General features: G+C 36.8%; 1 protein-coding gene, 1 long non-coding RNA gene and 2 other non-coding genes across 4 annotated transcripts; 2 read left to right on the forward strand and 2 right to left on the reverse strand.

The window, feature by feature from the left end:
- The first annotated feature begins 32,786 nt into the window (after positions 1-32,786).
- On the forward strand, positions 32,787-41,196 carry LOC128279478 (uncharacterized). Its single transcript, XR_008269664.1, has 2 exons — positions 32,787-33,066; positions 40,976-41,196. It is a non-coding gene; the product is annotated as an uncharacterized LOC128279478 (long non-coding RNA).
- An 8,741-nt stretch (positions 41,197-49,937) lies between these two features.
- On the reverse strand, positions 49,938-50,044 carry LOC128279759 (small nucleolar RNA R71). Its single transcript, XR_008269955.1, has one exon. It is a non-coding gene; the product is annotated as a small nucleolar RNA R71 (small nucleolar RNA).
- Positions 50,045-68,318: 18,274 nt separating this feature from the next.
- Positions 68,319-69,408, reverse strand: LOC128296654 (uncharacterized). The gene is made up of 3 exons (XM_053032094.1): positions 69,337-69,408; positions 68,761-68,942; positions 68,319-68,664 (listed from the first exon to the last, which is right to left on the reverse strand). Exons 1-3 carry the CDS (start codon positions 69,406-69,408, stop codon positions 68,319-68,321), a joined length of 600 nt encoding a protein of 199 aa, XP_052888054.1.
- Positions 69,409-119,570: 50,162 nt separating this feature from the next.
- Positions 119,571-119,677, forward strand: LOC128280278 (small nucleolar RNA R71). Its single transcript, XR_008270458.1, has one exon. It is a non-coding gene; the product is annotated as a small nucleolar RNA R71 (small nucleolar RNA).
- The last annotated feature ends 24,502 nt before the right edge of the window (positions 119,678-144,179 follow it).

The following is a 144,179-nucleotide window of genomic DNA, read 5'->3' on the forward strand; positions in this document are numbered from 1 at the left end:
CACATGCATAACAAACAAAGCTAACTATATCATTACATCAAAACATAGGACATGAAACGATTAATTAAACTTATAAACCATAATGGATAAGGACCACATCTCATGATTATATACGATAGCTCAATGCAGACTGATACGTATGGTCAAAATCATAATAAAAGTACATATCACAAACCAACTTCCTATACATGCCACTCACTTGATATTTCTAATATTTGAATTAATTCTCCCAAAAATGATAGTTTGATAGTGTGATTTTGCCTTCGACGATCTCCAACCCCGAGCTGACTTGCCAATATTAAAGAAATGGAGAGGATGGGTAAGCTTTACGCTTAGTAAGTTCATATGAAAATAATAAGCAATTACTACCACTCTTTTCAAGATGAAACACTATAATTGTACCATCACACATGTTCAGGTTAAGCTGTGCTATCGAGTTATAGTTACTAAATCATTCATATCTGAAGCTAAAAAACTCCAAATTTAGTTTCGTTAATTTTTCTTGAAACTAGATTCATATATATTTCTCCCATAAAATTTCCAGATTTTTTGGTTTAGCCAATTAGTACAGTTTATTCATTAAAGTTTCCTCTGTTTTGCTGTCCAACAGTTCTGACCTCTCTCCACTAAAAATTATTTATCTCATATTTCGGGACTCGGATGATGTTCCCATCCATTCCTCCTAAAAGTAGACTCATTGAAGATTCTATTCATGTAAATTATAACTCATAATTATTTTTTTACAATTTTTTTTCCAAGTCAGAACAGGGGATTTAGAATTCATTCTAACACTGTCTCACAAAAATTATAATATCACATAATATATAACTCTTTTGCTCCCCCTGTTTCTTTTATATGAAAATAGACTTATTAATGTTTAATTCCATAATTTGTTTGAAATTTAATTCAACTTAAAAAATTTTGGTGAATTTTCAAAGTCACGCAACTGCTGCTGTCCAACACTGTTTTACTACTAAAATTCACTCTTACATAATTTCACTTAATCCATTTTGTCTTATTGAAGTTCACCCAAATATCGAGCACATTGCTCAAAATTTTCATAAACATATACCTGCACTTATTCATCATATAATCATATTCACATGTATTTTTACTTAATCGATTTTCCTGTTGAACTCTTCGGAATAATAACTGATACTCAGTTGCCTGCACATATTTTCACACTTGTAGACAAGGTTATCTGGTACGCATAGTAGCCTGCACATAGTACTACACATGCGACCAATTATCCATTACACGTAGTAGCCTGCACTTAGTACTACACACGTGATCGAAGTTATCAGGTACACATAGTAGCCTACACTTAGTGCTACACATGCGACCTTACAATAGATCATTCGTATCGTTTTTATTTTGAAGGCTCAACCGGGAAATTCCTCACTTTCCAACATGTTACAAATTTATTCATAGTCTTTTTTTCAATTTTCAATTTACAACAAATAGTCAATCTATAGGTAGCCACATTACATATGATAGCAAAATATAATAAAATAAAAAGAATCGATAAATTATTTATGTACAAACTTGTCAAAATCTCACCAGTACAACCGCAAAGCAATTCATACAACCTGTAATAGTAATTTAACACTCAATTCATGTAACAAAAATTTTCCATTCAATTTCACATGACACAACAAGCATTACATTTTTTTTCCATATCATACATACATCCATCAACTTCTCTTACACATATTAAATCATACAATTTATGTCATATCAATAGAGAATTACAATTCATGCATGGTATTGCATTATTATTAACACACGAACTTACCTCGATCCAGAAATGGCAATTTACCATTTTAGTCCATAACCTTGTATTTTCCCACTTTAAGCCTGAATCTCGATTTCCTTCATCTATAATATCACATTTAGCCTAATAATTAGTCACATTATTCAAACGGGTCCAAAAATCATATTTTTAAAAATTTTCATTTTGACCCATAAACTTTTGCATATTTGCACTTTTGCCCCAATGTTCGAAAATTAAACTTCATCTTATTTTCTTATGTTTTATGCCATGCTAATCATTTTTCCCTTCTATGGCAACATCAAATTTGTGACAGCCCAAAATTGACCCTAGTCGGAATATGGTTTCGGGACCACAAAACCGAGGCATAAAAATAATTTAAAATTTATTTTGATGCCTATAATATGTGTGTATTCATGTGTGACATTTTTGATGTTTCGATTTAGAGTTATAAAGGTAAATTTCACTAGAAAGGACCTAGTAGTAAACTTTGAAAGTATGATGGGAAGATGTGTGATGACTAGTTGATCATGCATGCAAAATAAAGGATTTGCATGTCAAATTTCCCCAAAAGAAGCTTAGTGGCGGCCATGACATGGTTTATGGGCAAAGAAAACATGTTGAAACATGTTTTGTTAATGCATGATGTGTTAAATGATAAAAAACTAATGATGTTGGATGAGAAACAAAAAATCAAAAAAATTGCTCATCCTTTTCCCCCTTGTGCCGTGAGTGAAAGAAAAGAAAAGAAAAATTTGTTCATCCTTGTTCTTTCCTTTTTGGCCGAAATTACTAAGGAAGAAGGTAGGATTTTTGCACCATCTTTTGGTTTAGAAGAGATCTAGAAGGAGATTTGGCTAAACTTGCATCAAGATTAAGGTATGTATGAGGTTGTATCATGAGATTCATGCATGTTTTAGTTGCTAACTTGATGTTCATGTTAGCCATGGTTCAAATCCTTGTTGTGCCATGGAAATGGTATTTGGCCAAGGTTGTTATTGTGTTAAAGCCATTGCATGCTAAATGTGAAGCTTGCTAATGATGCATGCAATGATGGATTGTCTACTCTTGAAATTTCCTTGTAGCAATCTTGAGTAAGACATTGAGTTTTTTTTTTTTGTTTAACCATGATTGAAGTTGAAAGGGCATGATTGTGATGTATTCGCCATGATGCATTCATGAGCATGGTTCATGCTTCTTGCATGTTAGTTAAAATTTGTGTTTTGGATGGCTATGGACACCTTGAAATTGCCTTGCACCTATATGTGTATATATGATTGCACATGATATTTTGATTATGAAGAAAGTGATAAATATGTTGTTTAAAGAAGAAATTTGTTGAAGAATGTTGTGAAATTTGCATGTACATTCGCCTAGTACACATATGATGTGAAAATCTTGCAATTTATTGTTGATTTTGTGCAAGTATGACTAAGTATAATCGGCCACATGAGGGGAATTATTGTGCATGCATTCGGTTAGAGGCAAGCTTAATGATGGCTATTCTTGACTTAGGTAATCGGCTACCTTGTTGTGAGCTAAGGCCGAATGTGTGCGTAATTAAAGAAAATTGACTAAAGTGCTTAGTTATGTGATGTTGAGTCAATGATATGTGTATTCGCCAAGGCTAGCAAGCGAGACTTTAATAAATTGAATTTGTTTGAATTAGCTCAAGAGCTTAGAGGGCCACAATTGGATAAGGGAAGGAAAAAGTGATCGAATAGCCGTCGAAGCCGTTCGACAACATCCGAGGTAAGTCCTCAAGAAATGACCCTACTCAATTATGTGAAATGAAATATGGATGTGTAATGATTATTGATTTATGTGTGTATGAGTATTTGAATGATATCCGGGCTAAGTCCCAAGGCGATTATGCTAGTGATATGTTTGTGTTTGAGCCTTAGTAACGAAAATGAAACATGGATGTGTAATGATTATTGATGTATGTGTCGCATGAGCAATTGAATGATATCCGGCTAAGTCCCAAGACATTTATGCTAGTAATTATATCCGGTTAAGACCAAGGCAATTGTGCTAGTGACTACATCCGGCTAAGACCAAGGCATTCGTGCAAGTTGTTAAATCCGGGCTAAGACCAAGGCATTCGTGCAAGTCGTTAAATCCGGGCTAAGACCAAGGCATTCGTGCGCGTGGTTATATCCGGTTGTATTCAAGAAGCTTGGGCTGAAGGTGAGCGTTGGTTGCTGTAATAAATTTAATTAGTACGCTCGAAAAGCCCAAAGGATAAGGTATGTTTATATGTGCATTGGAAAAGTCGACACGTTTGAGTAACATTCGTTAAATCGACTAACTAATTTTCAGCCATTGAGTTGGTTGATATCTTGTGAAAGTATATAATGTTGAAGTGTGAAGTAAGCATGATTATGTGTATGTGTATTAATGGAATGATTCATTTGGCTATGTGAATGTAATGCTTTAGTTAAAGCTGATTTTATTGCTTGAGACTTACTAAGCATAAAAATGCTTACCCGTTGCTTTGGCTCTCTTTTATAGATTTTGCTCGTTAGCGATCGGATTCGGGATCATTAAAGTTGAAGTCATCCACACTATCAAAGCCTCCATTTTGGTATAATTTTGGTTGAACTTTGAAATGGCATGTATAGGACTACCCTTGTTGGTTCAAATATGTTGTGATGTATATGTGTACGGCCATGCGAAAATGGCTCGTAAAAGTGAAGTACTGAACTTAGACCATTTGTGGTTTGTATATATATATGGTGTCATGATGTGATTATGGATTGAAATGGGAGTGTTGGTCACATGATCAGCCATTGGAATGGTTAAAATGATCATATGTGAACCTATGTATGGCAAGACTAGTTGGTTCATGGAGACTACAAAATAGGTAAGACCTACCTTAAAAACAGATGCTGCCAGCTGCAGTGACGTGAATGTGAAAAATCACCAAAATTTTTAGGGATGGTATTAAATAGTGAAAGAAGTATGAAATCAAACCTTGATGAATCTACTTTCATATGAAAGTAACAAAACGGTCATAGGAACAGTATACTAAGAGATATTAAAGTTCTCGTGAGACAGGGCCAGAACGGTTTCTGGGTCCCCTGTCGCGATTTTGAAAATTTACCATAAATTATCCAGAAAGAATTAGAAGTCATACCTTGTATTTTCAGATTCCATTTTGAGTCTAGTTTCATTAGGAACAAACGGAACCAGTATTAAAGCCCTGTACAGAGAGATATTCAAGTTGTAACGCGCGAAGGTCAGAGCAGTCGACTCCTGTAACATGGTTGACTTTAACTAATAAACTGTACCAATTGGCCCAACCAAAAATTCTAGAAATAAATCCAGGGATGGATACATGAGTCTAAATTCAGGGAAAATTTACGGAATCAGTTTCCGAGTTATGAAACTCGAGATATGCTTTTTAAGGCGACAGTGACGCAGATTTCCAGCTTGTCTGAAATGTCAAATTGGTTTGCAATATGTGGATTTGCTCGTTAACCCCTCGCGTCCGACTAACATGACGGTCTCGGGTTCGGGTGTTACAATTTTATTGGTATCAGATCTACGGTTTAGTCGATTCTAGGACTACCGTGATATGTTTGGGGTCTAGCTATACATGCCATATAGTGATAAATTGATAGTGTGGTGATTTCGACAATCAAATTGTGTTTGTTTATAGCAATGGATCCCGATCCCAACCGAGCAATAGCTGATGATGTGGAGAGTGTGGCGCTGCTGCTCGCGCAAGGGACAAATACCGCAGACTCTCAACCTATGGCCAGCAATCCGAATGATGAGGCTAGGCAAGCCTTTTATAGCGTGATGAATGATTGGTTCAACCAATACATTCGAACTAACATGGCTGTTCCACAACCTCCATTTCGACTAATGCAACCCAGACCTACAATACCTCCCAGAATCGACCAAATAAGGTCAAGTAAGCCCCAATCGATAGGATTCAAAACATGGGGCCACTAAATTTAAAGCTACGGATGATGACGATGCCGAGCAAGCTGAATTTTGGTTGGACAACACTATCCGCACTCGATGAGCTATCTTGTACACCGATGAGTGCTTAAAGTGTACCATCTCCTTGCTACGTGATTCCGCCTACTATTGGTGGAGTACTCGACTTGTGGTGCCTAGAGAGCAAGTGACTTGGGAGTTCTTTCAAACCGAGTTCAAAAAAGTATATCATCGAGATTCATCGACCGTAAGTTTAAAGGAATTTCTTGATCTTAAGCAAGGCTCTATGTCGCCATCGACTACGAACGAAAATTTGTGAGGCTTAGCCAGATGCGCGAGAATGCATTTCGTCCAAGCTATTATGTGTAAACGCCGAGGATGGGCTGAATGATGATATAAGGATGTTCGTTGGCATTCTCGAAATACGAGAGTTCGTAGTTTGTAAAGTCAAGAGCTTAGGAAGGAGAAACAAAAAGTTGATGTGGGAACCGGAGAAATCCGAAAAGGTCCTCGGAAAAGTCTCTTCAACAGCATCAAGAGATTTCGAGATGATGTGAGCCGGTCTAGAGGCGCCGGGCTTTTCTAGACGAGATCATGGTCGACCTCCTGTGACCACACGAGTCACTTCGATCGCCATGGTGGAAATGATCGCGAGAGAGAGCGGAGTGTCTCGCATTGTGGCAAATGGCATTCGGGAGTCAGAGGTTCCGTGATTGCTCTGCTATAAGTGTGGATCGGTGACCACTTTATCAAGGATGCCCGAGGTTGCTTGAACAAAATGTAAGTCAAAGTGGAAACCCGGTGCTACCATTGGTCGAGGTAGGCCATCCGAAATGCGGGCAATGCTAGTGGCGGTTAGAGAGGGTCGAGATGCTACAACAAGACCCGAGGCTCGTACTCTGCTAGGACTTATGCCATACGCCAAGACGCGAGGATGTTGCCTCACCGGATGTTATTACCAGTACTTTCACTCTTTTCGATACTAATGTGATTGCTTTGATTGACCCCGGTTCTACTCATTCTTATATATGTGAAACCTTAGCATCCAAAGAAGACTTTGCCTATTGAGTCTCATCGAGTTTGTAATTCGGTGTCAAACCCTTGGGTCATTACGTGCTTGTCAACAAAGTGTACAAGAAAAGTCCCCTAGTATTCGAGGTTCTTGTTTTCCGGCGGACTTGATGCTTTTGCCGTTGATGAATTCGACGTTATTCTTGGTTTAGATTGGTTGACCATGCATGATGCGGTTGTAAATTGCAAAAGCAAGACTATCGATTTGAGGTGCGCGAATAACGAGATAATTCGGGTTGAGTCTACGGACTTAAAGGGTTGCCACTGTAATATCGCAATGTTGGCCCGTAAATATGTAAGAAAAGGGTGCGGCGTACCTTGCGTATGTGCTCGATGACAAGGAGTCGTAAAAGAAACCCGAATCGCTGCCGTGGTTTGTGAATACCCGGATGTTTTCCCGAAGAATTGCCGGGTTTACCACTGCTCGGAAATAGAGTTTGGCATCGAATTGGTACCTGGTACCACTCCAATTTCGATAGCCCCGTATCGTATGGCACCAACGGAATTAAAGGAGTTGAAAGCTCAGTTGCAAGAATTGGCGGATAGAGGATTTGCTAGCCCGAGTTTCTCGCCTTGGGGTGCTCCAATGTTGTTTGTGAAAAAGAAGGATGGAACCATGAGGTTGTAGATCGACTATCGTCGACTTAATAAAGCGACGATAAAGAACAAATATCCGCTATCACAGATCGACGATTTGTTCGATCAACTCAAGGGAGCCTCGGTGTTCTCGAAAATAGATTTGAGATCGGGCTATTATCAATTGCGAATTCGAGATTCTGGACGTGCCCAAGACCGCCTTGAGCGAGATATGGTCACTACGAGTTCCTAGTGATGCCGCTTGGGCTTACTAATGCCCTCGCGGTATTTATGGATTTGATGAATCGGATCTTCGACTATATTTGGATCGGTTCGTAGTCGTGTTCATTGATGACATCTTGGTCTATTCGAAATGAGACCGAACATTTGAACACCGAGGTTAGTGCCGCAAATTTTACGGATAAGCGGTTATATGCTAAGTTCACAAGTGTGAGTTTTGGTTAGGGAGGTTAGCTTCTTGGGGCATGTGATATCTCAGACGGTATTCGAGTCGACCAACAAAATTTCAGCCATACTTAATCGAAGCCTCAGAAATATTACCGAGGTTCGAGCTTTTTGGGGCTGGCGGTTATTACCGACGATTTGTAAAGGTTTCTCAACGATAGCCACGCCAATGACGGCTACTCCAAAAGGACGTAAGGTTCGAATGGTGTGAGAAATGTCAAAAAGTTTCGATCAACTAAAAACTTATTTGACTGAAGCCCCAATTCTAGTGCAACCCGAATCGGGCAAAGAGTTTGTCATTTATAGTGACGCATCCCTACTTGGGTTAGGTTGTGTATTGATGCAAGAAGGTCGAGTTGTGGCCTATGCGTCGAGACAATTAAAGCCACATGAGAAAAATTATCCGACCCATGATCTCGAATTGGCTGCCATCGTATTCGCCTTAAAGATATGGCGACATTACTTATTTGGTGAGAAATGCCATGTGTATTCGGATCACAAAAGTCTCAAATATTTGATGACCCAAGGAGACTTAAATCTGCGACAAAGACGTTGGCTCGAGCTGTTAAAGGATTATGAGCTGGTCATTGACTATCACCCGGGAAAGGTGAATGTGGTTGCGAATGCCTTAAGTCAGAATCATTATTCGCTTTACGAGCGATGAATGTGCACTTGTCCGCCGATCCGACAATGTGTTAGTAGCTGAATTGAAAGCCAAACCATTATTAATACATCAAATTTGTGAAGCTCGTAAAGTCGACGATGAGTTGGTTGCAAAACGAAATTTGAGTGTGTTCAACAAGGAATCGGAGTTTCAGATCGATGATGACGATTGTTTGAGGTTTGAAGTCGTCGTGTGTTCCAAAGAATTCAAACTTATTTCGATAATTCGAACGAAGCCCATTGTAGCCGAATGGCAATCCACCCGGGGAGTACGAAGATGTACAACGATTTGAAACGTCGGTTTTGGTGGCATGGTATGAAACGAGACATCTCCGACTTTGTTTCGAGATGTTTAATATGTCAACAAGTGAAAGCGGAACATCAAGTGCCTTCAGGATTACTTCAGCCGATCACGATACCCGAGTGGAAATGGGATCGAGTCACAATGGACTTTGTATCCGGACTGCCATTGTCAGCAAGTAAGAAGGATGCGATTTGGGTCGTGGTAGATAGATCGACTAAGTCGGCTCACTTTGTCCCCGACGCACGGATTTTTCAATGGACAAATTAGCCAATTGTACGCTTCTCGATTTTGAGATTACACGGGTGCCTATTTCTATCGTGTCGGATAGAGATCCGAGATTTACCTCGCAATTTTGGAAGAAGTTGCAAGAAGCTTTGGGTACCAAGTTGCATTTTAGCACCGCCTTTCACCCCCAAACCGATGGTCAATCCGAGCGGATAATTCAGATACTTGAGGATATGTTGAGATGTTGCATCCTCGAGTTCGATGGTTCATGGGAACGGTATTTGCCTTTGATTGAATTCGCTTATAACAATAGTTTTCAATCAAGTATTAGGATGGCACCTTACGAGGCTTTGTACGGTCGTAAATGCCGTACACCATTGTTTTGGACTGAGCTCGGTGAAAGCAAAATTTTCGGGTGGATTTGATTAGAGATGTTGAATGAAAGTGAAAGTAATCTGTGAAAGTCTCAAGATAGCCTCCGATCGTCGTAAGTCGACGCGGATCCGAAGCGTAAGGACATCGAGTATCGTGGGAGATAAAGTGTTTCTCAAGGTTTCGCTTTGGAAAAGATACTCAGATTCTACCGTAAGGGCAAGTTGAGCCCGAGGTTCATTGGGCCATATGAGATATCCGAGCGAGTCGGTCCGGTGGCATATCGCTTGATTTTGCCCCGAACTCGAAAAGATTCACAATGTCTTTCATGTTTCGATGCTTCGACGCTATAGATCCGATCCATCGCACGTGATTAGTCCATCGGTTGAAATTCAAGCCAATATGAGTTATGAGGAAGAACCGATTCAGATCCGCACGTGAAGTGAAAGAGTTGCGAAACAAGCGGGTTCCACTAGTGAAAGTGTTATGGCTCAAACACGGGATAGAAGAAGCTACTTGGGAAACCGAGAACTCTATGAAAGAGCGATACCCAACCCTACTTACCGGTAAGATTTTCGGGGACGAAAATTTCTTAAGTGGGGGAGAGTTGTGACAGCCCAAAATTGACCCTAGTCGGAATGTGGTTTCGGGACCACAAAACCGAGGCATAAAAATAATTTAAAATTTATTTTGATGCCTATAATATGTGTGTATTCATGTGTGACATTTTTGATGTTTCGATTTAGAGTTATAAAGGTAAATTTCACTAGAAAGGACCTAGTAGTAAACTTTGAAAGTATGATGGGAAGATGTGTGATGACTAGTTGATCATGCATGCAAAAAATAAAGGATTTGCATGTCAAATTTCCCCAAAAGAAGCTTAGTGGCCGGCCATGACATGGTTTATGGGCAAAGAAAACATGTTGAAACATGTTTTGTTAATGCATGATGTGTTAAATGATAAAAAAACTAATGATGTTGGATGAGAAACAAAAAATCAAAAAAATTGCTCATCCTTTTCCCCCTTGTGTCGTGAGTGAAAGAAAAGAAAAGAAAAATTTGTTCATCCTTGTTCTTTCCTTTTGGCCGAAATTACTAAGGAAGAAGGTAGGATTTTGCACCATCTTTTGGTTTAGAAGAGATCTAGAAGGAGATTTGGCTAAACTTGCATCAAGATTAAGGTATGTATGAGGTTGTATCATGAGATTCATGCATGTTTTAGTTGCTAACTTGATGTTCATGTTAGCCATGGTTCAAATCCTTGTTGTGCCATGGAAATGGTATTTGGCCAAGGTTGTTATTGTGTTAAAGCCATTGCATGCTAAATGTGAAGCTTGCTAATGATGCATGCAATGATGGATTGTCTACTCTTGAAATTTCCTTGTAGCAATCTTGAGTAAGACATTGAGTTTTTTTTTTTTTTTGTTTAACCATGATTGAAGTTGAAAGGGGCATGATTGTGATGTATTCGGCCATGATGCATTCATGAGCATGGTTCATGCTTCTTGCATGTTAGTTAAAATTTGTGTTTTGGATGGCTATGGACACCTTGAAATTCGGCCTTGCACCTATATGTGTATATATGATTGCACATGATATTTTGATTATGAAGAAAGTGATAAATATGTTGTTTAAAGAAGAAATTTGTTGAAGAATGTTGTGAAATTTGCATGTACATTCGCCTAGTACACATATGATGTGAAAATCTTGCAATTTATTGTTGATTTTGTGCAAGTATGACTAAGTATAATCGGCCACATGAGGGGAATTATTGTGCATGCATTCGGTTAGAGGCAAGCTTAATGATGGCTATTCTTGACTTAGGTAATCGGCTACCTTGTTGTGAGCTAAGGCCGAATGTGTGCGTAATTAAAGAAAATTGACTAAAGTGCTTAGTTATGTGATGTTGAGTCAATGATATGTGTATTCGCCAAGGCTAGCAAGCGAGACTTTAATAAATTGAATTTGTTTGAATTAGCTCAAGAGCTTAGAGGGCCACAATTGGATAAGGGAAGGAAAAAGTGATCGAATAGCCGTCGAAGTTGTTCGACAACATCCGAGGTAAGTCCTCAAGAAATGACCCTACTCAATTATGTGAAATGAAATATGGATGTGTAATGATTATTGATTTATGTGTGTATGAGTATTTGAATGATATCCGGCTAAGTCCAAGGCGATTATGCTAGTGATATGTTTGTGTTTGAGCCTTAGTAACGAAAATGAAACATGGATGTGTAATGATTATTGATGTATGTGTCTGCATGAGCAATTGAATGATATCCGGGCTAAGTCCCGAAGACATTTATGCTAGTAATTATATCCGGTTAAGACCAAGGCAATTGTGCTAGTGACTACATCCGGCTAAGACCAAGGCATTCGTGCAAGTTGTTAAATCCGGGCTAAGACCCGAAGGCATTCGTGCAAGTCGTTAAATCCGGGCTAAGACCCGAAGGCATTCGTGCACGTGGTTATATCCGGTTGTATTCCGAAGAAGCTTGGGCTGAAGGTGAGCGTTGGTTGCTGTAATAAATTTAATTAGTAAGCTCGAAAAGCCCAAAGGATAAGGTATGTTTATATGTGCATTGGAAAAGTCGATACGTTTGAGTAACATTCGTTAAATCGACTAACGAATTTTCAGCCATTGAGTTGGTTGATATCTTGTGAAAGTATATAATGTTGAAGTGTGAAGTAAGCATGATTATGTGTATGTGTATTAATGGAATGATTCATTTGGCTATGTGAATGTAATGCTTTAGTTAAAGCTGATTTTATTGCTTGAGACTTACTAAGCATAAAAATGCTTACCCCGTTGCTTTGGCTCTCTGTTTTATAGATTTTGCTCGTTAGCGATCGGATTCGGGATCATTAAAGTTGAAGTCATCGACACTATCAAAGCCTCCATTTTGGTATAATTTTGGTTGAACTTTGAAATGGCATGTATAGGACTACCCCTTGTTGGTTCAAATATGTTATGATGTATATGTGTACGGCCATGCGAAAATGGCTCGTAAAAGTGAAGTACGAACTTAGACCATTTGTGGTTTGTATTTATATATATGGTGTCATGATGTGATTATGGGTTGGAAATGGGAGTGTTGGTCACATGATCAGCCATTGGAATGGTTAAAAATGATCATATGTGAACCTATGTATGGCAAGACTAGTTGGTTCATGGAGACTACAAAATAGGTAAGACCTACCTTAAAAACAGATGCTGCCAGCTGCAGTGACGTGAATGTGAAAAATCACCAAAATTTGTAGGGATGGTATTAAATAGTGAAAGAAGTATGAAATCAAACCTTGATGAATCTACTTTCATATGAAAGTAACGAAACGGTCATAGGAACAGTATACTAAGAGATATTAAAGTTCTCGTGAGACAGGGCCAGAACGGTTTCTGGGTCCCCTGTCACGACTTTGAAAATTTACCATAAATTATCCAGAAAGAATTAGAAGTCATACCTTGTATTTTCAGATTCCATTTTGAGTCTAGTTTCATTAGGAACAAACGGAACCAGTATTAAAGCCCTGTACAGAGAGATATTCAAGTTGTAACGCGCGAAGGTCAGAGCAGTCGACCCCTGTAACATGGTTGACTTTAACTAATAAACTGTACCAATTGGCCCAACCAAAAATTCTAGAAATAAATCCAGGGATGGATACATGAGTCTAAATTCAGGTAAAATTTACGGAATCAGTTTCTGAGTTGTGAAACTCGAGATATGCTTTTTAAGGCGACAGTGACGCAGATTTCCAGCTTGTCTGGAAATGTCAAATTGGTCGGTGCAATATGTGGATTTGGCTCGTTAACCCCTCGCGTCCGACACCGGCGACGGTCTCGGGTTCGGGGTGTTACAAAATTCTCACTCTAACATGTACTTATGACTATTAGGTATTTTTACCGATTAAGCCCTTTTTTCTCGTTTTCACTTAAAACCGAGTAGCACAAGTTGTCTAACATAATTTAAAACATCATATTCTATCATAAAACACCAAAATACACAAATTTCACCTATGGGTATTTTTCCAATTATGAACCTTAGGTTGAATTATTGCTAGCATAAGCTAAATCGAGCTACCGGGATTTCAAAAACATAAAAATCATTAAAAACGGGGCTTGAAATCACTTACTATGAAGCTTAAAAGTTGAAGAAACCCTAGCTATGGAGAGAGAAAAATTCAGCAGCAACATATGGAGAAGATGACCATTTTTGTGTTATTTTTCCCATTTTATTTCATTTAATATCAAAATGACCAAAATACCCTTCCTTACTAAACTTTCAAAAATTCCATCCATGTCCAAATTTGTCCATAAACTTAGAAATTGGTCAAATTGCTATTTAAGACTTCCTAATTAATATTTCACAGCAATTTCATACTAGAAACTTCTAGAATGCAAGTTTTGCAACTTATTCAATTTAGTCCCTAACTTCAAATTAAGCATTTTATGCATAGAATTTCTTCACGAAATTTTCACACAATCATGCAATCATATCATAGACCTCAAAATAATTATAAAATAATTATTTCTATCTCAGATTTGTGGTCACGAAACCACTATTCCGATTAGGCCTTAATTCGGGATATTACAATCTTAATCAATCGAGTTTTCCAAAAAGTATTTTCCCCAAATTTCTTTTCTGTGATTTCTTAGTTTAGTGATAAACCGTAATTTATACATATTTTTACCCCATGTTTAATGCATTTTATGGATGATTTCCCATTAGAATTGGTGAATTCGATGCTCTTAATGCTTTAATTTCATGTTTTATACTTAGAAGAGCATAGGAGAGCGAAAGGAATGAGAAACGGGCCAAAAACGGAGAAAATGGGCCAAATTACGAAATCAACATGGCCTGGACCTCATCACACGGGCAGACCACACGGCCGTGTCAATTTGGCAGGCTCGAGCACGGCCTTAAGTAATTGCACACGAGCGTGTTACACGGGCATGTCCCTGCCGAGCCCAAGTTGAGTCAAATTCGGAAAAGGCTAATTTTGAAGGTTCTTAGGCATTTCAAAGCCTATAAATACACCCTAGAGGAGGAAGAAAGGGGACACAAAGAATAGGGGGTAAGGAATTACTCCAAGAAAGTCTATTGATTCATCTCAGAAGCCGGATTCATCATCAAGACTGAAGATCTCTCCTCAATTTCCCCTTCAGGAGTTTTGGGTTTTCTTTATGTTTTGTATTCTTTATTATTCTGAGATGTTTTCTTATTTAGTTATAAACTAAATCCCCTAAATACCTAAGGGGAATGAAACCTAAGATGAATCTTGTTATTATTTTCTGAATTGTATGATAAATATTTAACTTGTTCTTAAGACTGCTTAGATGAACAATTTGGTAAATTCCTTAAACTCTTAAAAAAATTACATATTAACTTATTGTTTATTGAAGCTCTATCGCAGATTCCAAACGCAATGAAATTTTTAAAGGATCTTTTAGCAAATAAGCGGAAGTTGGACGAGGCACCGCATGTGGAGCTGAACGTAGTTTGCTCAGCTATTCTCCAAAATAAACTACTTAACAAACTAAAAGATCTAGGGAGTTTTACAATTCCTTTCTTAATTGGTAGTTTAGATGTTAATAATGCATTAGCTGATTTAAGGGCTAGTATTAATGTCATGTGCTACAAAATGTTTAAGCAATTAGGTCTCGGGAAACCCAAACAGACTAGGATGAGCATTCAATTAGCAGATAAAACTATAAGATTCCCTAGGGGTATTATTGAAGATGTACTAGTTAAAATCGATAAATTTATATTTCCCGTTGACTTTACTGTTCTAGATATAGAGAAGGATAGCAACACTCCTTTAATTCTGGGAAGACCCTTTTTAGCAACTGCTAAAACAATTATTGATGTTGGCATAGGTGAACTCATACTCCGTGTGGGAGACGAAATAATCACTCTTCAAGCTCGCAATTCTGGCAACACATCGGAAGTTGAAGGTGATCGTTTAACCCATTCTTCTAAAACTGACAATATGGTACAACCTAGTTTGCAGGAAATGAGTCTGAAGGTAGCACATGAGTCACTCTCAAGCAATAGTAGAGGACCCATTCATGAAGATCGAAGGCTACAAATCAAGGAGCTAGATGAATGGCGGACGTATAAACCGGGAACACCTGACAAACTGAATCTACGACAGAACAAGCTCAATCCCTTTCCAAATCAACTTAAGGTTGGAGATAGAGTCTTATTAGATTCCACAGATCCCCACATTGTCACTACCACATCGAATGAAGAAATCTCTCTTACGGTACTCAGCATTTTCCCATTCAGTACGGTCAAGATGAGTCATCCCAAGTTTGGCACTTTTAAGGTAAACAACACCCGTTTAAAACCTTATTTTGATGATATTAACAACAGGAATGAGAAGTATAAACTCCTCGAACCACTATAAACTCCTCGAACCACCATGACCATTCAATGGAGAGGTAAGTCGAGCTTAGACTATAAATAAGCGCTTCTCGGGAGGCAACTCGAGCGGTAACAATATTGATTTCTTTAAATTTTAGTATTTAACACCTAACTTACTAATAGAGATCTTGAATACAGGCTTTTCCACAAAGACACAGCCAAGCGCACGTGCGTGCTTAGGGCTGTGTGAAAACAGGGTAAAAGATTTCCCCAACACGGACTACGATAAAACACCACAGCCGTGCGACATGGCCGTGGTTGAACCTGCCAAAACAACACGGGCGTGGGACACGCCCGTATGGGAGACCTGTGGTTGAAACTGAGAAACTAGCGTGGGCGTTTGACACGCCCTTGTCTAGTACCCATGGTCGAACCTGTTAAATTAACACGGGCGTGGACCTTGCATACACGGGAGTGGGAGAAGCGAACGAAGCTAGACACGGTCGTTCGACACGACCGTGTGCACCCACACGCCCAAGTTACACGGGTGTGGGACGAATTTCAAACATGCCTAAATAGGAAAAACGCAAAACACACGGGCAAAAATTAGGGAACACGGGCGTGTTACCTGGCCATGTGCCCCCAAATCTATAAATACCCTGCACTATTCATTGTCTTCCCCACTCAAAAACCCTAACCCTAGCCGCTGCAATTCCACACGGCCTTCTTGCCACGCCCGTGCACTGCCTCCAACTCCATTTTTGACGCCCATTCTCATCTTTCTAGCGTTTGTTCACTCTTTTCTCGTTTATTCGTACTAATTTCTAGGGCTATTTATCATAATAATATGAAAATTTTCATGTTACTTTCTTATTTTTTTCATACAAATGTTATATCTAGTGTAACACCCCGAACCCGAGACCATCGCCGGTGTCGGACACGAGGGGTTAACAAGCCAAGTTCACATGTTTTGCCCACCAATTTGACATTTCCAGTCAGGCTGGAAAACTGCGTCACCGTTGCCTTAAAAATCATATCTCGAGTTTCAAAACTCGGAAACTGGTTTCGTAAATTTTCCCTGAATTTAGATTCATATATCCATCCATGGATTTATTTCTAGAATTTTTGGTCGGGCCAATTGGTACAGTTTATTAGTTAAAGTCACCCATGTTACAGGGATCGACTGCTCTGACCTTCGCGCGTTATAACTTGAATATCTCTCTGTACAGGGCTTTAATACTGGTGCCGTTTGTTTCTAATGAAACTAAACTCAAAATGGAATCTGTACATATAAGGAACGACTCCTAATTCTTTCTGGATAATTTATAGTAAATTTTTAAAGTTGCGACAGGGAACCCAGAAACCGTTCTGGCCCTGTCTCACAATAGCTTTAATATCTCTTAACATGTAAATCCTATGACCATTTCGTTTCTTCCATATGAAAATAGACTCATCAAGGTTCATTTACATAGCTTATTCACTATTTAATACCATTCCTAAAAATTTTGGTGATTTTTCACATTCACGTCACTGCAGCTGGCAGCATCTGTTTTTAAGGTAGGTCTTACCTATTTTGTAGTCTCCATGAACCAACTAGTCTTGCCATACATAGGTTCATATATGATCATTTTAACCATACCAATGGCTGATCATGTGACCAACACTCCCATTTCCAATCCATAATCACATCATGACACCATATATATACGTACAAACCAAAAATAGTCCAAGTTCATGCTTCCTTTTACGAGCCATTTTCGCATGGCCGTATACATATACATCACCACATTTTTAAACCAACAAGGGGTAGTCCTATACATGCCATTTCAAAGTTCAAACAAAATTTATACCAAAATAGAGGCGTTGATAGTGTGGATGACTTCGACTTTATTGATCCCGAATCCGATTGCTATCGAGCGAAATCTTATTCTTTGGGCTTCTCGAGTGTACTAATTGAATTTATTACAGCAACCAACACTCACCTCCAGCCCAAGATTCTTCGGAATATAACCGGATATAAGCATGTGCACAAATGCCTTCGGGTCTTAGCCCGGATATAGCCGCTAGCACAATTGCCTTCGGGTCTTAACCCGGATATAATTTCCAGCATAATTGTCTTCGGGGCTTAGCCCGGATATCATTCAATTTCTCATGCACACATACATCAATAATCATTGGACATACATATTTCATTTTCGTTACTAAGGCTCAAACACAATTATAATCATTAGCATAATCGCCGGGACTTAGCCGGGTAGAATTGAATACTCATACACACATAAATCAATAATCAATACATCCATATTTCATTCCACATAATTCAATTAAGGTCACTTCTTGAGGACTTACCTCGGATGTTGTCGAACGGCTTTTACGGCTATTCGATCACTTTTTCCTTCCCTTGTCCAATTGTGGCCCTCTTTGCTCTTGAGCTAATTCAAACAAATTCAATCTATTAAAACCTCATTGTGCTAGCTTATGGCGAATATGACAAGGAGTTTAAATGGTCATATGGCCACTCTTTAGCTTGAATACACAATGGTCATGCACATTTTATACTACATCAAGCAATTCAATACAATTTATTCGAGCATCAAGGAAAAGCTAAGGCCTTCAATAGGCTACCCAAGGCCGAATATTCATGTACATGTTGAGGCCAATTATGCACTTAATACCTCACAAAAACAGCATGCATTTTACTAGTTAATGCTTTGCATATTGTTGCTCAAAACTTATAATATAGCATCAAGCACTCATATGTGTGCTAGGCGAATGTGCTTGCAATTTCACATTCATTCTTCAACATCTTCTTCTTTAAACAAACATATTCATTACTTAGTTCATAACCAAACATCATGTGCAAACATATATATACATATATGAGCATGGTCAATTTCAAGGTGTCCATAGCCATCCAAAACACAAATTTTAACTAACATGCAAGAAGCATGAACCATGCTTATGAATGCATCATGGCGAATATGACAATCATGCTCCTTTTCAACTTCAATCATGATTAAACAAAAGAAAACTCAAAATCTTACTCAAGAGTAGACAATCCATCATTGCATGCATCATCATCAAGCTTTACACTTAGCATGCAATGGCTTTATCACCATAACAACTTTGGCCAAATACCATTTCCATGGCATAACAAAGATTTGAGCCATGGCTAACATGCACATCAAGTTAGCAACCAAAACATGCATGAAACTCCTAACACAACCTCATACATACCTTAATCTTGATGCAAACTTAGCCAAATCTCCTTCTAGATCTCTTCCAACCCAAGCATGAAGCAAAAATCCTCCCCCTTTTTCCTTAGTATTTTCGGCCAAGAAGTGAAAATAGATGAACAAATTTTTTTTTCTTTTCTTTCTTTAGGATATTCGGCCAAGGGCTATGGAGAAAGATGAACACTTTTTTTTGTTTCTCATCCTACTAACATTAATTTTTTTCCATACTCTTATTTTATTATTTCTAACATCCACCACTAGCAAAACATGTTTAAGACATGTTTTCTTTTGCCCATATTCATCACCATGGCCGGCCACTTCCCTCTCTTTGGGTAAATTGACATGCAAAACCATACTTTTGCATGCATGTACTATTAGACCTTTGAAGATTGGCCTATCACCTTTCAACAATGTTTCATATAAGTCCATCTAAATAAATTCACATGGAAATGATCAGATTAATGCATGCAACTTTCACACATGCATTTGCTAACATCATAAACATAGAATATAACTTCTAATTACTTATAAGACTCGGTTTAACGGTCCCGACACCACTTCCCGACTAGGGTTAAATTAGGGACGTCACATCTAGAATAGTTATTATCTTTTTCATGTTAAATTTTTTACTCATTATATGATTTCTCTACTTTATTTGATTAGTTAGAAGTAAATATTCATGATTAGAACAATATTCAAACTCACGCCTTTAGTGTTTTTCATTCGTCACACATATTGCATTCCATGAAATTTGTTGCTATTTTTATGCCATACAATTGATTGCTTTGATTAACTTGTTAGTCTTAGTAGTTGCTGACATTATGATTGTTATTTACAAATTATCTTCATTTTACTTTGATCATTCCTCAAAATGAATTAATGGTTCTTGATCACAGGTACCATGTTGTCTTCACGAGGAAAGAAAATCGCCGTACCTGCCTCGAAGAAGAGGAAGGGAGTGTCATCTTCTGTGGGTCTAACCATAGAAATTCGTCACCCTCTCCTGCAATTCCCCCGAGGGCCCCAAGAAGAGCTTTTCCAAATACTTCAGGCCCGACCTTTAATTGCGGGCCGTTGCATCGACTGGGCTGCCTTAGAACAAGTTCAGATGGCTGATGCAATTCGGGCCCTCCTAACCACCAACCTTTGGAAACTGTTCTTTGGGATTATCGAACCAACATATGGAACTATGCTCAATATTCCATCTTCAGACCGTAATGACGAATTACGATGATCCTGATACGGTCTAATTTCATCTAGAAAGATTAATCCACCAGCTAAGCGTCCCAGAGTTCGGTGCTGTACTGGGTTTATATACGGAGGAGTTTAAGGAGGAGAATAAACTACATGCTCTCACTCGCCACATACATTTCTTGTGACAACCCAAAATTGACCCTAGTCGGAATGTGGTTTCGGGACCACAAAACCGAGGCATAAAAATAATTTAATGCTCATTTTGATGCTTATGATATGTGTTAATTCGTGTGTGACATTTTTGATGTTTGATTTAGAGTTATAAATGTGAATTTCACTAGAAAGGACCTAGTAGAAAACTTTGAAAGTATGATGGGGAAATGTGTGATGACTAATTAAAGCATGCATGCAAAACAATGGCCTTGCATGTCAAATATCCCTCTTTTTATAGGAGGTGGCCGGCCATGACAAGGGAGTATGGGCTAAACATTTCATGAAACATGTTTTGTTGGTGCATTAGGGAGAAACAATAAACAAATAAGTATGGGTAATAAAGAAAGAAAAAAAAATGTGTGTGAGTGAACCCCCCCTTTGCCGTGCATTGAGGAAGAGAAAAGAAAAAAAATTGTTCATCCATTTTTCATTCTCTCTTGACCGAAAATACTAGAGGGGAAGGGAGGAATTTTGCTTCATGCTTGGTTTGGAAGAGGATTAGGAAGAGGTTTGGCTATACTTGCATCAAGATTAAGGTATGTTTGAGGTTGTGCCATGAGATTCATGCATGTTTCTAGTGGATAGCTTGATGCTCTTGTTAGCCCATGGTTCAAACTTTTGTTATATCATGGGGATGGTATTTGGCCAAGGTGGATTTTGTGTTAATGCCATTGCATGTTAAATATGAAGCTTGCTAATGATATATGTGATGGTGGATTGATGGCTCTTGGACTTTCTTTTTAGTATTTTTGAGTAAGACATTGAGTTCTTTGTTTAATCATGACCAAAATAATGGTAGTTGCTTACATCTTAATATCTATGAGTTCCTTTCTTGGTTCTACCATAGACCCACGAATTATATGTTTATTTGGTGTTGTTGGAGATTATGATAGAAGCTAATGAGTGAGAGTTTGATAGATACTATGAGGTTAAACTTCATGAGGTTGTAAGCTTGTAATTTGGATGATGAAATTTATGCTTTGTGAAGGTAAATGGTGTGGAAGGAGCATTCGCCATGGTAGTAAGATGAAATGCAAAATGTTAGTATTTGCTTTCTAGTGTATAAATGCGTATTAGCTTGAGTTTTGAATTTGAAATGAAACGAGATATAATCAATACGAGTAACCATACTTGTAGGAAGTATTGAGCATAATTGGCCTCAACATATACATGCATACTCGGCCACATGAGAAGATTAGTGTTGCATGCTTTCGGTTAGAGGCAAGCATATTGATGCCTTTATCTTGGTTAGGAAAATCGACTAAAAGGGATGTGAGTTAATATGTTGAGTTGATGCATGATTTCACATGTATGTGACTTTAATGTCTAATGTATAAATATGGGCTAAGTGCCTTGTATTCCTCTTTTCGATGCTCAAATGATTAAGTCAATTTGTTTGTTTAATTAAGCTCAAAAGCCTAGAGAATCAAGTTGGATAAGGGAAGGAAGAAGTGATCGAATAGCCACCAAATCGTTCGACCACATCCGAGGTAAGTTTTAAGCGATTAATCGTTGAGTAAATTCAATCATAATAGGACATAATGAGTTGATTTGATAAGATATGATGTGGCCATGATATGTCTTAAGCCCAAATGGTAAGTTCATAAGTGTTTGGACTTGGAAAGTTAAGAGCAAATTGTAATAAATTGCTTGGACAGCAGCAGTAATGTGATTTTAGAAAATCACTATAAATTGTTGGTGTGGAATTATAGGCTGAATAAAACATGTAATCAAAGCTTAGTTGGTCTAGGTTCTTATAAAAGAGACCGTGGAAGCAAAGGAATTTCCTATAAAGAGATATTTAAAGTTGTGCGGGACAGTGTCGGAATGACTCAGAAATCCCCTGTTCTGTTTTTGAAAAATCATTATAATTTGTACAAAAATGGTTATGAGATAAGATTTATATGCTTAGACTCCTTAATGAGTCTAGTTTCAAATGAAATCAAATAAAACACATTATGAATTCTTTACAATGAAAAATTTGATTCGTAGTGAAGAGTGGTCAGATTGGTCAAACAGTGAAATAGGGGAAACTTTAAGAAAAATCTGGTATTGATTGGCTGAACCTAAAATCCTTAAAAAAAATATGTAGATGGACATATGAGTCTAGTTTCAGGGAAAAATTACGAATCTGATTTTCGAGTTGTGGAACTCAAGTTATGATTTTTAAGGTGACAGTGACGCAGTTAGCCATCGTCTGGAAAAATTTTTAATTGATTGCGAGAGTAAATGAATTAGTCGGTTAGCACCTCGTGTTCGACTCAAGAACGGTCTCAGTGCACGGGTGTTACATTTCTCTCCCTCGAAGTGCTGGAACACTTTGGCTCCTGGCGCAGCCTCCTACAATCCTAGCCCCTCCAAGGCATCAGTTCTCCCATCATCCCTGAGGTACCTACACGCCATTTTGGCTTACACGATTATAGGGAGGTGAAAGAGCACTGGCGTCATCAACACTCACGATGCCTACTTCTTATGGTATATGTTGCACGGGCACGTCATCGACCTTGCCTATTTCATCTCCCTCGCGATTCAGCACCAGACGGAGTGGCATAGGAAGGGGGTCATCTCCATTGGCCCCTATGTGACGCGATTGGCTCGAAACTTTGGGCATCTCGACACCGCGGCCCAGGAATCATCCTTGACCGTTATTGGCCAGATGTCTCCACAAGGCATCTCGAGCATGCTTAGCATGAGGATGATCGAGAGGCGCCGAGGAACCTACCCTCCTAAATATTGTCTCGCCCAATCTACCAAGGAGGAGGCCTACGAGGACATTCCTGATAATGCCCCTCCGCAGCACGAGGACCCACCATCCCAGCCACCACCACCCTCTCGTCCAGTTCATGCGGCGGCTTCATATGTTGACATCTCTGAGTGCCTAACTCGATTCGAGCAGTAGTGTTTTCAACGATTTGACAACATTGATGCTACTCTACAGCAGATTTGTCAGCACCTCCACATCTCATCGCCAGACCCACCTCGCGAACCATACAACGATGAAGATGTTTAAAAATATTTATTTTTTTATGTTTTTAATTTTTATTAAAACTACTTTTTATTTTTGATTGGATTTTAGAATTTTATTTTTAATTATCAATTTCAGTTATTTCTTTATGAATAATTATTCTCCCTAATATCCCCTAAAAAGTTCCTGATCTTATCACAGTTATATAGAGTTCTTAAAGCTAATCATCGCATAGGAACTAAAAACTCCACCGAGAAAGGTTCTCCAGGACTGCCATGTCCTGATCGACCACGACCATAGCTACCACTAGATATAATATTCTTTTGGCGCAGGACTTATAGACTAATGAACCTCTACGACTGCCGGAGTATCCTCCTCCACTCTCGAACCGATCACTCTCCAAAACTCCAGTTCGAGGAATTCATCATACAGGAAGTTTCACTTCTCTCCCTATCTTATTTTTATTCTAATATCTATCTTTGTACATTGAGGGCAATGTACATCTTAAGTGTGGGGGGATATTTATTCCATTATCAGAAAAATCCCTGAATGACTGTCTTGTTCTCTTGGAAAGCTCTCATATCGTATTTAAGAAAAATTTTGATTGATTTATGACGATGATTGATATATCTTGAATTAAAATGTAGGCATTAATGCATTGATTGTTTAAACCTCAAGACATTAGAGAATCAAGCATGATAAGTTGATTTTTAAGAATTTAAAATCTTAGGTTGTTTTCCTAAAGTTTAGGTATTACTTTGAGTTGGAATTCACAAGTTTTAAACATCAAAAAGCCATAATTTTTGTTATATTTTTGAGCCTTTTGAGTATCTATTAATTCTTTCATGCTCACTTTTATTATTGCTTTGAGTGCGTTAGTATTGAACTATTTTTCTAGAACTTGCTTGATTATGCATGTCGAGACTACACCATTTGATTTGATATGTCAAAATGATTAAGGCACTTAGGATTAACCCACTCATGCCATGAAAAGTCTACCTCCACGATTAACCCCTAGTAAACCCCCTTGAGCCTAACAAGCCATTTCTTGTAGTACCCTTAATATTAATCCTTAACCCATTATTATTGAAATCCCCTAAATTAATCCCTATTTTTGTCAAGATTTGAGTTGAATAAATTGCTTAGCTATGTCTTGTTCTTAATAGTTTGTCTATGTTATTTAACTTGTTCTTAAAAAAAAAACTATGTATATACATTAGTAATTCCATATTCTGAGAAAAAGCTCTGTTGTACGCAAGTGATGATTAACTCCTTTTCTAGTTAGGCAATTTTTCAATTCAATCTCAATTCTAACCCCTTCTTTCAGCTTGTGACCAAACCCCCTAACCAAGCCTCATTACAACCCTCTAAAGACCTTTTGATTGATGTTTCATCTCAATTTAATCAATGGTGGAGATTTGATTTTCATGCAAGCCTATGGTAATGACTTTCCCTTATTGACTATTGAGTGCTTCACTTATTGTCCTTAAAACACCTTGAGTGATTTGAGTGAATCTTTAGTGAGGATGGGAAACTCTGTGATATTCTGAATCAAAGGTAATTAATTAAATGAGGAGAAACACCTATGTTTTCTGGAGAAAATACTCAACTTGGAATGTTTGAAACTTTTATGTTCTTTTAGTTAAATTCTCAATGTATGATTACCTACGTATTATTTTGAGACATTATCGATAGAAATTATAAATTGGGAAGAATTTATTTTTATTATGAGTTGAGAATTTTGCTTGAGGACAAGCAAATGCTTAAGTGTGGGGGTATTTGATAAACCGTAATTTATACATATTTTTACCCCATGTTTAACGCATGATTTCCCATTAGAATTGGTGAATTCGATGCTCCTAATGCTTTAATTTCATGTTTTATACTTGGGAGAGCATAGGAGAGCGAAAGGAACGAGAAACAAGCCAAAAACGGAGAAAATGGGCCAAAGTACGAAATCAACATGGCCTGGACCTCATCACACGGGCATACCACACGACCGTGTCAATTTGGCAGGCTCGAGCACGACCTGAAGTAATCGCCCACGTGCGTGTTACACGGGCGTGTCCCTGCCGAGCCCAAGTTGAGTCTAATTCAGAAAAGGTTAATTTTAAGGGTTCTTAGGCATTCCAAAGCCTATAAATACACCCTAGAGGAGGAATAAAGGGGACACACAGAATAGAGGGTAAGGAATTACTCCAAGAAATCCAATTGATTCATCTTAGAAGCTGGATTCATCATCAAGACTGAAGATCTCTCCTCAATTTCCTCTTCAGGAGTTTTGGGTTTTCTTTATGTTTTGTATTCTTTATTATTCTGAGATGTTTTCTTATTTAGTTATGAACTAAATCTCCTAAATTCCTAAGGGGAATGAAACCTAAGACGAATCTTGTTATTATTTTCTGAATTGTATGATAAATATTTAACTTGTTCTTAATTATGTGTTCTTAATTCTTGTTTTGATATCCCAAGATACTGATTCAAGATAACCTCTTATTCAGAGGGAGAATAGACCCTGTCTAAGAGTACATTTGTCATAATTAAGCGGAGTTGATTGTGTGTCTAGACATAGGGTGACAAGATCTTGCCAGATTAGGGTGAAACCTAATAAGGGGATCCATAGATCGAGTTAATGCAACCCTAGGGTGTTAATTAGAGAAAGGTCTTAATTATTCAATGTAGGGATTAGACGTTATTAGTCTTGAATAGGGATAATAACATAACTTAGGGATCTCTACGGAACAAGTTAAATGAATAAATCGTCCGATTCGAAACCAGAATAACAAGTACAGTCTAGGTGGATTTTTCCTTAGGTATTGTCTTAATTCAATCAATTTTCCCAAAAGCAATTCCCTAATTCTATTCTCTGTGAATTCTTAGTTTAGATAACTAGTTAGTTAAAACAAAATCTCTTTATTCTTAGGCTAGATAATAAAAAGACAATCATTACTAGTACTTTTAGTTCCTTTGGGTTTGACAATCCGGTCTTGCTAAAACTATACTACTGTTCGATAGGTACACTTGCCTACATTGCGATAATAGTTAGTTTCGAGAACGATTAATTATAAATATTTAAAAGCTATCACGAAATCAAGCGATCATTTAGTTTATTAGTTAGATAAACAAAACCCTTTTATTTTTTAGGCTGGATAATAAAAAAAAGTTGATACTAGTACTTTTAGTTCCTTTGGGTTCGATAATCCGGTCTTGCTAAAGCTATACTACTGTTCGATAAGTACACTTGCCTTCATCGTGATAATAGTTAGTTTCAAGAACGATTCATTATAAATATTTAAAACCTGTCATGAATATCATGTATCAAAGTCCAGGCCGTGTTGATTTACCATGTTGGCCCATTTTCTCCATTTTCGGCCCATTTCTCGTTCTTTTTACTCTCTTGTGCTCACCTAGGTATAAAACATGTAACTAAAGGATTAGGAGCATCGAATTCACCAAATCTAAGGAAAAACCATCCATAAATGTGCTAAGCATAGGATAAAAATATGTATAAATTATGGTTTATCACATTTGTTAATCCAAAAAGCATAACAAGGAATTCATAGTGTCCATACCTTGTTCTGAAAGCAGTTTTTGGCATATCCGCCTCTTTAACTCTCAATTGATAGTAGCCAGATCTTAAATCAATCTTTGAGAACACTGTTGCTCCTTTCAACTGATCAAACAAGTCATCAATTCTCGACAAAGGATACTTGTTCTTTATAGTCACCTTGTTGAGCTGACGGTAGTCAATACAAAGCCTCATGGATCCGTTTTTCTTTTTTACAAATAACACGGAGCACCCCAGGGAGAAAAACTCAGTCTCGCAAAACCTTTGTCTGTTAACTCTTGCAGCTGAGCCTTTAATTCTTTCAATTTAGTCGAAGCCATCCTGTACGAAGCAATAGATATCAGCAAGGTCCCTGGTACTAACTCAATACCAAATTCAACTTCTCTAACCGGTGGTAATCTAGGAAACTCTTCTGAAAACACATCTTGATATTCACAAACTATCGGCACTGATTCAATTTTCAATTTAAACACTTTTGTATTCAACATATAAGCAAGATACGCTTCACACCCTTTTCTTACATATCTTTGGGCAGACATCGAAGAAATCACAATAGGTAACTCACTAGACTCTTCTGAATCAATCCGAAGAGTTTTACCATTTTCACATTTTAGTTCAATAATCTTTCTTTTACAGTTCACTACGGCATCATGCAGTGTTAACCAATCCATACCCAAAATAACATCGAATTCATCAAATGGCAACAACATTAAATCATCCAAAAAATAGTGACCTCGAATCATCAAAGGACAATTCTTGCAAACTCTATCAACTAACACATGTTTGCTTAAAGGGTTTGACACTCTAACCACAAATTCAGTAAACTCAATAGGCAAGCTCTTACTAGTTACCAATTTTACACAAATATAATAATGAGTCGATCTAGGATCAATCAATGCAATTACATTAGTATTATAGAGAGAAAAAGTACCAGTGATAACATTAGGAGATGTCATTTCTTCGCGAGCACAGATGGTATAGGCTTTAGCAGAGCTTCGGATCTCATAGCTGTATCTTTCGTCACACCTTTACTACTAGCTCCATTTTTTATATTTCTCGGTGGCCTACCCCTATTAGTAGTATTACTCGGCCTTGCGCTCTGAAACTTTTCTTTCTCAGCCATTTCAGGGCAATCTCGAATAAAATGCTCTTGAGAGCCACACTTAAAACAAGCCCGATCATTCATTCTACACTCATCGGGATGACGTCTGCCACAATGCTGACATTCAGGTCTGTTAGGCCTCACATTACCCACACTTGCCATTGAAGTGGCTTGTGATTTAGAACCCAAGTATTGCTTCCCACGATCTCTGTGTGAGTATCCCGCTGAAACATTCGAATAAGAATACATTTCTTTAGACTTCTTTGAATGAGATGGAAATGACTTACTCATAGGTATTTTCCTCAAATCTTTAGTTTTAAGATTAGCTTTCCTCTTTTCTTTATTCAATTCCTCAGCCTTACAGGCTCGCTTGACCAATACCACAAATTTTTTTGGTTCTAAGATCCAAACTAACACATGAGTATCCTCATTCAATCCATCCTCAAACCTCTTGGACATAACAGCCTCGGTGGAAACACACTCTCGAGCATATTTGCTAAGTATGAAGATTTTTGTTCATCCCTCTCTAAAATAAAAATTCTCGCTCATACTCAGCCACTGTCATACGACCATGTTTCAGCTCAAGAAATTCCTTATATTTCTAATCGATGAATCACTAATTAATTTATTTCTTTTGGAACTCCTCTTGAAAGAATTCCCATGTAATCCTCTCTCTCGGTACCACCAATACCAGGATATTCCACTAGTGATATGAAAAATCTCTCAGAAGTGAGATGACACACTTTAAACACTCATCCGGTGTGCAGGATAACTCATCAAATGCCCTGATGGAATTTTCGAGCCAAAACTCGGCTCTCTCGGGATCATCATCCATATTAGCTCTAAAATCTTCAGCCCCATACTTTCGGATCTTATAAACCAGAGGCTTGTTCATTCTTACAAATTCCATACCTTGTGGACCTATGGGAACCGGTCAAGGAATAGGTGGGGGTGGAGGAGGTTGGGCATTCAGATTTGTTCGAACAAATTCTGTATACCAATCATTCATCATGTGGAGAAAGGCTTCCCTACCTCCTTCTCCTTGACTAATCGTTAAGGGTCTACTATCAAACGAAACTGCCCCTTAAGCGGGAGCCGGTGCATTACTTTCAACGTCATCAGCCTCATCTCGATTGGGATCCGTTTACTATACGAAAACATAATTTAAATTTGTCAGGAGTCATCACACTATCACAGTTCGTTTATGGCATGTATAGCTAGACTCTTACACAAGCTATGTTAGTCCGAGAATCGACTAAACTGTATTTCTGATACCAATAAATGTAACACCCATTACCCGTATTCGACGTCGGAAAAGGGTACGAGGCATTACCAGACTTAAACATAAGCAAACATACAAAACTGAGACGTAAATTTCCATCCAAATTTAAAACTTTTCATTTACATTTACATCGTCCCTAAAACGAGCCTACGAGGCCCAAAACATGCATTAAAAGCGGTTCGGGACTAAACCAAGAACTTTGGAAAATTTCACAACATTTAGAAAATTTTTCATGTTTTAAGAGCCACACGCCCGTGTGGCTTGGGACACGCCCCTGTAGGCAGGCCGTGTCGTCAGGCACGCTCGTGTCCCTAACTCGTGTAACTCTCTATTTGTCACCCATGAACAAATTGAAGTCACACGGCCAAGGCACATGCCTGTGTGCTTAGGCCATGTGGTCGATTTAATTTTCATAATTTTTTATAAAATAGGTGCAGGCTTCACACGCCCAAGGCACATGCCCGTGCCTGAGGCCGTGTCATCCACACGGCTGAGACACACACCCGTGTCTCTACCCGTGTGCCCAATTCTGAGCATTCTATTTTGCACAATTAAGGTGCAGGGGAAACACGGCCAGCACACACGCCCATGGGGCAAGCCGTGTGTCAGACATGGCCTAAACACACGCTGTGTGTCTACCCGTGTGGACAAAAACAAGGCTATTTACCAAGCCATTTTGTCAGCTTTCCATGCACACACCTACACAAAAAAACATAACACCAATCCAAGCAATTATGTTCAACCAATTTAGCCACAATCAAGACATCTGCACATCATTCACATGCTACCATTTACCACATACAAACATCACTTACTTATCAACTTCAATCATGCAAACTTCCATATCCATGAAAACATCTTCACATGCATGTTTATATATATATATATATACTTAAACCAATATTAGTAAACACCATATGGCCATGTGCAAAATAAATTATCAACCAATATATGCCAACACATTAGGCCAATTCAATATAACACATAACAAAATGACTAAGTCCCTATACATGCCATAACTCAAATTATTGAAATCATTGGTACCCAAAATATTAAGTTGATAGTGTGACTGGATCTCCGACAATCTCTGATCTTCGAGCTGGCTTGGTGACACTCGATACAAAAATAGTAGGAAATGGACCTAATCGTCAAATACTTTGTTTTTCCCCAATTTAGGTCTGAACCTCGTTTTTCTTGATAATCGAGCTTGAAAAGTGGCAAAACCCTAGATATGTCTTCCTTGAAATTTTTGGCCAAGCATGAAGAAGATGGACTAAATTTTGGCTTGATTTTTAGTTTTTAATTTATTTAATTACCAAATAACCAAAATGCCCTTTTCTCAATACACTAAAATTCTCTTACCTCATGTCTATTTTTGTCCAACTTAAAGTAAAATGGTCTAATTACCATCTAAGGACCTTCAATTTAAAATTTCATAACAATTAGACACCTCTAGCATGTAGAACTCAACTTTTGCACTTTTTACAATTTAGTCCTTTTGACCAAATTGAGTGCCAAACATCAAAAATTTTCGAACAAAATTTTCACGGAATCATTCCATAAAATTATAGACCATGAAAATGTAATAAAAACAAGTTTTACTACGTCAGATTCGTGGTCCCGAAACCACTGTTTCGACTAGGCCCAAAATCGGGCTGCTGCATATGTATAATTGGTGATTGAATATTAACTTGATAAGTCATTAGACTGATAATGGTAACATTATATGGATTGACACAATTATCATTAAATGATTCATGCGATATATATTGGATTGAAAATGAGGATTGAGTAACATATTTTTGAAATGAATATGTGTTTGAATCTTAAATGGTATTGTTGCATACATGTTAACATAAGGCATGGTATTGAATGCTTCATTTGATGATTAAATGAGTTTGTATCTGAGATTGGTATGTAATACCCCTTGCTCGACCAGATCGTTGGGACTGAGTTATAAGATGTCTCTTGAAATAATTTGGTTGATGTACAAGTAGACACAATCGTTGACATGTAATAAGTAGTAAGTAAGAGTTATCGTCTCCACAAGGACTATTTATGCAAATCAAGAATTGCAAAATTAATACTTAGCAAATTGGTTGGTGATGAAGTAAATTAAAGTGTGATTAATTTAAAATTATACTAACACTAACCTAAGTATGCTTAAAATTAAAAAAAAAAACATAGAAAAAAAATATGTATTCAAGTTTTTAAGAGTTAATCATAATAGCATGCATGTTTTAGAATAAATTTCCTTCCTAACTTAGAATTATATATAAAATGTTAAAAGATGTTAGGGAGGCTCCGTGGCAAGTTGATCTGTTACTAACCTTATTTAATTAGGTTATAATGTTAAACTTATTTAATTACTAAGTCTATCTAGCATATTTTTATATTTAATAAAGTTATAATTGCATAAGCAAACATCAAACAAAGGTTATGTAAGGTAATAATATTTTGGTATTATTACTAATTTAATCCCTAAATGATTAAACATACACCATATAATTATTGTTTCAATTAATTAAAATCTTTGTTGGATTAATTAATTAATTCAGTTTTTCCTTCATTCATAATGCATGAGAAACATATTTATGATTTTACTCGCATAAGTAAACAGATCAAATACACAAAACATCTTTAACAAAATTAAATAATTTAAGCTACAGAATTTAAATCATTCTAACACCAACAAAATTAAGCAATCATGATTATATTAAAAGTATAAAACTTAGTTGCAATCATGTTTCTTGAATTTAACAAAAATAAAAGATTGAAGAGTAAAAGAATGCTAAGTCGTTCTAGTGGTTCTCCGAGGCACAACTCGTTTTGTTCCTCTTTTTTTCTTCTTTTCTTGTCATGACTACCAAGCTTAAAAAGCTTTTAGTATAGTCAAATGTGGCTGCTCTCAAAGCCTTGCAAACACTCTTTGAAGAATAGAAAAATGAAAGTGAAAGAAGAGAGAAAAGGGAGAAAAGATCTTGAATGAGGGATGAATGAAATGGAGATCAAATGCCTCTCTATTTCTAATAGTGAGGAGCTCTTTGCAAACACACTTTGAAGAATGGAAAAAAAGGGAAGTGAAAGAAGAGAGAAAAGGGAGAAAAGATGGTGAGTGAGGGATGAATGAAATAGAGATCAAATGTCTCTTTATTTGTAATAGTGAGGAGCCTCTTGCAAACACTTATTGAAGAATGGAAAAAGGGAAGTGAAATAAGAGAGAAAATGGAGAAGAGATGGTGAGTGAGGGATGAATGAAATGGAGATTAAATGCCTCTCTATTTCTAATAGTAAGGAGCCCCTTGATTTTTCTATTTTTAGCGTGATAATCCCCCTTTTTTCTCTCATGCATGGCCATCCCCTTATGTTAAGGAAGGAAGGTCGATGACTTTGTTAAATTTAGTTAGCTCATGCTTGATTCATAGAAAGGAGTTGAACAGTCATGTGAGAAAATTTTTGTGGCTGATTTTTTATATTTTACCAAGTCTTGGGTGCTTCAATTAATTATTTTTATGATCAGTTGGACTTCCCATAGCCAAATTGAGCTTTTTCCTCCCTTAGTAGACGGTTTAGGCTTCAAATTTAGCAGTAGGCTTGTCCATTTCAGCGATCCAATTGTGAGCTTGGTAAAAGTTAGTTTGAGAATCCAAAAGATGAATTAGGATGCCTCATGCTGATTAGCCATCAACCCATGTCTGCATGGCCTCTGCTACAAGAATGCTACAACATCGAGCATCGAATAGGTAAGCTTCAAGACTAACTTTTCTTCTATTACACGAAACTGCGTCAAGTTGGAACAAATACGTCAAATTATCATGTAAATAAGTAAGATTACAAATTTATCTTTAATTTTTCCTACTTTATAAATATGTAATAAAACTAAAAAAATTTGCTATCAAAACACTTATAATTCGCATGAATTACTAGTAAGAAGGTGTTGTAAATGTCTATATAATTTAGAGTTATCACCCCCTAAATTTAATTCATTGCTCATTCAGAGTGATGATATATGTTAACTTACATTAAAACTCAAGGAGTCACTTTTGCAAAAATCCCTTCAAACGAAATCAATCCTTCCCATAGTCATGTGTTTACCAAAATTATGCTAAAAAATAAAAAAAAATGTAAACATGCAACTTGAGTACATATATAACTCAATTATTTTCAAATATTAACATGCTAACAAAAATATGTACTAAATGTCTTCCCTTAACAAATGTGTACTTAGTACTTTCCAATCAAAATTTATTTCCATCGATTAAACTAAGTAGCCATCCTAAAGTTTAATTATGTCTTCATATGTTGAACTCAGTAATTCCTCTCCACTAATTTAGTCGGCACAAAAATCTAAATCAATAGGTCTTTAATACGGTGGTAACGTGGCTTTGGTCAAGGTAGGAAAAAGATAGACAATTTTTAGGCTAAAACCTTAACCTCAGCTTACCTCAGACTTTCCAAATGCAATTATCCCCAAGAAAACCAACTTTTTTGAGTTTGAGTACACATGCTTTATGTACATCTTTATTTTTTTTCAATAACTAAATTTTTTAAGCAATCAATGATGCTTTCTTGAGCATATGACTCAGCATTTTGAGCATTCCAATACTTCTCTCTAGCTCCCTCAAACTTAATCATAAAAAATATTCTAGATGAACTGAGTCTAAGATTTAAGACAAATAGAGATAAATTAAGGAAGGGATGACTTATTAATGTAAGGTTCAAAAGAAAATCAGGCCATATAGCTCAAAGTAGGGTTTCAAGGGATAATTATTACTAGTGTTGGCTTGAAAGGCTTAAACGGTTCAAACAAAAATTTGCTTAAATCATTTCCAGATTACCATGCCTCCTAAGATTTCACCTCAAGGAAATACTAAGTTGATTTTAAAGGCTTAAACTTTCACGGGTGCTTAGTTTTTCTAAGGAGTTAAAAAATTTCATGGCATGACTTATACATAATTACTAAGTTCAACATTTTTTTATCATAATTAAGCTAGCATAAAAATAATTGAAATAATAGAATTTTACCATATTAATGCTAATAAATTAAGAAAACATTAAAATTTTTAGCAATACTTTACTATAACATAACTTGATGAAAAAAAAATTAATTTTCGTCAAAAATAAAAAAAAAAAATTTTTGGTCCCCCACTAAAGAGAAACAATGTCCTCATTGTTTAAAAGCAAATATCAAAAGGGTAAAAATAAAGAAGTGAATGAGAACTATTACGAGGTAGGTTCCCAAGAAAGAGAGGTGAGTCTTATTTAACTGCTTAAATACCAAGCATTTCCTTGATAGAGCTAATTCTAGACATGCACATCACATTGCCACACTTCTTATTTTATGTGGAGCAAAATTAATGGTAAACTTCAACTTTTCTTATTCATAATTATAATTTAAAATTTATTGAACTAGAAATCTAAAATAGTAGTAGAGAAAAAATGAATTAAATCACAATTGAAAATATAAAATAACGATTGAGAAAAGTTAAGAGAACTCCCTCAATTTTATTTGGAATCGAAATATAAAACCTCAAACCTAGCCTAGACATTACGGTCGAATTATGAAAGTTACATTGACACATTAAGTATTGTACATATATTTTTGTGAAATCTTAAGGTTAAAAACCGTGAGTAAATAAAATAAATTTACTTAAACATAAATACCATTAATTTGTGTGAACCCATTTTGAAGGAAGCTCGACTTATAAACTGTTTAAAATCAAATCCTTTTACCTTAACCTCTCGTTATCATAACGCAAAACTTGATTTTCAAAATTGTTTGCAGCGAAAAAAAATATTTCAAAGTTCTTAAGTTTGAAATTCTTAGTTTTCATTGATTTTGTCGTCTTTGATAGAAATAATAATTAAAATATTGTTTTTTTCCCTTTTTTTAAAATAAAACCAATACCAAAATTTAATGTCCTAAAAACAAATTAAAATTCTAAAAAGTCCATAACAAACAAAAACAAACTTAAAGTTTTAAATGTTTAAACTGAGCTCCGAAATCGCTGCCAAATCCTAAGTCTAAGGATCACTTGAAAAGTGTCAAAACAAATGAATGATCTAGAAGCCCAGTGTGTGACTTAGCCCACACACAAAATTTTACTTATATCATACATAAATGCAAATATTAGAATAGAATTTCATATTTTTTGAGAAACATATATCATATCAGAACAGATCCTACCCCCATACGCTACATACCATCTCTGACCAACCAATCATACTAATTAGGACTCATGAGTCCATCCATCCAATCACATTGGAATGTGGTGGTATGCCACTCATAAATATGCAGCTGAACTACCAGGCAAATATTGTAGTTTAATCGCCAAAATTTGCAATAAAAACTACTAGAATACACTTTGTCCATCATATCAAACCCACACCAATGCACATGCATAATCATATTAACATACTTACATATCACATGAATTGTATGGCATGCATACCTAAGCATATTTTTACGGATAATAACATATCATATTCCTTATACAAAATTAATCCTAATTAACATGCTTTCTAAGCGTACTAATGTGTAACATACCGAATTTTATGCTTTTATAAGCCTACAAAATAGTCACGAATTCAATTTTTGAGTTCCTTAATCAGCCCCTAATCGAGCCTCCAAATTGGCCAAAAAAGGCCCACATGCTCGTGTGGCCCACACGACCCAACAAGCCAACTTGTGTGGTCCACATGCCTACCTGTTCAGACCATGTAATCACACAGGACTGTATGCTCCACAAGGCCTAGCACACGGCTAACCACACGGTCGTGTGGTGCACACGGTCTGTCACACGGTCGTGTGACGCAAAACAATTTCAAAAATAGCCTATGTTTTTGGGTTTTTGTTTTTGAATTCCGATTGAGTTTTAGGGTTAGTTTCACACACTTGATAGTATTTCTGATAAACCAACAATAGCGCACTCTGAATCCTACATACGAAACCAAATCAAATCAATTAAAAAACATGAATTAACCCAAATTCTACCACTTTTCTAAATGAAAACAGTCCCTAAAGGAATACACGAGTACTTACTTCACAGGAACAACGTCGAAACGACGACTACTCCGCTGGAGGATTTTGATTCTCATACCATTCGCCTAATCAAAATCATGAGAAAACTTAATATAATGTGCAACAAGAACTAATACTAAAACTTAACCTTGCACAATGAATGAATTAAAGCTAAAGTAGTAGAAAAATAATTGATAAAACTTACACTATTATTGGATTATGATTGAAAATAATGAGTCTAAAAGTAACCCGACGATGATTTAATGGCAGTAAGCAAGAATCAACCACAAAAGAAAAAGAAAGAAAACTCAAAAGAAGAGAAAGAAAAGAAGAAGAAGAAAATAGAGAAAAACAAAGGAAAGGAAAAAAAAAAGTGAAAGAAGTAGGGGTTTGGACGATTGAATTTGGGAGAAAAATTAGGGAGCTAATAAATCAAGAAAATAAAAAATAAAATAATTAAATCTTAATCAAATCCTAACACATTAGATTTTATAGAATCCAAATTAACCACAACCTTTAGCACATGGTAAGAAACAAAAATAATTCCCCTTTTCGCAAACACTGAGATTTGAACATAGGACCAAAAGGTAAGCTGACACCTTACCACTGAACCAACAGACTCATTCTAACATAACTTGTACGAAAAAAATATTTAATTCAAATAATCTAGGATAAGGATTGAGTCAAAATTAACAAAATTTGAAGGAAATGACTCGAACCCAAAACCTCACGCACACAATCACAACACCCAACCCCTGAAACAAATTAAATTATTTGACATAATGTAACATTCCAAACTTAAGAAAATTTGGGGCGTTATACGTCATTGACTGAGACAGTGTCAAAGGGTCATCTATCATACCAACCATGCTCATCTAGGAAGTAATCATACTCCTGCCTAGCAAATCTATCCAACATCTGTTAAGGGAAGAAAACAAAAAATGATCTTTCTTGGTGGCCTCATTTAACTTCTTGTAATTCATGTAAATCCTCCAAACTATGACTCAAATATCTGAAATAATCCATCAGATGCCCTTCTTGTGCCTTTTCAAAACCACAAGTGACTTTTCTTCTTGATTCTTGGTGAAATTAATTGAAATAATGACAGGTAAAGTCGAAGATAAAACCAAATAATCATATTTCAAATGAGAAGGCAAGATCTTCAATTCCAATTAAACTAGCTCTTCAATCAATGCTTTCAATTGTGTGTACTCTCGAGATATAACTTTAATGATTCAAGTGGGATTTTCTGAGTGAATCATTTCAAATTAGCTTCTAACAAAGCCAAAAATTCCTTGTCTTCATCACCACTCGATGAATCAATTGGTAGAATACGTTCTAATAGATCGTCTAGAGACTAAAGTTCCAATTCTGTAGAAGCCATTGATTCTATATTGGAAACAATAGAGCATTCTTCGAATACATTTGGGGATTTAATAGAGTTGAAGACATTACAAGTCACCTTGTCATCCAAAATTTCCTTAAGTTGAGTATCATGTTACTACTTCTGGAATTGTTGAGGATATGACAGTGGTGGAAGCTTAGCTTTAACCAGACAACTTTTTTATGGTGATGCCTCTACATTTGTCACAGGAGCTGAACTATCAAGATAAACTTGTTGTGACAATACCTCAGTAGAAGTAGCAAAATCCGACTTCTGTAAAGTGGGAATTTCATCATTCGATTGATCTTCCTCTTTGTTCTGAGTAGCAACAAAGTCGTGTTTAGCCTAAAAAATTTTGGGTTCCAGCGTCTTTCCACTTCTAAATTAGACAAATTTGCAATGTTCTTTACCTACACTTCTTCAATTTTCAGTTTCGCTCGACAAAGCTCCTTGGGGTCGACTTCTAAGCTCGTTGGCTAGTTGTCCCACTTGGTTTTCCAAAATCCTCAAGGTTGTATCATTCTTTTCCATATATGCCTTCAACAGGTTCTCCAAGCTATTGGAAGATTCGACTTGTGGAGGTTTCTGAACTTGTTGAGTAAATCCTAGTGGATTATTTGGTCAGGATGGCATATAAGAGTTGTTAGGACCTGAGCCTTGATTATTCCATGAAAAGTTTTAATGGTTACGCCATGAAGAATTATAAAGGTTTGGATGCTTAAGTTGGCCATTCCTATTCTGATTTTGATTCCCCATGTAGTATATAGACTCTGGATTTGAGGGGCAATTTTTGAACACATGGTTAACCCCACAGAACACACTTAAAATGTTCTCAAATTGAATTGGTTGTTGTCCTGTCATATTGTCATTGAAATCTTTAGCAATAAAGTTCTCAAGCACAAAGGACACTGAAGATACCTGAGCTACTAAAGATATAAGTGCATCCGCTTCTTATACTCCTGCCACTCTTTTTCCCATGGCTGCTAGTAGCCAACCACTGATAGTTGTTGTTAGAAATCCTTTCAATAATTTCATAAGATTCATTAGATGATTTAGAAAGAAGGGCTCCATTTTCTCAAACATCCAACATCATTCTAGTATGAACACTAATACTAATATAAAAAGTCTCTATTTGAATGCAATAAGGAATACCATGGTAAGGACACCTTTCCAATAACTCTTTGAATCGCTCACATACCTCGTGTAAGTATTTTCATCGAATTACTAGAATGTGGTGTTCTTATTCCAAATTTTGGCATTCTTACTAGGAGACAAATACTTCATCAAGAATCTTTTGGCCCATTCCTGCCATTTTTTTATGGAACTGGATGGTAGAGAGTTCAACCACGCTCGTGCTCTATCTTTCAAGGAGTATGAGAATATTTCAGTCTCAAGGCATCTTTTATAACTCTGATCAATTTGAACAAGTCAATTACTTCCATGAACAGCAAAGATAAAGATATAGAGCTTCAGTAGGCATCCCGTTAAATTGACCCACAGTTTGCAACATTTAGAACATTACTGACATTAGTTCAAATTACAGTGCCTCAATTTCAGGTCTCACAATACCTGGATTTAGCTTATTGAAGAGAGAAATTTCATATTATCGAATGATGCAATTTCTATTATCGACAACAATGATCGAATTGTGAACATTATAAGAAAATGCTCCTCCTTGAACATGTTGTAGAGGATCAATTATCACCTGAACAATAACGGAAACTATTAAAGTAAAAACAAAAGAAAATTAAACTAATTGCAAGATAATTAATTTCACAAATAATTGAATAAAATAATAATCCTCGACCAATGACACCAAAAACTTGTCTCGAAATAATTCGATTGGTGTACAAGTATACACAATCGTTGCAAGTAATAAAATGTTAAGTTATCATCTCCACAGGGACTATTTATGCAAATCGAGAATTGCAAAATTAATACTTAGCAAATTGGGTGGTGATGAAATAAATTAAAGTGTGATGAATTTCTAATTATACAAAATCTAACTTAAGTATGCTTAAAAAAAAAAAGTATTCAAGTTTTTAAGAGTTAATCACAATAGCATGCATGTGTTAGAATAATTTTCCTTCCTAAGTTAGAATTATTGAAACAATGTTAAAAGATGTTACGAAGACTCTGTGGCATGTTGATAATTTACTAGCCTTATTTAATTAGGTTATAATGTTAAACTTATTTAATTACTAAGTTTATCTAGCATATTTCTATGTTTAATAAACTCATAATTGCATAAACAAACATCAAACAAGGGTTATGTAAGGTAATAATATTTTTGGTATTATTACTAATTTAATCCCTAAATGATTAAACATAAATCATACAAGTATTGTGTCAATTAATTAAAATCTTGGTCGATTAATTAATTAATTAAGTTGTTTCCCTTCATTCATAATGCATGAGAAACATATTTATGATTTTACTTGCATAAGCAAACAAACCAAATGCACGAAACATCTTTAACAAAATTAAATAATCTAAGGTACAGAATTTAAATCATTCTAACACCAACAAAATTAAGCAATCATGATTATATTAAAAGTAGAAAACTCAGTTACAATCATGTTTCTTGAATTGAACAAAAATAAAAGATTGAAGAGTAAAAGAAATGCTAAGCCGTTCTGGTGGTTCTCCTAGGTACAACTCACTTTGCTCCCCCTTCATTCTTCTTTTCTTGTCATGACTACCAAGCTTAAAAATCTTTTAATATGGCTGAATGTGGCTACTCTCAAAGCCTTGCAAACACTCTTTGAAGAATGGAAAAAGAGAAGTGAAAGAAGAGAGAAAAGGGAGAAGAGATGGTGAGTAAGGGATGACTAAAATGGAGATCAAATGCCTCTCTATTTATACTGGTGAGGAGCCCCTTGAGTTTGCTATTTTTAGCATGATAATCCCCCTTTTTTCTCTCATGCATGGTCGCCCCTTGTGTTAAAGAAGGTCGATGACTTTGCTAAATTTAGCTAGCTTATGCTTGATTCATGGGAAGGAGTTGAACGGTCACATGAGAAAATTTTTGTGGCTAATTTGTGATATTTTACCAAGTCTTGGGTGGTTGAATTAATTATTTTTATGGACAGTTGGACTTCCTATAGCCTTCTCCCTTAATAGACGGTTGATAAACGCCAAATTATACATATTTTTACCCCAAATACCTAGCATATTTATGGATGTTTATTACTAGATTAATGGATTTTGGTGCTGTTAATCCGGTTATTTCATGTTTTGTACTCAGGAGAGCACCAAGAGTCAAAAGGAGCCAAAAATGAGCCAAAAAGGGACAAAACGTACCAAATCAAGAAGATGACATGGCCTAAGCCTTACCACACGGGCTGTTCACACGCTCGTGTCTTTCGAGGGTGTCGACCAAGGTTTTCACGATTCACACGGCCTGGCCATTGACCTACACGGTATGCAATTTAATGGATCGAACACGGCTTGGCAATCACGTCACACGGTCATGGCACACGGGCGTGTCCCTTTTTCAAAGAGTTGTATTTTACACAGAAAAGGATACTTAGGGAGGAAGAAAGTCAATCCAAAGCCTATATAAACACCCTAAGTATCAATTAGAAAGGGGCCGCTCCCCTCCATAACTTTTCTGGAGAACAAAACCACATGTCGAGAATTACTTGAAGGAAGCCAGACGATCCATCCCAAAAGCCGGAGCTACTCCAAGACTGAAGATCTCTCTCAGAATTCCTTCAGTGGTTTTAGAGTTTTCTTTATGTTTTGTTATTTTCATACTTTTGAGATGTACTCTTATTTTATTATGAACTAAACCTTTTAGATACCTAAGGGGGTTGAAACCTATGATGGATCTTGTTATTATTATTTGAACTGTATGATAAATACTTGATTTGTTCTTAATTATGTGTCTTAATGCTTGAGTTAATATTCTAGGTATTAATTCATGATTTGATGTGCTTATGCAGAGGAGCAAAAGTCCCTGTCTAAAAGTAGATTTGGCATAATTAAGTAGAGTTGATCGAACGCCTAGAAATAGGGTTACGAGATTTTACCGGATTTGGGTGAAACCTAATATGTGAGTCCATAGATTGATTTACTGCTTCCCTAGGGGTTTTAATTAAGAAAGAAATTTTGATTAATTCAAATGAGGGTTAGGTGTTATTAGTCTCGAAAGAGATAATAATATAGGTTAGGGAGTCTTACGGATCAAGTCAAGTGAATAAATCGTCTAGTTTAGAATCAGATAACAAATGAAATCTAGGTGGATTCCTCCTTGGGTGTCGTCTTTATCAATTACTTTTCTTCAAGTTTTTTTTTCCAAATTTGATCTTTTCTTTAGTTTAGTTAGTTAATTGGTTTAGTTAATTAGTTTAATAAACAACCCCTCTTTATTTTTAGGTTAAATAATAAAAAGATAGTTATTACTAGTACTTTTGGTTCCCTTGGGTACGATATCCCGGTTTTGCCATTACTATACTATTGTTCGATAAGTGCACTTGCCTTTTCGTCGTGATAATAGTTAGTCTAGGTTTGATCTTCATTATAAAAAATTATTACTTGTTACGAATCACGCGATCAACGGTTTGGTCTTCAAATTTGGCAGCAAGCTTATCCACTTTAGTGATCCAATTGCGAGTTAGGTCAAAATTAATTTGAGCATCCAATAGATGAATTTAGGATGCCCCATACCAATCAGCCATCAACCCATATCTGTATGGCCTCTGCTGCAGGAATGCTACAACATCGAGCATTGAATAAATGAGCTTCAAGACTAACTTTTCTTCTATTGCGCAAACTACGTCAAATTAGTAAAAATATGTCAAATTAGCATGTAAATAAGTAAGATTACAAATTTATCTTTAATTTTGTCTTACTTTACAAAATTTTAATAAAACTAAAAAAATTTTGCTATCAAAACACTCAAAATTCGCAAGAATTACTAGTCAGAATGTGATGTAAATGTCTATATAGTTTAGAGTTATCAGGATTCTACATTCGTTGTCAAAGAAAATACAATAAGCTTCAAAACAATTCAATTAGTCCAACAAGTTCATTAGCATAAACCACATTTTCAATATTATATACAAACATATTAGGGTTTTATACGAGATTACAAAAGCTCTTTTGTTAACCCGAGGTCAGATAAGGACTTAATTGAAAAGATTTCAAACTTGCAGATTGACATCGTGACATCATGACCTCACGTCGTGACTTTATTATTCAGTGAGTTATGCCATCAATTCTAGACTTTCGACGTCAGAACATCACTCATTGTCATCTATGTCACGACGTTGGGGACTATTTTGACAAAAACCACATTGGTACACTTTACATGTTTCCAATTAAACACCTATATAATCTCATAACATCTTTCCACAATCCAACAGCATCATACCATACCAAACTATACCAATTCAAGCATATGAAAATTTGAATCCAAGCATTTAATATGACATACATCACATGATAATCATTTAAGCTCATCCAAGCCATGTATCAATCTAGCCATGCCAAGCTAACCCACTTCAAGTTCAAATACATTTTACTAATGCAATTTGAGAATCAAGAACTTATATGGCCTTAACATGAACAAAAAAAGAGTATAAACTAAACTATAAATCATGTTTAACATTCAAACATAATATAATCTCAATACCATGATGACATTTACCACTAAGGATGGTCATTTACATAATCAAGACCTATCAACTTACCACGTTTCCAAGTCCAAACATATTTACAGCATGTGAGCTTTAAAATCCAAGATTCAATAAGCATAGATATGATCAAAATAGGCTTATAATAGACCATAAATGAAACTTACCAAAAAAAAAAAAAGCCTTTTCCATAAACATAACATAGGCAATCACAATTAAGGATGATCATTACAAAATACAATGACCTTATATACATGCCACAACCCTAGGAACCAAAATAAACATATTTCCACCGATTTGATGATAGTGTGACATCCGCAAGATTCAGCTTTGAGATTTCCAAATATGAAGATCTACAAGTAGGAGAAACAACTAGAATATGCATACAAGTGCTTAGTAAGTTCAAATGGAAAATATTATGCTTGTAACACCCTTTACCCAACTTGATCGCAGGGTCTGAGCTATAGGATGCTACATTCATTGTTGGAACAACTATAAATAATTGTTCACCATTCATTCATCCAAACATGTAAATAAGCATTAAGCAAATTCATAACATGTTATACAATTATTTCTGGATCTTACATGAGCTTACGAAAGCTCTTTTGTTAACTTGAGTACAAACTAGGACCAAAATATAAATTTTTATAAAATCTCAAATCGACGTTGTGACTTCATAATTTCCTCATCACGGCTTTGTTAAATCAGTGAGTCATATTAAGACGACGTGTAATTCCAAGTCGTGATGCCACTCATCGTCATACGAGGTTGCGACGCAAAGACTCCTCATCGCGGTGTTGCCCCTGTTTTTGTCAAAATGCACATTTGGTACCTAATTCCAGTATTTCCAAACACAAACTACCATTAATCCTTTCATATTTCAATTCAACCTATACCAAAATGTGGCAAACAGACCAAAATAAGCCTAAAACATGAATAAAATAGTAGATCTACTCAAAATATTACTATGATCGTTAAATGTATCAAGATATATCTAGTAATTCCAACCTAAATGAAATTAGCTCATGGGTTGGGATTTAAAATCCAAAATTAGAAAAACATTCAACATCATCATTAATAGTTTAGAAATCATAAAAATTAATTAACAGAATGAAGGTGGAATTAGAGGAAGCTTTCACCACTCCAGCTTTCACCTCGACATTACTGAATCGTATAGGACCCAAGGCTGAATGCTCATCCCTTTCCTTACATCTCTGCTCTCCTCTTAAACTGCTACCTTTTCATTTTCTCTGGAATTTCTCATGAATTTTCTCTGGAGAGAAGATTGCTATCCTAATCCCCCTCCAATATATTTTTCTCTTTCTTCTTTTATAGGGTAGGTCCCCTCTCTCAGCACACACTTTTCTACCTCTCTTTTAGGTGGATTTATCTGGTACACATCTAGTTGGCTAAGAGTGACGAGGACTAAGTGCTGCGTCACCATTTTCCTGGAATTGTCATGGCATTTCTATTGGCAATCCATCTAAGTTTTTGCCATGGCAATATTTCACTTCATTCATCCTTTTACTCCTTTTCTTTATCCTTCCTAAACTTGCTGCATACAACAACCAATTCCCTTCTTCCTAACAGTAAAAGTAACATGGAATGACATTTAAAACACAATCCAAGCGTTATTATGCAATGCTCTAAAAATAACCTGAAAATGAAAAATATCTTCTTAAGTACAAGCATTTAATCAAGCTTAGAGGTTCGAAATATAACTCTTTTCAAGAGTTATCAGTGGTTTCAGCTAATATCACTTCCTTCCAAGCTAAAAGGATCTTGATTGATATAGACAACTCTGTGGATATTGATAAACCATAAATTATACATATTTTTACCCCATGTTTAATGCATTTTATGGATGATTTCTCATTAGAATTGGTGAATTCGATGCTCCTAATGCTTTAATTTCATGTTTTATACTTAGAAGAGCAAAAGGAACGAGAAACGGGCCAAAAATAGAGAAAATGGGCCAAAGTACGAAATCAACACTGTCTGGACCTCTTCACACGGGCAGACCACACGGCCTGAAGTAATCGAACACAGGCGTTTGCCACGGACGTGTCCCTGCCGAGCCCAAGTTGAGTCCAATTTGGAAAAGGCTAATTTTGAGGGCTTCTAGGCATTCCAAAGCCTATAAATACACCCTATAGGAGGAAGAAAAGGGAGACGGTGAAGGGGGGTAAGGAATTACCCCAAGGAAGCCGATTGATCCATCTCAGAAGCCGAATTCATCATCAAGACTGAAGATCTCTCCTCAATTTCCCTTCAGGAGTTTTGGGTTTTCTTTATGTTTTGTATTCTTTATTCTGCGAAGATGTTTTCTTATATAGTTATGAACTAAATCCCCTAAATACCTAAGGGGAATGAAACCTAAGACGAATCTTGTTATTATTTTTTGAATTGTATGATAAATATTTGACTTGTTCTTAATTATGTGTTCTTAATTCTTGTTTTGATATCCCAAGATACTGATTCAAGACATGCTCTTGTTCAGAGGAGGAATAGACCCTGTCTAAGAGTACTTTTGTCATAATTAAGCGGAGTTGATTGCGCGCGTAGAAATAGGGTGACAAGACTTTGCCAGATTAGGGTGAAACCTAATAAGGGGATCCATAGATCGAGTTAATGCAACCCTAATGTGACAGTCCTAATTTGACCCTAGTAGAAAAGTAGTTTCGAGACCACAAAACTGAGTCACAACAAAAAATAATTAAATGTTATATTTTATGCTTATTATATGTGAAAGTGCATGTGTGAAAATTTCATGCTTTGATTTTGTCATTTGTATGCAAAATTTTTAAATAGGACTTATGTGAGAAATTTTGAAAATGTGATAGGTTAATTTGTAGTGGTCGAATATTTTATGGTTTAAAATAGGTGGATTTGCATGTCAAATTTCCACATTGATTTGTAGTGGCTGGCCATAATGATGATGATAAACAATATATGCATTTTAAATTAGCTTTAAAATATTTAATGGCTTTATATTATAAAATAAAGATAAATAAAATAACAAAATGAGGAAAAGGACAAAACTTGTTCATCTTTGTTCTTCATAGCCGAAATTAAGAGAAAAAGAGAGGAAAAAGCTCAAGCACATTCGGTCATTTACTTAGCATGATTCAAAGGTATGTTCCATGTATTTTCTTGATATTCTTGTGAAATTAGCATGGTCAAAGCATTGCTTAGTTAACCCATGTTTTAATTTTGAAAATTATTGTGTTGTGAGCATTTGGTCAAGAATTGAATTGAAGGAAATGGTTGTTTCATGTTCTTTTTATGAGTAATGGTAGATAGGTGAAGTTGAGCTAGACAAATGAGCATATATGTGCATTATGTGCTTATATGTGTATTCGGCCAAGGAAGTTTGATATGAAGCTTTGATAGGTTTGAGTGATGAATGGCCGAATGAGCTATAGGTTATGTATGAATGAATTTTATGCATATGTGTGTGTGGCATTAGTAGTTAATGGCATTCGGCATTGTTTAATTAAAATTAGAAATGGATGCTTGAAAGTTAAATAGGTCGCTCTAATGACCAAATATGCTAAAAGCTAATATATGGACTAGTTGACAAATATGTGTTATGGAAATATGAACAAATATCTATTTGATTTAGTATTCGGCTATGGTTAATTGCATAATAAATTGGTGTGGATGTTTTGAATGAGATATGCACAATTATAAGTTGAGTTGAGAAATGATTTCTCAAATGTCTAAATGATATTCGGCTATGGCATGTAAGCATGACTAGTTGGTGTTGAATATTTTTAATTAGAAGAAGGTTATAAGTTGAGTTTAATGTTAAAAGAAATATTTGAAAAGTTGCATAGTACCGAATGTGTTTGAATGTGACTTACAAAGTACATAAATTTGAAAATGAAATGGTGATAGACTTAAGTGGACAAATGATACGAATGAATTGGTTTTTGAAATGTATATGGTTGTCGTATGTATGTGTTTGATTGAGAAGTAAATTTGTTTGATTTAGCTCAAGAGCTTAGAGGACCAAAGTTGGATAGGGGAAAGGAGAAAGTAATCGAATAGCCGTTGTAATCGTTCGAAAACATCCGAGGTAAGTTTTAAGTAATCAAAAATAAATAACAATTGATTATAATCTGATATATTATGTGAATTAGGTATTCCTTGTAAGGTATGGATTTAGCCTAATGTTAAACATGAAATGATGGTGTATTGTATCATGCTTATATGGCATAATGGCGAGTATAACATGTTGATAAATATGCAATGTGCTTTTATAATCGAATGATAAGTTTGAAATGAATGTGAGCGAAATGTTATGCATAAGCTATCAAATACTAAGTGTGAAAATGAGATGAAAGAAAAGTGTTTGAGATGTATAATTATATATGTTCACATGATGCTAGTACCTAATTGATATGATTATGTTATATGAAACTTGTTGATTTGATTATCGTACGGTACTATTCGGGCCTTCGAGCCTAGTAGGCTATAATGCCGGTGAGTTAATATCGGGCTTCGAGCCTAGCAGGCGTAATGCTGGTGAATGAGTTCAGACTTAAAGTCTAGCAGGCTTCGTGCCGGCGACGAATTCGTGTTTTAAACCTAGCAGGCTAATTACTTGATTTGATATAAATCTAAAATTTTGAGACTTCGTGATAAAATGACAATTGAAATCGTATAATACCTTAAGTTGGCCAGGTATGTATCTTGTACTTATATGAGCTTGATTGGGGGATTGAATCCCAAGTATGTGAAATGATGTATATGTGAATAAGTATTAAGACTATATATATATGATCCTGATACATTCGGCCAAAATGTGAAGTTATGTGAAAATATTTGATTTACTTATGTTATATGAATTCAGATTCAAGTGAAGTTAATATGCTAAATATACATTAAATGTTTGTATATATATTAGGCCAAATGGCAATATACCTAAGAAATGTCACTTGAGAGTTTGATTGATCGATTTATAATTGAATTTAATTGTTTGCATTGCTTAAAACTTACTAAGCTTATGAAAGCTTACTCCGTTTGTTATGCTCCTCTATTTTTAGATTGTTGACTCTAGCCACTTGCTCGAGGATCGTCAGCAACTCATCACACTATCTATCGTTTTGGTACTATTATGTTTTTGTTTTGTATGGCATGTATAGACTAGACTTATGTGGATGATATTTTAAAGATGTTGTTGTATATAAGCCATGTGAATATGGTAACTTTTGAATGTCAGTATAAGTCTAAATTTCGATTTTTAATTTTGTTTGGCTATGCTTATAATTGCTAATGAACTTATGTAAATGTGAATGTACAAATGTAGTGTTTTGGTTTGGTAACTCTTCATAACCCACTCCGACGACGGATACGGGTTATAGGGGTGTTACACCTAGAGTGGTAATTAGAGAAAAGTCTCAGTTATTCAATCTAGGGATTAGACGTTATTAGTCTTGAATAGGGATAATAACATAATTTTGGATCTCTACGGAACGAGTTGAATGAATAAATTGTCCGATTCGGAGCCAGAATAACAAGTAAAGTCTAGGTGGATTTTTCCTTAGGTATTGTCTCAAGTCAATCGATTTTCCCAAAAGCTATTCCCCAATTCTTTTCTCTTCGCGTTCCTAGTTTAGATAATTAGTTAATTAAAACAAATAAAACCCCTTTTATTCTTAGGCTAGATAATAAAAAGACAGTCATTACTAGTACTTTTAGTTCCTTTGGGTTCGACAATCCGGTCTTGCTAAAACTATACTACTGTTCGATAGGTACACTTGCCTACATCGCGATAATAGTTAGTTCAAGAATGAGTAATTATAAATATTTGAAACCTATCACGAAACCTCGCAATCAAGTTTTTGGCGCCGTCGCCGGGGAACTAAAATATTAGGAACGCTAAATTTTTATTACTTTAGTCATTTATTTTTATTGCAATTTTATTTAATTTTATTATTTTTATTACTAATTAATTTACTTTTTCTTTCTCTTGGCAGGTTTTTATAGTTTATGACTAGAAGAAACCCGTCGGGACCATTACTTTTTGACGAAAAAATCGATCGCACAGTTCGTAAAAACCAAAGAGAAATAAGGCGCAGCTTAAGATACACAGAAAACAAGCAAGAAGACGATACTCAACCCCCAACCGAAGAGATGGCTGAAAACCAAGGCAATCAGCTACCTCCTGCAATTGCGGCTAATCAAAATCCTGCTCCACGTACTATGTATGACTATGCTAAACCTTCTTTAACAGGAATTGAGTCAAGTATAGTTAGACCTGCTATTGTTGCGAATAATTTTGAACTAAAACCTAACACAATTCAGATGATACAACAGTTTGTTCAGTTTAATGGTTTGCAGGATGAAGATCCCAACACTCACTTGGCGAATTTTCTGGAGTTTTGTGACACTTTCAAAATTAATGGCATTTCTGATGATGCCATTCGCCTTCGGTTGTTCCCTTTTTCATTGAGAAACAAAGCTAAATAGTGGTTGAACTCATTACCACGAGGGTCTATCACTACTTGGGAACAAATGACTGAAAAAGTTTTACTAAAATACTTTCCGCCGACTAAAACGGCTAAATTACGTAATGATATCTCTTCTTTTGTGCAAATGGATTTAAAAACACTTTACGATGCATGGGAGAGATACAAGGACTTACTGAGAAGGTGCCCTCACTATGGGTTACCGCTTTGGCTTCAAGTACAAACATTCCACAATGTTTCGAATCCCTCGACTTGGCAAATGGTTGACGCAGCTGCTGGCGGAACCATCAACAACAAAACACCTGAAGAGGCTTATGAATTCATTGAAGAAATGTCATTGAATAACTATCAGTGGCAAGTCATGAGGACTAAGCCAATAAAAATAGCCGGCGTTTATAACGTACATCTAGTAATGAGGTGTGACTCAAGTGGAGGAGGTGTGCATACAAAATATCAATCCTTTAATCCCATAGCGAAAGAGGAACAAGTCAACTATATGGGTAACAATAACTTTAGATCTCAAAATAACCCATACAGTAATACTTATAATGCAAGTTGGAGGAACCACCCAAATTTCTCCTGGGGTGGTCAAGGGAATCAAAAGCCACAAAATCCTCAGGGTTTTCAACCGTCACCTTATCAACAAGAGAAGAAACCGAACCTTGAGGAGATGCTCTCAAAATTCATATCAATGTCAGAAACCCGTTTCCAAAATACCGAGATAGCACTTAAAAATCAACAAGCATCGATCCAAGGACTCGAAACTCAGATAGGCCAGCTATCCAAACTAATCTCTGAATGACCACAAGGTAGCTTATCAAGTAATACTGAACCTAACCCAAGGGAACACCTCAATGCAATTAGTACTCAAGATAAGGAAGGATCCATTGCGCCTGAGCCAGAATTGATGCAAGAAACTGTGGTGAGCAAAGGTAAAAGTAAGGTAAGTCATAACAAAATGGTGAATAAAGAATATAGACCTCGTGTCCCATACCCTAACGCGACAAGGAAAGACCGCTCAGATGAACAATTCGGTAAATTCCTCAAACTTTTGAAAAAATTACATATTAATTTACTGTTTATTGAAGCTTTCTCGTAGATGCCAAATGCAATGAAATTTTTAAAAGAGCTTTTAGTAAATAAGCGGAAGTTGGATGAAGCATCGCATGTAGAGCTAAACACAGTCTGCTCAGCTATTCTACAGAATAAGCTACCTCACAAATTGAAAGATCCAAGGAGTTTTACAATTCCTTGCTTAATTGGTTGTTTAGATATAAGTCATGCATTAGCTGATTTAGGGGCTAGTATTAACGTCATGCCTTACAAAATGTTTAAGCAACTAGGTCTTGGGAAACCTAAACAAACTAGGATGAGCATTCAATTGGCAGATAAAGCTATAAGATTCCCTAGGGGTATTATTGAAGATGTACTCGTGAAAGTAGCTAAGTTCATATTCCCCGTTGATTTCGTTGTTCTAGACATAGAGGAGGATAATAACACCCCTTTGATTTTAGGGAGGCCCTTTTTAGCAATTGCTAAAACAATTATTGATGTTGGCACAGGTGAGCTAACACTTCGTGTGGGAGACGAAACGATCACCCTTCAAGCTCATAATTCTAGCATCATATCGAACATTGAAGGTAATGGTCCACACCAATCTACTAAAACTGACAATATGACTTTGCAGAAATTGAGCTTCAAAGAAGTTCACGAGCCATGTTCTAGAAATGATAGAGGATACATTCATGAAGAACGAAGGCTACGGATAGAGGAGCTAGACGAATGGCGAGCACATAAACCGAGAACACACGATAAACTGAAACTACACCAAAATGAGCCCGATACCTCTCCAAATCAACTTAAGGTTGGCGATAAAGTCTTACTAGATACCGCAGATCCTCACATTTTCACTACCACATCGAATGAGGAAATCCCTCTTATGGTACTCAGTATTTTTCTATTCAGTATGGTGGAGGTAAGTCATCCCAGGTTCGGTACTTTTAAGGTAAACAACACCCGTTTAAAACCTTATTTTGATGAGACTGATAGCAGGAATAAGGAGTATAAACCCCTCAAGCCACCATGACCATACAACGAAGAGGTAAGTCGAGCTTAGACTATAAATAAGCGCTTCTCGGGAGGCAACCCAAGCATTCACAATATTAATTTCTTTGAATTTTGGTATTTAACTCCTAACTTACTAATAGAAATCTTGAATACAAGTGTTTCCACAGAGACACGGCCAAAAACACGGGTGTGCTTAAGGCCGTGTGAAAACAGGGCAATAGATTTCCCCAACACGGGCATAGGAATAGAAAAACATGGGCGTGCCAGGGGCAAGGCTTGATTCTATTTCTTCGACACGGGCATGGGACACGCTCGTGTTGTTAAGCCATGGACAATAATACACGGGCCCGGTACCCTAACATACGGGCGTGGTACCCTAACACACGGGCATGGGAGAAGCCAAAAAAGCTAGGCACGACCGTGCGACATAGCCGTGTGCCACACACGCCCAAGACACACGGGCGTGAGATAGTAGTCGGGCACGACCTAAATTGTAAAATTCAAAAAAGACGGGCATGGCCCTAGGCCGTGTGGCCCTCCTTTATATAAGCAAACCACTGTTCATCTTCTTTCCCCTTTCAAAACCCTAACCCTAGCCGCTGCAACTCCACACGGCCCTCTGCCACGCTCGTGTGCCGCCTCCAACTTCGTTTTTAAAGCTCAATCTTTCTCACTTAGCGCCTTCAATGTCATCTTCAAAAGGAAAGAAAACCATTGTACCAGCCTCCAAGAAGAGGAAGGGAGCGTCATCTTCCGCGGGTCTAACCGCGGAAATTTTTCACCCTCTCCTACAGTTTCCACAAGGGCCCCAAGAAGAGTTTTTCCAAATATTTCGGGCTCGACCTTTAACAGTAGGCCGCTGCATTGACTGGGCTGCCGTAGAACAAGTCTAGATGGCTGATGCAATTCAGGCTCTTTAACCACCGACCGTAGGAGCTGTTCTTCGAGATTATCGAGATGACATACCTCGAGCTCACGATGAAACTCTGCTCAACGTTCCATCTCCATATCGTAATGACAAGGTACGATGATCCCGGCACGGTCCAGTTTTGCCTAGGCGGATTAATCCGCCAGCTAAGCATCCCAAATTTTGGTGCTGCACTAGGCCTATATACAGAGGAATTCAGGGAGGAGAATGAACTACATGCTCTCAGTCGCCACATACATTTCTCGTCCTTGAAGTGCTGGCACACTTTGGCCCCTAGCACGGCCTCATACAATCCTAGCCGCTCCAAGGCATCAGTTCTACCACCATCCCTGAGGTACTTACATGCTATTTTAGCTCACACAATTACAGGGAGGCGAGAGAGCACTGGCGTTGTCAACACCTACGACGGCTACTTCTTATGGTGCATGTCACAAGGACACGTCATGAACCTTGCCTATTTCATCGCCCTTATGATTCAGCACTAGATGGAGCGGCATCGGAAGGGGGTCATCTCCATTGGCCCCTACGTGACTAGGCTGGCGCGACACTTTGGGCTCCTCAACACCGCAGCGCAAGTATCATCCCTCACCCTCATCGGCCAGATGTCTCTGTAAGGCATCTCGAGCATGCTTAGCATGAGGATGATCGAGAGGCGCTGAGGAACCTACCCTCCCCAGTATCGTCTTGCCCAATCTACCGAGGAGGAGGCTTATGAGGACATTCCTGATGATGTCCCCTCACAGCACGAGGGCCCACCGACTCAGCCACCACCACCCTCTTGTCCATTTCATGCGGCGGCTTCATATGCTGACATCTCTGAGCGCTTCACCTAATTTGAGCAGCAGTATTTTCAATGATTTGACAACATTGATGCTACTCTACAGCAAATTTGTCAGCACCTCCACATCTCATCGCCAGTCCCACCTCGCGAACCATCCAGCGATTAAGATGTTTAGAAATATTTATTTCTTATTTTATGTTTTAAATTTTTATTGAAACTACTTTTTCTTTTTATTAGACTTTAGAAATTTTATTATTAAATTCAGTTATTTCTTTTTGAGTAATTATTCTTCCTAATATCCCCTAAAAAGTTCTGATTTTATCACAGTTATATAGAGCTCTTAAGCTCATCGTCACATAGGAACTAAAACTCCACAGGGAAAGGTTCTCCACGACTGCCATGTCCTAATCGACCACGACTATAGCTACCACTAGATATAATAAGTTAGTCTATGAATATTTAACTTGTTCTTAAAAAAAAACTATGTATATATATTAGTAATTCCATATTCTGAGAAGAAGCTCTGTTGTACGCAAGTGAAGATTAACTCTTTTTCTAGTTAGGCAATTTTTTATTTCAATCTCGAGTCTAACCCTTTCTTTCAGCTTGTGGCTAGACCCCCCTAACCAAGCCATACTACAACCCTCTAAAGACCTTTTGATTGATGTATTATCTTAAATTATAGTGGTGGAGATTTGATTTTCATGCAAGCCTATGGTAATGACATTTTTAATTATTAACTATTGAGTGCTTCATTTATTGTCCTTAAACACCTCGAGTGATTTGAGTGAATCTTTAGTGAGGATGTGAAACTCTGTGATATTCTGAATCAAAGGAAATTAGTTAGATGCTAAGAGACACCTATGTTTGCATGATTAAATACTCAACTTGGAATGTTTGAAACTTTTATGTTCTTTTAGTTGAATTCTCAATGTATAATTACCTATGAATTATTTTGAGATATTATCGATAAGAATTATAAGTTGAGGAGAATTTGTTTTGATTATGAGTTGAGGATTTTGCTTGAGGACAAGAAAATGCTTAAGTGTGGGGGTATTTGATAAACCGTAAATTATACATATTTTTACCCCATGTTTAATGCATTTTATGGATGATTTCTCATTAGAATTGGTGAACTCGATGCTCCTAATGCTTTAATTTTATGTTTTATACTTAGGAGAGCATAGGAGAGCGAAAGGAAAGACAAACGAGCCAAAAACAGAGAAAATGGGCTAAAGTACGAAATCAACACGGCCTGGACCTCCTCACATGGGTAGACCACATGGTCGTGTCAATTTGGCAGGCTCGAGCACGGCCTGAAGTAATCGAACACGGGTGTGTGCCACGGGCGTGTCCCTACCGAGCCCAAGTTGAGTCCAATTCGGAAAAGGCTAATTTTGTGGGCTTCTAGGCATTCCAAAGCCTATAAATACACCTTAGAGGAGGAAGAAAAGGGAGACGGAGAAGAGGGTAAGGAATTACCCCAAGAAAGCCGATTGATCCATCTTAGAAGCCAGATTTATCATCAAGACTACAGATCTCTCCTCAATTTCCCTTCAGGAGTTTTGAGTTTTCTTTTTGTTTTGTATTCTTTATTCTTTGGAGATGTTTTCTTATTTAGTTATGAACTAAATCCCCTAAATACCTAAGGGGAATGAAACCTAAGACGAATCTTGTTATTATTTTCTGAATCGTATGATAAATATTTGACTTGTTCTTAATTATGTGTTCTTAATTCTTGTTTTGATATCCCAGGATACTGATTCAAGACATGCTCTTATTCAGAGGAGGAATAGACCCTGTCTAAGAGTACTTTTGTCATAATTAAGCGGAGTTGATTGGAGCCTAGAAATAGGGTGACAAGATTTTGCCGGATTAGGGTGAAACCTAATAAGGGGATCCATAGATCGAGCTAATACAACCTTAGAGTGGTAATTAGAGAAAAGTCTCAGTTATTCAATCTAGGGATTAGACGTTATCAGTTTTGAATAGGGATAATAACATAACTTAGGGATCTCTACAGAACAAGTTGAATGAATAAATCGTCCGATTCGGAGCCAGAATAACAAGTAAAGTCTAGGTGGATTTTTCCTTAGGTATTGTCTCAAGTCAATCGATTTTCCCAAATGAAATTCCCCAATTCTTTTCTCTGTGCGTTCTTAGTTTAGATAATTAGTTAATTAAAACAAATAAACCCCTTTTATTCTTAGGCTAGATAATAAAAATACAGTCATTACTAGTAATTTTAGTTGCTTTGGGTTTGACAATTCGGTCTTGCTAAAACTATACTACTATTCGATAGGTACACTTGCCTACATCGCGATAATAGTTAGTTCAAGAATGAGTAATTATAAATATTTGAAACCTATCACAGAACCTCACAATCAGATATTTTGATGGCCAAGGCATTTTACCAGATAGGGCTTAAGTATGCGCAGTTTAAACTTGTAAGCCTAGTATACGATTTTAACAACTAGCCCATTACAGTTAAGGGATCCATTATTCTTTTAGTGGTACTAGGAGATGGTGTGCAGACCACAACAAGTATGGTAGATTTTTTGGTGTTTGACCACTTGACGGCTTATAGCGCCATTTTTGGGAAACCAAGCATAAGGATGAAAAAGATGGAAGAGGGTACATTTTGCATAATGGCGAAGTTTCCAACTCCCATAGGTGAGAGATACATGAAGACTAACTCAAAGGCAGCCCGTGAGTTTATATTGTCCCCCTATAGCTTATTGGGAAAGATCAGAAAGCTTTGCCTCTCCCTCCAGCTTGTTGCATGTCTCATTCCCACCTTGCTGCTGAAGTTAACATAATTGGGAAAGTAGGAATCGACTTAGAAGGCCTCGAAGCCAAGCCAAAAAATGAAATCCTCAAAGTACAGCTAGCAGAGGCATCAAAGCCCATCCATTTGTACCGAAATGATCCTAAAAAGGTAACTCAAATTGTCTTAGTCTTTCTCCCGAAGAAAAGGAAAGCTTGGAATCTTTGTTGATAGAATGTACGAACATTTTTGCTTAGAAAATGAAAAACATGCCAAGAATTAATCCATAAATAATTCTTACACACTTCTTAAGTGTAGAACCTAATGTTTAGCCATTAAAGCAGAATAAGAGAAAAAAATTCGATGAGAATGTCACAATTATTAGAGAGGAGGTGAAGAAGCTTCTAGCTATAGGTTTCATCCGGAAGGTCACCTATCGAGATTGGGTTTCTAATGTAGTCATGGTGTCCAAGTCCCAAAATAGGTGGCAGATGTGTGTGGCTTTACCAACCTAAATATGACATGCCCAAAAGACAACCTCTCACTCCCATCTATAGATCAGTTTGTAGACTCCTCTACAAGCCATCAATATATGAGCTTAATGGATGCTTTTTTAGGCCATAATTAGATATTTATGGTAGAGGAGGACTAAGAGAAGATGACTTTCATCACTAAAGATGGGTAGTTCTATTGTAAGATGATGTCTTTCAGTCTCAAGAATGCGGGAGGTACATACCAATGGTTAGTGAATAAGCTATTTTAGAACAAGATAGGGAGATGTATAGAGATGTGCATTGACGATATGTTGGTCAAGATCACTACCATGGAGCAATATATAAATAGCACTTGAGAGTTGTTCATAGTGTTACACAGATACATCATGAAGTTCAATCTGAGCAAGTGCACTTTCGGGGCTAATGTTGAAAAATCTTAGGTTTCATGATATCCAGTAGAATGATTACGGCCAACTTGGAGAAGATAAAGGCCATCCTGTAAATGAACCCTCCTCAAATGCCCAAAGAGATTCAACAGCTAACCAGATAATTAGTGGCATTGAATAGATTCATTATGAAGATGGTTGATAAATGCCTTTCATTTTTCAAAGATTTGAAAGGTCCTTTTCAATGGATAGAAAAGTGTTATATTTTTTTTGACCAATTGAAGTAGTACTTGAGCACCTCTTCGCTCCAACATCTCTCTTACCTGGAGACTTGTATCTTCACCTCACCGCCTTTGATTAAGCAATTGCGACAATATAAGTCGGGGAAGTTAAAAGTCAGCAACATTTGGTCTGTTACATCATCAAAATCCTGTAAGATGGAGATATAAATTAGTCCTGGGTGGAAAAAATCATTTTTGCCTTGATTATAGCCACAAAGAGGCTCCGCCATTGTTCCAATGTCACCCTATCATGGTATTGTCAAACCAACCACTCAAAGATATCCTAGGGACTTTTGACATCTCGAAAAGGATGATCAAGTGGAATGCCAAATTGAGTGAATTAGGATTGGAGTATTTTCCACGAAAAATAGTCAAAGCTCAGGCCCTAACAAAACTTTTAGTTGAATGTTCATTTTTTAAGCTTTTGAAGAAAACAATCCCACCAACATTCCAACAATGACACCCAAAGAAGGTATATTTACAACTTCCCTCCCATTGCAAGAAAAGCCTTAGGTGGTTCATGTTAATGGTTCCATAGAAAAATAAGGGTCCAGAGCTAAAGTCTTACTAATCAGCCTCGAGAAAGAAGAGTGACAATACAGTTTATCTTTTCTCCTTTCCTACCTTTAACAAAATAGCTAAATATCAAGCTCTTATAGCAGGGTTGGTGTTGGCCTAGAAACTGAAAATCCAAAGTCTTCAAGTTCGATCAAATTCCCAACTAGTAACAAAACAAATTTAGGGAGAATATGTGGTCAATGAGCCAATAGTGGTCAAATACTTCTCTCTAGCTATAAACTTGCTAAAAGGTTCCTTGAAGTTCAAGCGAACAAAACCCTCAGGATGGAAAATGTTAGAGTTGATGCCTTATCTAAGCTAGCAGCCACCATCTACATCAAAGAAATAGGAAAAAATCTTGTTGGAACATAAACATTATTTGAGTTATAAGACAATAAGGCAAGTTCTTGTTATTGATTTAGAAGATACTTGGATCATCCCTATCCAAGATTTCTTATCAAGAGACAAGGTACTTGAAGCTTAGAAGGAGTATCAAAAGATGACATAGGTAGCCTTTCGCTGTACATTGATTAATGGAGTTATGCACAAGAAAGGTTTCCAATAGCCATTACTCAAATTGGGACCATCCGAAACAAAATATGTCCTAATAGTAGTGTACAAAGGAACCTGTGGACATCATCTAGACAGAAGGGCCCTCGCGCAGCGAATCCTATTGCAAAGTATTATTTGCCCATTATGTAGAGGGACGCAATGCAGTATGTGGCCAAATGCCAACCCTGTCAAAAATTCTCACTAATACGCAGACTACCAGCAAACCTCCTCATAGCATCACCAACCATTGTCTTTTCAACATTTAGGCAATAGATATAGTTGGCCTATTCCCATCCACTGTAGCATAGAAGAAATACATTATGATGGCCATCGAATACTTCACCAAGTGGATGGAAGCAAAAACGTTAGCCACCATCACTAAGCAATAAATGGAGAATTTTGTATGGAAAGCCATTATTTGTCGGTATGTGATCCTGAAATTGATAATTGCAAAAAACAAGACCCAATTCTAGGGAAAATTCGAGGATTCTAGTAGGTTTCTCCATATTTCTCTAACTCACAGCTTAATTAAAACATCACTAACAAATGGTCAAGCTAAAGCTACTAACAAGAACATTCTCCAAGGGCTAAATAAGAAAGTAGATGGGGCTAAATACGGATGGCTAAAGGAGCTTCTTCGAATCTTGTGGTCTTTTTGCACAACATCACATTCTGGAATCGAGGAGACTCACTTGAACTTTATGTTCAGTACTGAAGCAGTAATACTTGTAGAATCGACCTCAACACCCATCGTGTATTGAACTACACTTCTTAGGGCAATGAAATGATGCTTAAAAAGAACTTGGATTTCTTAGAAGAAACTAGAAATCAGTCAACCCTTCACCTAGTAATCAGGGCTCAACAAGTGGACTAGTACTACAATTCCAAGGCGTATAAATGAGAATTTCTAGTTGGAGATCTATAGCTATGAGGAATGCATGTGCAAATCAACCAACAAAGAACAAAGGAAAAATGTTAGCTTCACGGGAAGGATCATATCGAGTGGCATCTATTGTCGTAAAGCCTAGGGTTTAAGTTCTTCCTCTCCCAAATATTTGATTTGCTAAGGAAACCCTACATAGAAATCAGTTAATCACACCTCCACTCGCTAATACCCCATAAAAAGGATTAGTTCCTCATGGATCTCATGAACATAATAAACTTGATGCTAAATATAAACATAAAGAATGAATTCAAGAGAAAATGTTTAAGAGAATCTTGAATTATATTGAGTGAAGCGGAAAATCCAAAAAGAGTTGATTGAGTCTATAGATCAGACCTCCTGATGAACGTAAATAGAAAAACTAGAAATAACCTAAAGCCTAAGAAAATGGAAAAACTGAAAACTAAAATTACACTAAAATTTTCAAGTCTAAAAGTTGTCCATAACAAGTGTTAAATGAGCTTATTTATAGATTTGAGGTTGTCATCGTCCTCAACCCTAGGTCAACTAACGTTCACATGTTAAATATTTGATTGTGCAAACCAAAATACCTTTGGCTCATAAATATCTACCATATAGAACTGATGTCGCAACACCCTAGTGCCTGTGTCGGGACATCGAAAGCAGTATGCTCAGATTCAAGGTAGCTTCAAGGTGTGCCGCGACATCCCTAGGCTGTGTCACGACACAAAAGGTAGTCTCGTAATTCTTGTAATTTGCTCCCTATGTTGCATTAAGCTTCCTCTATTGCAACAAAGCAAACGATATTGAGTTTGTACACCCTCTGATGGTCTCCTACACACTCACTAAGTATATTAGCTCACCTTTAGGCCTCATTTGGCCTTAAAGGTGAATAAAAGACTTATAATACATTTTTTTTGAATTTAAACTAAACTATGAAAACTTTATTCAAACATAATGAAAATACTCGTATTTAAGCTCCTCAAGTGCGAAAACTAGTTTAATTCGCTATACCGAATTACGACAGATCAAACTCCCCCACACTTAAGACATTATTTGTCCTCAAGAAAAACAAAAAAAAAACATAAAAGACGACCTTTGAGGAAGTATAGTGTAAGCATCAATTTGGTATACATAATTAGACATTTCGTATCTACAAATAATCTCGACATGATATATAACTGACTTACCACTTTTAACATCAAACACCTAAGTTTAGTCTATTAAAAAGTATAGAAGCATTAAGGTTTTCTGTAACAACCCATTTTTTAATGAGATCGGAACAGTGGTTTCAGGACCACAAATCCGATCCAAAAATATGATTTATTTTTATTTTATTATATGGTCCGTATTATAATAGGCATGTCACATGAAAATTTTGACACGAAAATTTTATCGATTAAGTGCTTAATTACGAGAAGGACAAAATCGCATAAAATGCGAAAGTTGAATTCTAGTAGCCATAAGGATTAAATAGCTATGGAATTCAAATCTAGAGGTCCTTATATGGTAATTAGACCATTAAGAAAAGTATGTAGATTTTCCTTGATGACTCATCCATGGAAAAATTGGAAAAGGCAAGGGACTAAATTGGAAATCACTAAAATTAAAAGATGGTAATTAAATAAAAAGAAATAATCATCTAATTTCATACCATCTTCTCCAAAATTTCCATGGAAACCCTAGGAGAGAGGAAGACAACTTACCAAGCTTAAAAAGGTATGAAATCAAGTCCTGTTTTCAATGATTTTTATATTTTTGAAACCGAGATAGTTTAATCTCTCTCTCTTTAGGGGATTAATTTGAAAAGTTATCAAGTTATGAAATTTGGATCACGGATGAATATGCTGAAAATTAGAAATTTATGGTAGAAAATGAAAGTTTGTTCATAGATGAACAACTTTTACAAGGCAAATTTTGATAAAAACATGATTTAGGGACTAAAATGAAAAGTTTCAAAATTTGATGAAAAATTCTAAAATTTTATGAAATCATGTGCTGGAAAATTTGTAATGGGGCTTTGGTTATGCTTGAAATAGGGAGTAATTTGCATAAGTTTCATTTTCTAGGCCTAGGGACAAAATCAGAATTTATGAAAAAGTTAGGGGTAAAATGATAATTTTGCTTAGGACGTAAATTAAGTCCAGTTAAATATGAAATGTGTGAAATTGATGGTTAAATTCATTTATATAGATGTATACAACACTAATTCGAGGTTAGATCGAGGAAAAGAAAAGGTTTCGGATTAGTAGACTTTTTACGCGAACAAGTGTTTAGGTAAGTTCGTGTAACTTAATCGGGCATGTAAATATGTTTAATTGAATGTTGTGCTGTATGGAATGTGACTTATATTGATGTACATTACTTGAATGTTATAATGAGAAATTTAATACATGCTTGATATGGTGAAAAAGGGTTAAGTCCTGATTGAATATTGAATTCCGATGAATATATGCGCATTCTCGAAACGAATAAGGTCCTACATTTGTTGCGAACGGGATTTATCTCAGATGAGTAATTCTATTGACCTTGATATAGAAAGGATTTAGCTCGGATGGGTAATCCGAATATAATACCTCTCGAGTATACATTATGATTAGGGTTTAGCCTGGACCGATAATCCTAATTGAACTCTTTTGAGCATACGTTATATAAAGGATTTAGCCTAGATTGGTAATCCTGTCATATGATATGTGGCTTGAGAGTGTGTTCATTGATTAAGTGCCCTAATGGGTACTCTTGAATAAAAAATTGACGGATTATTGAATCGTACACCTCGAGTGTACTACTTGAGCATCCATCGGAATTTCAATGATTCAACAGACATAAAACTCTTGACATGGCATGAGAATTATGAGATGAAATGATAATGACTTGAAAGAATATTGCATGATGAGCTCATCTATGTTTACTTGATTGATAATAAGACTTTTGGTGACTAAAATGTTTGATTGAATGTATGTGTTTAGGCAATTTAGCCAAATGGATGGAAAACATGATAATGTATGCTTAGATTTAATAAACGGGATTGGTTAGTTTAGTTTCTGATAAACTGTAAATTATACATATTTTTACCCCATGTTTAATGCATTTTATGGATGATTTCCCATTAGAATTGGTGAATTCGATGCTCCTAATGCTTTAATTTCATGTTTTATACTTAGGAGAGAATAGGAGAGAGAAAGGAACGAAAAACGGGCCAAAAAAGGAGAAAATGGGCCAAGGTACGAAATCAACACAGCCTGGACCTCTTCACATGGATAGACTACACGGCCGTGTCAATTTGGCAGGCTCAAGCACTGCCTGAAGTAATCGAACACGGACATGTGCCACGAGCGTGTCCCTGTCGAGTCCAAGTTGAGTCCAATTAGGAAAAGGCTAATTTTAAGTGCTTCTGGGCATTCCAAAGCCTATAGATACACCCTAAAGGAGGAAGAAAGAAAGACGGAGAAGGGGAAGTAAGGAATTACTCCAAGAAAGCTAATTGATTCATCTCAAAAGCCGGATTCATCAAGACTAAAGATCTCTCCTTAATTCCCCTTTAGGAGTTTTGGGTTTTCTTTACGTTTTGTATTCTTTATTTTTCTAAGATGTTCTCTTATTTAGTTATGAACTAAATCCCTTAAATAACTAAGGGGAATGAAACCTAAGACGAATCTTGTTATTATTTTCTGAATCGTATGATAAATATTTAACTTGTTCTTAATTATGTGTTCTTAATTCTTGTTTTGATATCCCAAGATACTGATTCAAGATAAACTCTTATTCATAGGAGGAATAGACCCTATCTAAGAGTACATTTATCATAATTAAGCGGAGTTGATTGCGCACCTAGACATAGGGTGACAAAATTTTGCCAGATTAGGGTGAAACCTAATAACAGGATCTATAGATCGAGTTAGTGCAACCCTAGAGTGTTAATTAGAGAAAAGTCTCGGTTATTCAATCTAGGGATTAGACGTTATTAGTCTTGAATAGGGATAATAACATAACTTAGGGATCTCTACGGAACAAGTTGAATGAATAAATCGTCCGATTCGGAGCCAGAATAACAAGTAAAGTCTAGGTGGATTTTTCCTTAGGTATTGTCTTAAGTCAATCGATTTTACCCAAAAACAATTCCCCAATTCTTTTCTCTATGAGTTCTTAGTTTAGATAATTAGTTAAAAATAAAACCCCATTATTCTTAGGCTAGATAATAAAAAGACAGTCATTACTAGTACTTTTAGTTCCTTTAGGTTTGACAATCCGGTCTTGCAAAACTATACTACTGTTCGATAGGCACACTTGCCTACATCGCGATAATAGTTAGTTTTAAGAATGATTAATTATAAATATTTAAAACCTATCATGAAATAACGCGGTCAGTTTCCATTATACGAACTTACTAAGCATGTAATGCTTACTTCGTTTTATTTTCCCCCTATTTTATAATACTCGGAAGCTCGCAAAGGTTGAAGATCATTGGAGCATCATGACACTATTAACTAGTTATTTTGGGTATACTTAATAAAATCATTTTGGTATAATGGCATGTATAGGACAACTTGAACATTAGTGACTTGATAATGATGCTTCTAATCTAGCCATTGAAATGGCTAGTAATGGTTGTTTTGATATATGTGTGTCTTGGTTGTGTGAAACCTGTACCGAATTTCGAATTAAATTAATTAACCACACGACCTAGCACACAGGCATGTCGCATGGCCTTGTGCATAAGTCAGAGAGTTACATGGAGTCGAACACGGCCTCTAGCACGGGCATATGAGCCCTGCACTTTGGAAAATTTTTGCAATTTCATGAAAAATTCTTAGTGCTCCTGATTAAGTCCCGACTCGATTCTAATGCTCGTATTTAGCCTCGAGGGTCCAATTAAGGGACGTTTTGAATGATCTCGGTTAATGAATAGTAATTTTCATAGATTAATGGATCAATGTTATGAATGTTCTGGTAATGCTACAAAACCCTATTCTGGCGACAGGTACGGGTTAGGGGTGTTACATTTAATGGTATCAGAGCTATGGTTTAACCGATTCTTGGATTTGATGTAGCAAACGAGTTTAGCTATACTTTCCATTATATAGATTGTGATATTGTGATGACTCCTGATCGTTTTAAATGTGTTTTTCATATAGTAATGTCATCCAACTGAGCCAGAGCTATAACACCCCAAACTCGGCCTAGACGTTATGGTCGGATCTATCGATGTCATATGATAGGGTGTTTGAAAACTGTGTTATCACGATAAAACCATTTCCATTGAATTACTTACCTTAATATTTTATTAGTTCCAAAATCGTGTTACTCATTTGGTCGATAATTTCAAAATGTTATTCGTTGCGGAAGCTTTTAAAACTGTTTAAACAATCGGGCATTTCCAAAAATCATTTGTTTCTTTAGAAAATTGAGGTTTCCTACTACTAGCAGTTGTAATTTATAAGGTAAAGATAATTAAAACCCAAAACCAAACCAAAGTCTGAAAGTCCAGTTACAACCCAAAAATTTAACCAGTAAAAATAGACTAAAAACAAAACCAATAATCATAAATTAAAACCATGACAGTCCAAAACCGTGGTCACCATCGAGTCCTCTGCCACATCGATCCATCTAGGTTTGGAGATTACCTGTGCACATTAACCAGAGAGGGGTGAGTTTTAGTAAACTCAGTGTGTAAATCTCGCAGAATACAACAAACAATTAGTAATCACAGTGCACAGTCAAACAGTCTTGGCCTAAGCCCCTTTTAGTATCAGTAACAGTTTGGGCCTTAGCCCATCTCAGTATCAGTATCAATCATGCAGTTTTCAGTAACAAATTCCTACATAACCAGCCTCTACACACCATCTCCGTTCAACCCTACACTCCGTTCAACCCACCATCCCTACACTCCAGATAGTACCGGCTGCGGCACAAATCAGTAATTTGCAGCTAAGCTACCAATATATTAGGCTTAAAAGCCTTTCAGTACACTTCCTCCAAATAATATCAAACCAACCCATGCAATGAAACATACAATGAAATGTCATGCTATCACAGGTTTGTCAAATACACATTCAGTTCAGTATACATGCTTGTATATAATATGCTCAGTACATAATTCACACAATCAATATCATACAGTTAAGGGTCTAAGTAGTGCTTATCGACCCTACGGAAGGTTCACAGTTGACTTGGGCAACCCGTGAAACCTAAATAGTTATTTCAGCAAAAATGGGCTCACACACTCATGCGCCCTACCCGTGTGGGCCCACACACCCGAAATTGGCCTTGGCCGTGATAACCTGGACTCATCGATCACACGGCCTTGTTAGGGCACACAACCTACCACACAAGCAACCACACACCTGGGTGGCGTCGGCAGTGAGGTTTTTGGCTTTTTTTGGAACCTCATTTTCTACGCAATTGAGTACACACCTAGATCATTTTCGCTCCTAAACATAATCCCGTATTTCCAGAACCGATGATTGACATTACCAAAGTAAATTTTAGCAGCACATTCACAAACCAACTCGGGAATATTTACAACATCATCTTAGAATCATTAAAAAGCGAACACAATCACTTACCGAATAACGAGCCAATATTCTTGTTGTTCAAGACTCTACTGAGGCACTAATCGTTGCCTAATCCTTGCCTAAATCGATAGAACCAAAACAACCCTTTTTTAGAAACTAATTTCAGAACAACAGATTAGTGGTAAAATGAGTACTTACCGAACGAGTGACAAGAAACATTGTACAAGAAGTAAGCAAAAGAAGATAAAAAAAGAGAAAAGAAGCAGAATTTTGGCAGATTCTTGGGCTACACCTAAATCGAGTGTAAAACAAATCCTCTTGTTAATCACCCAGTCAGAAAATTGCTAAGACTTATGACAAAAAATAACTTACCGAACGATCAGGATTACTCGCAGCACAAAACAAAGGAGGTGAACTTGAGTAAAACAACGAAAAAGATGAGAGGGAATGAGAGATAGAATTTCAGCAGAGAGAGGGGAAGAAGAGAACAAAATTTTGTAAAAAGAAAATTGAAGAGAAATATTCTGATAACCCCCTATCATCTCTTTATCTGATAACCCCCTATCCCAATTCCCCTTACTTTTGTTACTTTTCTCCATCCAACACCCTACTACTCAGAGTTCAACCATAGTACAACTCTAGCCGAAAATTAGTCAAAAACAAAAATACTATCCCTTACTAATGTAGAAAATCGAACACAGGACCTCCATCCCACCAACACTCCACTTATCCACCAGACCAGCAAGCCCATTTTGTTAATTACTTACCATCTTTTATTTAAAAGCCTATCAACCAAAGATTGTGCTTTATTCATAAAAATACCAAAATTTGCCCAAGTCATGGCTTGAACGTGGGACCTCCCACACACCCAGAAAACCTTTGAAGCAGATACAGATTTGTGTCACACATTTGCAACAGCAAAAATTTAAATTTTGGCATGTTACAACTTTACACCCTAACAGAAAATTTCTTCCTCGAAATTTACCTGATCAGAATAGATGAGGATACTGCTAACGCATCGCATCCTCACGCTCCCACGTGGCCTCCTCAGTGCTATGATTCTACCACAGGACCTTTACCAGTGGAATAGACTTCTTCCTCAGAACCTTTATATCACGGTCTAGAATCTAAACCGACTCCTCCTCAAAGGTCAACTCTGGCCTAACCTCAATCTCCTCAACAGGGACAATATGAGTAGGATCAGAGCAGTAGCGCCTCAACATCGATACGTGAAACACATCATGAATGCGGTCTAGCTTGGGAGGTAGCTTCAACTGATAAGTGACTGGTCCCACTCGCTTTAGAATTCAGTAAGGCCTAATAAACCTAGGGCTCAACTTGCCCTTACGACCAAAACCCAGTACTTTCTTTCATGGCGAGACCTTGAGAAAAATGAAGTCCCCCACAGAATACTTGATCTCACGCCTTTTTAAATTCGCATAAGATTTCTGTTTGTCAGAAGCTGTTTTCAAACGATCCCAAATCAATCTAAACTTATCCTCTATCTCAGAAACCAATTCAAGACCCAGAACATGTCGCTCGCCCAATTCAGTCCAACATAAAGGAGTGCGACACTTACGACCATACACTGCCTCGTAAGGTGCCATTTGGATGCTAGACTGGAAGCTATTATTATCGACAAACTCCGCTAATGGCAGATAGTCCTCCCAACTGTCTCGAAAATCAATAACATAGCTTCTCAACATATCCTCTAGTATTTGAATCACCCTCTTAGACTGACCATCGGTCTGAAGATGGAACGCAGTATTGAAGTCCAACCTTGAACCCAAAGCCTCATGTAATTTTCTAAAAAATCGAGACGTGAAATGAGGATCCCTATTAGAGATGATTGAAACCGGTACCCCATACAGTCTCACTATCTTAGAAATATAAAGCTTCGCTAGCTTCTGCAGAGAATAATCAACTCTAACCGGTATGAAGTGCGCAGACTTGGTCAACTGATCCACGATGACCCATACCGAATCCGTCTTAGTGGGTGTTAGGGGCAACCCACTAACGAAGTCTATGGTTACTCGTTCCTACTTCCATAGAGAAATCTTAATAGGCTGCGGCAAACCTGAAGGTAACTGATGCTCAGCCTTAACCTACTGGCATGTCAAACATCTCGCTACAAAATCAGTAACCTCACGTTTCAACCCTAGCCACCAATATAACTCACGGAGGTCTCAATACATCTTATTTATGCTAGAATGCATAGCATAAGGGCTACTATGTGCCTCCCTCAATTAAACTGTCTTAGATCAGTATCATTTGGAACATAGATTCTCCTACGAAAATAGAGTGCCCTATCACTATTCAGTCCAAAATTCTTAGTGCTACCACTATTAATATGTCGGAACCGAAGACCTAAAGACTCGTCCTCTAACTGCTTACCCTTAATCTGCTCAATCCATATCAGCTTAACCTGAAGTTTGGCTAATAAGCTACAATCATCAAATAGGCTTAGGCGAGCAAACATTGCCCTCAAATTAGTCATAGCTCTACGGCTCAGTGCACTGACCACCACATTGGCCTTGCCAGGATGGTACTCAATGGTGTAGTTGTAGTCCTTAAGCAGCTCAATCCACCTACGTTGCCTAAGATTTAGCTTCTTCTGAGTAAGGAGGTACTTGAGGCTCTTGTGATTATTGTAAATGATACACTTCTCACCATAAAAGTAATGCCTCCAGATTTTCAAGGCAAACACCACAGCGGTCAATTCCAAGTCATGCGTCGGATAATTTGTCTCATGTGTCTTAAGTTGACAAGATGCATATGCTACCACCTTACCATCTTGCATCAACACACATCCCAAATCGATATGTGATATATCACTATAAACCGTGAACTCCTTTCCAGGTTCTGGCTGTATCAAAATAGGGGCCTCAGTCAGTACAGTCTTGAGCTTCTCGAAGCTCTCTTACTGCACATCAGTCCAATCAAATGGTACACCCTTCCATGGCAGCTTAGTTAAGGGAGCTGCAATCAATGAGATTCCCTTCACAAATCGTTGATAATAACCCGCCAGCCCTAGAAAACTGCAGATCTCGATACATTTCTAGGTTATTTCAACTCTAACACAGCCTCAATCTTTCGAGGATCAACTTGGATTCCCTCAGTAAAAACCACATAACTAAGAAATGTCACCTCATGCAACTAGAACTCGCACTTACTAAATTAGCATAGAGCTACTTTTCCCTCAAAGTCTGTAGGACGACTCGAAGGTGCTCATCATGCTCCTCCTCGGTCCTCGATTAAACCAGTATGTCATCAATGAACACTACCACAAACCAATCCAAATAAGGCTGAAATACTCGGTTCATCAAATCCATGAAAGCTGCCGGTGCATTAGTCAATCCAAATGGCATCACTAGGAACTCATAGTACCCATAACGAGTCCTAAATGTCGACTTATGTATGTTAACCTCCTTGACCCTCAACTGATAATACCTAGATCGTGTAAGAGTATGCCAAATGATCAATCATGAGATGGTTGTAATAACATACTTGATTTACCATGTTTATTAATATAAGGCGTTGCCATTATTATTTCAGTTTCTTTTCTGTGTGTATAAATAAATTGTTTTATAATAATGTCCTTAGAATAATATGATTATTCTTAAAAGGTCCTTAGTCAAGTATTATTGTTGACTAGGACAACAATAATGCATTAAGACTAACATGTAGTTGATTGATGATAAAGAGTTGTCATTGATATGGAGTCTCAGAATCAATGCATGAATATGTGTGTTAGAGAACAACATATTGGACTGACCCACTATGAGTATGTTTCTTAGATTATTATGTAATTGCCACAACATTACTCATAGTGATTAATATGTATATGATCCTCAGACTTGAGATCATCATTATCCCAACATCGTGAGCTGCATATTTTGATCTGATCAAGATATCATGAATCGGTTGTTTTATAAAGGTGATGTTGGATATACCACAATCTATGTAGAGGGATATGGTTGATTAATATAGGATAAGTCCCTCCTACATAATGGGAGTAATATCTTAGGCCACTTGATTGAGTGAGATAAAAATTGCATGGCCATGCTCAAATAAGTTGATATGAGATGTCATACTTATTTGTGTATCATAGTCTACTCAAGGTATCAAGAAACATGGGATGGACTATGCAAGTGTGACTATTCCATGACTTGTGTCCATTCCGGAGATAAAGGACTTAAGGATTAATGCATGAAAGGTTAATCACAAAAGGTTATGTCGAATCATGTCTTCTTGTAACTTAGGTAGCAATGATGCATTACTAGATGCCACTCATTGTTTGTAACATTAGAATCGTTCTAGTATTACTGCTAACATTACAAGAACATACAGGGTCACACCCTATGGTTGAAATGAACAAAATAAAACATAGTTGGTATTGTGTTTGGTTGTCACATGAATTAAATTAATTATAGAATTAATTTAATTGGGCAATCAAATATCGAACATATTATATGTACAAGGATGTTTTACACATAAGGAGAACATAATTCTAATAATATATGAATTTGGTTCAGTATATAAATTTAAATAAATATAGTTTACCAAAATATTTATTATAATTAATGTAATTATAATTTTCGGTTAAAACATTATTATATTTATTTATTTTAATTATAATTATTATGTTCGGATTAAAATTTAATAAATTAAGAATTCATTATATACATACCAATTATAAGGGGATTTCTATATAGAAAGGGAGAAAAACCCTATAAAGTGAATATATATACAAACCCGAAGCTTTGCTACTAGGTCTAGCAACCGTCAAGCAAAATATCTCTAAAAATAGTTTTGGGGATTTCTTCCATTCATTGTCAACTAGGTGGATTACGTAGAGGTCGGGATCATAAAGATTGCGGCTTGGATTCGAAAGCAAAACAGTATTCTCATTGTCGAGGCTTCATTGTCTATTCAGATTGAAGTTTGGGTAATTTCAAAACCTTTTTCACCCCGATTCATTCCTCGCACATGGATCCATGGTTTGGATCTCCGAAATATTTTTTTCAGCTGTGCCATGGGGGTACCGGCGTTCCAACAGTGGTATCAAAGCCACTTGTGTGATATGGACTCGGGTTTAAATACTTGGGTGATGCAATTGTATGAGATGCATGCTTTAATTTTATTACATTTTTTTATTGTTTATATCGTCTATGCATAAACTGATTATTGTTCCTTTCGATAATTGAGTAAATGTTAATCATGGTGTTATGGCCTATTCAGTTTTATGTTATTACTGTTAACTTTAAAAATATGCAGTGATGCGACGATGGTATTTACAGTTTCCAATAAGAGTTAGCTGGCTAGTGGAACAAGGGTTGTTCCGATATGAAACCTCAAGGATTCAAATCATGAAAACACGATTCTGTTGATAAAAGTTATCAAATCGTGAGGTTTCATTTGACTGGGGTACCTGGCTCTTACCGTGATAGTTCCCTCTAGTATTTTGGGAATCCCTCCGACCGCCTTAGATCCCCATCATCTTTTAGTATGTTTTGTAATAAATAAAACTTGATGGGCCATAAAAGGTTGAAAGGTTATTTTATAATTCATTTAGAAAAACGTTGAATGATGTATGCTATTTTTGAAATGCACGGTGTTTGAAATGCATAGTTATAGCCCGATGACCCATTTGATAAAAGGTTGTAATTTTATAAATACGGCTTGCGTGTCGTGCCTTACTACTATTCTCTTGTATTTCTCTTCTCATCTTACTCCTTCGTATGTAAAACGAGTTTCTAAATATTGTAATTTGCAAAAGTTGCTGTGGACTAGACGAGAAGGAAGATGGGCTAACTAATGTGGACCGACAACTTGTGAAACGGCTTACAGCTTTAGGTTTCCTTTTGGTTCTCCCATTGGCTTGAGTTGAACCACCATATTTTATGGGCTATAACTATTGCATTTATTTATTGCTTTATCTATTCATGTATGAGATGCTATGGATGTCTAAAGCATGCAAATTTGGTAATAATAAACCCCATTAATTGATGAGATCAATTAAAAGATTAAATGGATTGAAGTAGATCATAATTGGTGAGATACAAAAACTTTGATAAAATCCCTCTATTAAAATATTAAGTCAACATGGCCTTCCAATTTTTTCCCTAGTTAAGGCCTCGATCAATACTAAGTAGGTTCTGCCAAAGTGAATTACTAGTATTTATCTTGGTTAAATGCGAAGAATAAACAAGTGATATTCACTGGTTAAAAATTGGTTAATGACTTAACTAGGTTACTCTAATAGGATTAGAAACCTAGAGGCAAGTAATTTGGATAAATCATAAGATGATTAGAACATGAGTTGTTCACCAAATTGTAGGAGTTACATATGATGTAATTAGCAAGTGTTGCTTACCTAAATAACCATAATCTTGAGAGTAAAGCCAAAGCTGACTTAAGAGGAGGTGAAATATGAATCCTTAACCCACTAGAAATACTTTTAAGAAAATCTTTCCGAAATTAATATATAAGGGTTATTAATTTTAATAATTGATATAAACTTGGTAAATTTATTCACACGCATATTTTATTGTTGTAGATATATTATGGCTGTAAACACTAATACACTCTCATTGCAATCGGTCCTTGAGAAGGATAAATTGAATGGTTTGAACTTTCTTGACTGGTTCCGTAACTTAAGGATTGTCCTCAAACAAGAACAGAAATTATATGTCATTGAACAACCACTTCCTAATGAACCACCCGCTAATGCCTCGAGGGTTGATAGAGATGTTTACCAGAAACATCTCGATGACATGGTAGACATTGGATGTCTTATGCTTGCTACTATGAATCCTGAGCTTCAAAAGCAACATGAGGACATGGTTGCTTATGATATGATCGAGCACCTAAAAGAACTTTATCAGGGGCAAGCACGGAAAGAGAGATTCGATATCTTTAAGGCCCTATTCCAATGTAAGACCTCATGTCCTTAAGATGATTAGTTATATTGAAAGCCTGTCTAAGCTTGGGTTTCCATTGAGTCAAGAGTTGGCCACTGATGTTATTCTGCAATCGTTGTCGGATAGCTACAGCTAGTTTGTCCTCAATTTCAATATGAATGAAATTGACAAGACTCTGCCATAGTTGCTCATTATGTTACGAACTGCTGAAGGCAACATGAAAAAGGTTGGACCCAAGCCCATACTGATGGTCCGTAACAACAAGGGCAAGGGAAAGGCCAAAGTTCAGACAAAGCTCAAGGGCAAAGGTAGGCCCAATCCTGGAAAAGGAAAGGCTGCACTGAAACCTAAAGGTGGGGTGTCTAAGAAAGGAAACTGTTTTCATTGTGGTTTGACTGGACATTGGAAGCGGAACTGCCCTGTCTATCTTGAGGAAATCAAGAAGGGCAAGGCAAGTGGAACGTCTGCTTCAGGAATTTATGTTATTGATATTAATTTATCAACTACTACTTCTTGGGTATTAGATACTGGTTGTGGTTCTCATATTTGTACTTCTGTACAGGGACTATAAAGGAGTAGGACTTTGGCTAGAAGAGATGTGGACCTACGAGTTGAATATAGAGCAAGAGTTGCTGCATTAGCTGTGGGAACATATACTTTATCTTTGCCTAGTGGACTTGATTTATGTTTAGAGGACTGTTATTTTGTGCCTAGTTTGACTAAAAACATTATTTCAATTTCTTATTTAGACAAAATTGGTTTTGAGATAATTATTAAGAATAAATGTTGTTCCTTTTATCTCAATAATGTTTTCTATGGTTCGGTACAATTAATTAATGGCCTCTATATTTTAGATTAAATGAATCCCATTTACAACATAAATACTAAAAGATCTAAAATAAATGACTCAAATCAAACTTATCTTTGGCATTGTCGTTTGGGCCACATAAGTGAGAAATGCATATCCAAACTCCATAAAGATGGTCTCTTGGATTCATTTGTTTTTGAACAATTTGAAGTATGTAAATCTTGCTTATTGGGAAAAATGACTAAATCTCCTTTTACTGGTAAAAGTGAACGAGCTAGTGATTTATTAGGCTTAATACATTCTAATGTATGTGGACCAATAAATACACAGGCCAGAGGTGGATTTCACTACTTCCTTACTTTCATTGATGATTTCAGTAGATATGGGTATGTTTATCTCATGCGCCATAAGTCTGAGGCCCTTGAAAAGTTTAAGGAATTCAAAAATGAAGTACAAAATCAACTAGGAAAAACTATCAAGACACTTCGATCTGATCGAGGTGGAGAGTATTTGAGCTTAGAGTTTAATTATCTTTTGAAGGAATGTGGGATTGTCTCACAACTTACTACTCCTGGTACTCCTTAATGGAATGGAGTTTCTGAGAGAAGAAATCGAACTTTGTTAGACATGGTTCGATCCATGATGAGTCATGTTGATCTACCGACTTCCTTTTGGGGGCATGCACTTGAAATAGCTGCTTTCACACTAAATCGTGTTCCATCTAAATTGGTTCAAAAGATGCCATATGAGATATGGACTGGGAAACGTCCCAGTATGTCTTTTATGAAAATTTGGGGCTGTGAAGCTTATGTTAAATGTCAGACATCTACCAAGCTTGAACGCAAATTTGAAAGGTGTATTTTTGTGGGGTATCCGAAAGAAACCAGAGGATATTATTTCTTTAATCCCACTAAGAACAAAATGTTTGTTGCTCGAACTGGTGTCTTCTTAGAGAGAGAATTTTTTTTTAGAAAAGGAAGTGGGAGAAAGATTGAACTTGAAGAAATTCGAGAATCACAAGATACCACTGAACCAGAGATAGAACAGCAGCAAATTCCATAAGAAATTGAGGAACAAGTAACTGCTGTAGAAACACAACCACCGCGCAGATCTTTAAGAGAATGCCATACACCTAAGAGATATGGATTTCTCATTACAACGCATGGTGACGTTCTTCTTATTAATCAAGATGAGCCTAGAACTTATCAAGAAGAGGTGACGAGCCCAGACTCTGGGAAATGGCTTGAGGCCATGAAATCTGAGATGGATTACATGTATGAAAACCAAGTATGGACTTTGATTGACCCACCCGAAGGGGTTAAACCCATAGGGTGTAATGGGTTTTCAAAAAGAAAACCGACATGGATGGTAATGTACAAACATACAATAGGCGATTAGTCGCTTAAGGTTTTCACCAAATTCATGGTGTTGACTATGATAAAACCTTTTCTCCTGTAGCTATGTTTAAATCCATCAAGATCTTGCTTGCCACAGCTGCATTTCATGATTATGAAATCTGGCATATGGACGTCTTTCCTTAACAGGAAACTTGAAGAGGATGTGTACATGACACAACCTGAAGGTTTTATCAATCCAAAGGATGCTAGAAAGATATGTAAGCTACAAAGATCCATTTATGGATTAAAGTAAGCTTCTCGAAGTTGGAATCTTCGTTTTAAGAATGTAATCAAAAAGTTTGGTTTTATTAAAAATGAATATGAGCCATGTGTTTACAAGAAAGTTAGTGGAAGCACTATCACATTCTTCGTACTGTATGTAGATGAAATACTTATCATGGTAAATGACATACCTACCTTGCAGTCTGTTAAGACTTGGTTGGGAAGTTTTTTTTCTATGAAGGACTTGGGCGAAGCCACTTACATATTAGGAGTCAAGATCTATAGAGATAGATCAAGATGACTACTAGGTCAAAGCAAAAGTACATACATAGATAAAGTATTGAAAAGGTTCAGCATGGAAGAATCTAAGAGAGGATTCCTACCTATAAGGCATGGTATTTCACTCTCGAAAGAAATGTGTCCTTCAACTCCACAAGAGAGAGAACGCATGAGTAAAATTCCATATGCTTCTACTATTGGATCTATCATATATGCCATGTTATGTACTAGTCCAGATGTCTCATATGCCTTAAGTATGACGAGCAAGTACCAAGTAGATCCCGGTGAAGGTCACTGGACCACAGTTAAGAATATCCTTAAGTACTTGAGAAGAACTAAGGATACGTTTCTAATATATAGAGGTGAGAAAGAGTTAAGTGTAAAAGGTTACACTGATGCCAGCTTCCAAACTGACAAGGTTGATTCTCAATCGCAATCAGGTTTTGTGTTTTTCCTTAATGGTGGTGTTGTGAGCTAGAAGAGTTCAAAACAAAGTACAGTAGCCGATTCTACAACAGAGGCCGAGTATATTGCAGCCATTGAGGCAGCAAAAGAAGTGGTTTGGATCAAAAATTTCATCACTGGACTAGGGGTTGTGCCTAGCATATCAGATGCTATAGAACTCCGATGTGATAACAATGGAGCCATTGCACAAGCTAAAGAACCTAGATCTCACCAGCGATCCAAACATATACTTAAGCGCTACCATCTTATTCGAGAGATTATCGATCGAGGGGATGTAGAGATATGCAGAGTACCTACAGATGATAACATTGTTAATCCCTTGACCAAGCCTCTGACACAGCAGAAGCATGATCGTCACACTAAGTTACTTGGTATTAGATATATAAGTGATTGGTCTTAGTGCTAGTGGGAGATTGTAATAGTATGCCCAAAGATCAATCATGAGATGGTTGTAATAACATACTTAATTTACCATGTTTATTAATATAAGGCATTGCCATTATTATTTCAGTTTCCTTTCTGTGTGTATAAAAAACTATTTTATAATAATGTCATGAGAATAATATGATTATTCTTAAAAGGTCCTTAGTCAAGTATTATTGTTGACTAGGACAACAATAATGCATTAAGACTAACATGTAGTTGATTGATGATAAAGAGTTGTCATTGATATGGAGTGTCAGAATCAATGTATGAATATGTGTGTTAGAGAACAACATATTGGACTGACCCGCTATAAGCATGTTTCTTGGATTACTATGTAATTTCCACAACATTACTCATAGTGATTAATATGTATATGATCCTCAGACTTGAGATCATCATTATCCCAACATCGTGAGCTGCATATTTTGATACAGTCAAATGTACACTGTAACTGGTTGTTTTATAAAGGCTGATGTTGGATATACCATAATCTATGTAGAGGGATATGGTTAATCAATATAGTATAAGTCCCTCCTACATAATGGGAGTAATATCTTAGGCCACTTGATTGAGTGAGACTAGAAATGCATGGCCATGCTCAAATAAGTTGATATGAGATGTCATACTTATTTGTGTATAATAGTCTACTCAAGGTATCAAGAAACATGGGATAGACTATGCAAGTGTGACTATTCCATGACTTGTGCCCATTTTGAAGATAAAGGACTTAAGGATTAATGCATGAAAGGTTAATCACAAAAGGTTATGTCGAATCATGTCTTCTTGTAACTTAGGTAGCAATGATGCATTGCTAGATGTCACTCACTGTTTATAACATTAGAATCATTCTAGTATTACTGCTAACATACAAGAACCTATAGGGTCACACCCTATGGTTAAAATGAACGGAATAAAACATAGTTGGTATTGTGTTTGGTTGTTACATGAATTAAATTAATTATAGAATTAATTTAATTGGGCAATCAAATATCGAACATATTATATGTACAAGGATGTTGTACACATAAGGAGAACATAATTCTATTAATATATGAATTTGGTTCGTATATAAATTTAAATAAATATAGTTTACCAAAATCTTTATTATAATTAATGTAATTATAATTTTCGGTTAAAACATTATTATATTTATTTATTTTAATTATGATTATTATGTTTGGATTAAAATTTAATAAATTAAGAATTAGTTATATACATACCAATTATAAGGGGAGTTATATATAGAAAGGGAGAAAAACCCTATAAAGTGAATATGTATACAAACCCGAAGCTTTGCTACTAGGTCTAGCAGCCGTCAAGCAAAATATCTCTGAAAATAGTTTTGGGAATTTCTTTCATTCATTGTCAACTGGGTGAATTATGTAGAGGTCGGGATCATAAAGATTGCAGCTTAGATTCGAAATCAAAACAGTATTCTCATTGCAGAGGCTTCACTGTTTATACAGATTGAAGTTTGGGTAATTTCGAAACCTTTTTCACCCCGATTCATTCCTCGCACATGGATCCATGGTTTGGATCGCCGGAATATTTTTTTTCCGCTGTGCCATGGGGGTACCGGCATTCCAACAGACCAGAGGTCAATTTTGGAGAATACCGAAGCTCTTCGAAACTGGTCAAACAGGTCATCTGTCCTCAATAATGGGTACTTGTTCTTAATGGTCAACCTGTTCAGCTGGCGATAGTTAATACACATCCATATGGATCCGTCGTTCATCTTTACAAACAATACTGGTGCTTCCTACAGAGACACACTAGGGCGGATGAACCCATAATCCAATAACTTCTGAATCTGAGCCTTAAGCTCCGTAAGCTCCTTCGGTGCCATTCGGTAGGGAGCGATGGATACCAAAACTGTACCAGGAAGGAGCTCTATCCCAAAATCCACTTCACGATTCAGAGGTGACCCCAGTAGCTCTTCAGGAAAGAAGTTCAAAAAATCCTTTACCGTTCTGATGTCCTTAACAGTAGAGTCGCTAGAATCAGAAACACTTACGTCAGCCAAAAATGCCTCACATCCCTTACGAACCAACCTCTCCGCCACCAGCACAGAACTTACATTAGGTAAATAATTCTGGTGTTCTCCAACCAAGACTACCTCATTATCCTCCTTAGTTTGCAATACGACCCTCTTAGTTGCACAGTCCAAGTTGACACGGTGCTTGACTAACCAGTCCATCCCCAAAATTAAGTCGAACTCCCTAAATGGAAGCTCTATCAGGTCAGCCAGAAAGATTGCCCCTTGAACCTCTAAATAGATGTTTCTAAACAACTTGTTAACCCTTATAGATTGCCCCAACGGACTCAGTACGGTAACTTCACGTGTAGTGCTCTCAACCAAAATCCCCAAGTTTTCAAACACAGTATAGGCTATATAGGAGTAAGTGGATCCTATATTTATCAATGCAGTATAAGGTACATCATGAATAAGGAATGTACCTATAATAACATCTGGAGCATCTTTGTCCTCTCGGTAACATGCAGTGTATACTAGAGTTGGATGCTCACCTTAGTCTGTCCAGAACCTCTGCTCGGTGTTATTTGTCTGCGGCCCATACAATTACCACTCCTAGCCTGACCACGGCCTCTCGGTGGCTGCTGTGCTACCCTCTGTGGCAGTACATTACCAGTACCCTGACCTTGCATCTGATTAACCCTCAGTAGATACTCTTTGATTCGGTGATCCAATGATCCACACCTCAGACACGCCCCAGTCCTCCTCCAACACTGGCCCTGATGGTGTCTACCACAATCAACACATGGCTGCTGTCTAGTAGCAACAATAGGGGGCCCAACTCCAACCGGCCCATCAATTCTGACCTTTTTCTTAGGCCTCTGTACAGAACTCGAGGGTTTCAAATCCCTCTTATTCCTACCTCTCTCTTTGTCACAGTGTTAGAGCTCAGCGTGCTTAACCTCCTCGGCGATCTTCGCCTTCTCAACCAGTGAAGAAAAATCACACTCCCTCTGTAGAGCTATCAGGACTCTCAAATGATCCCTGAAGCCATGATAAACATCAAATTATACATATCTATACCCCAAATACTTAGCATATTTATGGATTTTTACTACTAGATTTGTGGATTTTGGTGCTCTTAATCCGGTTATTTCATGTTTTGTATTTAGGAGAGCACCAAGAGTCAAAGGAGCCAAAAACGAGCTAAAAAGGACAAAAAGGACCAAATCTAAAAGACCACACAGCCTAAGCCTTTCCACACAGGCTGCTCACACGCCCGTCTCCTTCGAGGGTATCGACCAAGGCTCTCACGATTCACACGGCCTGGCCATTGACCCGCACGGCCGTGCGCAATTTAATGGATCGAACACGGCCGTGGCACACGGGCGTGTCCCTTTTTCAAAGAGTTGTATTTTACACTGAAAATGATACTTAGGGAGGAAGAAAGATAATCCAAAGCTTATATAAACACCCTAAGTGTGACCTAATAAGGGGGACTCTTCTAGAACTTTTCTGGAATGTAGAACCACAATCCAGGAATTACTTGAAGAAAGCCAAACGATCTATCCTAAAAGCCGGAGCTACTCCAAGACTGAAGATCTCTCTCACAATTCCTTCAGGGGTTTTAGAGTTTTCTTCATGTTTCAAAAGTACTTTTACTTTATTATGAACTAAACCCCTTAGATACCTAAGGGGGATAAAACCTATGATAGATCTTGTTATTATTATCTGAACTGTATGATAAATACTTGATTTGTTCTTAATTATGTGTTCTTAATGCTTGAGTTAATATTCTAAGTATTAATTCATGATTTGATGTGCTTATGCAGAGGAGGAATAGACCCTGCCTAAGAGTAGATTTGACATAATTAAGCGGAGTTGATCGAATGCCTAGAAATAGGGTTACGAGATTTTGCCAGATTAGGGTGAAACCTAATATGGGAGTCCATAGAGTGATTTACTGCTTCCCTAGGGGTTTTAATTAATAAAGAAATTTCGATTAATTCAACTGAGGGTTAGACGTTATTAGTCTCGAAAGGGATAATAACATAGGTTAGGGAGTCTCACAGATCAAGTCAAGTGAATAAATCGCCCGGTTCAGAGTTAGATAATAAGTGAAATCTAGGTGGATTCCTCCTTGGGTGTCATCTTTATCAATTGCTTTTCTTTAATTATTTTTCCAAATTTTCTCTTTACTTTAATTAAATTAGTTAATTAGTTTAGATAATTAGTTTAATAAATAAACCCTTTTATTCTTAGGCTAGATAATAAAAAGATAGTTATTACTAGTACTTTTGGTTCCCTTGGGTACGATATCTCGGTCTTGCCATTACTATACTATTGTTCAATAGGTTCGCTTGCCTTTTTATCGTGATAATAGTTAGTCTAGGTTTGATCTTTATTATAAATATTTATTACTTGTTACGAATCACACGATCAGGCCATCTTCGAAACGGACACATTGCTCATACTCAGTTGCCACCATACCTCGCGCATAATAGCTTAGTCGTAGGAATTCGGCCTCATACTCGGCCATAGATCGATCTCCCTGAGTAAGTTTCAAAAACTCCCTCCTATGGCCATTCACGTAGCTTGCCCCTACATATTTCTCCTGGAAGGCAATCTTGAAGAACTCCTAAGTCAGACGTTCGGGCTGAGTGCCCTCCTTAACAGTCAGCCACCACTGATAAGCCTCATCCCGCAGCAGTGAGACTACACCCTTTAATTTCTGCTCAGGGGTGCAATCTCGATCATCCATGATCCTCTCCGTGGCCTCAATCCAGTATTCGGCCGCATTAGGGGCGACCCTAGTAAAATCCCTGAAAAGCTCAGCTCTACTGGGCTGGAGTCGTTCCACAACAGACCCTCGGCCCCTAAATCCAGTGTTGGGCCCAACGACCCTCTCCAAAATCCTTAGCATAGCCTAGGACAATGCATCGTCCCCAGCCATGCAATCTTGAGACCCATCTCAGTAGCCGGTGACACTGGCCAGATGAAAAGGACTCAGCTCGAGCCCCTTTACGGCCTCTTCCACAATCTCTAGTACCCCGTCCGCGGATACCTCATGTGTTCATATGTAATCGAATCTATCTGTATTAAAAGTCTTATGAATTAGTTACAGTTCCAATGTTTATTAACAAATATTTTATGTAAAGTAGTGCCAGAGTTTGTTTTCGTTTGTCATAATCTCTAATAGTTTACTATAGTTTTGGTTTAACTACAGTTTTCAGTATCTACTAATTAGAGTATTTTCATAGTTTACTACCTATAGTAGTTTCAGAATATCATAACATTTTCAATTTAAGCAAAAATCAATTTCAGAATAATTACAGGATCAGCGCCGGAGGCTCGATGTACCACATACTCAGTAGAAATATTTCAAATTATTTGAAAATCAATCCTTTAAAAACCAAATTTTAAAAAACCCATAATTCTATAGCTGAATTTTACAGCATGGCTCTGATACCACTAAATGTAACACCCCAAACTCGGCCTAGACTTATAGTCGGATCTAGCGATGTCACATGATAGGGTGTTTGAAAATCATGCCTTCGCGATAAAACCATTTGTATTGAATTACTTACCTTAATATCTTATTAGTTCCAAGTTTATGTTACTCATTTAGTCGATAGTTTCAAAACGTTATTCATTGCAGAAGCTTTTAAAATAGTTTAAACAATCGAACGTTTCCGAAAATCATTTGTTTCTTTTGAAAACTGAGGTTTCCTACTACTAGCAGTTGTAATCCATAAGGTAAAATAATTAAAACCCAAAACCAAACCAAAGTCTAAAAGTCCAGTTACAACCCAAAAATTTAACCAGTAAAAATAGACTAAAAATAAAACCAATAATCATAAATTAAAACCATGACAGTCCAAAACTGTGGTCACCATCGAGTCCTCCGCCTCACCGATCCATCTAGGTCTGGGGATTACCTGTGCACATTAATCAGAGAGCAGTAAGTTTTAGTAAACTCAGTGTATAATCCCGCAAAAACAAAAAAAATAATCAGTAATCATAGTGCACAGTCAAACAGTCTTAGGCTTAAGCCCCTTTCAATATCAGTAATGGTTTGGGCCTTAGCCCATCTCAGTATCAGTATCAGTCATGCAGTTTTCAGTAAAAAAGTCCTACCCAACCAGCCTCTACACACCATCTCTGTCCAACCCTACACTCCATGTGGGGATTAAATCAACCCACCCATCCCTACACTCCAGATAGTATCGATTACGGCACAAATCAGTAATTTGCAGCTAAGCTGCAAGTATATTAGGCTTAAAATCCTTTCAGTACACTTCTTCCAAATAATATCAACCTAACCTAATGCAATGCAAGATACAATAAAATGTCATGCTATCACAGGTTTGTCAAATACATATTCAGTTTAGTATACATGCTTGTATATAACATGCTTAGTACATAATTCACACATTCAATATCACACAATTAAGGGTCTAAGCAGTGCTTACCGACCTTATGAAAGGTTCATAGTTGACTTGGGCGACCCGTGCAACCTTAATAGTCATTTCAGTAAAAATGGGCTTACACGCCCATGCGACCTGCCCGTGTGGGCCCACACGGCCCAAATTGGCCTTGGCCGTGATGGCCTCGCCTTGCCGATCACATAGTCGTGTTAGGGCACACAGCCTACCACACGGGCAACTACACATCCGGGTGGCATTGACAGTGAGGTTTTTGGCTCTTGTCGAATCCTCGTTTTCTGTGCAATCGAGTACACATCTGTATAGTTTTCGCCCATAAATGTAATCCAATATTTCCAAAATTTATGATTGACATTACCAAAGAAAATTTTAGTAGCACATTCGTAAACCAACTTGGGAATATTCACAACATCCTCTTAGAATCATAAAAAAGCAACCATGATCACTTACCAAATAACGAACCAATATCCCTACTATTCAAGACTCCACCGAGGCACTAATCGTTGCCTAATCCTCACCTAAATCGACAGAACCAAAATAGTCCTCTTTTAGAAACTAATTTCAGAACAACAGATTAGTGGTAAAATGAGTACTTACCGAATGAGCGACAGGAAACGCTATACAAGAAGAAAGCAAAACGAAGATCAAAAATGAGAAAAGAAGCAGAATTTTGGCAGATTCTAGGGCTACACCTAGATCGAAAGTAAAACAAATCCTCTTGTTAATCATTCAGTCAGAAAATCATTTGGACTTATGACAAAACAAAACTTACCGAACGATCAAGATTACGCGCAGCACAAAACAAAGGAGGTAAACTTGAGTAAAACAACGAAAAAGATGAGAGGGACGGAGCGGTGAAATTTTGGAAGAGATAGGGAGAGAAGATAACAAAATTTTGCAAAAAAGAAAATTGAGCAGAAATGTTCTGATAACTCCCTATCATCTCCTTATCTAATAACCCCCTATCCCAATTCCTCTTACTTTTATCCATCCAACACCCCACTACTTAGAGTCCAACTACAGTACAACTCTAGCAAAAAAATTAGTCAAAAACAAAAATATTATCCCTTACCAACACAGAGAATAAAATATAGGACCTCTATCCCACCAACACTTCACTTATCTACTAGACCAACAGGCCCATTCTGTTAATTACTCACCATCTTTTATTTAAAAGCCTATCAACCAAAAATTGGGCTTTATTCATAAAAATTCCAAAATTTTCCCAACTCAAGGCTTGAACTTGGGACCTCTCACACACACCCAAAACACTTAACGACTGAAGTAGATACAGATTTGTGTCACACATTCTCAAAAATAAAAATTTAAATTTTGAGCTGTGACAAAAGCTAAATTCGAGGAAGTTGAGAGCAATGCTTCAGCTTCAGTTCAAAGAGTTACGTCTGCGTCTGGTAATGAAAGGCTCGTGTCTGAAGGCCAAGGTGAGGAGGCAAAACAGGCCTTCTTTCAATTGGTGAATGAGTGATTTACCGAGTACTTAAGAACAAACCCCACTGTACAACGACCTCCCCCACCTGCTCCTTAACTGGTTCCTGAGGAGCCACAGGGTGTCGAACCTGTTAGAATTGGTAAGCCTCCAATAAATAAAATCCGCAAGCATGGGGGGAAGAATTTAAAGCTACTGCAGATGATGATCCGGAAAGGGCTGAGTTTTGGTTAGAAAATACTATTCGGGTTTTTGATGAATTATCATGTACACCTGCTAAATGTTTGAAATGCGCAGTATCCCTACTGAAAGATACAGCTTATCATTGGTGGAATACCATAACTTCAGTGGTACCTAGAGAAAATGTTACATGGGAATTCTTCCAGGCTGAATTCAAAAAGAAATATGTTATTCAGAGATTCATGGATCAGAAAAAGAAAGAATCTTTAGAACTTAAGCAGGGAAACATGACCGTATTCAAATATGAACGAGAATATGTTCGATTGAGTAAATATGCCAGAGATGGGTTCTAACCGAGGCTAAAATATGTAAACACTTTGAAGAGGGCCTAAATGAAGACATCAAATTATTGATTAAACTTCTCGAGATATGGGAATTTGCAGTGTTAGCTGGTCGAGCCCATAAAGCTGAGGAATTGAGTAAAGAAAAAAGACAAGCCGAAAGAGAGGCTCAGGTTTCTAGGAAAAGAACTATGAGTAAGTCACAATCATTTGCTTCTAAGAAATTAAAGAAGTATTATGATTTTGTTACCACCTCTACGGGATATTCTAGAAGAGAGTGGGGCTCTCAACGTTCTAACCTGAAGTCTTCATTTCCATCTGTGACCAGTGTAGGTAGTGTTGGTAACCCCAAATCGAAATGTAAATATTGTAACAAATTTTGTCATGGGGAATCTCGATCTAGAAGTGGAGCTTGTTTTGGATATGGTTCACTTGAACATTTTCTCAGAGATTGTTTAGAAAGAGTTGAAAAGGAGATAGAACCAGCTCCAAAGTCGAGTAAGCCTGTCTCGAGGGGCAGACCACCCCTCTATCCTGACAATGTTGGTGGTAGTCGAGGTACTACCGAGGATACAATAGTTAGATCTGAGGCATGAGCACCTACAAGGACATATGCTATTCATGCTAGAGAAGATGCCTCTAAACCAGACATTATTATTGGTATATTTTCTCTACTTGATACTGATATTACTGCATTGATTGATCCTAATTCCACATATTCATACATATGCACGAACCTAGTGTCTGTTAAAAATTTACCTGTTGAATTCACTGAATTTGTGGTTAAATTTTCAAACCCCCTGGGCTAATGTGTTATGGTGAATAAAGTGTTTAGGAACTGTCCATTAATGGTAAAAGGTTACTGCTTTTCGGCTAACTTGATGTTATTGCCATTTGATGAATTTGATGTGATTTTAGAAATAGCTTGGTTAACCCAATATGATGTAGTGGTAAACTGTAAACAAAAATATATTGTATTGAAATGTGAGAGTGGTGAATTACTTCATGTTGAATCTAATAAACTGGATGGATTTCCTAATGTGATTTCAGCAATATCAGCACAGAAATATGGCAAAAAGGGTCATGATGCTTATCTTGCATACTAAAGTATCTGAGTCAAAGATTCAGCCAGTGCTGGTTGTATGTGAATTTCCTAATGTAGTCCTAGAAGAATTCCCTGGTTTACCACTGGATAGAGAATTGGAATTCTCTATAGATCTTGTTCTGGGAACAACACCTTTATCCATAGCACCTTACAGAATAGCTCCAACTGAATTGAAAGAGCAGAAAGTAAGCTGCAAGAGTTGATTGACAGAGGTTTTGCACAACCTAAGTTTTCACCTTGGGGAGCACCGATTCTATTTGTAAAGAAGAAGGATGGATCGTTGAGGCTATGTAGTGATTACAGACAGCTCAATAAAGTTACAATAAAGAACAAGTATCCATTGCCTAGTATTGATGACTTGTTTGACCAGTTAAAATGTGCCACTGTATTTTCAAAGATTGTCTCCGTTCTGGTTACTATCAACTACGGGTAAAAGATTCAGATGTGCCAAAGATAACTTTTAGAACCCGGTATGGACACTATAAGTTTCTTGTGATGCCATTCGGCTTGACAAATGCACCTGCAATGTTTATGGATCTGATGAATAGAATTTTCCGCCCGTATTTGGGTAGGTTTGTAGTGGTATTTATAGATGATTTTGGTTTCCTCTGAAGATGAAAATGAACATGCTGAGCATTTGAGAATAGTGCTGCAAACCTTGCGAGAGAAACAATTGTTTGCCAAATTCAGTAAATGTGAATTTTGGCTACGAGAAGTTAGTTTCCTTGGGCATATAGTATCTGCTGAATGTGTCAGAGTAGATCCGAACAAAATTTCAGCCATTGAAGAATGTATCTGAAGTCTGAAGTTTTCTGGGACTAGATGGTTATTATCAGAGATTTGTAAAAAAAATTTCAATTATAGCTTCTCCGATGACTCGTTTACTGCAAAAAGATGTAAAGTTTGAGTGGACTGATAAATGCCAGCAAAGTTTTGACAAGTTGAAGGTTTTATTGGTAGAAGCACCAGTGTTAGTTTAGTGAGAATCGGGTAAGAAATTTATAGTTTACAGTGATACGCCATTGAATGGTTTAGGCTGTGTTTTGATGCAAGATGGTAAAGTAGTAGCCTATTCTTCAAGACAACTAAAGCCACATGAAAAGAATTAACAAACACATGATCTTGAATTGGAAGCCATAGTGTTTGCATTGAAAATCTGGCAGCATTACTTGTTTGGTGAAAAATGTCACATATTCACTGATCATAAAAGTCTAAAATATTTGATGTCACAGAAAGATTTGAATTTGAGACAGCACAGATGGCTTGAGTTATTGAAAGATTATGGTCTTGTTATTGACTATCATTCCAGAAAAGCCAATATAAGGGCAGATGCTTTGAGCAGAAAATCCTTATATACTTTGTGAGCAATGAATACCCAATTATCATTGTTTGATGATGGTTCAATCTTAGCTGGGTTAAAAGCTAGACCAATGTTTTTACAGCAAATCTTTAAAGCTCAGAAAAATGATAGTAAGTTGCAAGCAAAATAGGTCCAAAGTTAATCGACTCTTGACTCAAAATTTCAAATTGGGACTGATGATTTCTTGTTATTCAGAGGCAGAGTATGTGTATCGAAAAGTTTAGAACTAGTACAGAATATTTTGAAGGAAGCTCATGACGGTAACATGTCTATACATCTTGGTAGTAATAAAATGTATAATGATCTAAAAAAGATGTAATGGTGGCCAAGAATGAAACGAGATATTTCTGAGTTTGTATCCAAATGTTTGATATGTCCGCAAGTAAAAGCTAAACATCAGTTGCCTTCTGGATTATTACAGCTAATTACGATACTAGAATAGAAATGGGAAAGAATTACTATGGACTTTGTATCGGTGTTACCCTTGTCTCCAAAGAAGAAAGATGCCATTTGGATAATTGTTGATCAGTTGACAAAGTATGCACACTTTATTCTAGTACGTATGGATTTTTCCTTGGATAAATTACCTGAATTATGTGTTTCTGAGATTGTCAGATTGCATGGAGTGCCTGTCTCCATTATTTCAGATAGAGACCCTCGGTTTACATCTCGATTCTAGAGAAAACTGGAAGAAGCTCTGGGTACTCAGTTACACTTTAGTACTGCATTTCATCCCCGGGCATATGGTCAATTTGACCAAGTAATACAGATCTTAGAAGATATGCTTCGATGTTGTATACTTGAGTTTGAAGGTAACTGGGAAAAGCACTTGCCTTTAGTTGAATTTGCTTATAATAACAGTTATCAGTCCAGCATCAAAATTGCACCGTATAAAGCTTTGGATGGTTGAAAATGCAGAACTCCATTGTATTGGACAGAACTCAGTGAGAAAAAGTTACACGGAGTTGACTTAGTCTGGGAAACCGAGGAAAAAATGAAAGTAATTCGGGACAGTTTGAAAGTAGCCTCAGATCGTCAAAAGTCTTATACTGATTTGAAACGAAAAGAAATAGAATTCCAAGTCAGTGACAAAGTGTTCTTGAAAGTATCACCTTGGAAAAAAGTTCTCCGGTTTGGGCACAAAGGAAAACTGAGTCTACAGTTCATTGCATCATATAAGATTACGGAAAGAATTGGACTAGTTGCTTATCAGTTAGCTTTACAACCAGAGCTTGACCGGATTCATAATGTTTTTCATGTGTCTATGCTACAGAAGAATCAATCGATCTTTCACATGTTATCTCTCCAACAGAGGTAGAGATCTAGCCTGATATGACATATAGTGAAGATCTAATCAAAATCTTAGCTCGGGAAACAAAAGAGTTAAGAAATAAAAAGGTAGCTTTAGTAAAAGTTCTTTGGCAACGACAAGGTATAAAAGAGGCTACCTGGGAGGCAGAAGATACTATGAGGAAGCAATACCCGAATCTTTTTGCTGGTAGGATTTTCGAGGACAAAAATCCCTAAAGGGGAGAGTTGTAACAGCCCATTTTTCAGTGAGATCGGAACAGTGGTTTCGGGACCACAAATTTGACCCAAAAATATGATTTATTTTTATTCATTATATAGTCCGTATTATAATAGGCATGTCGTGTCAAAATTTTAACACGAAAATTTTATCGATTAAGTGCTTAATTACGAGAAGGAATAAATCGCATAAAATGCAAAAGTTGAATTCTAGCAGCTATAAGGATTAAATAGCTATGGAATTCAAATCTAGAGGTCTTTATATGGTAATTAGACCATTAAGAAAAATATGTAGATTTTCCTTGATGACTCATCTATGGAAAAATTGGAAAAGGCAAGGGACTAAATTGAAAATCACTAAAATTAAAATATTGTAATTAAATAAAAAGAAATAATCATCTAATTTCATATCATCTTCCCCAAAATTTCCATGGAAACCCTAGGAGAGAGGAAGACAACTTACCAAGCTTAAAAAGGTATGAAATCAAGTCTCGTTTTTAATAATATTTATATTTTTTAAACCGAGATAGTCTAATCTCTCTATTTAGGGGATTAATTTGAAAAGTTATCAAGGTATGAAATTTGGGTCATGGATGAATATGCAGAAAATTAGAAATTTATGGTAGAAAATGAAAGTTTGTTCATAGATAAGCAACTTTTACAAAGCAAATTTTGATGAAAACATGATTTAGGGACTAAAATGAAAAGTTGTAAAATTTGATGAAAAATTATAAAATTTTATGAAATCATGTGCTGGAAAATTTGTAATGGGGCTTTCGTTAGGCTTGGAATAGGGGGTAATTTACACAAGTTTCATTTTCCAGGCCTAGGGACAAAATCAAAATTTATGGAAAAATTAGGGGCAAAATGGTAATTTTGCCTAGGACTTAAATTAAGTCCATTTGAATATGAAATGTGTGAAATTGATGGTTAAATTCATTTATATAGATCCATACAACACTAATTTGAGGTTAGATCGAGGAAAAAAAAAGGCTTGATATGGTGAAAAAGGGTTAAGTCCCGATTGAATATTGAATTCCGATGAATATATGCGCATTCCCGAAATGAATAAGGTCCTGCATTTGTTACGAATGGGATTTAGCTCGGACGAGTAATCCTATTGACCTTGATATAGAAAGGATTTAGCTCGGATGGGTAATCCGGATATAATACCTTTCGAGTATACATTATGATTAGGGTTTAGCCTGGACTGGTAATCCTAATTGAACTCTTTTGAGCATACGTTATATAAAGGATTTAGCCTAGACTGGTAATCCTGTTATATGATATGTGGATTGAGAGTGTGTTTCTTGATTAAGTGCCCTAATGGGTACTCTTGAATAAGAAATTGATGGATTATTGAATTGTACACCTCGAGTGTACTACTTGAGCATCCGTCGGAATTTTAATGATTCAATAGACATAAAACTCTTGACATGGCATGAGAATTATGAGATGAAATGATAATGACTTGAAAGAATATTTCATGATGAGCTCATCTATGTTTACTTGATTGATAAAAAGAGTTCTGGTGACTAACATGTTTGATTGAATGTATGTGTTTAGGCAATTTAGCCAAATGGATGGAAAACATGATATTGTATGCTTAGATTTAATAAACGGGATTGGTAAGTTTAGTTTCCGTTATACGAACTTATTAAGCATGTAATGCTTACTCCGTTTTATTTTTCCCCTATTTTAGAGTGCTCAGAAGCTCGCGAAGGTTGGAGATCATTGGAGCATCGTCACACTATCAACTAGTTGTTTTGGGTATACTTAGTAAAATCATTTTGGTCTAATGGCATGTATAGGACAAGTTGACCATTAGTGGCTTGATAATGATGCTTCTAATCTAACCATTGGAATGGCTAGTAATGGTTGTTTTGATATACTTGTAATGTCATGTTATGGTAGTTAAATATATGTTAAGAAGTTAATCAAATTATATCTAATATATGGATTGAATCAAGGTAAGATTGTGAGCATGTATGCATGTAATAGTATGCCTTGTTGAATGATGGAATTTGTTTAATTTGAATGCTTGAATTGGTTGGTATTGGTTATGTGTTTAAAATGCAGGTCTTGGGTGAAATTTTGGGTGACAAATGAAGCTAGAAATGGATTCATTTTGTCCACACGGGCAGACACACGGGCGTGTGTCTAGACCGTGTGTGACACACGGCCTAGTAACATGGGCATGTGCTTAGGCCGTGTGTCCCCTGCACCTTAATTTTGAGAAACAGAATACTCAAAATTGCACACACAGACAAAGACATGGGCGTGTGTCTCAGCCGTGTGGCCTAGAATACGGGCGTGTGTCTTGGTCATGTGAAACCTGTACCTAATTTCGAATTAAATTAATTAACCACACGGCCTAGAACATGAGCGTGTAGCATGGTTATATGCACAAGTCAGAGAGTTACACGGGGTCAAACATAACCTTTAGCACGGGCGTGTCCCAAGGTCACACGGGCGTGTCCTTTGGACCACACAGGCGTGTCCCTTTGACCACACGGGTGTGTGAGCCCTGCACCTTGGAAAAGTTTTACAATTTCACGAAAAATTCTTAGTGCTCCCGATTAAGTCCCGACTCGATTCTAATGCTCGTATTGGGCCTCGAGGGTCCAATTAAGGGACATTTTGAATTATCTCGATTAATGAATAGTAATTTATGCAGATTAATAGATCAATGTTCTAAATGTTCTGGTAATGCTCTAAAACCCTGTTTTAGCAACGGGTATGGGTTAGGGGTGTTACATCTTCAAACATATAGATCCAACAATAAATTATACAAGTAATTTGATTATCCTAGCAGAATACAAATGGTCATAAATGCAATTATCTAATATGATGATAATTCATGAATAAGTGTACCTAGATCACCTAGGGCTTTTTGGCTTGTAACATTCTAAAGCTTAAGACGGGTATAGGTTTCAAGAACAGTAAGCATCGAAATAGTTTCAAGTACGAAAATAGTTTGGCACATTGTATTGTTCCCTATTCTCCCTCTTAGTGACCCTTACCCGTTCACTGCCTTATTTCTTCACATAGGAAGTCACAGAATGATATTGTAACACCCCAAACCCGAGACCATCGCCGGTGTCGGACCCGAGGGTTAACAAACCAAGTTCACATGTTTTTGCCCACCAATTTGACATTTCCAGTCAGGCTGGAAAACTGCGTCACTGTCGCCTTAAAAATCATATCTCGAGTTTCAAAACTCGGAAACTGGTTTCGTAAATTTTCCCTGAATTTAGACTCATATATACATCCATGGATTTATTTCTAGGATTTTGGTCGGGCCAATTGGTACAGTTTATTAGTTAAAGTTACCCAAGTTACAGGGATCGACTGCTCTGACCTTCGCGCGGTATAACTTGAATATCTCTCTGCACAGGGCTTTAATGCTGGTGTCGTTTGTTTCTAATGAAACTAGACTCAAAATGGAATCTGTACATATAAGGTATATCTCCTAATTCTTTTGGATAATTTATGGTGAATTTTAAAGTTGCGACAGGGAACCCAGAAACCATTCTGGCCCTGTCTCACAATAGCTTTAATATCTCTTAACCTGTAACTCCTATGACCATTTCGTTTCTTCCATATGAAAATAGACTCATCAAGGTTCATTTACATAGCTTATTCACTATTTGATTCCATTCCTATGAATTATGGTGATTTTTCACATTCACGCCACTGCAGCTGGCAGCATCTGTTTTTAAGGTAGGACTTACCTATTTGGTAGTCTCCATGATTCAACTAATCTTGCCATACATAGGTTCATATATGATCATTTTAACCATGCCAATGGCTGATCATATGACCAACATTCCCATTTCCAAACCATAGCCACATCATGACCCCAAATATATATACATACAACCCACAATAAGTCTAAGTTCATGCTCCCCTTTTCGAGCCATTTTCGCATGGCCATACAAACTTACATTACAACGTATTTAACAAACAAGAGGTAGTCCTATACATGCCATCTCAAGTTCAACCAAAATTTATACCAAAATGGAGGCTTGATAGTGTGGATGACTTCGACTTCAACGATCCCAAATCCGATTGCCTCGGCGAAATCTAGAAAACTAAGAGCCAAAGCAGCGGGGTAAGCATTTTTATGCTTAGTAAGTCTCAAGGAATATAATGAACTATAATTTACAGCAATACATTCACATAGCCAAATGCATCATTTCATTAATACACATTCTTACTTCATACTTCATCATTGTATAAGTTCGCAAAGCATCAATCAATTCAATAACTGAAATTCATTAGTCGATTGAGCGAATGTTGCTCAAACACGTCGACTTTCCAATGCACATATAACGTACCTTATCCTTTGGGCTGTCCGAGTGTACTAATTAGATTCATTTCAGCAACCAACACTCACCTCCAGCCCAAGATTCTTGAATATAACCGGATATAATCACGTGCACAAATGCCTTGGTCTTAGCCGGATAGAATAACTTCATACGAATGCCTTGGCCTTAGCCGGATATAACCACTAGCACAATTGCCTTGGTCTTAACCGGATATAATTTCAACATAATTGTCTTGGGCTTAGCCGGATATCATTCAATTTCTCATGCACACATACATCAATAATCATTGGACATACATATTTCATTTTCGTTACTAAGGCTCAAACACAATTAATATCATTAGCATATTCGCCTTGGGACTTAGCCGGGTGGAATTCAAATACTCATACACACATAATCAATAATCATACACATCCATATTTCATCTCACATAATTCAAGTAAGGTCACTTCTTGAGGACTTACCTCGGATGTTGTCGAGCGGCTTTTTCGGCTATTCGATCACCTTTTCCTTCCCTTGTCCAATTGTGGCCCTCTTAGCTCTTGAGCTTAATTCAAACAAATTCAATTTATTAAAACCTCATTGTGCTTGCTTATGGCGAATATGACAAGGATTTTAAATGGTCATATGGCCACTCTTTAGCTTGAATACACAATGGTCATGCACATTTTATACTACATCAAGCAATTCAATACAATTTATTTGAGCATCAAGGAAATGCTAAGGCCTTCAATAGGCTACCCAAGGCGAATATTCATGTACATGTTGAGGTCAATTTTGCACTTAATACCTCACAAAAACAGCATGCAATCTACTAATTTATGCTTTGCACATTGTGGCCCAAAACTTATAATATAGCATCAAGCACTTATATGTGTGCTAGGCGAATTGTGCTTGCAATTTCACAAGCATTCTTCCACATTTTCTTCTTTAAATCAATATATTCATCACTTAGTTCATAACCAAACATAATGTGCAATCATATATATGCATATATGAGCATGGCGAATTTTCAAGGTGTCCATAGCCATCCAAAACACAAACTTTTAACTAACATGCAAGAAGCATGAATCATGCTCAAGAATGCATCATGGCCAAGTATGACAATCATGCTCCTTTTCAACTTTAATCATGATAAAACAAAGAAAACTCAAAATCTTACTCATGAGTAGAAAATCCATCATTGCATGCATCATCATCAAGCTTCACACTTAGCATGCAATGGCTTTATCACTATAACAACTTTGGCCAAATACCATTTCCATGGCATACCAAAGATTTGAGCCATGGCTAACATGCACATCAAGTTAGCAACCAAAACATGCATGAAACTCCCAACACAACCTCATACATACCTTAATCTTGATGCAAACTTAGCCAAATCTCCTTCTAGATCTCTTCCAAACCAAGCATGAAGCAAAAATCCTCCTTCTTCCTTAGTTTTGGCTCAAAGAAAGGATGAACAAAATTTTTTCTTTCCTTCTCTACAACTCACGGCAATGGGGTATGCCACTCTCTCACACACATTTTTTCATTCTTTTCTTACCCATGCTTATTTGTTTACTATTTCTCCTAATGCCCAACAAAACATGTTTCATGACATGTTTGACCCATATTCTTTGTCATGGCCGGCCATTACTTGTAGAAAGGGGAATTTGACATGCAAGTCCATTATTTTGCATGCATGCTTTAATTAGTCATCACCTATTTTCCTATCGTACTTTCAAAGTTCACTACTAAGTCCTTTCTTATAATTTAGCACCTAATTAATAAAAATCGAGACACGAAATATTTACGCATACCAATTCCACATACAATAAGTACGGAATATAACACTTAATTATTCTTGTGACTCGGTTTCGTGGTCCGAAACCACTCTCCGACTAGGGTCACATTCGGGTGTCACAACTCTCCCCCACTCAAGAGATTTTCGTCCCGAAAAGTTTACCGGTAAATAGGTTCGGATATCGCTCTCTCATTGAGTTCTCGGTCTCCCAAGTAGCTTCTTCTATCCGTGCTTGAGCCATAACACTTTCACTAGCGGAACCCGCTTGTTTCGCAACTCTTTCACTTCTCGTGATAGGATACTGAATTGGTTCTTCCTCATAACTCATATTAGCTTGAATTTCAATTTCGATGGACTAATCACGTGCGTTGGATCGGATCTATAACGTCGAAGCATCGAAGCGTGGAAGACATCGTGAACCTTTTGAGTTCGGGGGCAAAATCAAACGATATGCCTTTGGACCGACTCGCTCGATATCTCATATGGCCCAATGAACCTCGGGCTCAACTTGCCCTTACGGCCGAACACGAGTATTTTTTCCAAGGCGATACCTTGAGGAACACTTTATCACCCACGATACTCGATATCCTTACGCTTCATATCCGCGTCGACTTCGACGATCGAAGGCTATCTTCAAACTTTCACGGATTACTTTCACTTTACATTCGGCATCCCTAATCAAATCCACCCGAAAATCTTGCTTTCACCAAGCTCGGTCAAAACAATGGTGTACGGCATTTACGCCCGTACAAAGCCTCGTAGGGTGCCATCTTAATACTCGATTGAAAGTTGTTGTTGTAAGCGAATTCAATCAACGGCAAATACCGTTCCCATGAACCACTAAACTCGAGGACGCAACATCTTAACATATCCTCAAGTATCTGAATTACCGCTCGGATTGACCATCGGTTTGGGGGTGGAAGGCGGTCTTTGAAATGCAACTTGGTACCCAAAGCTTCTTGCAACTTTTTCCAAAACCGCGAGGTAAATCTCGGATCTCTATCCGACACGATAGAAATAGGCACCCGTGTAATTTCACAATCGAGAAACGTACAATTCCGCTAATTTGTCCATTGAAAAATCCGTACGTACGGGGACAAAGTGGGCCGACTTAGTCAATCGATCTACCACGACCCAAACCGCATCCTTCTTACTTGCTGACAATGGCAGTCCGGATACAAAGTCCATTGTGACTCGATCCCATTTCCACTCGGGTATCGTGATTGGCTGAAGTAATCCTGAAGGCACCTGATGTTCCGCTTTCACTTGTTGACATATTAAACATCTTGAAACAAAGTCGGAGATGTCTCGCTTCATACCATGCCACCAAAATCGACGTTTCAAATCATTGTACATCTTCGTACTCCCCGGGTGGATTGCCATTCGGCTACAATGGGCTTCATTCAGAATTATCGAAATGAGTTCCGAATTCTTTGGGACACACAGACGACTTTTGAACCTCAAACAATCGTCATCGTCGATTTGAAACTCCGAGTCCTTGTTCGGAACACACGCGGCCCGTTTTGCAACCAACTCGTCATCGACTTTCTGAGCTTCTCGAATTTGGTGTGTCAATAATGGTTTGGCTTTCATTTCAGCCACTAACACACTGTCGGATCGGATAGACAAGTGCACATTCATCGCTCGTAAAGTGAATAACGATTTACGACTCAAGGCATCCGCAACTACATTCGCCTTTCCCGGGTGATAGTCAATGATCAGCTCATAATCCTTTAACAGCTCGAGCCAACGTCTTTGTCGCAGATTTAAGTCTCGTTGGGTCATCAAATACTTGAGACTTTTGTGATCCGAGTATACATGGCACCTTTCACCGAATAAGTAATGTCGCCAAATCTTTAAGGCGAATACGATGGCGGCCAATTCGAGATCATGAGTCGGATAATTTTTCTCATGTGGCTTTAATTGCCTCGACGCATAGGCCACAACTCGACCTTCTTGCATGTAATACGCAACCTAACCCAAGTAGAGAGGCGTCGCTATAGATGACAAACTCCTTGCGGGACTCGGGTTGCACTAGAATTGGGGCTTCAGTCAAATAAGTTTTCGATTGATCGAAGCTTTTTGGCATTTCTCCGTCCATTCGAACTTAACATCCTTTTGGAGTAGCCGTCATCGGCGTGGCTATCGTTGAGAAGCCTTTACAAATCGTCGGTAATGTAAGCAAGCCCCAAAAAGCTTCGAACCTCAGTAATATTTCTCGGAGGCTTCCAATTTAGTATGGCTGAAATTTTATTCGGGTCGACTCGAATACCCGATGCAGATACCACATGACCCAAGAAGCTTACCTCTCTTAACCAGAACTCACACTTGCTGAACTTAGCATATAATTGCTTGTCCGTAAAATTTGCAGCACTAACCGCGGTGTTCAGCATGTTCGGTCTCATTTCTTGAATAGACCAAGATGTCATCAATGAACACGACTACGAATCGATCCAAATATGGTCTAAAGATTCGATTCATTAAATCCATAAATACCGCAGGGGCATTAGTGAGCCCAAACGGCATCACCAGGAACTCATAGTGACCATATCTCGTTCTGAAGGCAGTCTTGGGCACGTCTGAATCTCGGATTCGCAATTGATAGTAGCCCGATCTCAAATCTATTTTCGAGAACACCGAGGCTCCCTTCAGTTGATCGAACAAGTCATCAATACGTGGCAACGGATATTTGTTCTTTATCGTCGCTTTGTTAAGCTGACGATAGTCGATGCATAGTCGCATGGTTCCATCCTTCTTCTTCACGAACAACACCGGCGCACCCCAAGGGCGAAAAACTCGGGCGAGCAAAACCTCTATCCACCAATTCTTGCAACCGAGTTTTCAACTCCTTCAATTCCGTTGGTGCCATACGATACGGAGCTATCGAATTGGGGTGGTACCGGTACCAATTCGATGCCAAATTCTATTTCTCGAGCAGTGGTAAACACGGCAATTCTTGGGAAAACATCCGGTATTCACAAACCACGGGCGCAGATTCGGGTTTCTTCTCGATTCCTTGTCATCGAGCACGACGCAAGGTACGCTTCGCACCCTTTTCTTACATATTTACGGGCCAACATCGGCGATATTACGGTGGCAACCCCTTTAAGTCCGTGGACTCAACCCGAATTATTTCATTATTCGCGCACCTCAAATCGATAGTCTTGCTCTTGCAATTTACAACCGCATCGTGCATGGTCAACCAATCCAAACCAAGAATAACATCGAACTCATCGAATGGCAAAAGCATTAAGTCCGGAAAACAAGAACCTCGGAACACTAGGGGACTTTTCTTGCACACTTTGTTAACAAGCACGTAATGACCCAAGGGTTTGACACCGAATTACAAACTCGATGAGACTCAATGGGCAAAGTCTTCTTTGGATGCTAAGGTTTCACATATATAAGAATAAGTAGAACCGGGGTCAATCAAAGCAATTACATTTGTATTGAAAAGAGTGAAAGTACTGGTAATAACATCCGGAGAGGCAGCATCCTCGCGTGCGGCGTATGGCATAAGTCCTAGCAGAGCACGAGCCTCGGATCGATGGTAGCATCTCTAGATCCTCTCGACCGCCATCGACATTGCCCATATTTCTAGGTGGCCTACCTCGGCGATGGTAGCACCGGGTTTGCACTCGACTTGCATTCTGTTCATGCATCCTCGGGCAATCCTTCATAAAATGGTCGGCCGATCCACACTTATAGCAGGAGCGATCACGAAACCAACAGCTCCCGAATGCCATTTGCCACAATGTGGACACTCCGTCCTCTCTCGGCGATCATTTCCGCCACCGGCAATCGAGGTGACTCGTGTGGTCACAGGGGGTCGATCGCGTCCTCGTCTAGAAAATCCCGAAACGCCTCTAGACCGGCTCGCATCATCTCGAAATCTCTTCGATGCTTGTTGAAGAGACTTTCCGAGGACCTCTTCGAATTCTCCAATCCCACATCGCTTTTTGTTTCTCCTTTCTAAGCTCTTGACTTTACAAGCTCGCTCAACAAGTACTACGAACTCTCGTATCTCGAGAATGCCAACAAACATCCTTATATCATCATTCAGCCCATCCTCGAGCGTTTGCACATAATAGCCGGACGAAATGCATTCTCAGCGTCTGGCTAAGCCTCACAAACTTTCGTTCGTAGTCGATAACGGACATAGAACCTTGCTTAAGATCAAGGAACTCCCTCCGCTTTTGGTCGATGAATCTCGATCGATATACTTTTTTTGAACTCGGTTAGAAAGAATTCCCAAGTCACTTGCTCTCTAGGCACCACGAAGTCGAGTACTCCACCAATAGTAGGCGGACTCGTAAAAGGAGATGGTACACTTTAAGCACTCATCGGTGTACAGGATAGCTCATCAAGCACCGGATAGTGTTATCTAACCATAATTCAGCTCGCTCGGCATCATCATCATCCGTAGCCTTAAATTCAGTGGCCCCATGTTTTGAATCCTATCGATTTGGGGCTTACGACCTTATTGGGTCGATCACCGGTGGTATTGTAGGTGCGGGGTTGCATTCGTCGGGAATGGAGGTGGTGGAGCGGCCGTGTTGGTTGAATGTATTGATTAAACCATTCGTTCATCACACTATAAAAGGCTTGCTTAGCCTCGTCATTAGGATTGCTGGCCATAGGTTGAGAGTCCGCGGCGCTGTCCCTTGCGCGGAGCAGCGCCACACTCTCCACATCATCAGCTATCGCTCGGTTGGGATCGGGATCCATTGCTATAAACAAACATGAAGTCAAATTGTCAGAATTCATCACACTATCGATTCATCATTTAATGGCATGTATAGCTAGACCCCAAACACATCACGGTAGTCCTAGAATCGACTAAACCGTGGCTCTGATACCAATAAAATTGTAACACCCCAAACCCGAGACCATCGCCGGTGTCGGACCCGAGGGTTAACAAACCAAGTTCACATGTTTTTGCCCACCAATTTGACATTTCCAGTCAGGCTGGAAAACTGCGTCACTGTCGCCTTAAAATCATATCTCGAGTTTCAAAACTCGGAAACTGGTTTCGTAAATTTTCCTGAATTTAGACTCATATATACATCCATGGATTTATTTCTAGGATTTTGGTCGGGCCAATTGGTACAGTTTATTAGTTAAAGTTACCCAAGTTACAGGGATCGACTGCTCTGACCTTCGCGCGGTATAACTTGAATATCTCTCTGCACAGGGCTTTAATGCTGGTGTCGTTTGTTTCTAATGAAACTAGACTCAAAATGGAATCTGTACATATAAGGTATATCTCCTAATTCTTTTGGATAATTTATGGTGAATTTTAAAGTTGCGACAGGGAACCCAGAAACCATTCTGGCCCTGTCTCACAATAGCTTTAATATCTCTTAACCTGTAACTCCTATGACCATTTCGTTTCTTCCATATGAAAATAGACTCATCAAGGTTCATTTACATAGCTTATTCACTATTTGATTCCATTCCTATGAATTATGGTGATTTTTCACATTCACGCCACTGCAGCTGGCAGCATCTGTTTTAAGGTAGGACTTACCTATTTGGTAGTCTCCATGATTCAACTAATCTTGCCATACATAGGTTCATATATGATCATTTTAACCATGCCAATGGCTGATCATATGACCAACATTCCCATTTCCAAACCATAGCCACATCATGACCCCAAATATATATACATACAACCCACAATAAGTCTAAGTTCATGCTCCCTTTTGAGCCATTTTCGCATGGCCATACAAACTTACATTACAACGTATTTAACAAACAAGAGGTAGTCCTATACATGCCATCTCAAGTTCAACCAAAATTTATACCAAAATGGAGGCTTGATAGTGTGGATGACTTGACTTCAACGATCCCAAATCCGATTGCCTCGAGCGAAATCTAGAAAACTAAGAGCCAAAGCAACGGGTAAGCATTTTTATGCTTAGTAAGTCTCAAGGAATATAATGAACTATAATTTACAGCAATACATTCACATAGCCAAATGCATCATTTCATTAATACACATTCTTACTTCATACTTCATCATTGTATAAGTTCGCAAAGCATCAATCAATTCAATAACTGAAATTCATTAGTCGATTGAGCGAATGTTGCTCAAACACGTCGACTTTCCAATGCACATATAACGTACCTTATCCTTTGGGCTGTCCGAGTGTACTAATTAGATTCATTTCAGCAACCAACACTCACCTCCAGCCCAAGATTCTTGAATATAACCGGATATAATCACGTGCACAAATGCCTTGGTCTTAGCCGGATAGAATAACTTCATACGAATGCCTTGGGCCTTAGCCCGGATATAACCACTAGCACAATTGCCTTGGTCTTAACCGGATATAATTTCAGCATAATTGTCTTGGGCTTAGCCGGATATCATTCAATTTCTCATGCACACATACATCAATAATCATTGGACATACATATTTCATTTTCGTTACTAAGGCTCAAACACAATTAATATCATTAGCATATTCGCCTTGGGACTTAGCCCGGTGGAATTCAAATACTCATACACACATAATCAATAATCATACACATCCATATTTCATCTCACATAATTCAAGTAAGGTCACTTCTTGAGGACTTACCTCGGATGTTGTCGAGCGGCTTTTTCGGCTATTCGATCACCTTTTCCTTCCCTTGTCCAATTGTGGCCCTCTTAGCTCTTGAGCTTAATTCAAACAAATTCAATTTATTAAAACCTCATTGTGCTTGCTTATGGCGAATATGACAAGGATTTTAAATGGTCATATGGCCACTCTTTAGCTTGAATACACAATGGTCATGCACATTTTATACTACATCAAGCAATTCAATACAATTTATTTGAGCATCAAGGAAATGCTAAGGCCTTCAATAGGCTACCCAAGGCCGAATATTCATGTACATGTTGAGGTCAATTTTGCACTTAATACCTCACAAAACAGCATGCAATCTACTAATTTATGCTTTGCACATTGTGGCCCAAAACTTATAATATAGCATCAAGCACTTATATGTGTGCTAGGCGAATTGTGCTTGCAATTTCACAAGCATTCTTCCACATTTTCTTCTTTAAATCAATATATTCATCACTTAGTTCATAACCAAACATAATGTGCAATCATATATATGCATATATGAGCATGGCGAATTTTCAAGGTGTCCATAGCCATCCAAAACACAAACTTTTAACTAACATGCAAGAAGCATGAATCATGCTCAAGAATGCATCATGGCCAAGTATGACAATCATGCTCCTTTTCAACTTTAATCATGATAAAACAAAGAGAAAACTCAAAATCTTACTCATGAGTAGAAAATCCATCATTGCATGCATCATCATCAAGCTTCACACTTAGCATGCAATGGCTTTATCACTATAACAACTTTGGCCAAATACCATTTCCATGGCATACCAAAGATTTGAGCCATGGCTAACATGCACATCAAGTTAGCAACCAAAACATGCATGAAACTCCCAACACAACCTCATACATACCTTAATCTTGATGCAAACTTAGCCAAATCTCCTTCTAGATCTCTTCCAAACCAAGCATGAAGCAAAAATCCTCCTTCTTCCTTAGTTTTGGCTCAAAGAAAGGATGAACAAAATTTTTTCTTTCCTTCTCTACAACTCACGGCAATGGGGTATGCCACTCTCTCACACACATTTTTTTCATTCTTTTCTTACCCATGCTTATTTGTTTACTATTTCTCCCTAATGCCCAACAAAACATGTTTCATGACATGTTTGACCCATATTCTTTGTCATGGCGGCCATTACTTGTAGAAAGGGGAATTTGACATGCAAGTCCATTATTTTGCATGCATGCTTTAATTAGTCATCACCTATTTTCCTATCGTACTTTCAAAGTTCACTACTAAGTCCTTTCTTATAATTTAGCACCTAATTAATAAAAATCGAGACACGAAATATTTACGCATACCAATTCCACATACAATAAGTACGGAATATAACACTTAATTATTCTTGTGACTCGGTTTCGTGGTCCCGAAACCACTCTCCGACTAGGGTCACATTCGGGGTGTCACAGATATACCAACTACGACTAGCTCACAAGTTTTTGTGCACCAATGAATGAGTTTTTCCACTTTTGTGACTTTGTCACATTTTTTTCTTTTTCTATACATCTCACTCACAAATGCTTTTACTTTTCAAGTAATTTTTCTACTCGTTTTTATTTTCTTTTCGAATTTTTATTTTGTTTTGCATATATTGGTTCACCTATAATTACTAAATCACCTTGTTTCTTCCTATTTCACACTCTATTTTTAGAAAACCTCTTTGATGTATGTGCTTAACCCTCAATACATCTAGCCAGACGTCTATAGTCGTGTAGTTCAGGACCAAAGAAAAAAGGGTAAATACAAATTTGTCACATCCCAAAATTGGGTCTAGAAGTTTCAAGGGTAATTTTTGAGTTATGGCATGAAATAAATTTGGAAATTCAGAATGTGGTAACCCAAAAATCAGCCCATAATTTCCCCCTTTCACCCTATTTTAAATGTGAAAGAAAAAAAGAGAGAGAAACACCCCTTCACCCATTTCTTTGTGTCATCCATTAGAGAGAAAAATCCCTGAACACCATTCTTCAATCTTTGGTCTTTACCACTCCAAACCTTGTTTTCTATCATCTTCATAACATTAAAGCTCTTTTAAATACAAGAAAAACACCAAAAATACCATCAATTGCATTGATATACAATTTAACACCCCGAATAATTTATTTCTATTTCTATAAATATCTAACATAAATATGTATCTGATTTGGTAGCTAAGTGTTTTGGGTGTGTGTGAGAGGTCTTGGGTTCAAGTCCCACCTTTGCTAAATTTTGTTATTTTTTATCCAAGCCTTGGAAGGGCTTATATTAAATTGTCTGTTAATTCATATTAGAATGAGCCTGCTGGTTCGAGTGGTAAGGGGTTGGTGTGTTGGGGGTCCTGTGTTCGAATCCCTGCAAAAGCGTGGGTATTATTTTTGCTCGGTTTCATGATAGAGTTTTGGTGGAATTAAAATTCTGTAGTGGTTGAGATTGAGGAGTTAATGGGAGAGATATGGGGGTATTATTTTTATTTTTTTTCAAATTTCGTTATTCTCTCTCTTTCAAGAAAATTTTGACGTGATTTTTTCTTCTCTCTTCTTCTCTTTGTTAATATGAGCAATTTTTTTTTTGTATTCCTCGCGTTATACTCGAATTTGGCACTTGTCGTGGGATATAGGTAAGAGGGCTATTTCCGTTTTAATTTTTGATAAACTGTTAGACATACCCTTTCTGTAAGTGTGTTTTTTTTTCTGCATAGTTAGAGGATTTGATTGCTGCGGAATCATTGTGTAGGAGAAGGCGGTGGTGAAAGAGATTCGCTCTGACAGTTTAAATCGTGTTGATATCTTTTTTTCGACAGTAAGATTCTTACGTTATATTATGAGTTGATTCATTAATTGATTGCTAAGTGGTCAATGGATTACTGTTTCTTAGGTTTTGGAGGGCTCGAGGTTGTTGTAGCGTCTTAAATGAACCAGGTGTGTTCCCAAAACATAGAAAAATGAGCTCCGGTGATAGTCGAAGAACCTCACTGTCGATGCCACACGGGCGTGTGCCTGGCCGTGTGTGAGACACGACCGTGTGATTGACAAAGGCATGGCCGTGCACAAGACATGACTTTGCGGTGGCTTGAGTGTGGCCGTGTGCGCCACACGGGCGTGAAGGTTTGGGGCCAGGCCGTGTGGGCCACACGGGCAAGGCCAATCTCTGTGTGTGGGCCCACACAGGCATGTGGGTCAATTTTTTTGAAATTCTCCCTAGGGTCGCACAGGTTGTTTCGATCAACTATGGGCCTATCGTAGGGTCGGTAAGGGCTAACCAAACCCTTAAACTATGTGATCTGATGTTCTGATGTTTTGCTCTAAGTATGATACTGTTATGCTTGTCTGATTAGTCTGTTCTATATACACCTGATATCTGTATATGAGCATGCAAGCATGTTAATCTGTATCTGTGTACTGTATCTTTATTTGTATATGCATTTGGGGGTGGGATTTGTATATGAGGAGGAAGTGATATGTATGGCGACTTTTCACCTATATTCTGACAGCTTGACTGCATATTATCTATAATGTGTCGCTTCGAAAATATATGGTGTATAGGGATGGGTGGGTATTTATAACCCCACGTAGTGTGATGGGATGGTCGAAGATGGTGTGTAGAGGATGGGGCTAGGACTCACTATATCTGTTCTGTTTATCTGTATCCGTAACTGTAACTGTAAAGGACTATAATCCGACTCTAAAACTGAATCTAACAGTGTTTATGATATATGTTTGTTATGCATGTCTAATTCTGCTGGGTTACACATTGAGTTTACGAAAACTCACATCTGTTTGTCTGATCTGTTCAGGTAATCAGCCAACTTAGTCAGATTGATACGACGAAGACTCAGCGGTGACCACTCGACTGTAAACTGTTGGTTTTATTTATGGTTTTATTTATGACTTTGGTTTTAATTTGAGAGTTTGTAATTTTTGGGCTCTCCAGACTATTGGTTTTATTTTGGATTAGATGCGCTTTGACGTTTTCATTGCAATGCTTTTCCGAAATCACGATTTTACGAAACAAAGGTTTTTTAAAAATACAAACTACCCGTTTAAAAAAATAATGGTTTAAAGAGTTCTGCTGTTAATCATGTTTTGGTAAACGAACTAATTTAATGACAGTTTCAGAAATAACTATGAATGAATATAGGTTATAAAAGTTTAATGGTTTATTGATACAAACTCAGTTTTCAAAACCATTCCTTGTGACACATCCAGATTTGGCCATAACGTCTAGGCCAAGTTTGGGGTGTTACATACAACAAGTGGGTTTTCTCAAATTTCAATCAATCAATCAATCATTGTTTTATTCTATCAGGGCAAGGTTTTGTATTTTTAATAGTTTTTAATGTAGTCTAGCCATTTAAATCAAGTTTTAATAGATTAAATTAAAGATTTTCCATGTTAGCCAAAATTAGGGTTGTTAATGGCAGTTTCTACATTTATAAATGAAACTATTGATTTTATGTAATTTTCAACTTTTATGTGATTAGAAGGTTTTTAAACTTTCTTTAAAGTTTCATTAAAAGATTTGAAGGTTTTGTTGAGTTTTTGTTAAGATTGGCCATGGATGTCAAAATTTTCGAAACTGTGGCTATGGATGTTGAAATTTTCGAAATTGTGATACCCCAAACCCGACTGGAATAGAACGACCCGAGTCTGAAGCGACACATTAGCCACCAAAGTGACTCTCCAGCACAAAACCACCCCAAAACACACCCCAACCTTATAACACCTCAATTCTAACTAATAACTATCTAATCTTATTGTGGAAGCGGTTTGTGAACCATTTTAATACTATTTTTAATGATTTAACTCTAAAGATATTTTAGTCATTTTACCACTTAAAACTAAACGATCCTAATTTTAATTCTAAATGATTACCAACTTCCTTTTAATGAATTTTGGGAAACCCCTAAAATTCAGTTTAATTAACCATTTTTCCTTAATCCATTTACTAATTAAGGTTATGTTAGTTAAGTTTTATTACTTTAATCATATATATACAATTTTAATTAATCTAATTACAATAAATAACATGTATTCATAATTTAAACATGCAAATTCATTCTTAACAAACAATAATTAAATCATACAATGGACTTACCTTAGCCACAAAGCTACCCACTCCTTGACAAGCTACAATTAAAATGTATTAGTGCAAAATTCATGTTTCAATCACCATGATATCACGTAGCAACATACCATAATGCACACAACATTTAACCATAAAATCAATCATTAAAAAAACAAGTATAACATCTTAAAATTCAAATTCAAATAAAAGTCTCAAATGTTCATTACAAGTATATCAAATTATTCCAATTGAGTGCCACAATGCCCTCTAATGTTTCTAAAGAAGAGTCCTTAATCTATACTACATAATAGCCTTAAACTTGGACTAGCCTTGTCCTTGCTCTTCAACTCCCCAAAGCCAAAAAAATAAAGAAATAAAAATAAAAACTCTGCACAAAGCTGTAAGGTTGTGAACTGAAAAAACTCAGTGAGTGGCCATAAATTTAATAAGTAAATCACATAATAAAACATACTTAAACCAAGGCAAATCATGTATCAAATTTCGAGTATATGAATCATAGTTTCAATTATATTTTTATGCTCAATTATAGCATTCAACTGACTAAAATTTCCAGCAACAATGTAACATTATAACATCATAATTCCATATGTTATTCCATGAGTAAAAATCACATTTATTATGGCATATGGAAACATAATTTAATTAACAAACAAATACTTATATTGGCAAATGACATCCATGGCAAAATATAAACATGTGATCATGCATTGGATAAACGGATCTCCGATCTCCCAAATATCGAATACAATACTCCGGTTGAGTGGGGCGTATGTACACACTCCCTTATATTGTTGGAAATTGCTAATAATTGAGTGCAGAAAAAGGATCAACACTCCCTTATCGACTCCAACAAAATCAATACTCCTAAAGCCATATGCTCACAAATAACACATATAGTGGTGAGTACTCACTAATCCTATGGCATGCCATCTATATCTAGTGGATCCACCATGCAATGTTGCCAATATAACCAATCATACAAGGCATAAAAACTGATATTTAAGCACTTAATTCATGATATAAAAATTCAATTTAAATCATGTCACTTAGCAATTTTAGTATCAACATGGATAAGCATAATAAGTGTCTTTGTCCATGGATCTAAAATCAATCATAAAAACATCATCAAGTGCTCTAATATACAGTAATCCATGCTCCAATTATTATTCAATACAATCCAAATAAATCATACCAAACACACAATTCAAAATTTTCATAAATCATTTACAAATATGCTTATATAAAATTAACATCAATTTTAATAATCTAAACCATTTAAGATACAATTGAATCATTAGAAACACAATTCAAAACCTCAATTTAGAATGCAAATAGGCATGCTTACAAATTGCCTTTAAAAACCACCCACCTTCACACTTTACATATCAAGCCAAAGTGTATCAAGTAACTGTGTTTGGTCCTACGTTCTGATTAACAATGGTCTCTCCTCATTTTTGAGCTTAAATAGAGATAAAATAAATGTTACAAGCTATCATTAACAATAATAAAATAAAAAAAAAATCATAAACTACATGGATCTAAAACACCTCTCCAATCTACCTTACCGAAAACTCATGGTATAGCCAAAACATAAATTTTAGCCCCTAAATGACCTTCTTTGCACCAAAAGCCATTTCTAAACATCTTTTCTAATCTATCAACACAAAAACTATGTATCCATTTCATCAAAAAAACGTTTTATAATATTTTGGAAAATCGACTCATGTTCTTAGTTAAAAACGGATTTGTCAAAATTGATCAATCAAACAAGTTTAATATTTTATTTTTTGATAAAAAAAACCTCTTAATAAACATGATTTGAGCTTAGATATCCATTTAAACTTGGATTCCAAATTAAAACCATGAATTTACCATTGATGAATTTCATGTTCAAGAGAGAAGAGATCAAGATTTGAAAACCCATTTTAATCGATTTAAATTGAAAATAATGATTAAAACCAACTTAAAATAAATTTAGAGTTGAGAAATTACCTTCAACTGATTTAGAATCATCAATTTTACAGATTGGATCAAGATCCTTGAAGTACTTGGATAAGTTTTTTCTCAACTTTGAAAATCTTTTCTGGAGAATTTTGAAAGAATTTGGAGAAAATAAAAGATGAGATCTAATCTTTGATATGTGGACTTCAAAAATGAAAAAGAAAAAAGAGAGAAAACACTTAGAAATCAAGTGAAAATTGTGTGTGAAGTGACGGGGTTGCAGTGTTTTTGACCTAAAGAACCCCCACCTGATTTTCAAAAATTAGGGAAATTGCCATCAGGTCACTCCCACAATTCCCTTGTTTTAAAAAATGGTCTTATGTAATTAATATTTTTAATTCTCTCAATTAAACCCCCATTTAATTTATTTTTCAATTCTAATTTGACCCAAAATATTTATTTTACCCAAAAATTATATAAAATTTCTTTTTCTAAAAATATTTTTATTTTTCAGAATATTATTTCTCGATTTTTTTATATGAATTAAGCTAACTAAACTAAGAGAAAAATTACTAATAACCACAATTAAGTCCTAATTTTTCACTCAGAACCCGGTAAACTTACCCAAAACTAAACCTATTTTTAGGGCCTTACAAGAACCATGAATCTAAGGAGTTTTAGGTGTTTCAAAGGTTGAGAATTGTTGTTAGATGAGTAATTAGATATTTAGAATTAGTTTTAGGCAATAAGAATGAATTTGGATTAAGATATTTGAGTTTCGGCTATGCTAGTTCAAAAATTTTACTTCTAAGAAGAACTAGCCTTAGACTTGTTTTTTTGTTTGTTTAAGGTGTGTTATGGCTACTAATTAATTGTGAATATTGTGCAGTTAATATGTGTGAAGCTTTAAAATTGTTGGAACCTTATTCGGGTAAGACGAAAGGTAAGGAAAAACTAGTTTAAGCTGTTGGCAAATAGGTGAAAGCGTGAACTATGAGTGTTTCGAAGTCGCTGTTGGTATGTGCAATTCATAGCGCTAATCAGGAGCTTAGGAATAGCCTAAACCCTTATCCTAAGTTCTGAGTGTAAGCCTTTCTTATACTTTTTGACTTGTTATGAAAATATGCGTAATGTTTGTTGAATTATGGAATGTGATGTTGATGTGACTGGTAAAGTAAGTGAATGTTGGTATGTGGTATATGATAATCTAATTTTAATGCATTCATATGTGAATGGAGATGTGATGGCTCAATGAGCATAGTTGTGGCAGTTAATGTGCAATTAAATGTGAATCCGATAAGTGTGCTTTGTGTACAAATTGTCATGTGAATTGATGTTTATGAACAGATATTAAATGGATAAGAACAGTAATTAAATGTGTGTATTTGTGGATATTTTTGGCCTTGTGATCTCATGAAACTGTTGGATATAGTTGGCATGCCATAGGTTGTGAGTACGCGTCCTTGTGTTTTGTGATTTGGGAATTAAGGCCCCAAGACAGATTGGAGGGATAAGGGAATGTCGAGCTAAGCTCCATTCACCGGGATATGTTGGTGTATTGGAGAGTGTTTAGCTTTATGCTACACTTTTGGGATATGTTAGACTCTTTGAGTCATTGGTGTGATGGAGATTCGTGTCTCATATGTGTGGTGATAGAGCCCACTATTATGTTTCATGTTTCCCAATTGCCAAATTATCATTAATTGATTAATATATGAAAATGTTGTATGTAAATACACGTGAATATATAAGCTAGACTTGTAACACCTCTAACCCGTCTCTGCCGCCGGAGTAGAGTTATGAAGTGTTACCGTACAATCGAAAAATTTTAACATCATAATATCCAAACAAATTAAACATATCAAAATCCATCCAATCACATGCACTTTGTCCCTAAATTGAGCCTTCGAGGCCCTAAAAATAGCCTGGAAGTAATTTGGGACTAAATTGAAACAAATTAAAAGTTTTAAGAAAAAATGCAAAAATTGGAAAACAGGGGTCACACGGCCGTGTAACTTTTAAACAATGGACACACGGTAGTGTTCTCATCTATGTAACTCCTTAAGTAGGGTCACACGACCATGTCACATGCTGTAACACCCCACACCCGTACCCTACGTTGGGATGGAATACGAGGCGTTACCTACCTTGAACACATGCATTCCTATGTTTCTAAATCATCAAGACCTGGAAAATTTGAAACTTTGTCTAATCTTCTTCAATACGGCCTATGAGACTCCAAACATTCATTTAAAAATTGATCGGGACCAATTCAGGTCCTTCAACAAACTCTAAAAAATATCTCTAAACACAAGGGCACATGCCCGTGTGGGAGGAGCAACACGCCCATGTGACCAATTTGACATGGTTGTGCTGTTGGCCCGTGTGGCTCACACGGCCTAAGCATACAAGGACACGCCCGCATCTATTACCCATGTGGGAATAATTTCAAATTCGAACCGACAAGGGTTTTTACACGGCCTAGCACACGGCCGTGCCCATTGCCCATGTCCCTCACACAGCCATGACACGCCTGTGTCTTAGCCTGTGTGCAAAAACCTGGACATTCTGTTTCTGGCGTCTACAATTCTTAAAGGTCACACGGCCAATGCACACGCTCTTATGCTAGGCCGTGTCCTTCACACGGCTGAGACACACGACCGTGTCTCTGCCCGTATTTTTACTACCATGCATACTGACTCAAAATTTTTATGTGCAAGGGACACACGGCTGGACAACACCCCCATGGGACTGACACACGACCTAGGCACGCGCCCATGTGTCTACCCGTATGGACAACATAGGGCTATTTACCAAGCCCTTTGCCACCCTGAAACATAAAATAACAACATCCATCATGCTAAAGATCATCGAAATATGATTCCCCAATCCAACAACCACAACTAAGGCCTTTACACATTTCATATTTACTAAAACAACCAACAAATTACCCATTCATGAAATAACTTCTTGTATTCATATAATAACTTTCAACTTTAACCATTTCCGTGGCCTTATACAAAATGAATCAAAATGCCAAAATAAGCCAACACATTTGGCCAATTAACAATGACGCAATTTCTAAAGCCAGGGTCCTACACATGCCATAATCAAAATAAATAGATCTAACTATACCAAGTACTTCAATTGATAGTGTGATCAATGCCTCCGACGTCCGTTGATCCACGAGCTAATTAGTCAGCATTATAAGAAAATAGAAAGAAATAGGGTAAACGTAAAGCTTGGTAAGTTGCATGAAAATAAATATAATGACAACTTTACCAATCTTCATCATGCTCATGATACAAAAATAGGTATAAGAACAAGTTACTCATCACTATTCAATACCATTCACATAGCATATACTAAGCTCACATCTCATACATTCAAATAGGTACCTGTACCACTGATCGCGTGATTCGTAACAAGCAATAAATATTTATAATGAAGATCAAACCTAGACTAACTATTATCACGATGAAAAGGCAAGCGCACCTATCGAACAATAGTATAGTAATGGCAAGATCGGGATATCGTACCCAAGGGAACCAAAAGTACTAGTAATAACTATTTTTTATTATCTAGCCTAAGAATAAAAGGGTTTGTTTTAATTAACTAATTGTTCAAACTAATTAACAGATTTAATTAAAGCAAACAGAAAATTTGGAAAAAGATTTGAAGAAAAGCAATTGATAAAGACGACACCCAAGGAGGAATCCACCTAGACTTCACTTATTATCTGACTCTGAACCGGACGATTTATTCATTTGACTTGATCCGTGAGACTCACTAACCTATGTTATTATCCCTTTCGAGACTAATAACGTCTAACCCTCAGTTGAATTAATCAAAATTTCATTCTTAATTAAAACCCTTAGGGAAGCAGTAAATCACTCTATGGACTCCCATATTAGGTTTCACCCTAATCTGGTAAAATCTCGTAACCTTATTTCTAGGCGTTCGATCAAATCTGCTTAATTATGCTAAATTTGCTCTTAGGCAGGGTCTATTCCTCCTCTGCATAAGCACATCAAATCATGAATTAATACCCAGAATATTAACTCAAGCATTAAGAACACATAATTAAGAACAAATCAAGTATTTATCATACAGTTCAGATAATAATAACAAGATCCATCATAGGTTTTATCCCCTTTAGGTATCTAAGGGGTTTACTTCATAATAAAATAAGAGTACATCTCAAGAGTATGAAAATAACAAAACATAAAGAAAACTCTAAAACCCCTGAAGGAATTCTAAGAGAGATCTTCAGTCTTGGAGTAGCTCAGGCTTTTGAGATGGATCGTCTGGCTTTCTTCAAGTAATTCCTGACGTGTGGTTCTGTATTCCAGAAAAGTTCTGGAAAGAGCGGCCTCCTTCTAGGTCACACTTAGGGGTGTTTATATAGGCTTTGGATTGGCTTTCTTCCTCCTTAAGTACCCTTTTCTGTGTAAAATACAACTCTTTGAAAAAGGGACACGCCCGTGTGCCAAGGTCGTGTGACATGATTATCAGGCCGTGTTTGATCCGTTGAATTGAACACGACCGTGTGGGCTCAATGGCTAGGCCGGGTGAATCGTGAAAACCTTGGCCGACACCCTCGAAGGCCACGGACGTGTGAGATGCCCATGTGGCAAGGCTTAGGCCGTGTCATCTTCTCGATTTGGTCCCTTTTTGTCCCTTTTTAGCTTATTTTTGGCTCCTTTCGACTCTTGGTGCTCTCCTGAGTACAAAACATGAAATAATCGGATTAAGAGCACCAAAATCCACAAATCTAGTAATAAATATCCATAAATATGCTAAGTATTTAGGGTATAAATATGTATAATTTGGCGTTTATCAAATACCCCCACACTTAAGCATTTGCTTGTCCTCAAGCAAAATTCTCATTTACTGCTAGAATTCATTCTTCTCAATCACATAATTATTACTGATAATGTTACAAGTTATTCCAAAGAAAATCATACAGTGAGAATTCAACTATAGGGGCATTAAAAGCCTCAAACAATCTAAATCGAATATTTTGATAATAAAATCATAGGTAATCTCCTTCCTCTAAGTAATTAACTTTAGTCCTAAATATACAAGAGATGACATCCTCACTAAAGATTCACTCAAATCACTCAAAGTGTTTAAGGTTCAAGATTAAGCACTCGATTGTCTAACATGAAAAATTATTACCATAGGCTTGCATGAAAATCAAATCTCCACCACTTGTAATTGATATGATACACTAATCAAAAAGGTCTTTGCATGGTTGTAACAGGGTTTAGGTTACAGGTATAGATACAAGTTGAAGAGACAAAGGTTAGAATCGAGATAATTTCAATATATTACCCCCACTATCAAAAACTTAATTACTGAACCACAAACAAATATCTAGAACTATTTTACAACTTTAGCTTGTTGAGAATTACATTTTTTTTAAGAACAAATCAAATCAATACAATATAGAAATCATACTTCATGATTCAGTAACAAAAAATGGTGAACATAGCGAGGTAACAATATTAAATTCAGTCTCGATAAAAAGGGTCAACGATTTTTGTGGAGTAAATGGGTTAAATCCTAAATGTCTTTATTATCTCAGTATATCAAATCATACGTGTGATCTCGATATGTATAATCGAAGCAAGTTCTAGAATAACAGTTCAATGTTGACACACTCAAACCACAAAAGAAGTGAGCAAGAAAGAAAGCTATATGCTCAAAAGGCTCAAAAATCTCACCAAAAATTTGGGTTTTTGATGTCATTCCTGTATACTTAAGATTTCAAGATAATACCTCAATTTAGGAAAATAATCTAAAAAAAATTTAGTTCTCAAAATATCAACTTATCATGCTCGATTCTTTAAGGTCCTATAATCAAATAATCATGCATAATTCCCTTGTTCTAATTCACAACATATCAACAATAATTATAGATCAATCAGAATTCATTCTATCAATATTATGAGAAAATCACTTAAGCACAAGACCAAATTCAGGGATTGGAGAATAATGCAAAAAGTTAGGTTTCATGTTTACCCCTCACACTTAAGATGTACATTGCCCTCAATGTACAAAGATAGATTATTCAAAATAAAGAAAATCATAAGAGGAAAGGAGGTGAAACTCCCTGTTATATGGATGTGGAGCTTGATTCTGAGGATGGAGTGTTCGGGGAAAGTGGTAGCTGCCATTATTCTTGGATAGATGAAGAAATTGGGTCGTTGAACATGGCACTCGTGAGGTATTGTTTCCCTTTTGTTCCCTCATTCCATAAAATATTCCTAGCAGCTTTGCTTGGAAGTCTGTAGAATCATGAAGAGTTTATTAAGAGTTGGTGTGGAAGAGAGCGTAGTGGAATTACATGTTAGAAATACCAGAAAATGGGAAATGCAAAATTTACTAATATAGATATGTGTTTCAAAATAAAATAATAAAATTGAACTGAAAATAAAAATCAAAAGAAAAATAAAATAAAATAAAAATAAGAATAAATAATAATAAAAAATAGGAGGAGTTAGTGATCCTCGCCGGTGGGGCCCTTAGGTGGTGGTGCTGGAGTCGCGATGTGGAAGTGTTGGCACAGCTGCTGCATAATGGCATGCATATCGTCCATCTGTCGGTCCCATTGCCGATCTCGCTCGTAGATCATCTCAAACAGTGTAGTACAATACTGCTCGAAATGGGCGAGTCGGTCGGAAAGCTCTGCCAATGAAGTAGCCGCATGAGCTGGTCGCTCCCTAGGTGGCGTGGTAGAAGGCTCCTCATGCTGTGGAGGAACATCATCAGGGATGTCCTCAAGATCCTCCTCGTCAATGGCATGCGACAGACGGTACTGAGGAGGATCGGTCCCACGTCAGCGCTCGATCATCCTCATGTGTAACATAGCCGTGATGCCCTGTAGAGACATCTGACCTATTAGGGTAAGCGCTGATGACTGGGCCACGGCGTTGAGGAGGCCGAAGTGTCTGGCAAGGCGCGTCACGTAGGGGCCGATGGAGATCACTCCCTTCCTATGCAGCTCAGTCTGATGGCGAATGGCGAAAGCAATGAAGTATGCTAAGTTGGTCACGTGTGCATTCGCCATGCACCATAAATAGTAGGCGTCGTGGGTGGTGATGACGCCAGTGCTCTCTCTCCTTCCGATCAAGGTGTGTGCCAATAGCATGGAGATATTGTAAGGAAAGGGGAAGAGCTGAGGCCTTCGAACGGTTGGGGTCGTAGGTGGAAGATAGTGGTGCCAAAGCCTTCCAGCACAAAGAGGGGGAGATGTGTATATTGCGTGGTAGTGCATTCATGTCCTCCTCCTCCATAAACTCATCGGTGTAAAGTCCCAAAGCAACTCCAAACTCTGGGACACTCATCGAACGAACTAGACTGCCTAATCGAAAATGAATGGTGCCTAGGTCGTCATTGTTCGTCATCACCACTTGTAAATGAAAAGTAGAGCATACTTCTAAAGTTAGCTCTAAATAAGTGGGCTTGATAATAGTGAAGAACCGTTCCCATGGGTTTGTGGACAAGAGGGCACGGATGGCGTCAGCGAGCTGGACTTGCTCTACGGCATCCCAGTCGATGCAGCGACCTGTGGTGATGGGTCGTGCGCGTAGTATCTGAAATAGATCCTCCTGTGAAGCTTGTGGAAATTCAAGGAACGGGTGCCGAACTTCGGCTGTAGCACACACCGAGGAAGAACCTGGTCCCCTACATCTCTTTGAGGATGGACGGCGGCCTTCTTTCCTCTTGATGACGACATAATGTACCTGAAAATATATGAGCATTGATAGAATCCAAGATACATCAGTAGTTAAGCAAGAGGCCCAAAACTAGTATATGCTATTTGGTGGCTTAAATAATTCAAATATAGAAAATTCTAAGGCAAATTTTTTACTTGTCTAAAGCAAAATATTACAATATCTATGTAAAGCATGTAGAACACTAATGTAGCAATATAAATAGGAAAAATAAAGTTGAGAAAGTGAACCAAAGGCTGTTGTATGGCGGCGCACGGGCGTGTTGATGTCGAGCACAGGCGTGTGACACCGGGGTATAGCCGTGTGGAGGAAAAATAAAGGGTATAGAGAGGGGAAAGTAGGGATTAATGCAAGGGGAATGGATTTTAGGGTGGTTTGAGGGTTGGAGAAGTGAGAATCTTGGGAATGATGGCCAAAATAAGGATTAGGGAGTGGGGAGGAGGAGTTTTTGGCTCGGGTTTTGAAAGGGCGAAGAAGATGAATAGTGGTTTGTTTATATAGGGGAGGGTCACACGGCCTAGGGCCACGCCCATGTACTTTGAGGGTGAGCCCGTGTTTTTCAAATTTTTCAATTTAGGTCATGCCCGGCTATTGTCCCACGCCCGTGTGTCTTGGACGTGTGTGGCACACGGCCATGTCGCACGGCCGTGCCTAGATTTGTTCATTTTTCCCACACCCTGTGTTATAGTAGCACGCCCGTGTATTATTGTACACGGCTGAATGGCACGGGCGTGTCGCACGCCCGTGTCAAAGAAACAGAATCGAGCCTTGTCCCTAGTACGCTTGTGGGTTTTCATTCCCACGCCCATGTGTTCCTATCAAGTTCGCCCACGGCCATGTCGCAGGGCCATGGGGATTTATCACACCCCGTGTTTTGGGGAAATCATGTCCTGCTTCAACACGGCCGTATCGCACGGTCGTGTCTCTTCCCCTGTTTAGCCACGGCTTTAGGCATGCCCGTGTGCCTGGCTGTGTATGCTGAAAAACTTTGCAATTCAAAGATTAAGTTAATTGATTTGAAGTGTGAGAAAATAAAAATAAAGAAATCAAAATATGTTAGTGCTCGGGTTGCCTCCCGAGAAGCTCTTATTTATAGTCTAAGCTCGACTTACCTCTCCGTTGAATGATCATGGTGGTTCGAGGAGTTCATGCTCCTCATTCCTGTTGTCAGTTTTAAACTAAGGTTTTAAACGGGTGTTGTTTACCTTAAAAGTGCCGAACTTGGGATGACTCACCTCTACTGTATCGAATGGAAAAATACTAAGTACCGTAAGAGGGATTTCCTCATTTGGTGTGGTAGTGACAATGTGAGGATCAATGGCATCTAGTAAGACTGTATCACTAACCTGAAGTTGAAAAGAGAGGTATCGGGCTTGTTTTTGCGTAGTTTTGATTTATCATGTGTGCTCGGTTTGTGTTCTCGCCATTCGTCTAGCTCCTCTATCCGTAGTCTTCGTTCTTCATAGACATCTTTGTTCTCTTCATGATAGTAGCGCACTGTCTCTGTTGTCTTTGTTCAAGGAAGTTTCTACAAGGACGATTGAATATTAGTTTTATCATCGACAGTTTTTATAGCATTATCTTGAGTCTTAGAGGTTTTGACTGAGTTGCATGCTTGGAGTGTTACTGCGTCGTCACTTGCACGAAGTGTTAGCTCTCCTGTGCCTACATTAATAATGGTTCTGGCAGTTGCTAAAAATGGTCGTCCTAAAATTAGAGGTACCTCGTTATCCTCATCCATATCTAAGACAATGAAGTCTACTGGGTAAATAAATTTATCAATTCTAACGAGAACGTCTTCAATAATACCCTTAGGAAATCTAACTGTTTTGTCAGCCAATTGTATGCTCATCCTAGTCTGTTTGGGTTTACCGAGACCTAGTCATTTAAAAATTTTATATGGCATAACATTTATACTTGCCCCTAGATCAGCTAAAACATTATTCACAGATAGACTACCAATTAAGCAAGGAATTATAAAACTCCCTAGATCTTTCAATTTGTTAGGTAGCTCATTCTTTAGAATAGCTGAGCAGACTGCATTGAGTTCCACATGTGATGTAGCGTCTAATTTCCTTTTATTCCTCAGAAGTTCCTTTAAGAATTTTGCTGAGTTGGGCATCTGCGAAAGAACTTCAATAAAGGGTAAGTTAATATGTAATTTCTTTAAAAGTTTGACAAACTTACCAAATTGTTCTTCTATTCTGTCTTTCGTCATCGCTTTAGGATATGGCATACAAGGTTCATGATTTGTACTTACATGTTTGGGATCATTATTGTTTACCTCTTCTCGTCCTTTGTTCATCGCGTTGTCTTGCTGTATTTCTGGCTCAGGTGTAATGAATCCTTCTGTATCTTTAGTGCTAATTGCATTAGGTGTTCCCTCGGATTAGGTTCAGTATTACTCGGTAGGCTACCTTATGGTCGTTCAGTGATTAGTTTGGACAGCTGGCCTATCTGAGTTTCTAGTCCTTGGATCGATGCTTGTTGATTCTTAAGTGTTGTCTCGGTATTTCGAAAACGAGTTTCTGACACCGAGATGAATTTAGAAAGCATCTCTTCAAGGTTTGGTTTTTTCTCCTGTTGATAAGGTGGCTGTTGAAAACCCTGAGGATTTTGTGGCTTTGGATTTCCTTGACCTCCCCAGGAAAATTTTGGGTGGTTCCTCCAACCTACATTATAAGTATTACTGTATGGGTTATTTTGAGATCTAAAGTTATTATTACCCATATAGTTGACTTGTTCCTCTTCGGTTGTGGGAATGAAGGATTGATATTTTGTATGCACACCTCTTCCGCTTGAGTCACACCTCATTACTAGATGTACCTATGTAGAACCAAGAAAACTATCAATCTTTTTATTAAGAAGTTCTACCTGATTTGAGAGCATGGTGACTGAATCGATGTTATAGACGCCAGCTGTTTTCGTTGGCTTTGTCCTCATAACTTGCCACTGATAGTTATTCAGTGACATCTCCTCTATAAATTCATATGCATCTTCTGATGTTTTATTGTTGATGGTTTTGCCAGCAGCTGTGTCAATCATTTGTCTTATCGAGGGATTCACACCATTGTAGAACATTTGAACTTGCAACCAAAGCGGTAACCCATGGTGAGGGTACCTTCTCAGTAAGTCCTTGTATCTCTCCCATGCATCGTAAAGTGTTTCTAAATCCATCTGCACAAAAGAAGAGATATCATTACGCAATTTAGCTGTTTTAGCCCGCGAAAAATATTTTAGTAAAAATTTCTCGGTCATTTGTTCCCAAGTAGTGATAGACCCTCGTGGTAATGAGTTCAACCACTGTTTAGCTTTGTTTCTCACTGAAGACGAATGGCATCATCAAAAACGCCATTGATTTTGAATGTATCGCAAACTTCAAGAAAATTTGCCAAGTGCGTGTTGGGATCCTCATCATACAAACTATCAAACTGAACAAACTGCTGTATCATCTGAATTGTGTTAGGTTTTAGTTCAAAATTATTCGCAGCAATAGCAGGTCTAACTATACTAGACTCAGTTCCTATTAAAGAAGGTTTAGCATAATCATACATAGTACATGGAGCAGGATTTTGATTAGCTGCAATTGCAGGAGGCAGCTGATCGCCTGGGTTTTCGGCCATCTCTTCAGTTGGGGGTTGAGTATCGTCTTCTCGCTCGTTCTCCGTGTAGCGTAAACTACGCCTTATTTCTCTTTGATTTTTGCGAATTGTACAATCGATTTCTTCGTCAAAAAGTAATGGTCCTGATGGGTTTCTTCTAGTCATAAACTATAAAAACCTGCCAAGAAAGAGAAAAAAGTAAATTAATAAATAATAAAATAAAATAAAATTGCAAGAAAAATAAATGGCTAAAGTAATAAAAATTTAGTGTTCCTAATATTTCAGTTCCCCAGCAACGGCGCCAAAAACTTGATCGTGTGATTCGTAACAAGTAATAAATATTTATAATGAAGGTCAAACCTAGACTAACTATTATCACGACGAAAAGGCAAGCGCACCTATCGAACAATAGTATAGTAATGGCAAGACCGGGATATCGTACCCAAAGGAATCAAAAGTACTAGTAATAACTATCTTTTTATTATCTAGCCTAAGAATAAAAGGGTTTGTTTTAATTAACTAATTGTTTAAACTAATTAACTGATTTAATTAAAGCAAAAAGAAAATTTGGAGAAAGACTTGAAGAAAAGCAATTGATAAAGACGACACCCACGGAGGAATCCACCTAGACTTCACTTGTTATCTGACTCTGAACCGGACGATTTATTCACTTGACTTGATCCGTGAGACTCCCTAACCTATGTTATTATCCATTTCGAAACTAATAACGCCTAACCCTCAGTTGAATTAATCGAAATTTCATTCTTAATTAAAGTCCCTAAGGAAGCAGTAAATCACTCTATGGACTCCCATATTAGGTTTCACCCTAATCCGGCAAAATCTCGTAACCCTATTTCTAGGCGTTAGATCAACTCTGCTTAATTATGCCAAATCTACTCTTAGGCAGGGTCTATTCCTCCTCTGCATAAGCACATCAAATCATGAATTTATACCCGGAATATTAAATCAAGCATTAAGAACAAATAATTAAGAACAAATCAAGTATTTATCATACAGTTCAGATAATAATAGTAAGATCCATCATAGGTTTTATCCCCCTTAGGTATCTAAGGGGTTTACTTCATAATAAAATAAGAGTATATCTCAAGAGTATGAAAATAACAAAACATAAAGAAAACTCTAAAACCCCTGAAGGAATTCTAAGAGAGATCTTCAGTCTTGGAGTAGCTCCGGCTTTTGAGATGGATCGTCTGGCTTTCTTCAAGTAATTCCTGACGTGTGGTTCTGTATTCCAGAAAAGTTCTGGAAAGAGCGGCCTCCTTCTAGGTCACACTTAGGGGTGTTTATATAGGCTTTGGATTGGCTTTCTTCCTCCCTAAGTACCCTATTCCGTGTAAAATACAACTCTTTAAAAAAGGGACACGCCCGTGTGCCACGGCCATATGACGTGATTACCAGGCCGTGTTCGATCCGTTGAATTGCACATGGCTGTGTGGGCTTAATGGCCAGGCCGTGTGAATCTTGAAAACCTTGGTCGACACCCTCGAAGGCCATGGGCGTGTGAGATACCCGTGTGGCAAGGCTTAGGCCGTGTCATGTTCTCGATTTGGTCCCTTTTTTTCTCTTTCTAGCTCGTTTTTGGCTCCTTTCGACTCTTGGTCCTCTCCTGAGTACAAAACATGAAATAGTCGGATTAAGAGCACCAAAATCCACAAATCTAGTAATAAACATCCATAAATATGCTAAGTATTTGGGGTATAGACATGTATAATTTGGTGTTTATCAACCACTCACAATATGGTTATACTTTTCTCATTAAACTTAAACTGTGACTCTTGCTGTTGAACCATTTGAAATACTATCGAATATTCACTGAGCCTCTAGCACAGGACATAATGCCGATGCCATGTCCCAAGCATGGTCTTACACTGGCGCACATATCTATGCCGATGCCATGTCCCAGACATGGTCTTACACTGACACATTTTGTAGTCGATGCATGTCCCAGACATGGTCTTAATGTCCCAGACATGTCTTACACTAGCACACAAATGACCCGAGTGTCATGGCACGAATATCCGATTTATTTCCTAAGGTTCGAACGGGAGTTCTACTATCTCAATATTCATCATACATAATCATTTCCACAAACAAGCAATTTATGCTATATCAATTCAAACACATATAGTAACATTATAGTTGCAATATTTACATACAACTTACCTCGGTATACAAAATGTAGACTACTCGTTCGGCTTAGTCCACTTACTTTGCTTTTCCCCGGTTTAGGCCTGGATTTTGCAATTCTTGATCTAAAATGATAAAAATTCACAAATTTAATCATTTTAATGATCTAGATATTCAACAATTTATAATTGGGCAAAATGACCATTTTGCCCCTATACTTTTACAAAATGACCATTTTACCCCTAAATCCAAAAATTGATTTTTATCAAATTTCTTCATATCTTAAGCCTAGCTGAACCCTTTTTACTCTTATAGCAACCTAAAATTTCCATTATTTCTCACATTTACTATCTAATTTTTCAACTTATGCAAAATGGTCCCTAATTAGGGCTTCCATGAAAATTCCGTCACAAAAGTTATTTATTTCACAACCATAACTCATATTCTTCCATAAAATTTCAGAAATCAATATGTTTACTATCATGGAAAAACCCTAAACTTTCAACCATTTTGCAAAATAGTTCCCTTGTTAGAAAGTCATGCTACAAGGACCTCAAAAGTACAAAAATATTCAAGAAAAGCCCCCAAAATCACTTACTTACAAAGGTTTTAAGTTGCTGAAATTTTGAAGCTCCAAGAACTCTACAATGGCTGATATTTTCGGTGATGAAGAGAGGGAATTGAGAAAGATGATAGCTAGCTTTAGGTTTATTATTATTTTATTCTTTTTGTCACCTAACATTTGACCATCCCTTAATTTAAGGCTCCATGTCTAACCACTAATATAATATTGGTCTATTTTCTCAATAGAGACCTCTAATTTAATGTTCCATGACTATTTGACACTTTTAGCTATCTAAATAGGACTTTTGCACTTTATGCGATTTAGTCTTCTTTCGCGATTAAGCTTACAAATGCTAAAATTACTTCACCAAATTTTTCATGCACTAATATAAACATGCTATAACTCTAAAATAATAATAAAAAACTTTCTCCGAATTCGGATTGGTGGTCTCGAAACCACTGTTTCGACTAAGCCCAAAATTGGGTTGTTACACACGCTTGTGTGCCAGGCCATGTCAAATGCCCGTGTACCAAGCCATGTAACTCTCTGAGTTGCCCAACACGCACGTGTGTCAGGCCATGTAACTCACTGAATTGAATACTTAAGGAACTCTTAGATGACACACGGCTGATTCACATGCCTGTGTGGACCCAAAATTACCAAATATCAAACCATCTCAAAACCATTCCATGCACAACTTTTCAACCCATTTATGAATACTTTAAACGGACCTAAACATCACCTAAACACACATCAAAATGTCATTTCAAGATCCTATTTCAACTAACTAATATGCCATTCAAAGGCACCACATTATAACAAAACAAAAACTATCAAAATTTGTCAATATTTTACCATTTCATACATGATAACCTATTCCAACTAGTTACTAAAACATACCTCTTATAATCATTTTCAAACCATGCAAAACATACCATAAGAAAAATATATTCCAAGTATCTGAAGATGACCAACGACTCAAACTTATCAAAGCATTTGAGAAAATCCATCAAACAAGACTTAAGCCCCAAAAGCATATTTTTACCAAAATGATCATAAACACATTCAAGAGCTATTAATATTCAAGGTCTTTTACATGCCATATAACCAAAATATCCCAAAATCTACCAAATTATTCCTTGAGATAATGTTCTTCTTTGAGCTTGATTCGGTCTTCTGTCTGCAAAAATATGAAAGCTACAAAACAAAGAACAAATAAAGGTAAGCTTACATGAAGCTTAATAAGTTCGTAGAAATAACAATAAATCTTACCACAAGTTATCTTACAACAAAATTGAATTACAACTAAGATAAATCCTTATCATTCATAATCCACCATAGATAAGAGCTACTCACTTCATTAAATCAGTTTAATCAGATATCATAGCTCTTCATTATTAGAAATATAGAGTCTCGCTCATTCGACCATATTCTAGATATATTGACCGTTCCGCAATGCTGCTCACACAAGCTGATAAGGATCTGCAATGTATGCAGGACCTCAGCCATTGCCACGGTTCATTCATTAGCACAAAACATTTAGTCATTTCATTAGATCTTGAAGTTGCTCACACAAGCTGTCGATAATCCATAACTTACGTAGGATTCTTAGCCATCGGATTACTCCAAACATCAAAACATAAATGTGATCAATTCATCACTTCACATCCCAACCCAAGACCTAATAACTTTAATTGTTCATTTTATCCATTCTTAATCTGATTCAATAAACTTAGAAATTATACGACTTAATTATTTATTGTTTTATGGAAAGAACCACTAATTATAAAATTAGAAATACAAACTTACCAGCTAATTCGTAGTAATAGCCAAAGTTAGGGACTACTCCGCTACCTTGTTTTTGCCTCGGTCCTCCACACGTTCGTGATCTAAAACAATAGTTTCATTTAATGAACTAAATAAACAACAAATTTAATCATTCTGTACAATTAGTCCACTTTTGACACTTACAAAATTGTCCTAAATGTTTCGCCTTTATTCAATTTAATCCCTAAGCCCCAAACATACAATTTACCTATTTTCTCTTGAACCCATTTTATCCAACCTTCCATGGTTTTCCAACAGCCCCCTATTTGCAAATATTTCATATGAAGGACAAGCAATTTCATCGTTTTAGCAATTTAATCCCTAAACATTAAAATTATCAAAAACTACTTTACAAAACAGTCCATTCAACATCTAAGCTTAGAAATCTTTCAAAACCTTTGAGAAACAACTCAAATTATCAATGGAAAAATCCAAAATATTTGACAATTTTACAAATTAGTCCTCGGGTTAGATAGATTAAGCTAATCCAAACTCAAAAACATAAAAATCACTAAAAATGGGGCAAATTTTACTTACCCAATCGAAGGAACAAACATAGAACGAATATTTTCTCCTCTTTATTTCAGGGTTTTGGCTAAGGTGGATATTAGGTTGAAGATGGTTTATTTTCATCATATTTCCTATTTGTTTATAATGGTAATTAACTAATTGCTAAATTGCCCTTACCATTATAATCAAATTTCATGCAATTTCAAACCTTAGAACTGTCTGCTAATTATAAAAAAGGTATATTTACCATCCAAGACCCTTAATTAACCTTCCCTTAGCTATTTGGTAACTTCTAAAATTGGAAATCAACTTTCTTCATTTTTACACTTTAGTCCCTTTTACTTAATTAACTATCTAAACGATAAAATTTCTTAACCAAAATTTAATACAATACTAATGATCTCATAAATATTAAATAATTAATATTTAGTAGCCGACACGTCAGATTTGTGGTCTTGAAACCATCGTTTCCAGCACTATTGAAAAACGGGCTGTTACAAGACTTGTGAGTTATTAAAGCATGAATACGTTGTTTTTTTCTTGATGAATAATCATAAAATGAATTATTTATATATGAGTTAAGTATAATTTCATGTGAGAATATATGCTAGTTTTATGATTTAATGAAGCATGAATATGTTATTTTGACTTGATTAGAATATGGTTTTGAATGTATTGTAGTATGTTCTTGTTTAACCTTTGATGTTGTGTATGTTTTGTGGTTATTTCGACATTCACTGAGTTTGTTTAAGCTCACACACTCCTCATTAAATCTTTGCAAATAAGTAGTGTTTTTGGTGTGAGCTGTGCGACCAAGGAAGTGATGCTAGCAAGGTAATAAGTTTAAGTAGGTCTTGTTATAAACTTTAGGTATTTTGAATAAAGGCAATATGGGTTTAGAATTTCGTTCATTATTATTTTTTTATTATGATTTTGGACTTTGGAGTTTTGGTATTGTTTGGAACCATATTTATGAATGTTTAATGATTGGTAATGTGTCTAATGATGCATGTTAAAAGGAATAATAGTTGAGCATGGGTGCATATTATGTTTTGTTGTGTTCTTGGTGATTTGTACTGAAGTATCGATATTTAAGGCTTAAATATTGGTAACTCGATGTTAAAATGTATGTGCAAAAAAATAGTAGCTTAATTTGGTATCGATACCCTTTCACGAGTATCGATACTTGGGGTAAAAATATGGATACCTTTGATTATGTATTGATAAAATGTTTTTGGTTCAAAAAAGAGTTAGAAAAGTAGAATGGTAGAATGGTATCGATTTTTTTATTAGTATCAATACATGTTTTACTAAATATTGATACCTACTGTTGTGCATCGATACTTACATTATTTTCTTTGGAAATTTTCTAAATGGTCTCTAAGCATGTCTTTAAATTGTTTCTAATGTTTATTTTCAAATGTTGTGTCGTGAGCACCTCTGTAATTGATTAATTTATTAAAATTTGACCTTGTTTGAATGCTATGTGTGTATGTGTAAGTTACGGTGGTTGATGTGCATCCTGATACTCGGGTCCGACAATTGAGCTGGGTGTACGGTGTTACAAAATTAACGTTTTTAGCTTGATTTCTGTATGAAGATTCATCAAGAAGTGTTTTATGGCTCAAATATATGTACTAAGGATGAATAAACAAGGTTAGCTTTTTAGGTCTAGGTGTATACTAAACAATGTCTTGGGTCATACCTAGGTATCTCAATCTTCACAAATTTAATCAATCAAACAATTACAAATTCAACAATCTATCATCCATACTAGCATGCTCATTTCCATGTATTCTATATATCATTTTGTCCATTCAATTGCTCAATGCCTATTTACAGTGTAATATATAGAACTTAATAGTCTAATAATTAAAATTTTAAACCATCTACTATCATGCCAAATTTATAGTACATACAATCAACCTATATACATGCGCCTAACCAATCACTTGTATTTCTATAAGGTCAAGCACACAATTGACAATAAGAATTAAAAAAAAAAATTCTATGTTACCCCCCACACAGTTTAGATAACACATTGCCCTCAATGTGTGGCCCTGGAAAGATAAGGAAAAAAGTTACTTGATTGATCATGATGGTTCTTGTTATCTAATGGTAGGTGTTTCCTTCCTTTTTCATTATGAGTTTGAATATGTTGTGTTTTTTTCATATAGGGTTTCTACACAGAAAACTTGAAATAGAAACAAAACAAATATATAAAATCTACTGTTAGTTCTACTCCTAAAACTATAAAATAAAAATTATCCAAAATTAATTACAGTTTAAAAATAAAAATTCAATTCAATCATCATTTGAATCTTCAAAAGGGGGTGATTACCCCCTCTCTATAGGTGCCTTTCCCTTTTTGAGGCATATCCTTGAGAACTACCACCACTTGATGGTTATGTATGTCTAGTTGGGCTACGGATGACGGGACCCTTTGGCATGGAATACTGCAGTTGGAATGACACCTCGTAATCATCCTCCTCCATTTGGAAGTCTTGCTCCATAGCCTCATCCTCCTCTTTTCCTTCTTCTTCACTCATTTGTTCCCTGAATCTAATGTTGAATGACACAAATGTATCTAGGTTTGTAGGAAGTTTGGTTCCTTGATATTGTGTTGTCATGCAATCTCTTGGATGGCAGGTCCTGATTCTTGCATCCAGTGGATCATCAATCTAGCTTTGTAGTCTCGTTAGCTCTTTCTTTCCGATTATTTGTTGTCAATTTCTTTAATTATGCATGGACGTCTATCTTCTGCTTTATTCTTTGGTTCCAATATGTAATTTGGCTTCTTTGAAGCTCAACATATTGAGTGTCTATTGAGTCTCCGATCAAACTCTTTGTTGGCTTCATAAATTGCTCATTGTCTTCCATTGGAACTTTAGACTTTTTGCATAAAGTTGTCACAAGATGAGGAAAGAAGACCCCAACCTTTTGGCTACTAATGCATCATTTCATGTTTCGATGTATCCATCTCTCGACACATATATGTTTTCTTTGCAAAATACTATACAAAAAAATAACTAGAAAAATGTTTACATTAGAGACATTTATTACAGGTGCGATTCTAGTACAAATAAGTTGCATCCACATCTTAGCTTCTAGGAACATAATTACTGTCGAAACCATTTTTAAATCGAGTTTTGAAAAATGGGAATCGACTTTAAGAAAAACGAAAACGGGAGTCGCCACCAATCTTTTTAGGTGTGATTGGATCACCTTATAAAATGTTTTGTTTTAAAATATTAATTTTGGTCTACAAAAGTCGAGAAAATGGATTCGGGTGTCGGTTACGTACGAGGAAGGGTTAGCACCCTCGTAACGCCCAAAAATTGGTACCTAATTGATTATCAAGTGTCTTTAATGTCGGAAATTTGAAATTTTTAAGATGCAAACCTCTTTTAATTAGAATGTCTCAATTTTGAAAATTAAGGCTCACTTATTTTAAAAGAGTCAAAACATCACATCTAGTAAGTTAGGACGCAACATTTTAAAACCTTCGAAACTAAGCTCGTCTTTCGAAAATTTCTATCTCAAAACAACAAAATGCCATATCCAGTAAGTTAGGACACTATGTTTTAAAATCTCGAAATAATTGTTTAAGTTTTGAAAACTCAAAATCACTTAGAAGGGTGCTTGACTATTCGAATTCAACGAGAAAAGTCACAACCCAGTAAGTTAGGGCACTACCTTTCTCGAAGTTTCCAAACATCAAGCATTGCCTTTTATTTTTTTAAAAAAAAAACCTTGGAATATTATTTTAAATGACGTTTTAGAATGACATATTAATGCATCATGAAGCATAGTTGTACAAAATATTATAACATTTCCATACAAACATAAATAATATCATTATGACAAAACTAAATAACATGAACATACGTTTAATGAAAAAATCATACTAGGTAAATATAAGATAATAAACAAACAAAAACATGAGTAAACTAAAAGAAAAACATAATACATGCAAAAATTATACAACAATATATATCATAAAATAACACATAAAAGAAATAATTAAACATAGCATATAAAAAAAATGAAACTATGCACAAATAAGATAAATGACATACACTAAAAAATGAATAAATAGAACATTTAGAAATTATAAAAATATAATGCAATAGTTCAAAATACATGAAATGATAATATAATATATATACATGCATAGAAAATATATATTTGAAAATAAACTATATAAAAAGGTTAAATATTATAATATATAAAATACATAATCAAATGTATAAAAGATAGGAATAAATATAAATATTTGAAAAATGAAGAAATTAAAATAAAAAAAAAGGTTGAAAAACTAAGATAGACGAAGAATAAAATAAGAACAAACCACAGAGAGTAAGAACACAAGAGGGAGAGAAATTTGAGTGAATGCTCTCAAGAATTCTTATTGCTTCCCAAAACTCAAGTGATTTACAATGAAGGGAGAGGCCTCTATTTATAGTTGAGCCTCCCCAAATCCAACGGTACAGATCAATTACATCAACGGTTAAGATTAAAGGATATCTACAAATTAAATCTCCAAGATTACAAGATCATATCTTCAAGATTGCATATCATATCTAAGATTGCATATCATATCTAAGATTGTATCATATCTAAGATTGCATATCATATCTAAGATTGCATATCCTTAAAGATTATATTTCCATATGAGTCAAGCTTATAGATGGACCTTAAATCTTTTCAAGTAATGGGCCATTCCGATTGGGCCAAATTATATGTTTGTAATTTTGTACTGGACTTGGACTTTGTTTTATTTTTATTTTTTTGGGGTTTATTATTTTAAATACTGAAATGGGCCGAGCAAAATTGAGTGTCTACAGCTGCCCTTCTTTGTTCATTGCTGTGTAACAGGAATAGAGCAAAGACTATTAAAGGACCAATTTTGCCCGGGCTCGCCGAGTCTTGAGTTCTTGATCCTTGATCTTCTTTAAATGGCCTCTTGACGGCTTCAATCTACTTCACTGCAACTCAAGAAGGCGATATCTGCTATCTTTGATCTGCTCCCCGTCTAATACAGAGATGCCAAATCTGTTATCTTCAATCTGCTACCCGTCTAATCAAAGACGCCAAATTTGCTTCTTCAATCTGCTTCTTGCAAACTCATGACTGTCATGTTGATATCTTCGAAAAGGCGCCAAATCTGCTTCCTCAATTTGTTCCCTGACAATGCCAAATCATCTTAGATTTGCTTTAATGTAAGCACGTGAAAGCCAAATCAGCTATGTCTTTAATTTGCTCCTTGTAAGCACAAGGATGCCAAACCATCTTGGATCTGCTTCAGTATAAACATCTGAAGGTTGGATCTGCTATGTGTCTGCCCTCCGTCGAAGTGGAGATGCCAGACTTCGATTTGTTCTCTGACAATACAGAGATGCAAAATCATCTTAGATTTGCTTCAACGTAAGCACGTGAAAGCCAAATTAGCTATGTCTTCGATTTGCTCCTTGTAAGCACAAGGATGCCAAACCATCTTGGATCTACTTCAGTATAAACATCTGAAGTTTGGATCTGCTATGTGTCTACCCTCCGTCGAAGTGGAGATGCCAGACTTTGATTTGTTCTCTGACAATACAGAGATGCCAAATCATCTTATATTTGTTTCAACGTAAGCACGTGAAAGCCAAATCAGCTATGTATTTGATTTGCTCCTTGTAAGCACAAGGATGCCAAGCCATCTTGGATCTACTTCAGTATAAACATCTGAAGGTTGGATCTGCTATGTGTCTACCCTCCATCGAAGTGGAGATGCCAGACTTCAATTTGTTCTCTGACAATACAGAGATGCCAAATCATCTTAGATTTGCACGTGAAAGCCAAATCAGCTATGTCTTCGATCTGCTCTCCGCCAATACAGAGATGCCAAATCTGATATCTTCGATCTGCTCTCTGACAATACAAAGATGCCAAATCTACTATCTTCAACTTGTTCCCTATAAACACAGGGATGCCATGCTAAAATCCTTGATCTGCTTCACTGTAAGCACAGGAGTGTCAGATCTGTTATCTTCGATCTGTTCCCTATAAACACAGGGATGCCAAATCTGCTATCTTCAACTTGTTCCCTATAAACACAGGGATGCCATGCTGAAATCTTTGATTTGATTTGCTGTAAGCACAGGAATGTCAGATCTGCTATCTTCGATCTGTTCCCTATAAACACAGGGATGCAAAATCTTGTTTCTTTGATCTACATTGTCCCATAAAAGACATAACCTGTAGAATGCATATGAGTTCATGCCTAATAATTAGAATGCTATGATCGAAGTGAGTCAAATTCTCCTAATTAGACATGTTATAATGCAAAATGTTATGAAAATGATTCCTATTTTGGATCACTCATTCCTTCATCGAAGTTTATCCTTACTTCTCTCGAAGTTTCATTCCAACTCCACTTGTGGGTTTGTACCATTCTTCAAATGCTATGACCCGCTGAAAATGTCTGTAAGATGATCCTCTCCTAGGATCGAATCGTTTGATTTGTTCAATCATCATTTAGACTAAAGAAGAAATTTCAGTTTCCTCGAGTACATCTGACCCTCACATATGGGAATTTCTTAAACAATTGTCTTGTTTCAGTTTCTTGTATTATCTAGAAATTTCCAGAGTAATATGCAAAACTTCATTTGTGAAGATATTTTAATTCATCTATCATTATTTCAATGCAACATGCTTTATGAATAATGGGAGACAAATAATTTGATCCTGAGGATAATTAGATTTGGACAAATTATTGGAAGGAACACAAAAAGATTAACTTGAGAACATATCTTTGCGAAGAAAAAGAATCCAAAGATAGTAAATAGGACAGAAATCAGATGCCCCAGATATCGCCGCTTGAGTGTCTATACACCAGCTCCATGAAGACTTTCTTGAGTTCAACATGTGTTTAAAAGATCCAAAGTAATTCGTTGATGCCTCGATATGTAACATACTTCACTTCGTCGAATTCGGTATAGCAAGGTCCTTGCATGACTTTCTAAATTTGAGTCGCCCTTCGGGTTTTCAACTCAAAACCCCTTTGGTCTCAAGGCGCCCTTTGCGGGTTTTCACCTTGGCCTCTCCATTTTTCTTTTTTCTTTTTTTCTTTTTTTCTTTTTTTTTCTTTTTATTTTTTTCTCTTTTTCTTTTCTTTTTTTTTTCCTTTTTTTTTTGAAATAGAAGTCCCAAAGTGCCCTTTGCGGGTTTTCACCTTGGCTTCCCTTCTCCTTCAGACAAAGTACTCCTTGACCGAGTCTGAATTCACTAGATCAGATAAATTCTTCCTATCCATTTCTTGTCAAAATCAGTGCACCTCTAGAGAAAGCCCTCTTCGCAACATATGGCCCTTCCCAATTCAGCATCCTTTTGCATGGGAAGGATCTCTTTCAGCACAAGGTTTCCTTTATGAAATTATTTTGGACGAACCTTCTTTGTCATAAGTTTGTGTCATCCATTCTTGGTAAATTTGCTTAGGATGAATACTTTCAAGTTAAGTTTACTAGAGGTATTCAATTCTTGACTCCATCAAAGCTTGGAGGAAAAATCTTGATTCATAAACCCATGAGAAAGGGATTGCCCCAGCAGCAATCCTGGCTATTGTTTGTCAAACCCTACAAAAAGATGGTTCAATGATTCTCAGCAAACAAGAATAAAGTTGCTGACTTTATCCTTCAACCTGGAAAGCTGAGGTACAGAGATTACTCCGGAGCATACATCCCACCATGACTTGATGATGTTTCTGAAGCATCCCTAATCTTCATAAATTGCCCGCAACTGTGAAGCTGCCAAATGAGTGTAGCAAATAGGAGCCACAAAAAATATGGTCGTGGTGCTCTTTTGATATAGGATAGAGAATGAACAAACTATTGCAGATCATTAGCCGAAAACCCAGCCTAGTCTAAGAGAACATGATAGTGGGTCTGCCTCGTGATTCTAATCATTCTAGCATGGATACCAAGGTAAAAATCATTGTTCTTTGGATGGCATACTTTGTTGTCAATGACAGTACCATGTAGCACATTTTCAGGAGATCCCTGCTGAAAAAACTTGGTATGATGGTTTTTCGTACAACAATAACCACAATCTTTAGGGTTCCACTTCTCGTCAAGGAACTTGCAAGCCTCAATAACTTGATCAAAACTTGATTGAATTGAGACTCGCTAACCCTATCCCTAAAAATAATGATTTGATCAGGTTTCCTCTTCCCTGAACTTGTATAGAAGTCTAAGAGAGCTTCCTTCATGATACCGTTATCCACTTTGTCAGAAACTGGTTTTGATGAAAGAATCTATCATTTTAAGCTTCAGAGATCGTGGTACTACCGATGCCCCATAGCTAGAAATCAATGGCCACCGCCTGGAGCTAACCATTGATGGCACATCAGACTGCTTAGGAAATCCAAACAATGCACCCATTCCAAGGATGATGGTTGGAACCTTTGAAACAACTGGAATTGAAGGTGTTTGCCCCAGTGTAAGCATAGAGAGTAGGCTGTAGTTTCTTATGCCAATTTTTACCAGTCTCGGTCATCTTCTGTAATTTGTTTTTTTCTTCTTTTTCTTTTCTTTTGGCAACCTTTGTTGTACTGTGGTATGGCGCATTATCTTTGAAAAGACTACAAACTTTTGGCATTGTGTAGTTATATAATCTTTTTTTTTTTTTTGAAATGGATGACTTTTGACTTTGTAATATTGGCATATGAAACTATCTCCCCTCTTAATAGAGTAGTTGACGTCCACAAAGATAAGTCATTGTCAGCTTGAAACCTTTGACGAGCTCGGGCCCATAACATACATGGCCTATACGTCTTGACTCCTTTAAATTTGACATTCATTGTGCAACTGATGCGATCCCTTTCCATGGTGGACTAACAATGCCCCAAAACTTCATGTTTATCCTGGAAATTGCAAATCCTCATGCATGCGTCTTTGAACCATATTTTTGAATTCCCATAATAGTCTCAACAAGGTCTTGTTTTGTCTCCTCAGCTAATTCCAATTTCGCAATCTTTCCTTCATCTAAAGCTATATTTCCTACCACCACTTCATGGGGTAAAAGCCATTTTCAACAAATTTAGAAACAAGTCACAATTTCTGTCACCTTTAAAGTACTGAGATTCCTCTAAACACATATCGCACTCAAAAGGAACTCTGAATCTGTAGTATCGTTGCCCGTGTCATTGATATCTAGGGATCTATGATAGGCACACAAAAGAATATACAAGGAATTCAAGAATGACTATTTACATGAAATGAAAATTTATAAAGAACGTCAAAGGTTAAAAGAATCAGAATGAAAGAATATTTACTCGGATAAATAATAAAAGTATGTTTTATTGAAAATAAAAATGTCTGAACATGAGCCCACTTCTCAAAAGAAATCTCATTACTCCTAGGCTTTAGAACAACAAGAGTGTTCTGAATATTACTCCGTAAAATTCCTAAAGATTACAGGAAGTTCTTCTACAGCCCAATTGTTTAAAGAACTTTCCGGTTCGTAAGGGCGAATGCCCTCAAGGTTTCTTTGTTCAATCCCTTCCTCATGTATGACATTGATGGGATGATTTTCATTCCCAAACCCCCTTTTCCGGGTAAGCTATCCCTCCTGACATAAAAGTCGGGGATATGTAAGGGAACATCGTTAATTCCCATTCAACTTCTTTTCACTCAGCCATGACCCTCTTATCTCTCTCTCTTTTTCTTTCTCTTTTTAATAACTTTAACTAATTAGGGTCTTTTTATAATTTTGAATGCAAATGATGCAATGAAATGCTATAAGATGCAAATGAATGCAAAAGGTATCGATCTCGATTCAATCTCATTTAGAAAACTTTATTTAGAAAAAGAATATCTTTACATATAAATGGATTACAAATACGCTTTCACCCTAATGCCCAAAGTTTTTAACTCTATCTAATAAAAAGGCTAACTCTCGTACTATATCCAACGACGATCCGTACATTAGACTCAATACATCAGCTCGTATTGCCAAATCTTGTACATATTCAGCAACCTCTCGAATCTGGGCTACGGCTTCACCAATAACGCGATCCCTTTCTCTAACCTGTCCTTTAGACTGATGAAGCTCTCCTTTTAGATAATCTTCTCGCGCCTCGAGCTGTTCAATCCGAAGTTCACCATCATGCAATGCCACTTCCAAATCTTCCACCTTACTTTTTAGCTCCTTTAACTCGACCGTAGGATCATGATTTCGATGCCAATGAAGGGATCTTCCAAGCTCAGTTACCTTGGTCTTCAACCCTTTATTTCTTCCTCTAATGCCAAATTCTGTGACTGCATCTCTTGGAACTTCCTCTCCCAATACTCGGCTTTAGCTTTTTCTTCTTGGACCTCTTTCTACAACTGATCTGAAGACCCCTCTATTCTCGCTGTCCTCAAAGATACTTGTGCCTTTTTGTAATGCTCTTTCAAATCATCTCGATCTTCCTCTTTTCTTTCCTCTCTTTCTCGACCTCAATTTTTTGAATGTCAACGTCTAAGCTCAAGTACATCTTTTCTTCTTCAAGCTTTGCTATCCTTTTCTCAAGCTCTAAGTTCTTTCTTTCAAACTCTTGCTTCATAATTTCTAACTCCGAGGGCATCACTTGCAAATATTCTTCTATCGGTCGAGCTCCTTCCACGCTTGGCTTAGGGATGTTATCATTAATCCTTCTACCTCTCCACTCGACGTACTCCGGAGTCGTAGCAGGGCTAAAAACTACTCCCTTTACGACAAGTCTTGTTCCAAGCACTAGAGATCTCACTGACCTTCCTCTTGTAGTCAGCTCCTCTATACATGAACTCACTCTGAACCAAACCGTAAGTTACCGGTATGAACTGTCTCAATCCATGTTGCCTCAACACAAGCAAAGGGGCATAACTAATGGCACCCCAAATTCCTAATAAAGGAACTCAACCAAAACTGCCGCATCGGTAAAGAATCTCACTAGGAATCATCCATGGATCCCTCCACTCCACATCCTTTGACTGCAAGTTCTGAAGTAGCGCTATCCAATTTTTTCAGGAACATCAACTCTCCTAGTTGAAGCTGCTATGTCCTTCAACGGGGAGTAATCCTCGAAGAAGACCCGACAAACCACCCTATCTAGCAATCGGAAGTGACTGTAGAACCAAGCTAAAAGTAACTGAGCACAACTAACAAACCTGCCTGCACAGCCCTCCTACATGCACCTAAGGACCTGAATGTCTCCGCCAAAATTGCAGGGACGGAATTGACCTTTTTACTGAGTCGATGAAAAAGATCTATGGTTGCCTCGTCCACATATCCCAAAGCCCTAGAGAAAACCATCAGTCCATACAAACTTAAGGCAAAAACATCTACCTTCTTCGTCTCATCGGGGTGTGTCAAAATCAGATCTTTTAAAGCATCCCACGAAATGCACTTGCACTCACCCTTCTCTTTAATTCTGGTCGTGATCCACTGCTCGCTCATCCCCGTAATAGTCATTAATTTCTTCCAAAAGGTAGGGACACAAGCAGCTCGAGAATAGATCATATCACTCTGAAACCTAGGACAACGAAGTAAGGCAGTGTACTCCTCCACGGTAGGTACCAAGTCTACTTCCCCAAAAATGAAACAACTGTAGGCTGGGTTCCAAAACTGAGCAAGGGCTCGGAACAAGTGCTTATCTACCTGAACATCGAGCAAGTAAGGTAAGTCTCCGTAACTATCGTAGAATAACTGTTTGGTCTCATTGCCCCACTGATCCCAAATTTCCTTAAGCTCTTGGAGATTATTCTGTGTGACACTAATACGAGTATAATCTGATAGCTCCGACACATATCCCATAGTTATACTGTCCCCCTTTTCTAGTTGAGTTTGCTCAGACCATCTATGGACGTTAGCATTGCCCTCCACTCTATCAAGAAGTCCGTTCTCCATAATAAAACTTCGTAACTTAGAAACTGACCGTGAATCGATACCTTTGTAAATGCAAAATGACATGCGAACAAAAGAAAAGAAATAGTTAGTATCATATGATATCAATAAATCTCAACGATAATTTATAAGGGTAATATCTAAAGTTTAACTCTAACCAAGTTGGGCTCTTACGGTTTTTCTATATGAGGTTGGTTCTAAAGTTTGAGGTACCTGAACCAGCAGATTCCTCGATTCTCACCCATTATAGGCTCATTTGAATCGAGTTCAGTTCAGGGGAATACATTTCCCTATGGCTACACGGAGATGAAAATCTCACGAAACCATAGGTACGAATGTATCCCGAAAGTGATCCACTATCCTTCACGGAGGCGAAAACCTCACGAAGGCGTAGTTTTTCACTCCCACTTAAGGGTGTGACCACAACGGTCATGCAAATGCAATGCGCATCAGAATATAGCAACACATGCAATAATACAAACACATGTAATGCAAAGAGGATTAGATTTTAAAATTTTTAATTTCTGACATTAAGACAAGAGATAATCAATTACACGGCTTGACTCTCTTATGGCATCCCCAGTGGAGTTGCCAAGCTGTCAAAACCATTTTTAAATCGAGTTTTGGAAAATGGGAATCGACTTTAAGAAAAACGAAAACGGGAGTCGCCACCAATCTTTTTAGGTGTGATTGGATCACCTTATAAAATGTTTTGTTTTAAAACATTAATTTTGGTCTACAAAAGTCGAGAAAACTGATTCGGGAGTCGGTTACGTACGAGGAAGGGTTAGCACCCTCATAACGCCCAAAAATTGGTACCTAATTGATTATCAAGTGTCTTTAATGTCGGAAATTTGAAAGTTTTAAGATGCAAACCTCTTTTAATTAAAATGTCTCAATTTTGAAAATTAAGGCTCACTTATTTTAAAAGAGTCAAAACATCACATCCAGTAAGTTAGGACGCAACATTTTAAAACCTTCGAAACTAAGCTCGTCTTTCGAAATTTTCTATCTCGAAACAACAAAACGCCATATCCAGTAAGTTAGGACACTATGTTTTGAAATCTCGAAATAATTGTTTAAGTTTTGAAAACTCAAAATCACTTAGAAAGGTGCTTGACTATTCGAATTCAACGAGAAAAGTCGCAACCCAGTAAGTTAGGGCACTACCTTTCTCGAAGTTTCCAAACATCAAGCATTGCCTTTTATTTTTTTTTTTAAAAAAAAACCTTGGAATATTATTTTAAATGACATTTTAGAATGACATTTTAATGCATCATGAAGCATAGTTGTACAAAATATTTTAACATTTCCATACAAACATAAATAATATCATTATGACAAAACTAAATAACATGAACATACGTTTAATGAAAAAATCATACTAGGTAAATATAAGATAATAAACAAATAAAAACATGAGTAAACTAAAAGAAAAACATAATACATGCAAAAAATTATACAACAATATATATCATAAAATAGCACAAAAAGAAATAATTAAACATAGCATATAAAAAAATGACACTATGCACAAATAAGATAAATGACATACACTAAAAAATGAATAAATAGAACATTTAGAAATTATAAAAATATAATGCAATAGTTCAAAATACATGAAATGATAATATAATATATATACATGCATAGAAAATATATATTTGAAATAAACTATATAAAAGGTTAAATATTATAATATATAAAATACATAATCAAATGTATAAAAGATAGGAATAAATATAAATATTTGAAAAATGAAGAAATTAAAATAAAAAAAGGTTGAAAACTAAGATAGACAAAGAATAAAATAAGAACAAACCACGAGAGAAAGAACGCAAGAGGAGAGAAATTTGAGGAATGCTCTCAAGAATTCTTATTGCTTCCCAAAACTCAAGTGATTTACAATGAAGGGAGAGGCCTCTATTTATAGCCTCTATTTATATTTGAGCCTCCCCAAATCCAATGGTACAAATCAATTACATCAACGGTTAAGATTAAAGGATATCTACAAATTAAATCTCCAAGATTACAAGATCATATCTTCAAGATTGCATATCATATCTAAGATTGCATATCATATCTAAGATTGTATCATATCTAAGATTGCATATCATATCTAAGATTGCATATCCTTAAAGATTATATTTCCATATGAGTCAAGCTTATAGATGGACCTTAAATCTTTTCAAGTAATGGGCCATTCCGATTGGCCAAATTATATGTTTGTAATTTTGTACTGGACTTGGACTTTGTTTTATTTTTATTTTTTTGGGGTTTATTATTTTTAAATACTGAAATGGGCAGGGCAAAATTGAGTGTCTACAATTGCCTTATTAAAATTAGTTGGTAACTCAATATCTGGTCTACCGTTCCATACGCCTCTCTATTAAGTTAAATATTTAACAACGTCATCCATGTTTATGTTCCTAAATATATTTAAATCAGTGTTTTCTAGGAAGTCTTTTGCATAGTATGGGACGTTGTAAAATTCACTTATTTCTCGAAGAGTAACCCATACTTCCTTACCTCTTACAGTAATGGTTTCCCATATTTCATCGTATGGTCTCTTCATCTCTAGATCTCTAAAAGAGGCATAGAATTCTTGAACTACCAGGATAACTATATTTTCTTTAGGAGTGACACAAAATCGCTCCCATCGATGATTTTAGAACAATGTTCAAATCTCATTACACAAAACCATTGATGGCTCAAACCCCCTTTCTTGAATAAAAAATTTTCCTTGCAAATCGAGAAAATATTTTTCAGCATTCGGGTTTTGAAATTTTAAGAGGTCCGACACCACCGGTGTTTCTTGTACCTTAGTCTTTCTTAATTTCCTATGAGGCATTTTTAATATAATTTTTACTAGGAACACTAACAAAATAACAAGCAATGTGTTTCAAAAGCAATAGAACAGTAGATTCAAGTTGGAACTCTTACCCTTGGCTTTGAAATCTTCTTATTCCTTTCTCCGAGATAGTGATGACTTCCCTTGTTAGTGATTATAGTCACACATGCACCAAATAAAATGAGAAAAGATTATAACAAAATAGAAGAGAAAGGAAGAAGAAGAAAAAGTTACCTTTGAAGAATTTTGAGATGATTTGAGAGAGTTTAAAAGTTAAAAGAGCTTTAGGGTTTGGTTAAAAGAGTGTTTTAGAATTTAAAAGGGGATTTGAAGGTTAAAATTGGGTAAAATGGAGTTAAAAGCCGACAGGATGAACAATCAGGTTAGGTCGACCCTGTAAAAATTTGCAACGATGTCGCGACACAAAGGTTCTGTGTCACAACACCCCTGGCACGATACTGATGGCACAACATCGAGGTTCAGTGTCATAACACACTCTAAAATTTTGAAAACCTGGGTAAACTATCATCTGTTTCGCGACACTGAGGTTCTATGTCTGGACACAATGTTGTGATACGGGATTGTTGTGTTGCAACACCGACTCTATGTTAGCCCAAATTTCCAATTTTCAAAGTGTCTCGATTTCAAAATTTTAATAACAATTAAATTTTGAACTATCATTTAGTTAAAAATACAATAATATAAGTAAGGTTTAAAATTCAAGTAAGAATGTCAAGTTTTGCTGTTGGATTTATCCATAACTCAATTAGCGTGCTCGTGGATGCTTATCCTATCTCGTTTCTATTGGTGTTTATCCAGCATCCATCGTGTCATTCCACCTTCCTTCATTTGTCTTGCTCTTTGAACTTGTTCTTTCGTCTCGCATTTATCATAGAGAATACCTTTCATAGATCGAAGTGATTAGCCACCTGTATAAATATTCTGTAACCTCGTAGTCCTAAGCACCTCTTATAGTTTTATTTTTGTGAAACACTCTCGTGATATGTTCCGCTTTCTCCTTTAATTTCCCTCTTCTTAAATTATTAATAGTCCTTGAAAGACTTACAAAAAAGTATTCTAGTACCATGGATCTTTCAAAGTTTACCTTGTGATCTATAGTCATATATTTATCCCACATCTTATACTTACATTATTCAATTAAGCCTTATCTATTATTTTTATTAGTCGAGTGCCAATTTAATCATAAGGTTTTAATAAGACATGAGTGCTTTCTAAATTTTGTAACTCTAGTTTCTTAGTTATCGGTTGGGTAAATTGATTAGAAGTAACTTCTAAGTTACTTGAAACTCTATCAATAAACATGGTCCCTATCTTGATTAATATTGTGAAACTGCTTGTATCTCTAAATTTTTTAAGTACTTAAAAGATGATTGTTTTACAAAATTTATCCGTATCAAATAGGTCTTCTTTTTTACAATTCTCATTTTTTAACAACGTGTGCAAGCTTTCGTGATTCCTCTATTGGTTCCATAAAATTTAACATCTCGTAGAATGTTCGAAATGGAGCCAGGACACTTACCTCGTCATCTAAACCTTGATATGGTTTATCCTCTAATTTTGATGAAACCAATGTTGAAAATAGAGCAAATTTCATATTTGAATAAATTGTCAATTCCACTGTTGACTCTATTTCACATTGGATACCCTTTTGTAATATTGTTTCTTCTTCGAACTCACTGGGTTCCTTTTGATTATTCTCCCAACTTAGGGTTTCTTGGCTACTCAAGATTTCACTTTCCCCAAGTACTCTTACTGTTGATTTTTCCTCTTTACCTTTGCTTTCACCTTGAACTGGTGATAGATTATATTTACCTTTGTGCTCTTGTCACAATCTTGTAGATCTATCAAGACTTCACCTCTAGTTGGCTTAATTCTAGCATCAATAGCCTGTGGTTTTCCTAAATTTCCCATTCTTATAGACACCTTCTTTATAAATTTCATCATTGAACCACATGTAATCGAATTCGTCCATGGTTGGTTTCGGTATCTTTTCTTGCAGGAATCTTTCTTCTTTTCAAGTGTGTATATTGGGAATTTCTTGAAGAAAAGAAAAATGCTAGTACTGTAAAATGAATAAATAAATAAATACAAAGTATTGAAAATCGTATCTATAATTTATAAAATTTCTAATTATTCTATTAGCACATAAAAATTAAAATCAATTTAGTAGTGTTGCCTCCCCAGCAATGACGCCAACAACTTGATTGCCTCCGGATGTGCCAACGTCCAAAGTAAGAATCTTGCACAAAAGATACAAAATAAGTGATGTTCGCAAGTATATGGGTTAGGTTGTAATATAGTTACAATGAAGTAAGCAAGTACTCCGAGGATCATACCCAAGGGAGGCTAGCACTAAATTAATCCTAACCTAAACACAGCTAGATCTAATTAGCACTTTAAATAAATTATATTACAAATAAACATAAAGAAAGATTTTTTTGGCGGTTTTTTGTAATAATAAAAAGAATAGCATAAATAAAGAGACTTGATTTAACTTTGGTGATTAGCTCACTTTGGTGGTCATAACTAATTCATGTTTCAAGTTCCTATTCAATCAACTAGTCATTAACCTAGCAAGATCTCTCGATCTTCCACTAAACTAATGAGTCAGCAAGAACTACTTATCTCTCGACCTCACAGTCCAAATTGGTTTGGGGCTAAGGTGTTCACAGATAAGCTATACCAATTTTGGGTTAATTCCCACTTAAATGACTTCCTAGGTTCGTCAAGCCTAGGGTTTGAGTTTTTCCTCTCTCAAACAGTTGATTCGCTAAGGAAACCCTATATAGAAATCAATTAATCACACCTCCACTCATTAATCCCCCATAAAAGGATTAGTTTCCTATGGGTCTCATGAACATAATAAACTTGATGCTAAAGATAAACATAAATAATCAACTCAAGAGAAAATGTTTAAAAGAATCCTGAAATATATTGAATGAAGCATAGAATCCCACAAAGAGCTGATTGAGTCTACAGATCAGATCTCTCGACAAATGCAAATAGAAAAACTAGAAACAATCTAAAGCCTAAGAAAATGGAAAAATTGAAAATTGAAATTACAATGAAAATTCTCAAGTCTGAAAATTGTCCATAGCAAGTGCTAAATGAGCCTATTTATAGACTTAGGGTCGTCATCGTCCTCAACCTTAGGTCTATTGACACTCTCATGTTAAATATTTGATTGTGCAAACCAAAGCGCCTTAGGGCATGTATTGTAACATCGGAAACAGTATGCTCATACTCAAGGTAGCTTCAAGGGTGTGTCGCGACATCCTTAGGTTATGTCGTGACACTTAAGGTAGTCTTGAAATTCTTGTATTCTGCTCCCTATGTTGTGACATCAAACTTCTTGTGTTACAACATAGTGACCAGTATTGAGTTTGTACGTCTTCTAATGGTCTCTTGCACACTCACTAAGTATATTAGCTCACCCTTAGACCTTATTCGGCCCCTAAGGTCAATAAAAGACTCATGATACACTTTTTATTAAATTTAGACCTTAAATCATAATGAAAATACTCATATTCAAACTCCTCAAGTGCAAAAACTAGTTTAATTAGCTACACTAAATTACGATAGATCACCGTCCCCCATACATTGGGAATAGACCTTCCGTAAGCCTTCTCCCATGTGTAAAAGAAAACCCCCTCGTAAGCCTTCCCCATGTGTAGAAACATGATTTTCAATGGATTTCTTCAACATATCCACAATGTAAAATAGTCGAACAAGCCATGTCTATTGTATAACTTCAAAAGTCCACAACATAATCTATTGATATAGTCATGCAAGGAATCCTACTTAGCGCAACTAATTATAACAAGTTTTCATCAATAAACAATAAGAAACAAATGCAAGGTCTTTCGAGTAATCTACACATTCCAATGCGTGAAAAATCAAAATGACGCAGCATATTCTTTTTTTTTTAAATTTTAATAATTTGACAAGTTTTTCTAAGCCAACAAGGAAAAGTTTAAGTAACGAAAGGGTGTAATTTCATTCAATTTGCTTGAGGTTAAAAAAGTATGGCGGAAAATAAACAAAAACAACAAATTAAAGTAAAAGAATAATAAAATAAAATTTTATTGCAAAATTTAGTCATCTACATTAATAAAGGCCCCAGGCCCAACATTACAAGTATTATCCCCTAGAAGGATTAACAATATTATTTTTTGAAGAAGTAGGAGGATCAAAACCTTCTAAGACACCACCATCCGCTTCATTATCAGGTTCGTCACCTTTTGTAGAAGTGCCACCTACTATTGTTGCAGTAGAGGTCTTATT

The sequence above is a fragment of the Gossypium arboreum genome, chromosome 8, assembly GCF_025698485.1.
Source record: "Gossypium arboreum isolate Shixiya-1 chromosome 8, ASM2569848v2, whole genome shotgun sequence".
NCBI lineage: Eukaryota > Viridiplantae > Streptophyta > Magnoliopsida > Malvales > Malvaceae > Gossypium > Gossypium arboreum.

Coding starts and splice junctions, on each gene's coding strand:
- LOC128296654 (XM_053032094.1), bottom strand. CDS start 69,408: ATGGATTTGATGAACCGAGTATTTCAGCCTTATTTGGATTGGTTTGTG. Junction 68,943..69,336: donor TGTTCATTGATGACATACTG/GTTTAATCGAGG, acceptor ATTTTGATACAG/CCAGAACCTGGAAAGGAGTT. Junction 68,665..68,760: donor TTTGCCTTGAAAATCTGGAG/GCATTACTTTTA, acceptor TAGGCAACGTAG/GTGGATTGAGCTGCTTAAGG.